At 40.7% G+C, this 124,141-nt stretch overlaps 2 protein-coding genes, 1 long non-coding RNA gene and 1 pseudogene across 3 annotated transcripts; 1 reads left to right on the top strand and 3 right to left on the bottom strand.

Annotated features, from left to right (window-relative positions):
- Window positions 1-8,489: 8,489 nt before the first annotated feature.
- LOC104682473 lies at window positions 8,490-11,223 on the bottom strand. The gene is made up of 2 exons (XR_750693.1): window positions 11,052-11,223; window positions 8,490-8,639 (listed from the first exon to the last, which is right to left on the bottom strand). It is a non-coding gene; the product is annotated as an uncharacterized LOC104682473 (long non-coding RNA).
- Window positions 11,224-11,295: 72 nt separating this feature from the next.
- Window positions 11,296-39,562, top strand: CDC37L1 (cell division cycle 37 like 1). The gene is made up of 7 exons (XM_010389136.2): window positions 11,296-11,642; window positions 16,615-16,896; window positions 20,998-21,091; window positions 29,000-29,115; window positions 29,678-29,800; window positions 33,778-33,942; window positions 37,896-39,562. The coding sequence occupies exons 1-7, from the start codon at window positions 11,511-11,513 to the stop codon at window positions 37,995-37,997; spliced, it is 1,014 nt and encodes a 337-aa protein (XP_010387438.1). The 5' UTR covers window positions 11,296-11,510; the 3' UTR covers window positions 37,998-39,562.
- Window positions 39,563-43,068: 3,506 nt separating this feature from the next.
- On the bottom strand, window positions 43,069-75,691 carry AK3 (adenylate kinase 3). The gene is made up of 5 exons (XM_030919878.1): window positions 75,308-75,691; window positions 55,399-55,518; window positions 50,781-50,953; window positions 50,063-50,181; window positions 43,069-45,010 (listed from the first exon to the last, which is right to left on the bottom strand). The coding sequence occupies exons 1-5, from the start codon at window positions 75,456-75,458 to the stop codon at window positions 44,890-44,892; spliced, it is 684 nt and encodes a 227-aa protein (XP_030775738.1). The 5' UTR covers window positions 75,459-75,691; the 3' UTR covers window positions 43,069-44,889.
- A 38,808-nt stretch (window positions 75,692-114,499) lies between these two features.
- Window positions 114,500-115,121, bottom strand: LOC104682599 (annotated as a pseudogene).
- Between the last annotated feature and the right edge of the window lie 9,020 nt (window positions 115,122-124,141).

The following is a 124,141-nucleotide window of genomic DNA, read 5'->3' on the forward strand; positions in this document are numbered from 1 at the left end:
CTATGCTCTTCTTAGTCTTAACTCTTGATCTAACTGGTCTCTCCTTGCTTGGCTGCTAGGGCACAACTCTCTTCTGGTTTCCCTCCAACTTTCTGGCCATTCTTTGTTTATCCTCCTCTGTCTGGCTAAGCAATGTTTCTAGGTCCTTTCCTTTCCTCACTCTGTACCCTTTACTTAAGAGTGTCATCCATTGCAGGCATTGATTAACACATGTACACAGATTTATATACCCCATCAAGACCTCTCTTCTGCTGCCTCTGACAAGGTGGAATCTCAATATCATATCTTATATCATATATATAAATATATGTGTCTCCTCTTTGTAGCAATTGCCATAATAGCAGTTCTACATTTGTTCCTGTGACTGTTGATTACTATGTGTCTCCATAATCTGTAAACTCTGGATGGCTAAGTATTTATACCCTAAATAGGATAGAAGATAATAAATATTTTTGAATATTAAATGCAGAGATGGTCAAGCCAATCTGTGGGGGTTAATGTACAGGGGTAAAGAGAGGTCCCATCACATGGGGTAAAAGAAATCTGCAGAATTAGAAAGGACCAGGCACAGCTACTTCTGCTAATCTGCTATGGTTATATTAAATGAGTTGATGGGGATACTTCACACTCTCCTAATTGTCCCCACCATGGTTACCTGAGGCTCTCAGCTGCTGTGGAGATGTGGATACCCAATGCCTCTCACTCATCTTGCAAAGTAATTTATCATTGAGGCTGTCCACCTCTGCAGGGGGCCAACAAAGCCTTTTAAAGATTGGACTGTCACCACTACAAGAGAAAGGCTTTGTTAACTGGGTAGGTACCTCTTGGTGGCAGCAAACAGATTTCAATGAACAACCTCTATTTCCAGAGAGTGTCTGCAGTGCAGCTTGGCCAGTAGTGACATCAGCATTGCAGAAATGATACAGCAGCACATCCTGTTCACATCCTGGCCCCAGACAAGAAAATGAAACATGCCCCAAATGGGGATTTTCCAAAGAGTAAATTAACAAAAAACAAGAATATGGCAGATAATTATGGCTCAGATTTTTTTAACTAAAAAAAAAATTATAAGACACAGAAATCATAAATATTTCAAATAGTAAGTATATTCATATGAAAGGAAGAAATTATTAAAGAGACAGCACTAATGGGAGGGGTATGGGAAAACACATTGATAGGAGTGTAAATACATACAATGTATTCGTTTTCTATGGCTACTTAACAAATTTAGGGGCTTAAAGCAATACAAATTTATTATTTAATTTTGTGAGAAGTCCAACACTGGGCTAAAATAAAGGTGCCAGCAGGGCTGCATTCCTTGCCTTTTCTGTTTCCTTGCTTTTCCAGAGGTTGCTCATATTCCCTTGGCTTAATGTTCTCTTCTCTCATGTTCAAAACTGGCTACATAGAGCCAAGTCCTTCTCATGCTGCCATCTCTCTGGTTCTCTTCCTTTCTTTCCTTCTTTCTTTCTTTCTTTCTTTCTTTCTTTCTTTCTTTCTTTCTTTCTTTCTTTCTTTCTTTCTTTCTTTTCTTTTCTTTTCTTTTTTCTTTCTCTTTCTTTCTTTCTCTTTCTTTCCTTCCTTCCTTCCTTCCTTCCTTCCTTCCTTCCTTCCTTCCTTCCTTCCTTCCTTCCTTCCTTCCTTCCTTTCCTTCCTTCCTTCCTTCCTTTCCTTCCTTTCCTTTCTTCCTTTCTTTCTTTCTTCCTTTCTTTCTTTTTTTTTTTGAGACAGAGTCTTGCTGTGTCACCCAGACTGGAGTGCAGTGGCGCAATCTCAGATCACTGCAACCTCTGCCTCCCAGGTTTAAGCAATTCTTCTGCCTCAGCCTCCTGAGTAGCTGGGAGTACAGGCACGTCCCACCATGCCCGGCTAATTTTTGTATTTTTAGTAGAGACAGGGTTTCATCATACTGGCCAGGCTGATCTTGAAATCCTGATCTCAAGTAATCCGCCTGCCTCGGCCTCCCAAAGTACTGGGATTACAGGTGTGAGCCACTGTGCCTGGCCCCCCTTTCACTTGTAAGGACCCTTGTGATTGCACTGGAAACACTCAGATAATCCAGGATAATTTCCCTAATTTAAGGTCAGCTGATTAGCAAACTTAATTCCATCTACAACCTTAATTTCCCCTTTACCATGTAAGATAACATATGCACAGGTTTCAGGGATTAGGATATGGATATCTTTGGGGGCCATTATTCTGCCTACCACATATAACTTATCTGGAGAGCAATTTGATAATGTCTATCAAACTGTTTAATTTGACTCAGCAATTCCACTGCTAGGAAGTTATCCCATGGGTATACTTTCACAAAAATATATGGTGCACAATTATTTCTTTTTGAAAAAATACTGGAAACCAACTAAGTGTTCATTAGGTAGGATCAGATTAAATCAGTTATGTTTTAGCCATATGATGGAATATTATGCAGCATGGAAAAAGAATGAGGCAGACAGAGCTATACATTCTAACAGTAAATAGTCTGTAAAATACAGAGTCAAGAAAATGGCATAAAAATGTATACAGTGTGCTGCCATTTGGGAGAGAAGGAGAATATTATATCTACATATATGCTTAGAATATTCCTGAAACAATATGCTAGAAGCTGCTAATAATATGTGCCTCTGGGGAGGGACCTGGGATAGGGAGGCAGAGAGGAAGTTATTTTTTCATTGAATATCTTTAGGTACTTAAAAAATATATTTTTGCCAAGTACTTGCATTATTTAGTCCAAAAAGAAAACCACATTAAAACAAGTAGAAAACGTAAAATAATAGAAAGGATTGGTCTGGGAATATAGAAAGGAGCAGGAACTGACTTCTTCAGCTTTTGGAGCTATATCCTATATACTGCATGCCATAAAAATATCCATGCAAGTGTGTCTGCCACTTCTGCTTCCAGTGCAGGGCTTCTTATCCTGTGATTCCTGGCTATCTCAGGGGTCTTAAACCTCCTGAAATGATAGGCAACATTTCCTACATGTGCCTATATGCATCCAGGAAAAGAGTCTAGCTTTTATAATCTGAAAGGGGAAAGGTTAGTCAAGTCAGGTTTTATGGCACTGTTCAGTGCATGCTGAGTCCTCTTCCTGCCATTGGTTCCCCACCTGTGTTATCAGACAAGCTGACAGGTAAGAAAAGAGGGCCTATTCTCTCCATCACATCCATACTCCCTTATTAGAGCAAAAGGGCAGCTGTATTTAATAATAAGTGATTTAAAAAACAAAAAGACCCTCAAAGTCCTATTCTAAGCCATTTGTTTATGTCTGGACTCAACAGACTCATCTGTCAGGCCCTACAATCTTTTGAGCAGTGAATTATTCATTAGCAAGTATGAATAACACCAGCAGATTGAGTTTCCAAAGTGAGTTAGTCATTTGCATTTGTAAGAAATGCCTGAAAAGGAAGAAACACAAAAATGAAAAAACACCCAAGAACATGAAATGATCTGGATTATTTCAGTAGTAGTGCATTTCCAGGTCACTGATTTTTCATTTCTTTTAAAGCATGGGCCCAGTCTCAAGACCCAAGAAATAATTGTCTTATATTTGGCCTTCTCCAAAGTCTTTCTCTAAAATTTTCTGTAATAGTTTAGTTTTCTCAAACTCTGATATACAGAGAAGAAAGTTTTACCTTTCTCACTTTTGTATGTATAAGAAAACTCAATGAACCACACTGAGTTCTTTCTTTGGTTCTAACAAACTGCCTAAGGATGAAGTATAGCAGGGCGCAGAGACTCACACCTGTAATCCCAGCACTTTGGGAGGCCGAGGTGGGTGGATCACGAGGTCAAGAGATCAAGACCAACCTGGACAAGACATGAAACCCTTCCTCTCTAAAAATGCAAAAATTAGCGGGGTGTGGTGGCACAGGCCTGTTCCACCTACTTGGGAGGCTGAGGCAGGAGAATCGCTTGAACCCAGGAGATACAGGTTGCAGTGAGCCAAGATCACACCACTACACTCCACCCTAGGCAACAGAGTGAGACTCTATCTCAAAAAAATAAATAAATAAATAAAAAAGATGAAGTGTGTATATACTTCATACACATATATATATATACATACATACATATATACACATATATAATTTATATATATATTAATGTTAATATCCTTTAGGCAAACTTTACATTATATCCTTTGGGCAAACTTTACATTAGCAGAATCTGGCTGTCACCATATGAACTCACTGATCAATTCCAGCCCCACTCTACATCATTATAGGTACATTGTATGCTTCCCTATGTGATTCATAGGAAGTACCTGTGAAGCACATTTACCAAGAAAGTTGTAGTTGAATCTAATCAACTACACTGAGAGTTGCACTGTCCGATAATAAAAATACAGTAGCCATTTATAGTTATTTAACTGAACTAAAACTAAATACATTTATTTATTTATTTATTTGGAGATGGAGTCTCGCTCTTGTCACCCAGGCTGGGGTGCAGGGGCACAATCTTGGCTCACTGCAACCTCTGCCTCCTGGGTTCAAACAATTCTCCTGCCTCAGTCTCCTGAGTAGCTGGATTTACAGGCACCCGCCGCCACACCCAGCTAATTTTTTATGTTTTTAGTAGAGACGGGGTTTCGCCATGTTGGCCAGGTTGGTCTCGAACTTCTGCCCTCAGATGATCTACCCGCCTCAGCCTCCCAAAGTGCTAGGATTACAAGTGTGAGCCACCGCACCTGTCCAACTAAATATATTTAAAATCCAGTTCCTCACTTGCATTAGTCACACTTAAAGCACACATAGCCACATGTTGCCAGTGGCTACTGGTATTAGATAATGCCGGCAGAATATTTCCAACATCACAGAAAGTTCTAATGGGCAGCATTGCTCTAGAGTTAACTTCACTTAAAGGAAATACGGAGGATAGAAAACATGTTAATGACAACACAAGGAAGCAGGCAGACATATCTATAACAGAATGCGGGACATTCCAGCATGTACATGCAGTCCCAGCTACCTGAAAGGCTGAGGTGGGAGGATCACCTGAGCCTGGGTGGTTGAGGCTACAGTGAGCCATGATTGTGCCATGCACTCTAGCCTGGCCCACAGAGTGACACCTTGTCTCAATAAATAAATAAGTAAACAAACAAATAAATAAATAAATAGAACTGGGCGCGGTGGCTCACGCCTTTAATTCCAGCACTTTTGGAGGCCGAGGCGGGCGACTCACCTGAGGTCAGGAGTTCGAGATCAGCCTGACTAACATGGAGAAACCCTGTCTCTACTAAAAATGCAAAAGAAATTAGCCGGGCATGGTGGTGCAAGCCTGTAATTCCAGCTACTCGGGAGGGTGAGGCAGGAGAATCGCTTGAACCCGGGAGGCAGAAGTTGCAGTGAGCCAAGATCGTGCCATTGCACTGCAGCCTGGGCAACAAGAGCGAAACTCTGTCTATAAATAAATAAATAAATAAATAGAATCTGGGACATTCTATAGGACCCCTAACCCAGTTAATCTGCAATAAGTCAATGGCATTTAAAAAAATAATAAAAAGGAAGAGGTGAGGGAACTGATCTAGATTAAAAGATACTTAAGAGACCTCACAACCAAATGGACTATGTGGACTTTGTTGGGACATTAATTCAAACAAACCAAATGTAACATTTGAGACTATCAGGGAAATTTTTTTTTTTTTTTTTTTTTTTTTTTTTTTTTTTTTTTGAGACGGAGTTTCGCTCTTGTTTGGCACTATCTTGGCTCATCGCAACCTCCGCCACCATGTCCGGCTAATTTTTTGTAGTTTTAGTAAAGACAGGGTTTCTCCATGTTGGTCAGGCTGGTCTCGAACTCCTGACCTCAGATGATCCACCTGCCTTGGCCTCCCAAAGTGTTGGGATTACAGGCGTGAGCCACCATGCCTAGCCTATCAGGGAAATTTGATTATGGTTTGGGCATTTGATGACACCAAGCCATTAATTTATATACATGATAATGCCCTTGTGTTTATGTAAGGCAAATATTAACATTGTTTAGAGACATATATTAAGGTATGTAGTGGTAAAATGATTTAACGTCTAAGATTTTGCTTTTAAATATTCCAGTCAATAAATAAAAGGAATAGATAAAGCAAATGTTGTAAAATCTTGATAATTATTGACTGTGGGTGATGGATGAATGGGGTTTCTGTGATTCTATTCTTTTGTGTGTTAAAAAATATTCACAATAGGCTGGGCATGGTGGCTGACACCTGTAATCCTAGTGCTTTGTGAGGCAGATGCTGGAGGATTGCTTGAGGTCAGGAGTTCAAGACCAGCCTGGGCAACATAGCAAGAACCCATGTCTATATTTTAAAAAAATTAGGTGGGCATAGCAGCATGCACTCATAGTCCTAGCTATTCAGGAGGCTGAGGTGGGAGGATCCCTTGAGCCCAGATGTTGGAAGCTGCAGTGTGCTATGATCTTGCCACTGCACTCCAGCCTGTGCGACAGAGCACAATCTTGTCTCTTAAAAAGAATCGTAATAACAATTTTAAAAAATCTTTAATGTATAAAATTCCCTTCAATATAAGTCTTACACATACTGAAAAAGAAAATATAGTGGATCTATTCACCTGAAATGCAGATAAGATGAGAAAATTATTGTGGTGTGTAATAATACTTTACAAGTAATTCAGAGGGACATCCACTTAAAGGGAAAAAAGTAGTGCTGTATTATAATAGTGATCTCTGCATGAATATCCAAAACAGCAGCTGGCAATTTGAGTATTTCTTTACATATACACACTTCTCAAGAATTTTCCAGGAATCTTGCAAGGAAGGAATTAAATTGCAATTGCACAGCTTTTAACAATCTTGAAGTCATTTGGGATCTGGACCCACACATGGGTTCTGTTTCACACAACTTTATTAGAGTTCATGAGTCAGACTCATATGTCACTCTTTGGCTTGTGCTTTGATTTACTGGCATTTGTAGGCTCAATGCTTACATAATGATGCAACACAAGTCCTTCTACAAGGGCTGCCCTTGGGCATTTTGGATTACATAGTCTTTCCATTTAAAAGTAATTTCTACTCAGAAAAAAATGTAATTTGCTCCTTTGAGTTCAGCTGGCTAGCTCTATGTCCACGAGAGTAATAGGCAAATTATGACCCAAGCATTTTCCAAGGAGTTTTATTTATTATCCAAAATAAGAAAGTAAAAGAGTATGATTAAGTTCCAAGACTTGTTTAAAAAGTGTCTACTGGAGCTAGACCTGGTGGTGCATGCCTGTAATCCCAGCCACTTGAGAGGCCGAGGCAGGAGGATCTCTTAAGCCCAGGAGTTTGAGACCAACCTACGTAACATAGCAAGAACTATTTCTAAAAATAAGTGTTTACTATGCCAGGGCACAGGATTCAGACCCTGAAGTCAGCAATGGCTCAAGATGAGGCTACTTCTGACATCATTATACCCACTCCTTATCTTCTACCAAAATATACTTCTTTGTGTTCCCTTTTCACCATCTTCTGCCTTTATTTAATCTTTTCTTTTGTCCTTGTTTCCATTCATTCATTCTCTATGCATTTATTCAGCCCACATTTATTGAGTGTCTACTGTAAGCCAGATACTGTTCTGAGCCATGTAAGTACAAGTGAATAAGAAACAGTCTGTGCTCTCATGGAGCTTACATTCTATTGGGGGAAGAAACATAGCTAAGTGAACATAAAATAATACTATGATAAATAGTAGAAAGGAAATATACAAGGTGGTAAAATAGAACAGGTTGAAGAAGAAATGAGAACCTCATTTAGACTCACTGGCTGGATTGGCCTAAGAGTATGAGATTTGGTCTAAGATCAAAGAAGAGAAGCATGACTACTAGCAAGCCTTTCAAGGTAAGAAAAAAGATATTCAGGTAAAGGGAATAGCAACTTGAAAGGGCCATGAGTTAGGCAAGGAACTGCCATGTTTGAGGAACTGAAAGGAGTCCAAGAGAGATTTTGGGTGGGAGAGGGCAAGGAAAGTGTTAGGGAGAGGGTTTAAGAAATGACACTTAGGGCCGGGTGCAGTGGTGCACACCAGTAATCCCAGCACTTTGGGAGGCCGAGGCAGACGGATCACCTGAGGTCAGGAGTTTGAGACCAGCCTGGCCAACATAGTGAAACTCCATCTCTACTAAAAATACAAAAAATGAGCTGGGTGTGGTGGCGTGCACCTGTAATCCCATAGGAAAATTGCTTGAACCCAGGAGGCGGAGGTTGCAGTGAGCTGAGATGGCACCACTGCACTCCAGCCTGGGAGACAGAGCGAGACTTCATTTCAAAAAAAAAAAAAATAAAGACAGGAATGACACTCAGGAATTAGGCTGCCACTAGGTTTCACAGGAACTTTATCAGTTATGGCAGAAAATGTGATTGCCTACCTTACTGCCACAAACTCTTCCTCCTTGCTAATAGAACTCCAATTTTATTTAGGTAGCAATGCATCCAGCTCCAGAGAACAAATCATAATTTATTTAAGCCAGTTCTGGCCAATAAGATACAAGGATTTCACTAGAAGGTTTCGAGAAATACCTTTATTCTTCATATGAGAGTCACAAGTGAATACAGCTGTTTTGCCTCCTGTTCTCTCTTCCTGCTTTAGCTTCTGCCATATTTTGATGTGATGTCTAGAGCTATAGCAGGCATCCTGCAACAATGATGTAACAAGCCTGAAAATGAAAGTAAACAGATTTTGGATGCTGGAGATGGGGGATAGGGATTGAAAGACCTAAATCTTTTTTTTTTTTTCTTTTTTTTGAGACACAGTCTCGCTCTGTCACCCAGGCTGGAGTGCAATGGTGCGATCTCAGCTCACTGCAAATTCCACCTCTCGGGTAGCTGGGATTACAGGCATGAACTACCATGCGAGAGGTATTTTTAGTAGAGACAGGGTTTCGCCATGTTGGCCAGGCTAGTCTCGAACTCCTGGCCTCAAGTGATCCACCAGCCTTGGCCTCACAAAGTGCTGGGATTACAGGTGTAGGCCACCACGCCTGGCCTGAACCTGAATCTTTAATGACATCTTTGAACTGCTAAGCCTATCCTGGCATCATTCTTTTTGTTAAATAGACAATAAATGTCCTTATAGTTTAGGTTTCTTTTAGCTGGGGTTTTAGTTATTTGCATTGAAAGCATATAATTGATATAGTAGAGGTGAGACATGATATATATATTTTTAAAAATCTCTCTGGGACGAGTATAAAGTGATTGTAAGGAGCAAGAATGGAATAGAAGCATGGAAGACTATTGCAGTAGTTCTGAGAAGCAATCATCGTGTTCTGGCCTAGGGAGTACGCAGTAAAGCAGGAGAGAACATAGATTCAAGATGTATTTGGGGGTAAAAACAGCAGGACTTGCTGTCAGTGTGAGAGGTAAAGGAGAGGGAGGAACTAAGGCTGAACTCTAGGTTTTGGACTGGATGGTGATGCCATTGATTAACACAGAAAAGACAGAAGTTTGGGGAAGGGAGTGAGATCAAGGGTTTGGATGTGTTAAATTTAAGATGTGTATGAACCATTAAAAAGAGATGACAAATCAGCGGGTAGACATGAGTCTGGAGCACAGGGGTAAGGTCAGGACTTGGATTTCAATTTGAGAATTATAGATACACAGATGTTATTTAAAGCCACAGGAATAGACAGGATTCTCCTCACTGGCCAAAATATGAGGAACTCTAAAGTTAGAGGTCAGCTAGAAGGGAAGAAGACTGAGGAGAAGTAGTAAAAGAGGTAGGAGAAAAACCAACAGCATTAGCGTTTATACAGGGCTTACTGTATGCCAGGTATATTCAAAGCACTTGGTGGCTTCATGGAAGCAAAGAGAAAAATGTTTTTCTTTTATTCTTCCCTTTCCAGTCTCTTCTGTTACTTTCACCCCTAAATTAAAAAGGTTTAGGCGCAAAAGTGATTCTCAGCTTTTATTTGTAATTAATTTTATAGTAATCTTGTACTGTTATAATTACTATAGTGTACATTCATTGGAAAAATTTCAAACAGCACAGTACAGGGAAGCTAAATGTGGAAAGTAAAGATCCTCATCAGCTTTCCTTCCTAGGCTCACCCACCAGAGGTAATCATTAACAGTTTCTTGTATATCTTCCAGGAATGTTCTGCACACACCCCCACATGCACGCAAATACCATCTGTCTCTCTTGCCCTCTCTCTGTATACGTACACATATGTTTAATTCTGCAAGTTGCTTTAAAACTCAATACCTTTTGCAGGTATTTATATATCAGCATATTTAGATACAATTTACTTTTTAAAAACGAGTAATATCCCATTGTATTAATATTCCATAATTTAAGTTCCTCTATAGATGGACAATCAGAATGTTTTTTTTTTTCTTGCCACACACACACAAAAATTGCTGCTAAAAATCTTTGTAGATAAATCCTTGGATATTGGTGCAAAAATAATTGTTGCATACTTCCTTAGTGGTGAAATTGCTGAATCAATCCCTCAAGCCTCTCATATTGTCAAATTACTCCTCCTAAAAGGTTACAATAATGACATTCTTACATCATTTGCTTACGTCTTGGTACACATTTGGTATTAAGCGACTTCACAAGTTTGCCAATCTAAATACATGGAAAAAAATGGCGTCATGTTGTTTTTATTTGGGTCTTTTTATGAGTAGGGCAGCAAGACCTGATTGTTAAACGTGCAAGTTCTGAAGTTAAACTCCCTGGGGCTGGATCCTACCTCTTCCTTGTAAAATGTGTGGTCTCAGGCTTGTTGGGTCTATTTCCTCGTCTCCAAAAAGGGGGTAAAGCGAGCACACATCTTTAGGCTTAAACAAGACACGTAGGAATACAGGAAGCCCTTCTTATACGTTCGCTACTAGCGGTACTGATCCTAATTTTTTTGAAGCCGTGCTCGCTCTGGTACTTTATTTTTGGTGTACTCCTCCAACCAACCAACCACAGAATTCTGTCGTTGCCTGTAATTAGAAATGAGAGGAAAACTGGCTCCGCTTGCTCAAAAATCTCCCTTCGCCCCAACTCTGCCTTAGAATCACTGGTTTAAATGTCAACGTAAAGGAATGAGTTGCAATATTCAAGCAACATGCAAAGTGGACACCTGGTCTGAGTACCTCCCGGCGGCCAGGACCCGCCGTTTTCGGTATAGGGAACACCAGATAGCAATACCTAACGCTACCTAACAAACGTTTCTCCACCCACAGCGCCATTAGCCGTTAAGTTTGCAGTGCCGAAAAACTCAAAGAGAACGCTGCTTAAAACAGGAATACAATTGCAGATCCACCCCCTACACGCAAAGGGCCCTGGACGCGCCTTCACAGCCCCGCCTCAACCGGAAGTGACGCACCGTGCCGACTATTTCTTCCGCCGTCCGCCGGTGGCGAGGCCCAGGCTATCGCGGGGTGTGCAGCGGCATCGCGGCCAGTAGAGGGATTCTGGGTAACGGCCCTGGCCCCCGACTGGGCTTCTGGCCCGGCGCAGCAGGTTCCACTCACGCCAAGTCTGTTGGCAGTGGCAGTTGTAGGGCCGGGGGCGGTTGTAGGACCCGGAGCAGCCGGACATGGAGCAACCGTGGCCGCCTCCGGGACCCTGGAGCCTCCCTCGGGCCGAGGGTGAGGCTGAGGAAGAGAGTGACTTGGACGTGTTCCCCAGTTCTCCCCGCTGCCCGCAGCTGCCGGGCGGCGGCGCCCAGGTGAGAGGGGGCCTGCGTTCTGCCGAGGGATGGAGTGGTGCTGTCCCCAAACCCCTGGAATGCCGCGTCTCCCAGACCCTCTTCTAAGCCTTTTTCTGCGCCTACCTCACTGCCGGGGCGCGGGGATCTGATGCCTGATGCCATCCCACCCCTTTTATAGCATCTTCGGAGTGGAGACGGGGTGGCCATGTATTACCAACCTCCACCTCCACGCACACTTTTTCTTTCACCTTGGCTGATTGCTGTTCACCCTTGGAAGACGTTCCTCCATCTCCCCTTCCTGACAGCAGCCAGATTTGGGGCGACTCATGGTGTAACATTGACCCTTTGTCCTCCTGTGAGAGGTTTTCCCCGAGCACTTTATTCTGTTAAAGGCTCTAGCATACTTGTGCACAGTTGATAGGAACAGTGAATGATTGTAGTTCAACGTCACACCGAGTCCTGACAAAGATTTCACATGCGATTTTAACCCATGTTGACAACTGAGTAAATTCTTCAAACCTCGCTTTTGACGCTGGCGTACACCTCTCCCATTCGCGTGACCATCTTTGCCTTACTGTTTAGTTTTGCTTCACGTCATTCTCCAGTGAAAATATATACGCATATACTTGCCTTTTCCTTCAGACTTCTCTTAGGTTCCTGGTATTTACTTGTTTTCAATCCAGCTTTCCTGCCTTCCTGCCATTGAAACGTATCCAAATGTGATATACTACTAAGGATTTTTCAGGGACCTATCTTAGGGGATACTTACATACTCGCATCACCTTTTCCTGTTTTTTTTTTTTTCTCCGAATCCGTGTGTGTTTTGGAAGTATATTTCAGGATCACAGTCTAAACACTAATATATTCAATGGATCATAGGTGTCTGTCGCCTTCTTGCAAAATGGGGTTCCCAAGAGTGTAACAGATTTAATAGTAGTTTCCCTCTCAACTTATTTTGCTTGATGTTAATGAGGATGAGTTAAATTGTTTACCAGTAAGCGTGAGATTATCAGTCTTATGCCCAGCTAACAGGGGTAGTTGGCTTCACACAGAGAAAAATGCTGTTTCATAACCACTGTCTGTACTTTGGCCAGCTAGTCACTGGGGAACTACAAGACATTTTTTAGGAGGACAGAATGAGAGTTGATGGGTCCATCATTAGTCACCCACTAATTTTGGATCACCAGTGTCATCTTTATATACAAAATGTATTATAAGCATATGATGTGTTAGGGAGGAAAAAAGTGAACAGCAGGTGCCATTGTCAATTTGGAAGGCATATGAAGAGGAAAAAGGGTGTCAAGAATTTCAGTGCATTGTGGTTGAATTACAGAAGTAATCTAGAGAAATATCTGTATGTTAATTTCTTACTTGTGCACTTATAAATTTGTTTAACTGAAAGAGATTTTAGAAGTGAGTAAGCTTATCTCTCTCATTAAAAGTGATTTCCCTGAGACCGTATAACTAGTTAGTGGCCAGGTTAAAACTAGAACCCACTTATGACTCCTAGTCCGGTATATTTTCCCACCTACTGCACTGCCCACCCTGTGAAGTACTGTAAAACTTTGTCTGAAACTACCTTTAAATGGTATTAAAATTTGCAAAGTGGGTCGGGTGCAGTGGCTTATGACTGTAATCCCACGCTTTGGGAGGCTGAGGCGGGTGGATCACCTGAAGTCGAGAGTTTGAGACCAGCCTGAACAACATGGAGAAACCCCGTCTCCACTAAAAATACAAAATTAACCGGGCGTGGTGGTGCATACAAAATCAGCTGGGTGTGGTGGCGGGCGTGTGTGATCCTGGCTACTCAGGAGGCTGAGGCAAGAGAATTGTTGGAGGCAGAGGTTGCAGTGAGCCTAGATCACACCATTGCACTCCAGCCTGAGCAACAAGAGCGAAACTGTCTCAAAAAAAAAAAAAATTTGCGAAGTGATTATTAATTCTAAGTTCATGTGTTTATTACAAACCTACTTATTGGTCTTGCTGGCTTTAAGACTTAAATTTTTGGATTGGAATATTTGGAAAAAAGTAAAAGTTTAATTAATTAACATTTTATAATCCTAAAAAACAGCTTTGGCTTAATTTTATCAAATAAGGGGGATCTAGACTTCTTAATGTATTATGTGATATGTATTTCTTAGATCCAATTAATGTAAAGGCAGATCATGTTTAATGTCTCTCTAAAACTTCTGTATGGTCATGGATTAGAATGTGACCTAATATTTTATGTAATCATCTGAATACATGTTGGATAGTTTGCCCAAATAACCAAATGTTGTCTGGGTAGTTTGTGGAGAATTAAAACATAAATTATTTTTAGAATTGTTTGATTTGAGAAAAGAATATTTACTCCCAAATAATTTGAAAATACAAGATAATTTCTGTTTATCCATGTAACCATATTACTTTTCTTGATATATTGTCTTCTTTTTCCTTTTTTTTTTTTTTTTTGAGACGGTGTCTTGCTGTGTTGCCCAGGCTGGAGTGCAATGGCACAATGTTGGCTCACCGCAACCTCTGCCTCCCAGGCTCAAGTGATTCTCCTGCTACAGCCTCCTGAGTAGTTGGGATTACAGGTGCCCACCACTGTGCCCAGCTAATTTTTTTTTTTTTTTTTGAGATGGAGTCTCACTGTGTCGCCCAGGCTGGAGTGCAGTGGCGCAGTCTTGGCTTACTGCAACCTCTGCCTCCCGGGTTCACACCATTCTCCTGCCTTAGCCTCCCAAGTAGCTGGGACTGCAGACGCCCACCACCACGCCTGGCTAATTTTATTGTATTTTTAGTAGAGATAGGGTTTCACCATGTTAGCCAGAATGGTCTCGATCTCCTTCTCATGAGCCACCTGCCTCAGCCTCCCGAAGTGCTGGGATTATAGGTGTGAGCCACCACTCCTGGCCATGCCCAGCTAATTTAAAAAATATTTTTAGTAGAGAAGGGGTTTTGCCATGTTGGCCAGGCTGGTTTCGAACTCCTGACCTCAGATAATCTGCCCGCCTTGGCCTCCCAAAGTGCTGGGATTACAGGCGTGAGCCACCGAACCCAGCCAAAAGAAGTTTTGTATACAAAATTTCTTATATCTTTTCTTACAAAATAAGTTTTATAGCTTAATTTTTCTCCTTTTCCTGGCCCTGTTTTAAGCATAGCTACTCTACAGTTATTCTTGATCCTATTCTAAAATAACAAGAAGTAAAAATGAATGTTTTATTTGGTTAGTTAGGGACATTGTTTATAGTACCTGGGCTCCAGACCTGCTGAATGAGCAAATAAAACATCTGAATAGCAACAGTGTCCACATTTGTCCCAGTACAAACCTGAGTTTGCCTGAAGACCCAGCTAAGAGGTAGGGTCCTTGGTTGCTACTTGCCTCAGAATTGTTTACCACCACCAGTCAGTAAACAAATAAGCATGATATTGTATGAAAAACACCACAATAGAAATAGGCATAACTTGAGTGGGGAGAGACGGGGTAAGAAAAAGTTTAGGGTCTGCCAGAATCTGGATGAAGATAGGAGTTTCCGTAGGAGTTACCTCGAAGAAAGAGGATTGCCAAATTGAAGTGAGGGACAAGGGTGGGAAAGGGAAGAATAAACAAACAAGTAGAAGAGCAATTGGAACTGAGTCTAGAGAGGTAATGGGAAATGATATCACGAAGGGCTATGCCACCACGTAGGGCTATGCCACAGAGTATGTCCTTTATCCCAAAGCTAAGAATGAAAAAAAAGATCAGATTCATTTGTTTGAAAGGTCACTCCAGTCTAGTGGAGTGGAGAATGGCTTGAGATAAGAGAGTCAGCATTTGTATAATTCACATGTGAGATTATAAAGGCTTGAATAGTAATGGAGATATGGGAATAGATTGGAGAGAGATTATTCTGAAGTTGATCTACATTTGACTAAGAAGTCATAAAGAATGTGCCTTCAGCTTTTGTTTTATAGAGCCAAGGAATATAGGGAATTGAATGTCTATCACAGTATTTTACATGTAGTAATTAAGTAAATATTAAAACTAATTACCACTGCTTTTGACTAGTACAGTCAGCAGGGTGGACCATTGGTACTTTTAAGAAATGTAACTTTGCGGCTGGGTGCAGTGGCTCATGCCTGTAATTCCAGCACTTTGGGAGGCCAAGGTAGGCAGATCACAAGGTCAAGAGATCGAGACCATCCTGACCAACATGGTGAAACCCTGCCTCCACTGAAAATACAAAAATTACCTGGACGTGGGGGCACGTGCCTGTAGTCCCAGGTACTTGGGAGGCTGAGGCAGGAAAATCATGTAAACCCCAGAGGCAGAGGTTGCAGTGAACTGAGATCGTACCTTTGCACTCTAGCCTGGTGACAGAGCGAGACTCCATCTCAAAATAGATAGATAGATAGATAGATAGATAGATAGATAGATAGATAGATAGATATAACTTTGCCTATTTTGATTAGGAATAAATTAAAGGATGTCTGTCTGATATAATCATTTATAAATAGAAATATCCAATAAGAACTTCTCAAATCACCAAGTTTTAGAAAAATACAGATAGAAAATAGAAACCAAGAAATGATTACTTCTAGATAAAAGGAGGTTTTTTTGTAGTGAAGAATGTGGACAACAAAATTATAAAGGCCTGGTTGTCAGCATATTGAGTATTGAAGTGATGAACTAGATTTAAGCCTTGTTCTCGTTATTCTGCTTGTTCAAGATTATGAAGACTTAATTAAATGTTTGTTAAGCCCTAGCTTTATGCAAGACACTGTGATAGTTGCCAGGCTTTTTGTTGCTGTTAGTTGTCAGGGGATAGGCATAAATTAACAAAGCAGTTTAGAATTTAGTTGATGAAACAAGGACTAAGATATAAAAACATGACTGCAGACCTAGAACACAGGATATACTATATACCAAAATATTGTACAGAAATCCTTTGAATTAAAAAAAAATTGAACTGTGCTGCACAAACATCCATTGCTTTCTTCGTTTCTTACAAATATTGTTTTTATCCAGATGTATAGCCATGGAATTGAATTGGCTTGCCAAAAGCAGAAAGAGTTTGTAAAGAGCTCTGTGGCGTGCAAATGGAATCTTGCTGAAGCTCAACAGAAACTTGGTAGCTTAGCACTGCATAATTCTGAGTCCTTGGATCAGGAGCATGCCAAAGCACAAACAGCAGTATCAGAACTGAGGCAGCGGGAAGAAGAGTGGCGACAGAAAGAAGAAGCTCTAGTACAAAGAGAGAAGATGTGTCTGTGGAGCATGGATGCCATTAGCAAGGATGTTTTTAATAAGGTATGACCTTGTACTGAGCCATAATGAAAGAAGAAAAACTGAAGTGTTTGTACAAACCAGTTGTGCGTATTTGGTAGCAAAGCAGCAGAATCCCATAAACAGTGTTCAATTTTAACAGTTTATGAAAGGTGCTTGAAAAGTTTATGAAAGTCAGAAAGTCTCAAAGCTCTTGCTGTAGAGCTGCAGACTCCAGGCAGTTAATTGAGCAGTCTGAAATACATATTTATATATATATATATGTACTGCCGAACAAATATTACATGTATTAAAAAACATTCACAAAAATGTGATATTTATAAGGATGGGAAAATAGATCAGTTGTGAAATATTTTCCTCCACATCTCATATTTTGTACCCCCTACATTGATTATCACTACTTTAGAGTTCCTTTAATGCAACCACCTTATTTTTATAAATGAAGCAACTAAGTAGAAAAATAAGTAGAGTGACTTAATAACTTAGTGGTGGGTTAAATGTGAGAAATTCCTGACTGGGATGGAGAGAGAAGATAATGAGAAGTGTTGAATATCCTTTATTCAGTGCCTTTAAGAATGAAGGCTTAGACTTTTAAAATCCCATGTTTTTCAAACTTCAGGGTTTTATACCTCAGTTTTCCATTTGAAAACTAGAGTTTCTAGAGATTGATTTTCAGATGCATGAAAAGGGGAGAAAAGGCAAAACTTCATGAACTAGTGTTTTAAATGTGGAATAAAATGATATTTATTGAAAAATAGGCCGGGCTTAGATGTCTATGCCTGTAATCCCAGCACTTTGAGAAGCCAAGGCAGGCAGATCACTTAAGTCCAGGAGTTCAAAACCAGTTTGGGTGACATGATGAAATCCCGTCTCTACAGAAAATACAAAAATTAGCTGAGTATGGTGGCATGTACCTGTAGTGCCTGTAGTCCCAGCTACTTAGGAGGCTGAGGCTCGAGGATTACTTGAACCCAGGAGGTAGAGATTGCAGTGAGCCGAGATTGTGCCACTACACTCCAGCCTGGGCAACAGTGAGACCCTGTCTCAAAAAAAGAAAAATTGTAGTTTGTATTAAGCCTTATTTTGGAGAACCATTTATAAAGAAGTCTATGAACATGCTGATGGATACAGATATTTTGGTGTTCATTTTTTTCACTATCCCATAATGGCTGAAGGAAACACAGTTCACAGAGCTGAAAGCTTTTAGCTTTACCACAAAGGTGGATTTTGTATGTTATCCACTATGAGTGTTCCTTAGGCCTGAAATATGCAGAGAATAGGGAGAAAGAGGCCTTCAAGTGTCATCATTTCCTTAATTAGCCCATGGATGTATCATCTAGGAGTGAATTTGGACTTTAGACCTGTTTTCAGCCCTTTCATCGTGGAAAATTTCAACATACACAAAGTGAACAGATAAACCCCACCAGTCCACATCAATAACTGTCATCATTCTGCCATTCTCATTTCATCTATACCTTCGCCTACACCCATTCCTGCATTTTATTGTTATTTCTTGTTTAAATTTTGGGTAAGATTTATATACTTTGAGATGCACAAATCTTAAGTATAAAATTTTAACAAATAGATACATTTGTGTAGTCCACAATCCTTTGAATATATGAAATGTAGAACCTAGGAAAAAAGTATTTAAATCTTCAGTCTGTAACCTATGGGGCAATGAAATTCAGTCATTTTCTACTAATTTGTAAAGTGATACTTCTTTATATTTGTACTTCACCCTCAAGTTTCAGGGAGAGACTGGTCATTCTTGTCTAAGTCCACAATGAACCTTATCTTTAACCATTATTATTTTTTAGACTTCTCAGCACATAACCTACTTGTTAATTGTCCTCTTGGCATCTGCTTTCACCTACTCTCATGAGCTTTTTAAATTGCCTTTCCCTGGACCAGCAGTCAGTAACACACCTCGCCACTAGCCCTATCATTACTTTAACAGTGAGTCATATCTTTCTCGACTTTCTCTGTGCCTCTACTAATTTATATATACTTTTTCTCCCCCTCCACAATGGGATCATTCTTTATCTGAGTCATTTGCTATATCTGTATATATTGTTTTAAGGGGTACATCTTAAGTGTTATTTTCTGTTCTGCATTTATATCCCAAAACTATTTAAAATAATCTTTTTCTTCCAGAAGGAATGTTCAAAGTAATATTTCTTGTTTTGTAAAGTTGATGTCTCTTCTTTAACACAGTGGTCACAAAGAAAATATTTTCATTTTGTCGCTGCTTTTAATTATTTCTTTAAACTTAGGTTCTAAGACAGCCTACATTTATCTCACAAATTAATTAGGACTATCTTTATGTTCCAGTCATTTGCTCAAAATCCTACACTGGTTTTGTCTGGGAGCTTGAGACTTGAGAGGACTGGTCTAGATCTGCACTATCCAACTTGATAGCCACTAGCCACATGTGCTATTGAGTGCTTGAAATGTGGCTAGTCTGAATTGAGATGTGCTGTAAGTGTAAAATACACACCGGATTCCAATGACTTAGTGCCAAAAAAAGTAAAATATTAATAATTGTTTTGTATTGCTTACATGTTGAAATAATAGGTTGGATATGTTAGGATAAATAAAATAATTTATTAATGTCATCTGTTTCTTTTTGCTTTTTAACGTGGCTAATAGAAAACTTTAAATTACATTTGCAACTTGGATTGTATTTCTATTGGACAGTGCTGGTCTAGATGGCAGACTGTATAATGAAAAAATCTTTTATTTTGAAATATGTAAACTTTTGAGTGCTTCCTGATTACAAACTGGCAGTGATCTAGTTTGCAATTTTTATTTTTGGCAGTGATGACAACAGGGTATAAATACGATCACAGAATGTTCTAAGAAACTTCTGCCAGTTTTTCTAGCTAGATACAAACTTTATTCTTGGTATATTTTATGACTTATTTAACTGAAAATAAGTACTTCCTTAATAGAAATTTGTACTTGACTTTAAAAATCAAACTGTTTGGTCTCTTCTAAGAAGTTTATTAGAAATGCAACAAAGGGCCAGGCACAGTGGCTTATGCCTATAATACCAGCACGTTGGAAGGCCAAGGTGAAGGGATTGCGTGAACCAAGGAGTTCAAGACCAGCCTGGGCAACATAGCAAGACCTCGTCTCTACAAAAAATTTAAAAATTATCTGGGTATGGTGGCTCACGCCTGTAGTCCCAGCTACTCTGGAGGCTAAGGTGGGAGGATCACTTGACTCCAAGAGGTTGAGGCTGCAGTGAGTTATGATTGTGCCACTGTACTCCAGCCTGGGTGACAGAGCAAGACCCCATCTTAAAGAAACAAAAAAAAGACACGCAACAACAATGGTCTATTTCTGGTTTATGTCTTAAAGAATTTATAGTAAATATAGTTTATTCTCTATGTGCTTTGAATTTCTGAGTTTATTTCCAGCAAGAACTCGAAAGATTAGGCAAGAGTTGCAAATACTTATAAGAATTAAATAATGCACAAGTAAATTATTCATGTAAAATATAAAGGATGTTTCTATACCTGCTTTTAATTGGGAAATTCAGCTTACCAAAAAGGGTAATTCAGTTGTTTTTCTGCATGATTTCCAAGATAAACCTATATCCACACATATATCATAGGTATTTTTTTGTGAGACAGAGTGTTGCTCTGTCGCCCGGGCTGGAGTGCAATGGTGTGATCTCAGCTCACTACAACCTCTGCCTCCTGGATCCACGCCATTCTCCTGCCTCAGCTTCCCGAGTAGCTGGGATTACAGGCACCTGCCACCATGCCCAGCTATTTTTGTATTTTTAGTAGAGACGGGGTTTCAGTATGTTGGCCAGGCTGATCTCCAACTCCTGACTTCATGATCCGCCCGCCTCGGCCTCCCAAAGTGCTGGGATTACAGGCGTGAGCCACCACACCCGGCCTCATACATCATTTTAAACAAAATTAATAAGACTCCCATACAAGAAAATTTTAATTTTTAAAAATAGTTTAACAGATGAATTTAATCATGTAATATCAGTATGATACTATACCACAGATATTGTCTACAAGAAGAATTGCTAGGTATTCAGTATCTGAGAAACAAGATGCAATTAGAATTTAAAATCTGATTTAAATTTCTAAAATTTTTTCTTAGAGTTTTATTAATCAAGATAAAAGAAAAGACACAGAGGATGAAGATAAATCAGAATCATTTATGCAAAAATATGAGCAAAAAATCAGACATTTTGGTAAGTCTACTACTTGGGTTTCCTTCTTTGTAATATTTAGTATCATATGTACTTGTGTAAAAAACGGACTTATAAAAAGCCAAAAAGAAAAGTAGCAAACTCCAATTTTGTAGCTACTTCTGGCACAGCTGTATAGATCTTGTTTTAGAAATTTTTTTGGTTATAAATAAAATTAATTGACAGAGCAAACCAAATGGTAAAGACAAGCAAAAGTATTATTATATAGTACTACCTTCTAAGACAACTTTATATATTCCATAGCCTCTTTCCATTTCCCAACTAGTCTTTGCTTTTTTCTTTTTCCTCTTTGCTTCCTTGGAATCTGATTATCTTATGGTTAAAAGATTATTCATTTTTTTTCAGGTTTTGGATATGATGCTTTATAATTCAGGCAGATCCTTGAACTGTTACTCAGATAAATATAGTAATAGAAATGTATATATAAAGAACTGAAAAATAGGCTTTTTCTATTGGGGAAAAAGGGTAAGAGGGGGTTTGATACAAGTGAAGGCTTCCCAGAGAAGCCAGCATCTGAGCTTGATTTTGAGGAACAGATAAGAGTTTTTCATGTATAAGGGAGGCAAGCCAACAGCAACAGCATGAGACGGGCAGTTAGGAAACAGCATGGTGCGTTCTGAGAATTATAGGCAGCATGATACCGCTGGCATGAAAATGCTGCTGGGAAATGTTAGGAGTTAAGGTTTAAAACTTTTTTTTTAATTCCAAAGTAAAAACTTTTTTTTTTAAATTCCAAGTAGTATGTTAATTTAGTAAACATGGTTTTTATTTGTAATATAGTCATGAACTTTTTAAATGGCATTTTGAAATCTTTTTCCTATTGGTGTTTATTTACTCAAAATTTTTTGAATTTCATTTATGCTTCAATTATGTCAATACAATAAATATTACTTTCAATGTTTTCCCTTCCTTTTATGTAATTTATTCATAAAATATTCACTTTGCTCATACTTTTCATTTTAAATAAAGAAAAAAGACTGTATTTAACTAAAAGAACAGTACTTGAAGAAATAAAGACAAAGTTTTTCTACATATCATCAATGTGTATTATTTATAATAGAAAAAAAAATGAATACACAGGCCTCCCTTGGACAGATAGTAAAATTTTGAAATGAGCAGAGCCTTGAGTCACAAGGATAGAAGGCAAGAAATTTGCACATGAATCTTAGTTGTGATATGTGAATTGCCACTCCCGCCTACAGTGCTTGCTTTCTAGGCCCATGTTTTTCTGTTGAAGGAAAAATAGTACCATACTGATTGCTCTTTCAGAGCATGTACTGCATCTGGTGAAACAACATTCCTCAAGGTGTTTTCACCCAGCTGGCACTCTGAAAGTTGGTTGCTTTGAAGCCACGAGAAACCTAGTAAATGAGAAACAGTTCTTTCACTTTTGCTGTAAGCTGACTGCCTTGTTCAGAAGCAATTTTGTGTAGGAAAATATCCAAATATCACAAAGTGTTGTAACCCATCTGGCGCTATGTATCTTCAGCGTTTTATAAAACCTGCTTCTGGGTAGTAATGTTCGTTATGAGAACAGTGAATTTCATGAACCCTACAGTCTGCATTTCTTTTGCTGTAAAATGAGTTTCTGGGTCAAAAAATAATGTGGTATGGTGAATAATTCATTTAGTAAGACTACAGATGTATTACTGATTAGAAGCATGGCAAGGAGGGAGGGCACTTCCACATCTAGAGTGGGATAGTTCAAGTGAGAAATTACCAGTCCCTCTGAGATGAAGTGGGGCCAAGGTAATCAACCTGCTACTTGATGGCTGGCTCATCTCTGCAGTGCATTGTGCCATAGTGAGATTTTGATGTTTTTTCCTACTGGCAAATTAGGTATTCAGTGGCTAAACTGGATTAGGATACTAGAACATCCTTGATGGGGAAAGTCTACACTGTCAAATCTATGCATAATCACAAACTTGTGCCACCATGACCCCTGAATTTATAAAACTGTTGTGCAAATAATGAGATAGTTGAGGAAAAAACTGACTTAACATCCACAGGTGATTAATAAGCAATCATTTTGCCATTATGTGTTACGAACTTCCAATATACTATCTTGTAATAAATACCAGAACCTTGCTGTTTTCACACCCAACCAGACCAATAGCCATTCCCCGAGTCACATTGTGCCTGTTTTTTACTGGAAATGCATATTGACTTTAACTTCAGAGGAGATGTATTACTTGCCACAGCACATTGGATCCCCAGGAATGTTGCTAAGGTAGTAGGCTCCCAAAATTTTCATGTGTTTTATTTCCCACTCTGGAATAGATATATCTTAACAAGGGACCTGGAATACCTGCAATTTCTGCTTTACCAAGTTCCATCAGTGGAGAGTGGACCAACTTGTAGTCATGGGGAATTATAAAATAATAAAAATCCCTGTGGACTGAATTATGGCACTGAATTGATAGAGGTGTGAGACAAGACAGTGAAAATTTGTGGCTATACCTGCTTGATGGAAGATTTCTGATGTATGCTTATTGTGATGAAAGAAGAAAGCTTACCAAATGATGACTATATTGGTATACTCCTTTATTTTGGTTTTTTGTTGTTGTTTAACTTTTGTTTTAAGTTCAGGGGTACGTGTGCAGGATGTGCAGGTTTGTTACATAGGTAAACGTGTGTCTTGGGGATTTGTTGTACAGATTATTTCATCATCCAGGTATTAAGCCTAGTATCCAGTAGTTGTTTTTCCTGATCCTCCCACCCTCCGCCCTTCAGTAAGCTGCAGTGTGCGTTGTTTTCCTGTATGTGTGCGTGTATTCTCATCATTTAGCTCCCACATAGGTGAGAACATGCGGTATTTGGTTTTCTGTTCCTGTGTGAGTTTGCTTAGGATAATGGCTTCTGGTATACTCTTTTAAACACATCTGCAATAGGAGATGTAATTAAAGCTTCCAGTTGGAGGCTTTCTGGACTTGGATTGCATTCCAGACTCTTGGATGACATCGGCCTGGTGTGTGTGGGGGCTGTGTAGGGCTATAGGGCCTTCCCACCAGTGCTTCTCTGTGGTCTTATTTGTGCTTATATTCTTCAGAGTTTTTCCTAGCTTTTCCCTTATACAGTTTGTTGACTACCTTTCTTGTGCTGCTTTTACCCTTACAATTAGGTAGAATTTACCACCTAATGGTAAATGGTACAGTATATCATGGAATAGTATAAAGCATTGAAATCTGATTTTTTCCTCTACATTTGTATTTAGTTTATTAATATAGGTAATTCAGATTTTATAAATATAAAATATTAATTTAGAAAGAAAGCCTTTTATGTCTTACATTTTACAACCGTTATATTCAAAGTTATATGCATGTTTGACATCACTGGCTTTATGATCATCAGAGCTGCTTTTTGAGTCATCTAATTTTCAGAGCACATCATCTTCAGTTTTAGCCAAAGTTAGCTGTGATTCAGCTTTTTTTAATCTGTGTAGGATGTTGTCACTGGAAATTTTACCAAGAGCTATAAACATTTGCGCAAATACTATGATAGGATTTTTTTCATTTGTACTGACTATGAGTATTTACAACCTCTTCAATGTAATTGTTTATTGCTTTTAAAAAGCATATCAATATCTTATTTTTGAAAAACATTTAATATAAAGCATTCTTACATATGAAGTGAAGTGAATAGAAAATGTATATGATTTTAATTTTTTTTTTTTTTTGAGAGGAAATCTCGCTCTTGTCCCCCAGGCTGGAGTGCAGTGGTGTGATCTCTGCTCACTGCAGCCTCCGCCTCCTGGGTTCAAGCGATTCTTTTGCCTCAGCCTCCCAAGTAGCTGGGATTACAGGCACCTGCCACCACGCTGGCTAATTTTTGTATTTTTAGTAGAGATGGGGTTTCACCATTTTGGCCAGGTTGGTCTTGAACTCCTGACCTCAGATGATCCGCCTGCCTCAGCCTCTCAAAGTGCTGGGATTATAGGTGTGAGCCACCACGCCCGGCCTTAATTTTGTTTTTTTAAAAAGTCATTCAAAAATATGCCTGGAAGGAAATACATCAAAATGTTAACAATAATGTCTTGTGGTAGAATTACAGATAACTTTTATTTTCTGGATTTTAAAAATTCTTCACAATAAATAAACTTTATTTTTATAATGCGAAAAAAAAGTTTCAAAGAGTTTATCCTAAGAATTCAAAATGGCTTAATGTTAGAAAACTCATTAATGTGATTCACCATATTAACTGATCGTAGTAGTATAACCACAGGAATTGGTAATCAATTTGATGTGGGAGAAATGGAAATATCAGAGAAATTTCTAGAACGCTTGATTTGGTAACATGGAGCCTAGGAAGCACTGTAGGATGGCAGAGAGACAAGTATGGGTTTGGTTTCAAGTAAGATGGATTATATGTGCAGGCATATCAGTAGAAATGCATATGGTGGTAGATGATTGGAAATATAGGAGATCTGGAGTTTAGGAATATGGGAAATGATCATACAGCTTTCCTCAAGTAATTCACAAACTAGCTGGGAGATTTTTAGTACACATGGACATTAAAATGAATTAGTGTAGTTTGTTAAAATTCTAAGCCTGGTATGGTGGTCATGCTTGTAATCCCAGCACTCTGAGAAACTGAGACTGGAGGATAACTTGAGCCCAGGGGTTCAAGACCAGCCTGGGCAACACAGTGAAACCTCATCTCTACCAAAAAAAAAAAAATTAGTTGGGTGTGGTGGCTTATCAGCTACTGCAGAGGCTGAGGTGGGAGGATCTCTTGAGCCCGGGAGGTTGAGGCTGCAATGAGTTGTGATTGCACCAGCGTACTCCAGCCTAGGCAACAGAGGAATACCCTGTCTCTCAAGATAAATAAATAAATTAATTAATAATTCTACAAGTATAATGAAAGAGGAAAGGGAAATCAGTAATAAGGACATGTGTATTTCAGGACCATTTTAGGAATCAGGTGGCATATGAAGGTTGATGATGGATTGAGATTTAGATGTTCACTAGGGAAATACATAGGTTAAAGCATATGATTAAAATATCTAAACTTATCAAAGTGAGGTTTTCCAAGCATTCAGATAAATTGTTTGGCTAGTTTAAAATGACTGTATTATCCTTAACCAAAGGATTAGCTAAATATTTTTAATGGGTGTTTATTATTTATCGAGTATTTACTATGTCTCAGGCCCTGTTCTAAGTGCTTTATATGAATTAATAGCATTTAATTGTCACAAAAATCCTGAGTTAGGTACTGTTTTCAGCCCTATTTTACAGATGATTAAATGGAGGCCTATAAAGGGACTTGCCCACGATAGTAAAATGGTGAGGCCAATATTTGAACCTGGGCCATTTAGCTCTAGTCTGTGTTCTCAGCCACCATCTTAAATTGTTACTCTCCATTTGTATACAAGTTTGTTTACAAATTCCAAAATAATGTCAGTAATTTGAGGTATATGCTGTTCCACTGAGTTGTTGATTCTCTTTGTGTTTATTTTTTGAGACAGAGTCTTTTTCTGTCACCAGGCTGGATTACAGTTACAAGATCATAGCTACTTCAGCCTCAATTTCCTAGGCTCAAGCAATCCTCCTGCCCCAGCCTCCCAAGCAGCTGGGACTACAGGTGTACTACGCCACACCTGGCTAATTGTCTTTTTGTGTAGAGATAAGGTCTCATTTTGTTGCCTAGACTGACATAAAACTCCTGTGCTCAGGTGATTCTCCTGCCTCAGCCTCCCAAAGCGCTGGGATTACAGGTGTGAGCTACTGCGCCCCACCTGTCTTTGTTTTGTTCATAAAATTCCACACTTTCCACAAAGGTCTGTATCAACTACCTGTAACTGAACTTATCAATTTCATACTAATTCAATGTGCATTTTTGAAATCAAGTGATAGTATTTCTCAGATTTTAAAAAAATGTATTTTCAATGTCAAGTGTTAATTTGTCTCAGGTATTAAATAGGTAGTTAAAAAATACTAACATTTGACCGGGAGTGGTGACTCACGCCTGTAATCTCAGCACTTTGGGAGGCTGAGGCGGGTGGATCATGAAGTTAGGAGTTCGAGACCAGCCTGACCAACATGGTGAAACCCTGTCTCTACTAAAAGTACAAAAATTAACTGGGCGTGGTGGCACATACCTGTAATGTCAGCTTCTCAGGAGGCTGAGGCAGGAGAATCACTTGAACCTGGGACGCGGAGGTTGCAGTGAGCTGAGATCGTGTCACTGCACTCCAGCCTGGGCAACACAGCGAGACTCCGTCTCAACAAAAAGAAAAAAAAAATTAACATTTAGTGATACCCTTCCCCATAGCTCCAAGTGTCAGGAACCCTTTCATGTCATCCTTCCTGCAAAATAAACCAGAATGGATAAAGCTTTTGTTATTTCAGGGAGTCACAATGCTGCCATGAAGAAGTAAACAAGAGGAGCAATGCTTTATCGTGGATGGTAGATAGAGTTGAAAATATTACCTCTCCAGAAGTGTAAGAAAGCTAAGGCAAAACTGCTTCATAGGATTTACTTTATGGGTTCAAGTGTAAGAAATAAGGATTGTGCTTTCTTTAAATCTGAGTCCCAGCAATCATTAGACTTTTTTAAAAGATAGGGTTTTGCTCTGTCACCCAGGCTGAAGTGCAGTGGTGAGGTCATAGCTCACTGCAGCCTCCAACATCTGGGCTCAAGTTGTCCTCTCACCTCAGCCTCCCAAATAGTGGGGATTACACCATGCCTGGCAATATTCTTCATACTTTAAGAAGTAGTTTTAAGTAACTTCCATAATCATTCTGTTTCTCAGAACTTCAAATGACCTAATCATTATATGCAAAGCATTGGGGAAATAACTTTATAAAGCTTAGAATAGTCTTATGAGAAAATGCTACAGTCTTTATCCTTTTTTTTTTTTTAAGTCCTTTTAAGAGATGGGGTCTCACGGTATTGCCCAAGCTGGAGCACAGTGGTTCCATCATACCTTCTGCAGCCTCCAGCTCCTAGGTTCCCAGGTGATCCTGCCCCCTCAGCCTCCCAAGTAGCTGGGACTGCAGATGCACACTACTATGCCCAGCTAATTTTTAAACTTTTTCTGTAGAGACAGGGTCTTACTGTGTTGCCAAGGTTGGCCTGCAACTCCTGGACTCCACCATTCCTCTGGCCTCAGACTCCAAAAGTGCTGAGATTACAAGCATGTGCCACCATGTCCAGCTTATCTCCTTTGAGACAGAGTCTCTTGCTCTGTCGCCCAGGCTGGAGTGCAGTGGTGCAATCTCGGCTCGCTGCAACCTCCGCCTTCTGGGTTTAAGCAATCCTTGTGCCTCAGCCTTCCAAGTAGCTGGATCATTGGCGCCTGCCACCATGCCCAGCTAATTTTTCTATTTTTAGTAGAGACAACATTAAAAAGTCAACACTTTGCTGGTTCCGTGATTTCTTGGTGGTATTGACTTTGACCAAATTTCCTACTAATTGAGATAAAAGTGTAGATATAACTTAAATAGTATTTGGATTTCTTTGACATCTTGAAACAAAATGACAACCATTTTCAAATACGCTTAACTAATTTTTAAACGACTTTGTTTATAAAAGACGTCATGAGTAAATGGCTTACATAATTAACTCTCAATTTGCCCAAGACTGCAGGCATTCGTGGATGCAGGACTTTTTAATATTGAACTGGCCACTCTGGCCTGATTAATTATCTGAAATAAAACTTTCTGTGAATTTTAGGAGCTTTTTCCAGTCTACTAAGTGTTGCTTTAAAGAGTATTGTCCCTCACTTGCTCTTTTACCATAGTCTGTTGCTCTGGTAATATGAATTGTCTTTAAAGAGAATCATTTAAAAATACTATTGAGAGATTAATGAATTAAGAATTGTTGGTATTTCTTCCCTTATAGGAAGAAAGAAAATATTTGACACTTATGGTTCAATTCTTTTTTTTACAGGTATGTTGAGTCGATGGGATGATAGTCAGAGATTTTTGTCTGACCATCCATACCTTGTATGTGAAGAAACTGCTAAATATCTTATTTTATGGTGTTTTCACCTAGAAGCTGAGAAGGTATTATTATGTGAACCTTGAGTTTCTGGGAACCTTAGTGGAAATCTGATTTCATACTTTATTGATGTTTTGTTTTGTTTTGTTTTCTACATTAAGGACTCTTTAAAAGAAAGCAGGAAGGTCATTAGATGAAATTACCATTTTTTGCTTTCAGATCTACTTGAGTTTAATGTGAGATTTTGTTGTTGTTGTTGTTTCAGTTAGCATACAGAAACTTTTCCACTATGCTTTCTCTGCCACTCCACCCCTATCTCTCTTGTTTTCATATTGCTATAATCCTTTTCAAACTAATTTGAAAGTCGTATTTTAAAAATCCAGACAGTAATCATGGTATTAAATCAAGTTCACAGCATGGTCTTCCTTTAGTTATTCTGGTCCACATACAAATAATAATAATAATAATAATAAAAACTAAGATATATTCTTTATATGTTTGTAAAGTATTTGACTTATAACTAAAGAGAGTAAAATCAAAAATATTCTAAAAATTCAAAATTTGAATCAGTATGCCAATTAAATATATTAATATATTTGTTTCTTATATCATTTAAATCTTTTTCAGAAAGGGGCTTTAATGGAACAAATAGCACATCAAGCTGTTGTAATGCAGTTTATTATGGAAATGGCCAAAAACTGTAATGTGGATCCAAGAGGGTGTTTTCGTTTATTTTTCCAGAAAGCCAAAGTAAGTAATTATTTGATATGATAAATGGGAAGATTTGGTCCCAGCTGAGACCTCTTTGTTCTATTCATATCAATAGAAGGCATCCAAGCAGGATGCCACAGGCTAAATTCTGTAGATCTTCTTGTGAAAAGGAAATTTATATTGCTAATTTCTTGCTAATTTAAACTTAAAAGAGCTATATAAGAGGCTGTACTACAGCATGTATATGAAATTGAGACCCATTTAAATGAATGTGTATATTCAGGAAACTTGTGTTCTATCATTAATTCATTCAGTAAATGTTAAGTGCCTAATGCAAAGCACAGCTGTTTCAGATGCTCAGGATGCATTATTGAGCAAAATAATACAGGATTCTTCATGTGTAGAACTCAGCAGTTTAATGAGAAATCAGACTTTTATAAAGAAAAAATAGGAAGCAACCTAAAAATTCAGCAATTAAGGGAATAGTTAAAAATACCCATGGTACATAGAATGTTATGTACCCTTTAAAATTATATTTATGGAACATTTGTAATGAGCTGCAGACATGCTTATGCTATAAATTCACAGGAAGCAGTACATATTAGATGATGTTGGCCATGTTGAGGAAAAATAGATGTCTAGAAAGATTAAGTACCCTTTCACACTCACAAGATTTGCAGTAATTTAAAAGCTGCCCAAGAAGTAGAGCAATAAGAATTTGCATTCACTGCTAGTGGAAGTATAAATTGGAACAACCACTTTACAGAATTTCCTAGTAAAGTTGAACAAGTGCCTGCCTTAACATCCAGAAATTCTCCTAGGTGTATACACCCTAGAGAGTAGATTCTCAAGGTGTGGTCCAGGAACCCCAAGGGGCTTCATGACCTTTTCAGGAGGTTCTCTGTCCAAACTATTTTCACAATAATATCAAGATGTTATTTTTTTCATTTTCATTCTCTCAGTAGTGTACAATAGAGATTAATGAGGAAGTACAAATATGAGAATCTAGCCATCTTCTGTAAAGCCAGACATTAGATTTAGAAAAATTGAAGGAAAAAGAAAAAGCAGCTCTCTTCTCACTAAATTTTTTTGTTTTGGAAAACAATTTTTTTTAAATTAAAATGTTATTAATGGTAGTGTAATGAGTTTGTCATTGTTATTTTTAGTTAATGTTTTTAAAATTCCTCAGTTTTCATGTCTAACAGTAAATACTGACAGATATAACTCACATAAACAGAAGCTCTTTAGGGTCCTCAGTAATTTTCAAGACGTAAAGAGAACTGCTGCTCTAGAGAAACTCTTACACATATGTACTAGATTGCCGTAATGTTTATAGTAGATTGTTCATAATAGCAAAAACCTGGGAACAATGAATAAATTGTGGTATAGGTTGAGTATTCCTAATCCAAAATCCATAATGCTCCAAAATCCGAAACTTTTTGAGCATTGACAGGACACTCAAAGGAAATACTCACAGATTTTGTGTTTTCAATTTAGAGATGTTCAACTGGTAGGTATAATGCAAATATTCCCATATCTGAAAAAATTCACAATCTGAAAAACTTCTGGTGCCAAGCATTTCAGATATGTGACCTGTATATTCATTCTGTAAAATACTAGCCAATATCAGCATGGATGGAAAACAAGAGAGTGAATCAAACAAACCACAGAGTGATGTATCTGTTTAGATAGATACTAAATGGCTATATCTAGTATCAACGTTCTTATTTTGTATTTTTTTATAAAGTATTTTTTTAATAACAGGCAGAACTAAATAATATATTGTTGAAGGATGCATATATAAGCAGTAAAGGAATAATTAAGAAGACAAAAGTTACAATAATGATAACCTCAGGGAGGGAGGGGAAATGCTCTTGGGAACTGGTTTCTAGGATACTAGTAATGATCTATTTCCTAATTTCTACGGGCACATAGTGGGGGTGTTGCTGAATAAACTGTGCGTATGTCTTTTACATGCTCTTCTGCACATAGGATATATTCAAACATATACAATTAGAAGTTAAAAGGAAATATACCAAAAGTTTAACTTTGGTTATACTTGTGTGGTGGAATTATAAATAATTTCCATTTTCTTTTTCATGTACTACAATGAACATTTCCTTTTATAAACATAAAATTATTATTTGTATATTTTAAAAAACTGTCAGTGTGGCAGTAGTCCTAACTTAAATACCCTAAACTCTTCTGAAATGCAACCGAAACACGAAGTTTTCCTGAAACAGTTGAACTTTAATAGCAAATGCTCGACTTGGTATTTTAGCTAGGCTGCTTCTGGTGACTAGTCTAAACTTTTGTTTGTTTTTAGAGACAAGGTCCTGCTCTGTCACTCAGGTTAGAGTGCAGTGGTGCAATCATTGCTCACTGCAGCCTTGAATGCCTGGGCTCAAGCAATCCTCCTGTCTTAGATTCCCAGGTAGCTGGGACTACAGGCACATGCCACCATCCCCAGCTAATTTTTTGTAGAGACATGGTCTCACTGTATTGCCCAGGCTGGTCTCGAACTTCTGGGCTCAAGCTGTCCTCTTGCCTTAACCTTCCAAAATGTACAGGCATGAGCCACCACACCTCGTCTCTTCTGCATTTTTACTTGACACTTAGGAGTAGTAAAAAACATAATTTCCTTTTCATCTTACATTAATGGATGTGTTTAAACTGGTGTTTAATAAAATAAGGGAACATGGCCAAATCATATATATTGTTTGACATTTACTTTAACAAAGTAAAACTGAAGGGCACTGGTCTTCAATCTTAACATAGTATTCTTAATGATTTTTTTAAATTATGAAATAATCACTTTCATGGTATGCTTACTTTGTTCCAGGGACTATTCTAAGCACTTTACATGGATTAACTCATTAAATTCGTATAATATTTTATGAGGATTACTATTGCTATCTTATGGGTGAAGAAATTGGCATAAAGAAATTAAGCAAGTGGCCCACACATTACTTAATAATACAAAATCTGTCATCACTATATCTAAATCCCCAAACCTTAAGCATGCAGTGAGGCCAGCAATTGTGCCTCTCAATTTTCAGAAAGAATACTTTTGGATATGACATACTGTGTGTCCACACAAGTTCTTATAAAGCGAGGTGCTAAAATGTAATTAAGGAAGTTCTTCCTAAATTTACAAGAAGATAGGATGGCAGCACAGAACATTCTCTGCGTTATTTCAATAGATGCTGATGCTGATAAGTAATCCACAGGTTTTAACCTGATTACACAACCTAAAATCCATTTGACAAGATCTCTCCCGCTACTTGAACTTAAAGCCTGCATTCTATTGGTAGGATAAATCTCTGTATCATTTCTCTATATTCAAAAGAAACATAAACAGAGGCAGCTGCCAATAGGGAGTTGCCTAAGAGTTCCACTCCCTCGACCTAAGTTATCATACTTTTTCTTTCCCTAATATTGAAAAGAAGGTACTTGCTTAACTAGAACAAGAAGATAGTTCCATAATGACGTTGACTGTTGAATTCTATTTGGTTTTCATAGCTCTTATAAGTAGGGAATATAGAGTTAGAAAATTACTAGGAACAGGTAATAGTGTACCTTCATTAATTGTTGGAGGATTAAAAGGTTTTAAGAATATCCCTTGATTGTTTGGTAGTGGGAGGAAGATAGAATGAATTTGACAGATTAAACGAGGACTATTTTGGATCCTGTTAAGGATCCAGATAAATCAAGGAAAATAGAGAGAAAGCCTTCTTTTCTTTTAGTTGTGTGCGTATGTATAAGGAGGGGTTGTTTTTTATTAGCTTATTTTGGTGAAGCAGAAGGATATGGAGCAAACCAATTACTAATGTTCCTATAAATCAGGTAATTTTCACAAATGTGACAGGGATCGTGGTGGTTTCTATATTTAGACTATTCACCTTATCATTACTTCCTCTACTTCAAACCTGTTATATGCTTTCTGGAATTGACTATGTCTAGAAATCTTGAAGAACACAGTCTTTGTTTTTTGTTTGTTTGTTTGTTTTTTCTAGGCAGAGGAAGAAGGTTATTTTGAAGCATTCAAAAATGAACTTGAAGCTTTCAAGTCAAGAGTAAGACTTTATTCTCAATCACAAAGTTTTCATCCTATGACAGTTCAGAATCATGTTCCCCATTCTGGTGTTGGATCTATAGGTTTATTAGAATCCTTACCACAGGTAAGTTGGAAAAGTAAATATTTATTTTATAAGCATATTAGTTCACATAATTTTTGTTATTTTGCCAAACTTTTTTTTTTAATATGTGTTACCATTTTACATATTCCTGCCTCAGAAGATAACTGTTGAATCTTACTTCATGCCATGTTTTGGTACCGAATCTCACCTCTTAAGTATTTAGAGATACTAGATTTCCTCTCCTTTTAATGTAGTAATGATTAGTTATACCTAACCATTCTTAAGAACAAATCTTAGCTATTGATCCTCTCAGTCATCAACTCTTCAAGATGGCTCCCTCAGGAACTTCCTTAAAACATCTCATCCTGAGTTAGAACTATGCCATTTTGATTTTTTTAGATGAATTAGCTTCAAAGTAGACATGCAGGTGGAACCAGTGCCATCTGTTGCTTAAGTTTATTTAGTATTTTCTTGTTAAATGTTGGTATTGTCTACCAGATGTAACATTTTTAGAACACATTAATGTAGCTGATAATATTGCATCTGGTAATATTGGCCAACTGTTTGAGCCTCTTCGAAGTCTTCAGTGGTTTGATCAAGGTAAAACCATGTCATATAGGCAGCATGAAAAAATTTACATCAAAAAGGAGAAGTGATCAGACCACTGGTCTGCCTGATGCTAGTTAGGATTACAAGTTTAAGTTATTAGGTAATTCCTACCCATTTGATTTTACTAGTAGCACTTTAATAGAGCCCAGTCATCTCTCATTTCCAGGCTCCAAGATTTTAAGACCAGCTTTAGCCAGTTTAATCTGTTGCCTACATTGTGAGAAGGAAAGTCTTATTCAAAAAGACAATGCAAGGAGAGTCCTATATTTAGTTTTAAACCTCATAAAGTGCTAAAAATGGAGATTTTCAATGACTCGACCTTATGTCACTAATTTCACCATTCCACTTACATGTATGTCCTTTAAGGAAAGTGATTGATCATATTTACCCCAGTCAAAAATATTATTCTCAGGAGTCTCTGAGCCTACTCTGGCTCTAGAGGCTGCCTGGGAAAAAAAAAAGTCTCAAGGATGGAAATAAATGTTTGATTTTTAAATAATTACTAATGTTCCCCCTTAGTTAGACATGTAAGGAATATTCCCTCTACAAATTTCCTACAGATTATCTCTTAATTTTATTTAAATTCAGTGATGATTTTTCTCTTCAGTTCCTAAGAAATAGCCCATAGGGAAGTAGTTTTTCCAGGCGAATTCTGGGACCAAGTCACTATGAAATCCAATATATAAACCTCTTGCAATTAAAATGTCACATAATGCATGGGAAGGAAAAAAAGAGACTTTGGAAGGATGTAACTGATTCTAAACGTAAGAGGGAAAGGTACACATTATAGTATCTTAGCCTTTGTTATCAAGAAGTTTCCTCTGGTTTGAGAGAAGTAAATCCTTGTTACACATATTAGATAGCAACTAATATCAGATGCTAGGCATCCCTTATAGACATAGGGGGACTAGAATTATACAATTCTGACACTTTTGTATTGCTGATATTATCAGGGTTATTCAGATTTAATTAAGCTGGGCTAATCTCCTCACGGTGGGAGACCAATTCCTTATGGTAAGCAATTTGAGCATCCTGATGTAGTTCTTCTGAAGGATACAAGGCTGGATAAAATTTCAGTTAGATGCTTGCTACATGTGCAGAAAGGATTATCAACTAATTGAGGGAAATAAAATGAGAGGACACTTGAGGGACCAAATCATCAGTTTAGAGGTTTGGAAGAAAAATCTTACCATAATAACATCTCATTTTTATATCAGTTTATAGGTTGCAAAGCACTTTCACACATATTATTTAATCTTCTCAAATACCCTGTGATTCATTTTCATTCATTTTTATAGATGAGTAAACTGAAATTCATAGAACTTAAGTAATTTGCCTGAAGTCAACACAATAAGTGATGAATCTAATATTCTACTTTTGGATTTCTGTTATACTTCACTGCTTATTCACCTGTACCACAGACTGTTGAGTCATATGTGTTGAGAATGTTACTAGATGAAAATATGGGACAGTCAATGAAATTTAAGTATAGATTACGTTGGGTATACCGATTCCTTCTATTTTTTTAAAGTCTCTGTATGATAGTATCTTACAGTTCTTAGGAAGATGGGTAGATGAGTTTTGGAGAATCTCCTCAGCCAATTGTGTTATTCAAAGTTGTGTCATGGAAAACTGGAGCCCAGTCTTAATAGTGTAATTGTAAGCTCTCTTCCAGAGAATTAGGTTTGGATTGTCAGAAAAAGGGCTTAAAGCTATTTTTTTGGATAATGAGACAACGTAGCAAGAATATTGGTCATTTTTGATAAAGCTTAAGTATGGGTAACCATTTAGCTTTTAATTTCTTTTTTTTAATAATTGACAGCAATTGTTTGAAATAAGCCAAATACCATTCACTATCCTTAGTTTTGAGAGGTCTAATCCAAGGCCTTTTGGATATAGATATAATAACAGTTACTTTAGGTTTATCCTATAGGCTAGCTTTTTTTTTTTTTTTTTTTTTTTTTTGAGACGGAGTCTCGCTCTGCTGCCCAGGCTGGAGTGCAGTGGCCGGATCTCAGCTCACCGCAAGCTCCGCCTCCCGGGCTCACGCCATTCTCCTGCCTCAGCCTCCCGAGTAGCTGGGACTACAGGCGCCCGCCAGGTCGCCCGGCTAGTTTTTTGTATTTTTAGTAGAGACGGGGTTTCACCATGTTAGCCAGGATGGTCTCGATCTCCTGACCTCGTGATCCGCCTGTCTCGGCCTCCCAAAGTGCTGGGATTACAGGCTTGAGCCACCGCGCCCGGCTTAGGCTAGCTTTTAATTTTACTAAATTGTGAATTTTGTTCTCCTTGAGGCTTGCTTTACTAAACAGAGGCAGGATTAAAACTGAGGCCCAGTGTGAGTGTCCCGTCTCAGTCAGTTGTCTCTGCTATTTCCTTCATAAAGACCTGATTGGGAATAATCCAAACTCCAGCTAGCTTTTTGACTTTTAGAATAAAGGAATCTCACAAAGTGTTGTAGTTAGGAGGATCTTTAGAAAACCCTGCCTCCCCAACCTCCTATTGGATGGTGAGGTTTAAGACATCTATCCTGTTTGACTATTGTCCTCATTGGTGTTTATTAAATAAAATAAATACAAGTAAAACTAGTAATACAAGTGGTAAAAGTCTTAAGTAACTAGCAGACATTCGGAACAATTGAGTAGACAAAATTGAATTGGGGAAGAATTTTCTAAAGTTCTGGATCTTAAGGGCTATATCCTTATTCATGGTGCTTTAACAAATAATGGTTTTATTTTTGCATTTATTGAGTAAGATTTTATGTTTTCTATTCCCAGTTTTTGAAATTGACATAACATTTATGAGTGATGCTTGTTTAAAAAATCCCATGGTTTTATTCTGTTTAAAAAATAAGGGTGTAAATACCTCTCAAAAGTGTACAGATTTCTCACTGAGTTTGTTTTAACCTTTGTGAAACCGTAGTACACCCTGAAGATATCCATAATTTTTACCCAGTAAATTTTTTTCTTCATTCGGATGATTTGCAGTTTTAGTATTTACTGTTATAATTAGATGGTAATCTTAAAAATGCATTGCTGACTTCAAACCATATTTAAATTATCAGTAGCTGTGTATATATAATCACATAGAAGTTGTAGCCTTGCCTTGTATGATTAAATGGAGAAGAAAGGTGGTGTTTGTTAACATTTCTGTTTTTCACATGTATCATTCTTTTATCACATCTCATAGGTGATAGCATCCTATTTTTTTCTTTATTTTCTTGGAATTCAGCCCAAGTCTCTTTCCAAAGTCCATCTTCTTTCCTACTGCTCTACTACACTGCAGAGAAATAGGACTGTGAAACTGCATATTTATGTATGTGCTGTCATAAAACTGGTTATAATGCGTTTTTTCTCCCCCCCAATCCACCTTTTCTTTTTCCCCAGAATCCAGATTATCTTCAGTATTCTATCAATACAGCTCTCTGCAGCTTAAACTCAGTGGTACATAAAGAAGATGATGAACCCAAAATGATGGACACTGTATAATTTGGTTAAGACTGCTGAGGCCAAGTGCTATTTTGTTACAAGAAAGGAAGAACTTGGCTATTTTCTTGACACTTTTATGGGTGCTGCACTTTATTTTTGTTTGGTTTTTGATGGGAGGGAAAGAGTACTGAAATGTTTTGTAAACTTTTTTTTAATGTGCTGCTAGGTTTTTTGTTTTGTTTTGTTCTGAAGAGGAGTGGTACCATATGTTGCAGGAAGTCAAACTGGACTTTTTGTGGCTACTAAATTTGCCTTTAATCTTATTGTTCTCAATTTTGGAATCAAGTATGAAAATCTGCACAAATGCAATGTTTACAAGAACTGGTTGATTCTGGGAGGCATCTGCTACAGTCTCTTTTTATATGGATATGTACATGTCCTATTCTACAAAAATGATTAAAGATAAAAACATACTTGTATCCCACTGCTAATTTAGCTGTCAAATCTGGTATTTCATCACATTAAAAGCAATAAATCAGTAGTTGGTAATCTACTTTACTAAGTAAGTTGGGGGGTACAATTTTTAAAAGTCTTAACTCTTAAATACTTGACTTTCGGCACCATCAGTTAAATCCTTGACTATAATACAAATTTAATATAGACATTACATTTACCCTCAAATGATTCTCAAAACTATATTCCTTAGAATTTGATTTTACCCTGCTGACTTTAAGAGTTATAGTAATATCAAAAGTGATGAGCTAATATAGATTTTCTTTTTAAATAAAAATAACTTCAAGCTCACTCTTTCTTAACATAGTCTGGGATCTCTCAGGGAGTAAGTTTTAAAATAATACTAATGACTCGTAAGAACAAACAGGAATAATAATCTGATTTTTAAATTTGTGGTTATTGTTTCACTGTCATGTAGCCTTTTGAATTTTTTTTTTTTTTTTGGTTTGTTTTTTGATGTAGCTTTTTAAAAAAGGACTCTTAAAAATGATTTTTTTTTAAAGCAAGAGAAATCTTATAGTGCTAACTGTCTTGAGCTGCCAATTACCTATTTCTGAGAATTTGGTGACCCTTACTGGTAATGACGGCATTTACAACATTTGGCATTTCCCGTTTTTCAGCTCAGTTACCATAGAATGCTTCCAAGCTTTACTACTTCCTCTGTAAGTCATTTCAATTATGCCAGGATATTTGATGATTTAGTTTATGTAGAATTAGGTAACAAAGCTAATTATGCTATCCTTATTATTGAAGGGTTAATCTTATGACTTAGACATGAGCTTTGGTTATATTTGGGTGTAGTCTTTGGCTAAGTACCCATTCAGACTAATAGCAAACACTTGGAAGGTGGCTAACTGGGACTGAGAATATATGTCTCAACTTGAGAAACCAAATAGTGCTAAGGGACTCAGGGTGATCAGACCTGTGACCTTGGCCTCATTTGTATTTTGTTTTAACTGAGGTGATCAGACACTTAGTACCCTAGAAATGGACTGGAATTATTGAATCTTCTGTAACATCACAATCTTCCTGGTTTTCAGAATAAAAGTCTTTTTGTGCTTTTGATATAAATATATACTCTATAATAAAATGTTTGACTAATTTACATAGTAGTGTTTGTCAGCCTGTACTTTTTTTTTTTTTAACCCATGACCTAGTCATAGACATTTTTTTATTTTTGTTCTGTTCTGAAGCAAGCTCTTATTTTTCCCTTTCTACCAAATTGAGAGAATGGGCAGACACAGGAGCCATATTCCCAGTTTCACAGAAATGTTACTTGAATTATTTTCCCTTCTTTCCCAGGATTTACCTGTAAGCATTCAAATGGTTTTGAATTTCATTTTGCCTTCTTTAAGTTAGAGGTATTTAATGACTGAAGACTGGTGGGAGAGAAAGTATCAACAAACTGAGTAAACTATTCTTGAAGGGTTTTGTTTCTAAAACAGGAATTACTGAAAAGACATTCTTTGAAACTTGATTTATATATTTTTACTTGCAAAAGAAAATACTGTGTTTTGAGTATATAAGTGTGATTGGGTTTGTTTTGGGAACCATTGACTGATGCCATAATTTGCACTTAAAGACCATAAATTACATAGTTACCCATACTTTAGTACTAGAAACAGTAAATTGACATCCTTGAACTAAATCCTACCAAATGAAATGTCCTTTTTTTGGTTTCTTAAGAAATAAAGAGTATACTAAGCAAAGGGATAATTTATATTTCAGGTTGGACAATTTACCCTAAACAAATTAAACCATGGAAAGTGCAAACACATGAATGAAACTTTTTTTTACATCAAAATATCATCAAAGATTCTTGTTTCGTTTGATAAAATTAATATTTGAATAAAAAAATTTTTTAATCAAATAGCTGTCCATTTATTCTCTGTTAACTGTCATTTTTTCAGTGGTAGTGAAGATAATACTGACTTAAAATTATTACTCTTAGGTAGATGGGTAACATTCTCTTCCAAGTATACCATTAAGTGGACTCTTTCAAATTTTGCCTAATGAGCTCACAATCTCTTATAACTTTTCTTTAGGAAAATCAGGTCCTCCTCTTCTTTCAGACTGGCATATCATATTACCCTTTTAAAAATGAATGAACGTCCGGGCGTGGTAGTTCACACCTGTAATCCCAGCACTTTGGGAGGCAGAGGCGGCAGGGTCATGAGGTCAGGAGATCAAGACCATCCTGGCCAACATGGTGAAATGCCGTCTCTACCAAAAATACAAAAATTAGCTGGGCATGGTGGCACGTGGCTGTAGTCCCAGTTACTCGGGAGGCTGAGGCAGGAGAATTGCTTGAACCCCGGGAGGCAGAGGGTGCAGTGAGCCAAGATGGCGCCACTGCATTCCAGCCTGACAACAGAGTGAAACTCCATCTAAAAAATGAATGAACATGCTGCCCAAAGAACATGAATCTGTTTTAGTAAGTGGATTTTCTTACAGGATGAAAAAAGTTGATTGTAGGTTTAGGCAAGGTGATCCTGAAGTTAACCTTGGGGTATTTTCAGGGGAGAACAAAATGTCAGTTTACTTTTGTAAGTCAATCATGTATTTCAGTTCTTAAATTGGTGTGGGACAGAACCGAGGTACTTGTCTGGGTTGAGGTTAGGCTTTCCATTTCAATTTTGCCACTATAGCAAACATACTTTTAACAAAACCCCTAAATCCACCCATTTCTCATCTGTAATGGACATGGACATTGTATATACAATTGCATAGCTCTGAGAAGTTGATTTATCTGAAAATTATTTGCTTACTGTGTGAGCCAAGGGGGTCAGGGGAGGGGGACACAAGGGTGAATATACGTTCATTCTCGATTGTTTACCATCTAATATGAAGTGAAACCAGTCTCATAAGCTTTGAAGAATTAGACTTGTTTGATCTTCTCGAAATATAGAAAATGATTTTTAAAATTCCCACATCTTTCACATAGTTAACAACAGCATGATTCTTCATGTTATTTACACATCAGACATTTAACTTGGAATCCTTTAGAAAAAGATGGCACTGCTGGACTGATTGACACTTTGACATGACAGTTCATTCAGTGCTATATATGGAAAAACTCAGTGTTTATATCATTTAGTGAGCTAAAAACAAAAAGCAGGAGGGGGATAAGGGCTCTACAAAGCATATTGGCTTTTACCAGAAGCTTTAAGCACAGCTACACTATTTTAACTGTTTAAAATTTTTTTAACCGTAACTTCCAAGATGAAAATCTTTAACTGCAAAGATAGGAAAGCTATTTCTACAGTTTATCAGGGTCTGAAGTTTTTTTTTTTTTTTTTTTTTGGTTAATGAGAAGACAACATATTCTAAAATACAAATTCTTGCTGTTGGTTGCAAGTATAGCAATTTAACATAATTTGAGATCTATAATTACAATGATTTGTTGTTAGTATAGGGCAGTTTTGTCACAAGTTATGAGGATCCAAAGTATCTTGCTAGAATGCCATTATATATAGCTGGGGGGAAAGTAGCCACAGGGTGGGGTTTAGAAATTTGAGCCAGTATTTAAACTTTCAAATGGAACTGACAAATTTCTGGATGGTGTTAACAACTGCCAGTTTGCATTTCCCACGGTACACTCTGCTTACAAAAGGTATAGCAAAATAACTTTTACTCTATAAAATAAGTGGGTTGAGGTGCTGTCCTCACTGGCTTTTTTTTTTTTTTTTTTTGAGACGGAGTCTCCCTCTGTCGCCCAGGCTGGAGTGCAGTGGCACAATCTCGGCTCACTGCAACCTCCGCTTCCCGGGTTCACGCCATTCTCCTGCCTCAGCCTCCCGAGTAGCTGGGACTACAGGTGCCCGCCACCTCGCCTGGCGAATTTTTTTTTTTTTTTTTCTGTATTTTTAGTAGAAATGGGGTTTCACTGTGTTAGCCAGGATGGTCTCAATCTCCTGACCTTATGATCCACTCGCCTTGGCCTCCCAAAGTGCTGGGATTACAGGCGTGAGCCACCACGCCCAGCCTCTCACTGGCTTTTAACAAAAGTATAATAGTTTCTCCTAGCCATGGCATTCAGCTCCATACATGTATTTCCATGTGGTACATAAATCTTAATGATAGTCATTACAGAATTATTTTTTTGGGTGGGAGCAGTGACTTACACCTGTAATCCCAGCACTTGGGAAGCTGAATCAGGAAGATTGTTTGAGGCCAGGAGATAAGCCTGGGCAACATATCGAGACACCATCTCTACAAAAAATAAAATTAGCCAGGCATGGTGGTGCACGCCTGTAGTTTCAGCTACTTGGGAAGCTGAGGTGGAAGAATCGCTTGAGCCCAGGAGTTCAAGCTTACACGACCCAATTATGCCATTGCACTCCAGTCTGGGCAATGGAGTGAGGCCCTGTCTAAAAAAAAATAAAGAAAAATGTTGTATTACAGTCATATTCATTCCTAAAGTAATGAATGTACGTGCAAACTTTGGGCTGTTTTGGGGGTGGGGAGGGAATGGTCACAGGAAATAAGAGTCTTAATTCTCATAGCCATGTTCTTCCACTCCTCACTTTGATTTCCAGATCCCCTAAGGGTAGTATGAAGGCAGGCATGGCCACCATAGCAGGAGATGAAGTATTGCATAAACTGAAACCAGCCTATGGACTGCTTTAAGATCATTTATTAGAACAGTCATTCAGAAGCCATTGAGACATCAGGCAGCAGAAAGGAAGGTGGGATGGAGCAGGCCCTGTGAAGGACCAAGGACAAACAGCCACAGTTATGAAATTTCATTTTATTCTGATAAAGACTGATGTATGCCGATAACCTAGTGATAATCCGTAAGTTTGGTATTTCACAACAGTTTTTAGAAAGCACCTAAGATTAACATCCAAATAAGGCATTATAGAAAATTTTATAAAGAATGAAGTGTTTACTATAATTCTTTTAAAAAACCTTGGTTCATCTTGAAAGATCGATGAATTTTTTAAATATCAGAAGAAAAGGGAAATAAAAAATTTCCCCCAAAATACATAAGAACCACTTACTGGCACTTGTATTTTAAGTACCTGGGAAAAAAATGGAACGGATTTTTAAAGGCAGTAACAGCTTGTAAGAGGGCTTGTTTCATTTGACTTGGCATCAAGTAAAGTAAGAGTAAATATGCCATGGAAGACATAATCAAATTTTTCCTCCACCTCTCATATTTCCCCACTTCTACCAGACCACACAGTACATCAGCAACCATCCTTTAGATTCCAATTTTTAAATGGCTGCTCAGATGATGCCAATGGAGTTCTTTCTCCTTAAAATATGGTGGCAGTGAATGCTAACAGGTACAGATTTCTTTGATCAGGAACAAAGAACTCCTTCAGGAAACTCACTCACTTTCCTGGTCCTTGATAACCTATCATGTAAATTCTTTTTACTGGTACACTTGTTGACTAATTATGATTGATTGCTATTTATGTCAAGGGAGCATTTCCCAGGCATGCCTCATCTATTCACTAACGACAAAGGCTTTATTTACATAGTGCCACGGGTTTTCTCTTTTTTCTTTTCTTTTCTTTTTTTTTTTTTGGCAGGGGAGATGGTACTATAACTTGTTATTTATCAGGGCAGATCATACATTTGGATCAAAAAGAAAAACCAGCAAGTAGATCCTAAAACACATTTCTTAACCTGAGTCACATTTGAAAACATAGACTTGAATTACATTTTGTTGAAAATTCATTCAAGTTTGGTGCTTGTAAAAGCACTTATGTCAATTTCTGACATAAATCATAACCCTCAGTACATACGTATTTTCAAAGGAAACAAGTCATCTTAAAGTAATATTTTTCTATATGCTAATTGATACATTTTTATAGCAAATTGAAAATTCTGAGTAAACTAAAAGTATGCTTAACAACAAAATAAATACAGCATATATGGTTAACATATACATTTCTTAGTGTAAAGGCAGCAGTGAATTTGTGTCTCACAATAAATCTGTAAATCCAGTTGCTTTCTTTCTGGAATTTTATATAGTGTCTCACCATGTTCCACAATGCTAGAAATGTCTTTTTTGGCATCAATCTATGCAAAAATTTCTGACTACATATTTTCTCCAAATGACATGTAACTTTTTTTTTAACTTTTCCAGAAAAATATGGAAACTTTATCAACCACTTGTTAACTGAACAAAAAGTTAGACTACTACCAAATGCTCTTTTAATTTTGCTCTAACAGATGTTTGAAAAGTTCAGACATCGCTGATGTTTTTGAGGATAACTGCATAAAATACCAGATGATTTCAAAGCATGAATCTTAGTATCCGACTCATTTGGCACATCCTTAGTATCCAGAATAAAATCAATAGAAATAAAAGTAATATAATTTTCAAAGAATTCATACATACTGGAAGTCTTAGGAAAAGCAGCTTCTAAATGGAAGGAGTAGGAGGTTTGCCCATCTTACTATTAATAGTTACATACATTTCTCCTCATGGAGTAACTGAAGCTTTCTGGCTTGTTTGTGGAACTTTAGTTTGTAGGAAAGCATACACATAGGGCCAAATCTTATTAGTTTCTGTTCCGGAGAATGTTTCCAACACTCCTTTTTTCCTAAAGATGAAACAAAAACAAAACAAACAAACACAGGTCTGAGTCTTCCTAATAAGCTCTTTCAAAGCTTTTCTGTAAATGATGATAATGTAGATTTAGGAGTCTTGGTAAGTATGGGTTTGTGTAATCAGGAGACAAAGGCACTTGGCCAGGCATTGGAAAATTTAGATTTTAGTTTCAGTTGTGCTCTCTGGCTTACATAAATGGGTGCTTAAAAACATAACAGCACCTATCATTTATTTTATTTATTGAGCATGCACTGTGTGTCAAAGGCTGTGCTACATGCTTTACATATAATAGTTTGTTTAATCCTTTCCAAAGCTCAAATTTTCTTATTTTACTGATAAAAACATCTCTTTGTAATGTAACTTAGCCCAAATCACCAAGTTGGTAGTACATTTCCAAATAGAACCTGTTAAGATACCAGAACACCCGTCAGCTTTTTTTTTCTATTTAACTCCTTTGCAAAAGCTACTTTCTAATACTTGAGTATCTTTCCTTTTTGCCTAGGCCATCATTTATTTTTTCCTCTACTCCACTCTTCCGAATTTTAACAGAAAGGGGAATAAAAAGTATTGGTTTTACTGGGTTTCCTATTGACTGTCTTCATTTCTCCAGAGGCAGATTTGTCTAGCTTGTCACTAGACCAGCAGCCAAAGTCTATTTTATTTACTCCAGTTTCCTGTGGGTAATATGGTGAGGAGTGAGAATCGGAATCCTGGGGTTGCTTTTCAAGCCACACAGATTCCCTCCAGAGATTCTGGCATTCCTCTTGCTAACACCCCTCGTCTAGCCCATGTGTACACCTACACATATACACCTACACATATACGCACTGGTTTAAAGGCTGCAAAAGGGCAACCTAAGAACTCTGGCTTATTACTTTATGAAAACAGGATCCCTCATACCTTTGCAGCCCTTCTTACTAGGTTTTCAGGGGCTTCACTAAGGACAAAAGCATTCCTTCTTGATACCTCATAAAATTCGCCACAGTTAACTTAAATAACACCCACTGTTTTCTTGGTAAGAAACATCTGCTAAGGAGGGAAATTATGCAAATACAGCATTCTTAGGATATTAGAAACCCCCTTGCTTCTAAATTCACTGCCACCTGGTACAGCTTTCAAGGGAGCAAGCTTCTTAACTGTTGTAAGCCTCTTGAAGAGCCACTTTAAAAATCAAGCCAGTGTCACAAGTGGGTTAATTACTGAGGGCACAATTGCAGGCACCTATTCGATCCTAAATTGTGGGTGAACATTTGTCATTTTTAATTTCTGTGTAATAAAATGGAACCAGCTTCAACAACTGGTTCTCCAAAGAGTAAGGGCATCATGTTGTTTGTAAACATAGACCAATTACTCTACAATGTCCCACAGCTAAGAGTTTTTTCTAAAACAACCAACAATACAACTATCAGCATTTTTAAATAACAATGCTGACTATTACTAACATTCTTGCAAATAAACTTTCAGTTTTTAGTTAAGTCTCGCCCTAGTTCTATGTGTGGGAGCTGAGAATGAAAAGCTTGAATTAGGCTGGGTGTGGTGGCTCACGTCTATAATCCCAGCACTTTGGAAGGCCAAGGAGGGTGGATCACTTGAGGTCAGGAGTTCAAGACCAGCCTGGCCAACATGGCAAAACCCCGTCTCTACTAAAAATGCAAAAATTAGCTGGGCATGGTGGCACGTGCCTGTAGTCCTAGCTACTGGGGAGGCCGAGGCATGAGAATCTCTTGAACCTGGGATGCAGAGGCTGCAGTGAACTGAGATGGCACCACTGCACTCTAGCCTGACACAGTGAGACTCTGTCTCAAAAAAGAAAGAGAGAGAGAGAAAAAAAGAGAGACAGAAGAGAAAGCAAAAGCAAAAGCTTGAATTAACAGCAAGAGGCAGCAAAAGCCAGAAGCAGCCTAGAAAGACTTCTCAGATATCTCCTAAGATAAGGACCCGCATCATTCACTTCATCTTCGCAGCCTTCCTCGACTGCCCTTCCTACACCTTTTTTTTTTTTTTTTTTTTTTTTTTTTTTTTTTGAGATAGGGTCTCACTCTGACACCTGCACTCTGGACTGCAGTGGTGCAATCAGAGATCACTGCAGTCTCGACCTGCTGGGTCCAAGCAATCCTCTTACCTCAGACTCCCCAGTAGCTGGGACTATAGGCGTGTGCCACCATGCCTGGCTAATATATATATATATATATATTTTTTTTTTATGTTTTGTAGAGACAGAGTTTCACCATGTTGCCCAGGTTGATCTTGAATTTCCGCCTCTTCGATCCTCTTGCCTTAGCCTCCCAAAGTGCTGGGATTATAGGCATGAGCCACTGTCCCAGACCCCTTCCCATATTTTGATATTTTGACAGAACAAATCCCAACAACCCCCAGTACTTCACTGCATTGGGGGATTATTTATTCATAGCCTTGCAGCGGTGGTGTTATCTGCCCAGCAACAATGCATTCTCCCTTCCTCTGGTTACTTTTGGGAAACAACCTCTCCACCAAACTCAGTTGACAAGGTTTAGGAGAGACTGTCCCCACTCCCCATCTTCAAGGATGGACATGATCAGAGCTAATCAGTGCCAACCCCAAGACTTTTGCTGGCAAAAGAGGCTCTTTGCTGCTGGGTTTTCTGACTAGTAGGAGGTAGACTGGAAAGTTGAGGAGCTGCTACACAGGGACGGCACACCTGAGACTAAAGCCAACACAGAACAATGGAGCTGAGTGACTGAGGCCTAATGATAGGTGTTTTTGAACACCTGGACCCATCCATCTATCTTTGACTTTTTAGTTATATTACCAATAAATTCCCCTTTTGCTTAAGCTGGTGTGAATTAGGTTCTTAGTTAATATAAGCACATATCACATTGTATGATAAATACTGTTTACCCAGCTCCCCACCTCACCCACATACATAGTTTCTTGGAGCCTGACAGGGACTGGATCTAATTGTCCATGTGGACCAAGGGCCTACCACAGTGTCAAGAGGGTAAACAATAATTGCTGACAATGAATGATTTAATAGACACCAGGGCTGTTGTAGGACTTCCCAGGATCTCTCACTTAATTCCTTTAACAACCCTGTAAAGCAGATGCTATTTAATATTGCCTGACTTTACAAATAAGGGATTTACAGCATGGAGGTTAAATAGCTTGCCTAGGGCAAAAGAGATGGTAATTTTCAGAACCAGCCTCATTAAACAAATGACAAAATTATAGTAACAGTTACTATAAAAAGCGGTTTGCCAACCTTGTAATTTTATGCTCCAGAAACAATTAAGATGGTTTGAAAGGCCACGCATGGTGGCTTATACCTGTAATCCCAATGCTTTGGGAGGCCAAGGCACGAGAGTTGCTTGAAGCCAGGAGTTCGAGACTAGCCCGTGCAACATGGCAAGAGGCCCAACTCTAAAACAAAAATTTTTTTAATTGGCCAGGTGTGGTGGCATGGGCCTGTAGTCCTGTCTACTTGGGTGGCTGAGACAGGAGAATTGCTGGAGCCCAGGAGTTCAAGGCTGCAGTGAACTATGATAGAACCACTGCACTCCAGCCTGGGTGACAGAGTGAGACCTTGTCTCTAAAATAAATAAATAAATAAATAAATAAATGTTTGGAAACGGTTGCTTCAGATTTTTACTGTATACGTGCCCTATTACAACAACAATAGTAATAGCTAACATTTCTATAGTGCTTTCTATGTGTCAGGCACAATTCTAAGAGTTACCCATATTAATCTTGTAACCCTTTATTCTCTTCCCCAATTTATAGAGGAAAAAACAGGCAGAGGTTAAGCAGAAGGTGAAGGTGAAGATGGTGAGCTGGGACTTGAACTTAAGTATTCTGGCTTCAGAGTCTGTGTTCTGCCCATGACACTGTTCTGCCCCGATCAGGATCAGTATTCAGTAAGTACATAAATGAAAGGGGAGGCAGTAAATCCTCTGTAAGAAGTGGGAAGGCTCAGTAAGAAAACTGGACTATTTCTTAGCCTAAATCAAATACTCATTTAGTATAGTTCCTATATGTGTTGCAGACAAAACAATGTTAAAATGTAAGCTTTTAAAGACTGCTAGCCAATTACAGAGTTGGAGGGATTAGCCGCCATCTGACATTCTTCCACACCATAGCATCCTGTATTGGCAAATGTGGTGGGCAATATTAGGTTTGCCTCCCCAGCATTCATTCCAGCCCTCCCTCTGCTACCAACGATCCCCAGCTTACAATGATTCAACGCAGGATTTTTCAGTTTTATGATGGTGCGAAAGCAACATGCATTCAGTAGAAATTGTACCTCGAGCACCTGTACAACCATTCTGCTTTTCAATTTCAGTACAATATTCAGCAAATTATGTGAGATATTCAACACTTTATTACAAAACAGGCTTTGTGTTAGATGATTTCGCCCAACTGTAGGCTAATCTAAGTGTTCTGAGCACGTTTAAGGCAGGCTAAGTTATGGTGCTTGTATTTTCAAATTACAATGGATTTATCAGGACGTAATTTCATTGTAAATTGCGGAACATCTGCACATAGCAGAGTTTGGGTGAGACTGTCGCACTGCCAACTCTAGATGTGGACTAGTCAGTGTAATTAGTGTAATCATTCCCACCCCAATGACTGGTTCTGCAGTGGGCAGTAACCCAAGCCTGTAACAGTTAGTGCCAGGCATTCCCTGACTGCAGTTCAAGTTGGCTCCATCTGAGTGGTGCTCTGGGCTTCTATTCACTGGAGGAAAGGTTACCCCTCAGCCCTTCATAGAAAAGGAAGCCCTGGCTGTTCCTGCAAATGTCTGCTACCATGCAGGAAGCCTAAGGACAAAGCCAATGCACACAGGAAGGCAAAACCAAGAGAATGGCTACACTGATCAAACTCAGGTGTGACTGAAGCCCAACTTACCTTCTGGACTTCTGTTACACAAGTTAATGTGTTTCCCTTATTACTTAAGCCCATGTGAACTGGGCCTTTTGGCATTTTAGTATTTCAGCTGTAGAGGAAGGAAAATCAAAACTAGACTTAGTGCACCATTATGCAAGAGAAGTTCTGAAAAGCAAAAACTCACTGGTAATATTCCAGGACTGGCTTTGTTTGGTCTTCATAAGCCTTTAGTCTCTTGATAACCGTCTCTGGTTTATCATCCTCACGCTGAATGAGGGGCTCCCCAGTCAGGTCATCAATGCCCTAAACAGGATTAGAAGAGACTAGTATCAGATATCCTATTTCTGAAGGATATTTTCATAAGCAGTTCAATTATTTTTAAACAAACATCTCTGTGCAAGTGCCAAGCACAAAAATGTGCTAACTTTTAAATAAATGGAATTCAACCTCAAGAGAGATCATCGCAACAGAAACAGGGGATGCCAGTTTCATTTCCACAGTTATCAGTCACTTTAGCCTTAGAGTAAAAGGTTTTCTAAGCAGCCTCTAAGTAAGTTCATATATATACAAAAAGATTCAGCTATAAACTGGGAATTTCAACTGCAAGTCCTAAATAAACCAAGGTGTTATGAATCTCTATCAGCCCAATTCCTAACACACTCTTGGCAGAGTAGGAAATCAACAAATGTTTTTGAATGAGTAACAAACCCCTATTGCTCCTGGGGCACTTTTAACACCAAGCTCAGTGGACTAGATCAGTCAACAATACCAAGTAACCTGAGAATATACCCTCGGGAGTTTTGGTCTGGCAGAAGATTTCCAAGTTCACTAAACTTATGTCTGTTAGGGCAAGAGGACTCAGGGACAGTATGCTATATGACAGTGCCACAACAACTACTCACCACAGTTTTGGGAGGGTTGAATTCAATGTTGTAGACTCGGCCACTGGCGGGATGAATCCAGCGAGCAGTAAGGCGTTGTTTAATGACCTCAAAGGGCACATTCAGGTTAATCACTGTGTCGATTTGATAAGCTCTATCTAGGGCTTCTGCCTGTGCAAGGGTCCTTGGAAAACCTTTATAAAGTAAAAAAGAAAAAGAAAAAAGAAAGGAAGTATAGGGGGAGGGGGAGGGGGAGGGGGAGGGGGAGGGGGAGAGAGAAGAAAGAATTAATGTTGGACAATCTGAACAAAAGGAATGAGGCTCACCAGGCAGGCTGATCACAGCTGCAGTGCAACTGTGATGGTGACCTGTCAACTTGACTAGGGCATTGAGTGCCCAGATATTTGGCAAATATTATTCTGGGTATATCTGTCAGGCTGCTCTTATTATGAAATTATCATGTAAATAGGCAGACTGATAAAGTATATTGCCCTTCCTAATATGGGTGGGCCTTATCTAATCAATTTTAAGGCCTGAATAGAACAAAAGGCTGACCCTCACCCAAAAAACAAAGAATTCCTCCTGCCTGCTACCTCTAACTGGGCCACAGGACTTTTCCTGCCTTTAAACACAAGCTGAACTCATGATCTTCACTCAAATTCCAGAGGCTGGCCAGGTGCAGTGGCTCACGCCTGTAATCCCAGTATTTTGGGAGGCCGAGGAGGGCGGATCACCTGAGGTCAGGAGTTCAAGACCAGCCTAGCCAACGTGGTGAAATCCTCTCTCTAAAAAAAATACAAAAATTAGCCCTGCATGATGGCAGGTGCCTGTAATCTCAACTAGTTGGAAGGCTGAGGTGGGAGGATCGCTTGAACCCGGGAGGGGAGGTTGCAGTGAACCAAGATCGCACCATTGCACTCCGCCTGGGTGACAGAGCGAGACTCCTTCTCAAAAACAAACAAACAAACACTCCAGAGGCTATTTCTGAAATACGACAAAATGAAACTAAAGTCCAGCTAAAGAAACACTATTAATGCAAAAGGACAAAACCCTAACAGATAAGCAGATGTGTTACATAGCTAAACAATGTAGTTCAAAAATAGACAGGCAAATGTACCTAATGAGTGAATTCAGAAATACACCCAAACATATTAGGGAATTTAAAATAATACTTTGATCACAAACTTTTGACTTTGCAATGCTGTTACTAAGGACATTTTGTCCAGAATACCAAAAAAAAATTAAAATTAGTAGAAATAATATATTTTCAAAAATGACAAAAGTTAGGCCAGGCATGGTGGCTCACACCTATAATTCCAGCACTTTGAGAGGCTAAGGTGGGAGGATTCCTGGAGCCCAGGAGTTTGAGACCAGCCTGGGCAACATAGCAAGACCCCTTCTCTATAAATAAAAACAACAACAAAATTAGCAGGGCATAGTGGCGCATGCCTGTGGTCCTAGCTACTCAGAAGGCTGAGGCAGGAGGATCGCCTGAGCTCAGGAGATCAAGGCTGCAATAAGCCATGATGACACTGTGGTACTCCAGCCTGGTGACACAGCAAAACACTGTCTCCAAAAAAAAAAAAAAAAAAAACACGTTAAAACTGCACATGCATAATTTGTTAGAGCAAAAATAATGTCTGAAAAATTACATTTTCTTATTAACAATGAAATGTGGAAAAATTTGCCAGTGATCTAGACCTTATAATGTGCTAAAATGACAATGATAATGACTAAAACTATACCCAGGAAACCTGGATTTTAGAGGAATAATGGCCCCCAAAGAAAGCTTATAATGGCAAAATCTCGATCTATATAATTTTATAAAATAAAAATATAAAATTTACACTGAAGTAAGTCACCCTGGTGAAAACAATTTTAGTACATTTAATAATAATAAATGGAGTTTAACAGCTAAATCTCAAGCACTTTCTAAATGCAAAGTACTGTATGTTAAATGTTTTACAAGGATCACTTCTTTTAACCATCATAACAACCCTAAGAGACATACTTTATTATTCCCACTTTATGAATGAGGAAACTGAGGTACAGTGAGGCTAGGTAACTTACTTTAGCTCACAAAGCTTACAAAGTGATGGAAGTGGAATGTGAACACAAGCTGTCTTACCCAAATGTTCCTCAGTAGATTAGTCAAATTATGATACAGACACAAAATGCAAGCCCATGCATCTTTTATTTCATGAGGCAAATCTATGTGTTAAATATAGATTTATTCAATGAAAAAGCAAAATGCAAAACATGGTATGTGTATGTGTGTGTGTATCATACAAAAAAAAAATATATATATATAACAATATTAGATACCACTTGTGGGGAGGGGAGCTAGAAACTTAACTCACATCTTATACCAAATATAGTAGCATCTGCGGGTTCCACATCTGGGCATTCAACCAACTTCAGATCGAAAGTATTCAGAAAAAAATGGATAGTTGCACCTGTACTGAACATGTAGACTTATTTTTCTTGTCATTATTCCCTAAATAATACATTATAACAACTCTTCACATAGCAATTACATTGTATTAGGTATTACAATAAATCTGGAGATGATTTAAAGTACACAGGAGGCTAAGCAGATGTTACATGCAAACACTACACCATTTTATATAAGGAACTTGAGCATGCATGGATTTGGTATCCACAGGAGGTGGGTGGAATCGATACCCCTGAGGCTACTGAGGGACAACTGTACATTTCTGAATGTGTATGTATATGTTTTTAAATCATTAATTATAGAAAAAATCCTGATGAATTACATACTAAGAAATTAAAAGTAATTGTTACTAAAGGATGCGATCATTAAGGATTTTGAGGCTCTCTGTGAAACATTTACAACTTTCTTAATTTTTTAAAAGGAAAAGGTATTTTTGCAATAGAACAATGACAAAATCACAAACATTAGTGCTTCACATTCCCGGCCTGTCCCATCTGGCTCAGTCTTTGGCCTTCCCCCGAGACCCTTCCTGCTTACTGTGGGTTGGTGTCGTGCATGACTTGACACTTTCCTGGGGCAGCATCACCAACCTACCTTGGTTTACCTTCTTCCTGCTGCCAAAGATGACCTGTCTCTCCACCCATGTAATCCTACTCATTCCTCAAGACCTCCCACAAATGGAAATGTTTTTCAGCCCCTTCCATCTCATAAAGAAGCAAGATTTTTCATTAAACTTTTTAAAACAAAATTTTTAATTCTGAACCATGCAACATATTTTGTTTTAAAAAGGGGAAGAGGCCAGGTGTGATGGCTCATACTTGTAATCCCAGCACTTTTGGAGGCCGAGGTGGGCAGATCACTTGAGGCCAGGAGTTTGAGACCAGTCTGGCTGACATAGTGAAACCCTACCTCTACTAAAAATACAAAAATTAGCCATGTGTGGCGGTGGGCACCTGTAATCCCAGCTACTCAGGAAGCTGAGGCAGGAGAATCACTTGAACTGGGGAGGAGGAGGTTGCAGTGAGAGGAGATCACGCCACTGCACTCCAGCCTGGGCAACGGAGCCAGGCACTGTCTCAACTGAAAAGAAAAAAAAAAACTGCCTACCTCTCCACTACATTACTCTCTGTTCACATCAAATTATTTTTTTCTTTTCTGAGACAGAGTCTCGCTCTGTCTCTCTGGCTGGAGTGCAGTGACGCGATCTCGTTTCACTGCAAGCTCTGCCTCCCAGTTCAAGCAATTCCCGTCTTAGCCTCCCGAACAGCTGATGTTACAGGTGTGTGCCATCACGCCCGGCTAATTTTTGTATTTTTAGTATAGATGGGGTTTCACCATGTTGGCCAGGCTGGTCTTGAACTCCTGACCTCAGGTGATCCACCCAACTTGGCCTCCCAAAGTGTTGGAATTACAGGCATGAGCTACTGCCTCTGGTCCACATCAACTTCTAATTTACCTTTTAGTACTTATGTCTGGGCTTATCCAAGTTTTTGTTTACTTGATTACTACTTGTCTTCTACTAGAATGCACTTTCCACAAGGACAAGGACTTCAGAACCTTCTTAGATAAAGCAAGCAAGTCAGGGCTGCAGGGCTTGGTGAGGGCAGCACTGAGTGCATGCATGCCTGTGTGCAAAGGTGGGTGAATGGGGTTGAGTAGGAGAGAAGACTAGATTAGCTACCCTCTTCCAAAAAAGGATATTATGACTCAGATCTTCTTGAAGAAAAGGCTTATCCCAAGTTTATCCCAGTTTTAGTGAGAACTCTGGACTCAACTGAAACAAATCTCTTTTGTGTCCTCTCTATATTAACAAAACTAAAAATCAACCTACCCTCAAGGATTCTGCCATACCTCTGGCTAGAGAAAGTTTACAGCTTATTGTAAATTACTCTTGGGTCCTGCTTCTTCTGTGGTGATCCTCCCATATCACAGAATATTCTCAAAGAAAGGGGAAAGGAACTAAAGTTATATCTGATGGGATCTTAGAAATCATGCAATTCACTCCCCTCTTTCCATTTGGATATAGAACTGGTCCCAGAGAAGAAGACCGGTTTCAGGATAGTCCCAAGCACCCCTCTCCCCCAGCCGCCATCCTTGAAGTCCGTCCGAAGCTCATGAAATGCTCATTATCCTGCCAGCACTCATTATTTTGGGCAGGTGAAATGCTCATGACACTCCACTTACCATCCAACAGCCAGCTATACTGGGTGAGATTTTTCAGCTCATGAAGGGCCAGCCGAGTCATGACATCATCTGGGATGAGTTTCCCTTGATCAATGAAAGCCTTGGCTAACACGCCAATTTCTACAGCAAAGGGGGAAAAAAATCAGTAAGTGCATTTGTTTTATCCCATTCCAGGCACCTCGGAATGAGTTGCCCAAAGGGGAAGTCTGTATGGCATACTTATATGAAAATGTGCATCACCAACTTTTCTGATAAAAACAAAGGCTACGGCTGGTTGCAGTGGCTCACACCTGTAATCCCAGCACTTTGGGAGGCCGAGGCGGGTGGATCACCTAAGGTCAGGAGTTCAAGACTAGCCTGGCCAACATGGTGAAACCTCATTTCTACGGAAATACAAAAATTAGCCAGGCATGATGGCGGGTGCCTGTAATCTCAGCTACTTGGGAGTAGCTTGGATCTAGGCAGAAGGCGGGAGAATCACTTGAACTCAGGAGGCAGAGGTTGCAGTGAGCCAAGATCGCACCATTGCACTTCAGCCTGGGCAACAGAGCGAGACTCCATCTCAAAAACAAAAACAAAGGTTACAAAATAATCTAAACTTCAGATTCTTCATTATGGAAAAATATATAAATGTAAATATATAGACAGAAAAGATATTGCAAAGGTATAGACCAATATGTTAATAGTAGTCATCTCTGTGTAATAGAATTGAGTGTTTTTTAAAAATATGTATGTACTTTTCTGTATTTTCTACCAGAAAAAACTATGAAATAGCTGAAATTATTTTCTTTTAAAATAAGAATTTGAAATCATCATTATTCTGAAATGATTCAGTTTAAACGCCTGCTATCATGTTATTGCGGAGACTTTTCCAATCCTGTAAAACAGGTGCTGCTATTGTGACACAATTCCATTTTTAACCAGATTAGCATTGTGATTATGTCATATTTTTATTAACAAAACACGCTGGAAAATGATTTATGAACAATTTAATAATATTACCTACAACTATATGTCACTCTTATGCAACAGTATTTTAATTTCTTCATGTTCCCTTACCAAACTATTTCTATATCTTCAGAACTGTAATACCATCATAATCTGCATATCTACAATTTTATGTTCTTTTTGTCACTTAGCATTATTTAGTAAATACTTTTCAGTGGTTTTATATAGTCATTTCAGGTAACGATATTACACTCCAAATATATTTAGAAATAAATATATAAAAATACACTTTATTACAGCAGTACTGTTGGACATTTAAATTGTGTAAATTAGTCTTGATTTTTCCTCATCACCAAAGACTCTTGTTTTTTTCCTTTTCTTTTTTTTTTATTTCTCTTTGGGCGTATTTGCAATGAATAAATTCCCAGATGTCAGATTAAAGGGTCAAGGTATATATGAACATTTTCCTAACTCTTGGTATGAATTGCCATACTGACCCCAAAACAAATTCTAAATTGTCAGATTCATGAAACTTTAGATTTTTAACCAAGAACAGATTCTAAATTGTCAGATTCATGAAACTTTAGGCTTTTAACTAAGAACAGTAACTGCATGGACACAGGCTGTCATGTGGCAGGTGTGCTGCTGGATTTGCAGACTGCACTTAGAAGAGGGTTTGGTAGATGTAGAGCTCAGAACACACTAAAACAGCCTTATACTTAATGTGTGAACCTCTTTGTCTCCAGGCTTTTGACCACTGCTCTGGGGAGGGAGAGCTTCAACCTCATCAACAGCATTTGGGAAAAAAAAATGTAAAAACATGCAATTCTCTAGGGCCAAGTCCCAAAAAAACCTGTTATTGGCCTCTCCCCTCACCTCTCACTCTTCAGGCCAAGCCCTCTTCTAAATCCCCAACCAGCTGCAACAGATGGGTTAGAAGATGGGGTTAATTAATAAATTACTTAATTTTATCAGTATATGAATAAGCCATAAGAAAAGATTCTCTTGCCACTTCTATATAATATTAGAGATTCTAGCCAAGGCAATTAGTCCAGAAAAGGAAATAAAAAGCATCCAGAAAAAAAGAAGTAAACCTATGTCTAAAGCCAAGGGTTTGAGTCCAGTCTAGGCAACATGGTGAGACCCCATCTCTACAAAAGATTTAAAAATTAGCTGGGTGTGGTGGCACATGGCTGTAGTCTCAGCTGCTCAGAAGACTGACGCGGGAGGACTGCTTGAGCCCAGGAGGTCAAGGCTATAGTGAGCCATGATCATGCCACTGCACTCCAGCCTGGGCAACAGAGTGAGACCCTGTCTCAAAAAAAAAAAAACAAAAAACAAACAAACAAAAAAACCCATAGAATTGAAAGTCCAGAAATAACCTTCAAATTTATAGTAAACTGATTTTTAATAGGATGCCAAAATAAATGAAGAAAAAGTAGTCTTTTTAACAAATGCTCCTGGGACACATAAATATCCAGATGAAAAAGAAAGAAGATGGACCTCTACTATGTATATAAGTTAACTCAATATAGGTCACAAACCTAAACGTAAGTGCTAAAGCTACTAAACCTTTTTTTTTTTTTTTGAGATGGAGTCTCACTCTTGTCACCCAGGCTGAAGTGCAATGATGTACTCTTGTCTCACTGCCAACTCCCCCTCCCAGGTTGAAGTGATTCTCTTGCCTCAGCCTTCTAAGCAGCTGGGATTACAGGCGCCCACCACCATGCCTGGCCAATTTTTGTATTTTTAGTAGAGACAGGGTTTCACCATGTTGGCCAGGCTCAAACTCCTGACCTCATGATCTGCCCGCCTTGGCCTCCCAAAGTGCTGGGATTACAGGTGTGAGACACTGCGTCCAGCCTAAAAACTCTTAATGGAAAACACACGTATAAATCTTCATCACTATGCATTAGGCAATGGTTTCTAGATACCAAACCAAGAGCACAACTAAGAAAGGAAAAAAATAGATACATTAGACTTCATTAAAATTAAAAACTTTGTGCTTCAAATAACACCATTAAGAAAGTGAGGCCGGGTGCAGTGGCTCCTGCCTGCAATCTCAGCACTTTGGGAGGCTGAGGTGGGCGGATCACCTGAGGTCAGGAGTTCGAGACCAGCCTGGCCAACATGGTGAAACCCTGTCTCTTAAAAAAGAAAAGAAAAGAAGTGAAAAGACAATGCATAGCCTGGGATGGAAGAGCAATTTTGCAAATCATGTATCTCGTAAGGAATTGTATCTAGAACATTTAAAAAACTCTCATAACTCAACAATTAAAAAAAATTTTTAATGGGCATAGGATCTGAATACACATTTCTTCAAAGAAGATATACAAATGGCCAATAAGCGCATGAACACATGATCAACATCCTTAATCATTAGGGAAATCAAATGAAAGCCACAATGAGATACCACTTCACATTCACGAACATGGTTATAGTCAAAAAGACACATACAGGCCTACCCTGGAGATATTGTGGGTTTGGTTCCAGACCACCATAATAAAGTGAATATGTGAGTCACACAAACATTTGGGTTTCTCAGTGCACATAAAAGTTACATATTTACATTACATTGTAGACTATTAAGTGCAATAGCATTATGTCTAAAATAACAACGTACCTACCTTAATTTAAAATAGTTTTATTGCTAAAAAATGTTAATGATCATCTGAGCCTTCAGCGAGTCTTAATCTTTTTGCTGGTGGAGGGTCTTGCCTCCATGGCTGATGGCTGCTGACTGATCAGGGTAAAGGTTGCTGAACGATGAGGTGGCTATGACAATTGCGTAAAATAAGACAACAATAAAGTCTGCCTCATCAACTGACTCTTCTTTTCACCAACAACTTCTCTGATGCATGCAGTGTTGTGTGATAGTATTTTATCCACAGTAGAACTTCTCTCAAAACTGTAGTCTATCCTCTCAAACCTGCTGCTCCTTTTTCAACTAAGTTTAAGTCATATCCTAAAACCTTTGTTGCCATTTGAATAATGCTCACAGCATCTTCACCAGGACTAGATTCTATCTCAAGAAACCACGTTCTTCGCCCATTCTTTAGAAGCAACTCCTCATCCATTCAAGTTTTATCATGAGATTGTAGCAATCCAGTCACATCTTCAGGCTCCACTTCTAATTCCAGTTCTCTTGCTGTTTCCACCATACGTGTAATTACTTCCTACACTGAAGGCCTGAACCCCTTAAAGTCATCCATGAGGGTTGGAATCAACTTCTTCCAAACTCCTGTTAATGTTGACACTTTGACCTGCTTCCTGAATCATGAGTGTTCTTCCTGACATCTAGAATGGCGCATCCTTTCCCTAAGTTTTCCTGTTTACTTTGCCCAAATCCATCAGAGGAATCACTATCTATACAGCAGCTGAACCTTATGAAATGTATTTTTTAAATAATAAAACTTGACAGTTGAAATTACTCCTTGATCCAAGGGCTACAGAATGGATGCTGTGTCAGCAGGCATGAAAACAACATGAATTTCCTTGTATATCTCCAGCAGAGCTTTTGGGTGACCAGGCGCATTATCAACGAGCAGTAATATTTTCAAATGAATCTTTTTCTCTGAACAATAGTTCTCAACAGTGGGCTTCAAATAGTCGGTAAACCATGCTATAAACAGATGTGTTGTCATCCAGGCTTTGTCATTCCATTTACAGAACACAGGCAGGGTAGATTTAGATAATTTTCAAGGCCCTAGGATTTTTGGAATGGTAAATGAGCATTGGCTTCAACTTAAAGTCACCAGCTGCATTAGTCCCTAGCAAGGGAGTCTGCCTGTCCTTTGAAGCTTTGAAGTCAAGCACTGACTTCTCTTCTCCAGCAATGGAAGTCCTAGATGGCATCTTTTTCCAATGCAAGGCTGTTTTGTTTACATTGAAAATCTGTTTGTTAGTGTAGACACCTTCATCAATGATCTTAGCTAGATTTTTCTGGATAACTTGCTGCAGCTTCTGCATCAGCACTTGCACTTTCATGTTACAGAGACAGCTTCTTTCCTTAAACCTCATGAATCAACCTCTGCTAGCTTCAAATTTTTCTTCTGCAGCTTCAACACATCTCTCCGCCTTCACTGAATTGAAGAGAATTAGGGCCTTGCTCTGGATTGGGCTTTGGCTTTAGGGAGATGTGGCTGGTTTGATCTTCTATCTAAACCACTCAAGCTTTCTCTGTATCAGCAACAAGTTTGTTTCACTTTCTTGTGCTCCAGTGTTCACTGGAGCAGCATTTTTAATTTCCTTCAAGGTCTTCCTTTGCATTTACAACTTGGCTAACTGGTACAAGAAGCCTAGTTTCAGCCTGTCTTGGTTTTCAACATGTCTTCCTCACTAAGCTTAATCATTTCTAGCTTTTGATTTAAAGTGAGAGATGTGCCACTCTCTTCCTTTAACTTGAACACTTAGAGGCCACTGTAGGGTTATTAATTGGCCTAATTTCAATATTGTGGTGTATCAGGGAATAGGGAGGCTCGAGGAGAGGGAGAAAGACAAGGGAATGTCTGGTTAGTGGAGCAGTCAGAACACATACAACATTTATCAATTAAGTTTGCCATCTTATATGGGTGTAATTCATGGCACCCCAAAACAATTACAATAGTAACATCAAAGATCACTGATCACAGATCACTTTAACAGATATAATAATAATGAAAATATTTTAAATATTGCAAAAGTTGGCAAAAATGTGAAACAGAAATGGGAGATGAGCACGTGTTGGAAAAATGGGGCCAACAGCCTTGCTCGACAGAGTTGCCACAAAACTTAGATTTGTAAAAAAAAAAAAAAAAAAAAAAATACAGTACCTGTGAAGCACAATAAAACAACATATGCCTTTAAAAACAAGTGTTAGGCCGGGCACGGTGGCTCATGCCTGTAATCCCAGCACTTTGGGAGGTCGAGGCAGGCGGATCACTTTGAGGTCAGGAATTCGAGACCATCCTGACCAACATGGTGAAACGCTGTTTCTACGAATAATACAAAAATTAGCCGGCTGTGGTGGCATACGCCTGTAGTCCCAGCTACCAGGGAGGCTGAGGCAGGAGAATTGCTTGAACCTGGGAGGCGGAGGTTGTAGTGAGCTGAATCGCACCACTGCACTCCAGCCTGGGCGACAGAGTGAAACTGTGTCTCAAACAAAAAAATAAATAAAAACAAATGTTGGTAAGAATGTGGAGAAACTGTAACCCTCATACATTCCTGGTAGGATTATAAAGTGATGTAGCCAATTTGTAAAACAGTGTGGTAGTTTTTTTAAAGGTTGAACACAGTTACCAAGCCCTGCATGGTGGCTCACACCTGCAATCCCAGCACTTTGGGAGGCCAAGGCAGGCATTTCACTTGAGGCCAGGAGTTCAAGACCAGCCTGGGCAACACAGCAAGACCATGTCTTGGCCGGGCGCGGTGGCTCAAGCCTGTAATCCCAGCACTTTGGGAGGCCGAGATGGGCGGATCACGAGGTCAGGAGATCGAGACCATCCTGGCTAACACGGTGAAACCTCGTCTCTACTAAAAATACAAAAACCTAGCCGGGCGAGGTGGCGGGCGCCTGTAGTCCCAGCTACTCCGGAGGCTGAGGCAGGAGAATGGCATAAACCCGGGAGGCGGAGCTTGCAGTGAGCTGAGATCCGGCCACTGCACTCCAGCCCGGGCGACAGAGCAAGACTCCGTCTCAAAAAAAAAAAAAAAAAAAAAAAAAAAAAAAAGACCATGTCTCTACAAATAGATTTTGTTTGTTTGCTTTTGAGACGGAGTTTTGCTCTTGTTGCCCAGGCTGGAGCACAATGGCACTATCTCGGCTCACTGCAACTTCTGACTGCCAGGTTCAAGTGATTCTCCTGCCTCAGTCTCCCACGTAGCTGGGGCTACAGGCATGCACCACCACCCGGCTAATTTTGTATTTTTAGTAGAGATGGTGTTTCACCATGTTGGTCAGGCTGGTCTCGAACTCCTGACTTTGGGTGATACACCCACCTCTGCCTCCCAAAGTGCTGGGATTACAGGCGTGAGCCACCACACCCGGCTTAAATAAAATTGTTTAAATTAGCTGGGTGCTTGGTATGTGTTTCTAGTTCCAGCTACTCAGGAGGCTGAGGCAGGAGGATCACCTGAGCCCAGGAGCTCAGTGCTGCAGTGAGCCATACTCGCACCACTGTACTCCAGCCTGGGTGATAGAGCAAGACCCTGTGTCAGAAAAAAAAAAAAAAAAAAGATAGTTACCATAAGAGATAGCAATTCCTCTCCTCACTATATGCCCATGAGAAATAAAAACATATGGCCAGCTGTGGTGGCTCATGCCTGTAATCCCAACATTTTGCGAGTCAAGGCAGCAAGATTGCTCGAGCCTGAGAGTTCCTCACCAGCCTGGGCAACACAGCAAGACCCTACATCTAAATAAAAAAAATACGGGCATGGTGGTGCATGACTGTAGTCCCAGCTACTTGGGAGGCTCAGGTGGGAGGATCACTTGGGCCCAGGAGTTCAAGGCTGCTGCTGTTGAGTTACGATTGCATCACTGCACTCCAGCCTGGGTGACAAAGAGAGACTGTGTCTCTCTTTTTTTTTTTTTTTTTTTTTTTTTGAGACGGAGTCTCGCTCTGTCGCCCAGGCTGAAGTGCAGTGGCGCGATCTCGGCTCACTGCAAGCTCCGCCTCCCGGGTTTACACCATTCTCCTGCCTCAGCCTCCCGAGTAGCTGGGACTACAGGCGCCCGCCATCTCGCCCGGCTAGTTTTTTGTATTTTTTAGTAGAGACGGGGTTTCACCGTGTAGACCAGGATGGTCTCGTATTTTTTAGTAGAGACGGGGTTTCACCGTGTAGACCAGGATGGTCTCGATCTCCTGACCTCGTGATCCACCCGTCTCGGCCTCCCAAAGTGCTGGGATTACAGGCTTGAGCCACCGCGCCCGGCCGAGACTGTGTCTCTTAAAAAAAAAAAAAAAAGAAAGAAAAAGAAATATGTCTACACAAAAACTTGTAAATGAATGTTCACAGTGGCATTATTTAAAATAACCAAAAAGTAGAAACAACTCAAATGTCCATCAACTGATGAACAGACAAATAAAACGTGATATATCAAGACAATGGAATATGATTCAGCGAAAAAAGAAATGAAGTACTGATACATGTTACAGCATAGATGAACCTTCAAATATGCTCAGTGAAAGCAGTAAGACACAAAAGACTACATATCGTATGATTCCATTTGCATAACATGTTTAGAATAGGCAAATCTATAGAGATGGAAAGAAGATTAGTAGTTGCCAAAGGCTGGGAGGGTTGGGGAGAAATGGGTAATGACTGCTAATGAGAACGGGGTTTCTTTTTGGAGCGATAAAAATGTTCTAAAATTGACTGAGGTGATGGTTTCACAACTTTGGATATACTAAAAATCACTGAATCATACACTTTACAAGAAGTAATTGTATGGTATGTGAATTAAATCAATGTTGTTTTTTTAAAAATAGAACAGATGAAAAATTCCCAGTAAGAAAAAAAATTAAAATACACTCATAGTCTCATCACTACTCAGAGATAATTATTGTTAATGATAATACAAAAATTTTCATTGCCTGTGGTCCCAGCTATTCAGGAAACTGAGGTGAGAGGATTGCTTGAGCCCAGGAGGTCAAGGCTGCAGTGAGCCATGATCGCACTACTGCACTCCAGACTTGCTGACAGAGCAAGACCTTGTCTCAGGAAAAACAAAAACAAAACAAAAACCAGGTATTTTTGAGTTTTGTTAACATATAGATAGATAATCCTATTTGTAGTCTAATAATCTGTTTTTCATTTATCATGAACTTTTTTTATGTTTGTATGATTTAATTAGAACAAGAAAGACATTCAGAATAGATTATCTTTAACATTCCAAAGAGATTTTTGTGTGATGAGAAAGAATTGTTATTTTTCTCTTTTGTTTTATGTGTTAAATATATTATCTTGCATATGGTTATTGTGAAAAAATCTATTTTTAAATTGCAGTATTGAATGGAAGTTACATGAGTTTTTACCTTCTCAATTATAATTGCTCTGTGAACTTTCACTTTGATCATTATGGACCCAGTTTGAATACCTGACTGATCAAGACTGCTACCTGATCTGTACATCTTTTGATTGCCTTACTTGGCTGAAAGGATGGTCTTGTAACTGTTGATGTTGGTTTTAGCTACTGATATTGTCACTCTGTCTCAAATGTAAAGTGTTTTTATTTTATTGTTCTTGTTGTTGTTTTATAATTTTTATTATATTTTCAGGGGTACATGTGCAGGTTTGTTACACAGGTGAACTTGTTATGGGAGTTTGTTGTACAGATTATTTCATCACCCAGGTATTAAGCCTAGTACCCATTAGTTATTTTTCCTGATCCTCTCCCTCCTCCCTGCCTCTATCCTCTGAAAGGTCCCAGTGTGAATTGTTCCCCTCTATGTGTCCATGTGTTCTCATCATTTAGCTCCCACTTATAAGTGAGAACATGAGGTATTTGGTTTTCTCTTCCTGCATTAGTTTGCTAAGGATAATGGCCTCCAGCTTCATCTATGTCCCTGCAAAGGACATAATCTTGCTCTTTTTTATAGCTGCACAGTACTTCATGGTATATATATAATGAACTTTCTATATCAATAAGCATTTATCCACAATATTTATTAAAACCTGGAGCCTATAATGCTTCAGTTGAAGCTTATTAAAAAACAAACAAACAAACAAAAAAAGGCTTAACTCCCTAATTTCGAGTCTAAGCAGTTTGCATATTACCTTTCAAATATATTTACCCCCTCCCAAAATTACATGCAAAGACTCTTAACCAGCATGTTCTCTGGAGATATGGTAAAGTTTTATCCATTTGATTACCTACATTTAATATTACATCTTAACAGACTCCTCATAAAAATTCTAGAGTGGATCCCTGAACGACATGGGTTTGAACTGCATGGGTCCACCTGTGCCTCTGCCACCCTTGAGACAACAAAACTGACCCGTCCTCTTCCTCAGTCTACTTGACATGAAGACAATGGGGATGAAGATCTTTATGATGACCCGCTTCCATTTAACAAACAGTAAAGATATTTTCTTTTCTTACGATTTTCTTTTTTAGAGACAGGGTCTCGCTCTGACACCCATGCTGGACTGCAGTGGTGTGATCATAGCTCACTGAAGCCTCGATTTGCTGGGTCCAAGTGATCCTCCCACCTTAACCTCCCAAGTAGCTGGGAAAACAGGCACACACCACAATGCCCGGCTAATTTTTTTTATTTTTTGTAGAGATGGAGTATTGCTTTACCCAAGCTTGTCTAGAACTCCTGGGCTTAAGTGATCCTCCCATCTTGGCCTCTCATCTTGGCCTCCCAAAGTGCTAGGATTACAGGCATGAGACACTGCACACGGCTGATAATTTCTTAACAACATTTTCTTTTCTCTCGCTTGCTTTATTATAAGAATACAGTGGCCGGGCGCGGTGGCTCAAGCCTGTAATCCCAGCACTTTGGGAGGCCGAGACGGGCGGATCAGAAGGTCAGGAGATCGAGACCATCCTGGCGAACACAGTGAAACCCCGTCTCTACTAAAAAATACAAAAAACTAGCCGGGCGAGGTGGCGGGCGCTTGTAGTCCCAGCTACTTGGGAGGCTGAGGCAGGAGAATGGCGGGAACCCGGGAGGGGAAGCTTGCAGTGAGCTGAGATCTGGCCACTGCACTCCAGCCTGGGTGACAGAGCAAGACTCCGCCTCAAAAAAAAAAAAAAAAAAAAAGAATACAGTATACAATACATATATCATATAAAATATGTGTGAATCAATTGTGTATGTTATTGGTAAGGCTTCTGGTCAACAGGATATTTAAGTTTTGGGGATGTCAAAAGTTACATGTGGATTTTCGACTACACTAGGAGTCGGCAGCCCTAACCCGGAAGTTGTTCAAGGCCAACTGTATTTCCTTTTTTGATTCAAAAAGTAACAAATTTGGGCACTTCCACAAAACACAAAAGGCAGTTCAAAAGTAAATTATTTATAATAAGCTAATTTTCTACAATGTTATACACAAAAATAAGAAAAGAAGGTTAGAGAAAGACAGGGAAACTCAAAACCAACTTTTGAGGATAATAACTAGAAATCCTAAAACATGGAGACATTAGTATGAGAAATAAACCTTTATATTACGTAAAAAGTCATTTTAAATTCTGTATCTCCCTTTAAAGTTTCATATTACCCAAATCAACCACACCTCATATCTGAATAAGCTTATTCAAACTTACTGTTTGAGCAGTTATGAAGCACAAAAGAGGGACCTGACCAAACTGTAAATAACAGTTCTCTCTCTCTCTCTCTCTCTCTCTTTTTTTTAAAGAGCCAGTGCAATGGCATGATTACAACTCACTGCAGTCTCAAACCCCTGGGCTCAAGCGATCCTCCCAGCTTAGCCTCCCAAGTAGCTAGGGCTACAGATAAGCACTATCATGCCTGACTAATTTATTTTTATTTTTTTTTATAGAGATAGGGGTCTCACTATGTTGCAAAGGCTGGTCTCAAACTACTGGACTTTAGTGATCCTCCTGCCTTAGCCTCCCAAATCGCTGGGATTACAGGGGTGAGCCACTCCCCAACCAGCAGTTCTCTTTCACATGTGCCAAGAGAAAAGGCTACAGAGAATTAACCTAGTTCCTGCCAAAATTGCTTTTAAAATAATTATAAATGACATAAAACTTAACTTTAAAAATGTGTTGAAACAAAACTAGGAGAATGTCAGGAAATTAAATGATAGCTTTACACCCTATCAAGGGCTTGTAAAAAAACTTTTCTCAAATAATAAACACTTGAGTCAACAAAGTGGTTACCTCTGGGAAGCAGGAAGGAGATGTGCATGGAAGGGGAACTGGAGGGCCCCCAAAGTCCTTGTTTCCCTCTGGTGACGGGTAAATGATGTTCGTTTTATTATTCTTCTAACCATACATAGACCTTGTAATACTCTGATGCATGGAATATTTCACAAGAATTATATTAAAAATGAAAACCTCCCTTGACTATTGTTCCTCCCGCTAACCATCACCCAATCTCTCTCCTTTTCAGTGAAGCATCCAGAAAGAGTTCCTGTTCCAGGCCTATACTCCCCTTCCCATTCACTCTGCTTCGGATAAATTCTGATTTTGACAATTACATAAATGCCCACCTGGATCCAGCCTCATTTTATTTCTCCTCCTCCCTCATCCTCCCCATTGGCACTTCAGCCTGAAACCACACCCCAGCAAGAAGCTCTACATACATGGATCCTCCTAGCCTTTACCCAAGCCACATGGTAAGCTCTTACACATTTTTCAACACACATCCTAAAAGGCCCTTCATGGTCAAGTGGCCCTCAACCTCCTATGGAACTGGAAGCTCCCCCTCTGGACTTCCAAATGTCACAAACTTGTCTCTATTGCGACACCTATCACACCAATGACTACGTGTTTACATGTTGTTATAGACAGAATTACATCTCCCTTAAATCTGAATGTTGGAACCTAACCCCCAGTGTGACTATATTTGGAAATAGGGATTTAAAGGAGGTAATTAAGATTAAATGAGGTCATAAGGGGAGGGCACTAATCCAATAAGCCTGGTGTCTTTATAAGAAGAGGATGACGGCCAGGCGCGATGGCTCAAGCCTATAATCCCAGTACTTTGGGAGGCCGAGACGGGCAGATCACGAGGTCAGGAGATCGAGACCATCCTGGCTAACACGGTGAAACCCCGTCTCTACTAAAACATACAAAAAACTAGCAGGGCGAGGTGGCGGACGCCTGCAGTCCCAGCTACTCGGGAGGCTGAGGCAGGAGAATGGCGTAAAAACCCGGGAGGTGGAGCTTGCAGTGAGCTGAGATCCGGCCACTGCACTCCAGCCTGGGCAACAGAGCGAGACTCCATCTTAAAAAAAAAAAAAAAAAAAAAAAAAAAGAGGATGAGATGTCAGGGGTGCCTGCTTACAGAGGAAAGGCCATGTGAGAACAAAGTAAGAAGGCAACTAGGCAGGCCAGGAAGAAGGGCCTCACCAAAAACCAACTCTGCCAGTGCCTTGGTCTTGTACTTCTAGCCTCCAGAACTATAAGAAAATTCTGTGGTTTAGTCTTCCCTAGTGTGTGGTATTATGTTACAGCAGCTTGAGCTGACTAATACACATGTCCATCTGCCCACCTGCCCCCATGTCCACGCTCTGTGAGCACCTAGTGAAATCAGTTCCTCTCTGTGTCTCCACTACCTAGCACGTATCTGATGCTTAAAGGATCCATGGATAGTTGCCTGAATGAATGGTTAGATGGACAGATGGATAGATGGAGAGACAAGCTCCCTGGATTCTACTAGATCCTAGCCATGGAATTGTAAAAGGCCTAACTTGTTTCGTTAAAAAATATCAATCTAGCAAAAGCCTACTTTCTTTGAGACAGTATTCATGACCAGGCTTACCTTTTAAAAATTGTTCTTTAAGTTATTTAAACAAACTATAGTACACCCATAAGATAACAGAAAAAGAGAAAACAACCCACATGTTCACCAGCTTATGAATGGATAAATAAAACACGGCCCATCCATAAAATGGAATTGTATTCAGCAATAAAAAAGAATGAAGTACTAAAACATGCTACAGTGTGGATGAGCCTTGAAAACACTAAGCTAAATGAAAGAAGCCAGTCAGAAAAGATCACATATTGTATGACTGCATTTGAATAAAATGTACAGTATAAAAAACTCAAGAGAGACAGGAGGTGAGGTGGTGTTACCAGAGGCTCAGGTGGAGGGGAGCGGGGTGGGAACAGAAGTGACTGCTAATAGGTATGAACTTTCTTTTATGGGGTGATGGGTATGTTCTAAAATTGATTATTAAAGAAAAAATATTAATTTTTAAAAGATTGGGCACTGTGGCTTATGCCTGTAATAACAACACCTTGAGAAGTTAAGGAGGGAGGATTACTTGAGGCTAGGAGCTCATGACAAGCCTGGACCAACATGGTGAGACCCCATCTCCATTATAAAAAAAGAAAAATGGATTCCATTGATTACGAGGAAACGAAAGAAAATACAAAATTAAGTATATATATATATATATATATATATATATATATATATATATATATATATGTTTTTGTTGTTGTTGTTTTTAAAACAGTTTCGCTGTGTTGCCCAGGCTGGAGTGCATTGGCATGATCTTGGCTCAATGCAACTCTGCCACCTGAGCTTAAGCCATTCTCCTGCCTCAGCTTCCCAAGTAGTTGGGACTACAGGTACCCGCACCACACCCAACTGATTTTATTTTGTATTGTTAGTAGAGACGGAGTCTCACCATGTTGACTAGGCTGGTCTCAAACCCAACCTCAAATGATCCACCTTCCTCGGCCTCCCAAAGTGCTGTAATTACAAGTGTGAGCCACCATGCCCAGCCAAAAAAATATTTTAAAAAGAAAAAAGAAAAAATTTCTTAAAAGAAAAAATATATTAATTTAAAATTGATGAAGGCCAGGCGCAGTAGCTCACGCCTGTGATCCCAGCACTTTGGGAAGCCAAGGTGGGTGGATGGCTTGAGGTAGGGAGCTCGAGACCAGCTTAGCTAACATGATGAAAACCTATCTCTACTAAAAATACAAAAAAAAGCTGGGTATGGTGGCTCACGGCTATAATTCCAGCTACTCAGGAGGCTGAGGCAGGAGAATCACTTGAACCTGTGAGGCAGAGGTTGCACTGAGCTGAGATCGTGCCACTGCACTCCAGCCTGGGCAACAGAGTGAGTGAGACTCCATATAAAAAAAAAAAAAAAGTTGATTTTGGTGATGTCTGCACAACTCTGTGAATATACAAAAAGTCCACTGAGTTTTATACTTTAAATGGATACATTATATGGTACATTAATTATATCTCAATAAAGCTATCAGAAAAAAATGAAATGGGGTACTCCATATGCAAAGCAATATTGTTAAAGGCATAAAACAGTATATACAGCATGCTATAATCTGTGTTTTAAAAAACATATACACAAAGAGAAGCATAGGTAAATATTTGGTTGTATAAGCATAAAATATCTTGGAAGAATCTTTTCATGAAATATCCTTTTATATTTTTGGAATTGCCTATTACAAATTAAATGTTTTACCATTCCAAAAAAAAAAAAAATTCCACCCTGCCATGAGTATCATCCTAATTATGCATGCCTATGTGCCATAGGTATACATAATGTTTCGTTAGACGTATAGAATCCAGGGACTGACAGAAGTCTTGAAGATTATCTACTACATTCATCTGCCCCAACATATAGATGAGAACAAAGGAGATTCATAAGGGTTGGCTGTCTAGTCTAGGGTTATGTCTCCTTTTTTTTGAGACAGGGTCTCACTCTGTCACTGTGAGTACTGTGGTGCCATCACAGCCCACTGCAGCCTTGAACTCCTGGGTTCAAGCAATACTCTCACCTCAGCCTCTCAGGGAGCTGAGACTTATGGCGCGCGCCATCACATCCAGCTAATGTTTTTATTTTTTGTAGAGACGGGTTCTCACCATGTTACCCAGGCTAATCTCAATCTCCTGGGCTCAAATGACCCTCCTGCCTCGGCCTCCCAAAATGCTGAGATTACAGGCATGAGGCACCACATCTAGCCAGGGTTACATCTCTGAGAAGCACTATGCTACAGTGCAGTTTCTCAGACTGAGCAATCACATGTCAACCTCATGATTTCTACCATAGCTGAACTACTATTCACTATATAGTTTTCTTTACTATAGAGTTCTTTACTATATAGTTTTCTTTAAAGTGACTTAGCTTTAAAAATTAATAGCTATAATTTTCATGAAATACAGCTTTGGTGTGCTAGATTTGTGTCTGTTTCACATCTACTTTGAAATAAATAGATAAAAAGTTTTTGTCTATCTAAAATGTCTATCTCATGAATCTCATTGTCTAATTCACATCTATCTCATGAATCTCAGTGTGGGAAATATTGCATAGAGAAAAGAGTATTTAATTAGCACACAAGGAAATCTACGTTTTCACCCTCATCCCCCAATAAACACTGTTTACTATCAAGCAGCTTCTTCTCCTGAACTCAGTCTCTTCATCTTTAAGAGAGGCCTAACTTTGGGAGGCCGAGGTGGGTGGATCACCTGAGGTCAGGAGTTCGAGACCAGCCTGCCAACACAGCAAAACTCCGTCTCTACTGAAAATACAAATATTAGCCAGCCACAGTGGTGCAAGCCTGTAGTCCCAGCTACTTGAGTTGGGAGGCTGAAGCAGGAGAATCACTTGAACCCAGGAGTCAGAGGTTGCAGTAAGCCGAGATTGTGCTATTGCACTCCAGCCTGGGCAACAGAGTGAGACTCTGTCTCAAAAAAATAAAACAAAATAAAAGAGAGAACTGGACTAAATGTCTTAAGGTCAGATTCAAGTTCCCTGACTCTAGGTTTCAGTGACGATCTACATTCCAGCTTTGCTACTGTCAATGAGTTGCCTAATGTTTCCAGTGTCCTTATCATATCTCCTGAGATGATTTTAAACCTTAGCTATAAAATACAGCCATGGGCTATAAAATATAGCACCCTCATAAAACAATGACTGGAAAGTAAATTGGAACAACCCTTCTGTTGTATTATTTGATAGTACCATATTTGTAGAAATTCCATACTAGGAATTTATTTGAAGGAAATAAGCAAAGATGTGCCAAATGTTTATGTACAGAGATCGTCATAACAGTATTTACTATAATAAACAATGGTTAACAACATACATGTCCAATAAAAATGTTTAATAACAATACAACTTTGGCCGGGCGCGGTGACTCACGCCTGTAATCCCAGTACTTTGTGAGGCCAAGGTGGGCAGATCACGAGGTCAGGAAATCGAGACCATCCTGGCTAACATGGTGAAACCCTGTCTCTACTAAAAATACAAAAAAATTAGCCAGGCATGGTGGCGGGTACCTGTAGTTCCAGCTACTTGGGAGGCTGAGGCAGGAGAACAGCACGAACCGGGGAGGTAGTGCTTGCAGTGAGCCGAGATCGCACCACTGTACTCCAGCCTAGGGGACAGAGCGAGACTCCGTCTCAAAAAATAATAAATAAATAAATAAATAAATAAATAAATAAATAAAACTATACAACTTTGATAAAATTAAACATCTTTTTTTTTGAGATGGAGTTCCACTCTTTTCACCTAGGCTGGAGTGCAAGGGTACCATCTCGGCTCACTGCAACCTATGCCTCCCAGATTCAAGTGATTCTCCTGCCTCAGCCTACCAAGTAGCTGGGATTACAAGCGCCCGCCACCATGCCTGGCTAATTTTTGTATTTTTAGTAGAGACAGGGTTTTGCCATGTTGGTCAGGCTGGTCTCAAACCTCTGGTGATTCACCCACCTCAGCCTTCCAAAGTGCTGGGATTACAGGCTTGAGCCACCCCGCCCAGCTTAAACATCATTTTTAAGACTGGTTAATGATGCATAAACATGCTCACTATAAATGAGAATAAAAAAGTAACCTATCATTTAGAATATGACAATTTATTTTTAGAATATAACCATTTTGCAAATACAAATGCAACAGAAATAAAAAAGAAAAATAAAAAAAGAATAAAAGAAAATGCACCCAAGGGTTAATTGTAATCATCTCTGTGTGGCAAGGCAGAATTATAAAGGATCTTAATTTACCTTTTTTATATTTGCATGAAATAGATATAGTTTCCTTCTCTTATAATAAATATGCTTTCCTTTTTTCCTTTTTTTTTTTTTTTTTTTTTTAGACAGGGTATCACTCTGTCACCCAACTTGGAGTGCAGTGGCACAATCTTGGCTCACTACAACCTCTGCATCCCGGGCTCAAGTGATTCTCCCACCTCAGGCTCCTGAGTAGCTGGGATCACAGGCGCGAGCCACCATGCCCAGCTAATTTCTTGTATTTTTGGTAGAGACGGGGGTTTCGCCATGTTGCCTAGGCTGGTCTTGAATTCCTGACCTCAAGTGATCTGCCCGCCTCAGTCCCCAAAGTGCTGGGATTAAAGGCATGAGTCATCATGCCAGGCCTACTCTCTTAGACTTTGGTTAACCTGACCCCAACCAGTATCAGTATCTGGGATTGTTTAATGTTACCTAACTACTTCAATATGTTGCATTAACAACATTTAGCAAGCAAGTCAAACAACCTTTTTTCTTTCTTTCTTTCTTTTTTTTTGAGATGGGGTCTTGCTCAAGCAGGAGTGCAGTGTTGCAATCTCGGCTCACAGCAACCTCCGCCTCCCAGGTTCAAGCGATTCTCCCACCTCAGCCTCCGGAGTAGCTAGGACCACAGGCGCCTGCCACGGCGCCCTGCTAATTGTTTTTGAATTTTTTATAGAGACGGAGTTTCATCATGTTGCCCAGGCTGGTCTAGAACTGCTGAGCTCAAGTGATCTGCCCACCTCAGCCTCCCAAAGTGCTGGGATTACAGGTGTGAACTGGTTACATAAATCATACTAGATTCTGAAAATACATACCTACAAAAACAGAATGAAATGGATGTATCCGTTTTCATGTGAAATATATCCCAGACATGAAGTGAAACCACACTGATGCAGTATATATACATAGTATAATCACATATTACATACAAGAAAAGACACACCTTGGCCGGGAGCGGTGGCTCATGCCTGTAATCCCAACACTTTGGGAGGCCGAGGTGGGTGGATCACGAGGTCAGGAGATGGAGACCAGCCTGGCTAACACAGTGAAACCCTCCTTCTACCAAAAATACAAAATTTAGCCCGGCGTGGTGACATGCCTCTGTAGTCCCAGCTACCAGGGGGGCTGAGACGGGAGAATTGCTTGAACCCAGGAGGCAGAGGTTGCAGTGAGCCGAGAGCACGCCACTGCACTCCAGCCTGGGCGACAGAGGAAGACTCCGTCTCAAAAAACAAACCAAAAAAAAGAAAAGAAAAGATACACGTATCTGTGCTTATAAAGTAAACCTTTCTAGAAGGAAACTCTGTTCCCCCCGCCCCCCGAAGAATGGGACTGAGGTAGGGAACGAAGGAGGGCGTTGTTTTTAATGCTATACACGTCTATCCTGTTTCTTATCCTTACAAAAAAAAAAAGAAAAGAAAGAAAAAGGCCTTGTGTAGGCATTATTTCTATATAGTAAATGGGTTTCAAAATGTTTCAAAACAGGTTCTATTTTGAAAAGTAAGGTCAACATTTTTTGAGAAAAAAACTCCCGCTATTGGCTTTTCAAAAACAACCTTCTTAAGAGAGAATTTACATACCACAAATTCACCCATTGTATAGTGTAGATTGTTAACTGGCTTTCGTGCTGAGCTGTAAGAATTCATTTGGCATGAGAAACAAAATATTTTATGTAACCACGCATAAGAATAGCCTTCGTGTCTACGAAATCTAGGGATATCAAAATTTGAGATAATTTTATGACTGCAACAAGGGTAAATTAATACTTGGCCTTCGGAATATGGGGGAAAGGTCAGAACTACAAGATCCCATAGAGCTTAACCACACCAAAAAAAAAAAAAAAAAAAAAAAAAAAAAGGAAAACAAGAAAGAAAGAAAGAAGAGAAGAGAACAAAACAAGCAAACTCTAACAGGGCTAATGGCAGTCTTCTAAATGCACCAGCACGTTGAATAAGCTGCAGCTCAGCTCGATGGACCCCCAAGAGTGGTTGCCACTGGGAAGACTAGTGCCTCTGAAACAAAGCCCGGTGGTTTCCTTTCACCTCTGAACTTCGAGCTTGACCTAACTTTCCAGTACCTTCCCCCGCTCCACCCTCCCATAACTCGCCCGAAGCGGCCCACGGAGGCCGGAGGTTTCGGGGCGCAGTCGCTCAGCAGCCAGAGGTCTCTGTCCCGGGCGGCGGGAGGGAAATGCCGCGCCCGCAGCCAGGGACTCGCGTGCCCAGCTTCGGCCCCCGCGCACGCAAAGTCCGACCTGGGTGACAGCGCACGGCCGGCCCTGGGCCCAGAGCTCCCACCTGTGCCCCGCAGCATGTTGTCCCGGAGCAGGTCCCCGCTGGAGAGGTGCTTCAGCTGGAAGTGTGTGGTGATGCGCGATGACACGGTGCCCTTGCCCGAGCCCGGGGCTCCCATGATCACCGCTCGCAGCAGCCGCGCGGACGCCCCCATGGCCGCAGACCGAGGCCCGCGCCGCGCGGGTACCAGGGCTTTGGCCTGGACTGCGCGCTCACCCGCTCCGCAGCCCGCGCCGGGCAGCTGGCAGCGCCGCTATCAGGCGGTTACTGCGGTTCCCAGGCGTTCCCGGAAGTGAGCCGACAGCCACTGGGGCAGCCCAGACAGCGACCGGACCCCGCGGCTGCTCCCGCCTCTCGGCTACCCCGGCGCACCCAGTCCCCGGCGCCTGGCCCCGCCCAGCCGCGCAAGCCGCGCCGCCTCTGCGCTCGCTCTGCCGCCCAGCTGCCACCTGCGCCTCTCCGCGGCCCCTCTCCACCGGCCGCTGGGCCCAGGTCTCTTCGGCGCCCCTCTGCACCCACCTCCACGCGCCCTCCACTCAGCTCAGATCTACCTCCGCGCCTCTCCGCGACTCCCGAACCCCGCGCCCTGTCCGGCCCAGTCCCAGCCGGATAGACCGCGCTCCCCTCTGTCCGAGCTTGGCAACTCCTGCGCGCCCCCTGCCCCCCGCCACCTGTAGTCGCCCCTCGGAGCCTCTTGCTTTCGGAATCCACCCGCACCCACCCCTCCAACAACCCTTTCGTAGTCCTGGCCCCTAGTCCATAGCAGGCGCTGCCCTACCCAGTCCCTGCGGGACACACCGCGCCCCCTTCCGTGCTCCCTTGACAACCCTTGTCCCCGCTCCACCTGGCGCCCACTCGAGTCCCCCCTCCCCTCTACTCCCTTGGACCGCCAGACCCCCCGCTTCTGCACCCACCCCCGCCTTTGCCCCTCCCTCCTTCCTCCTCTTCCTCTGCTGCCGAGGGCCCTCTCTTCCCACTCCCTCTCTGTGTAGAACCAGAGGGAGTGACCTTGAGCCGAGAGGGCCTACCTCATTTTACAGGAGAGGAAATCCAAGTTTCAATGAGTGAGATTCTTTTATAAATAGCATAAAAGAGTATGTGAAACTGTGCAGGCGGCTGTTGTAGATAGGCGGTCGGAAAAGCTTTGAAGAGATGGCATTTGTGCTGAGTACTTAATTAGAATGTGAAGAGAGAGACATAGGCCCTTCCTATGTCCAGTTTTAGGGGAAGGCCCTAAACTGGAGGTTTGGCATGTTTCAAGAATGGAAACAGAGGACAAACATTCGAGTGAGTATCATTTTGTCTGCAAAATGGGCATAGAGGATTAGAATGGAGGAGTTAAAATAATGTAGTACTTAGTGCAATGCCAGCTACAGGGTCAATGTTCAATAATGGTTGTTCATTTATTATCATTGCTTTGTGCTGTGACACTATGCGAAGGCTCTATGAAAATAAACACAGTTACCATTCTCCTCAGAGGTCCAGAACTGATTTCAAAGAAGATAGAAATGACTTCTGGGCGAGACAGTGAGTGAATCTTACTGAGTGAATGGATGGGAGATTTCAATAGATAGACAGCCTGGTACTTAGAAAAGACATTAGCCTTTACTTTCTGATGTGGGAAAAAAGAAAGAAAATACATACCTTCTACATTTTTTTTTCTTTGAGACAGAGTTTTGCTCTTGTTGCCCAGGCTAGAGTGCAATCGGCTCACCGCAACCTCCGCCTCCCGGGTTCAAGTGATTCTCCTGCCTCAATCTCCCAAGTAGCTGGGATTACAGGCACGTGCCACCACACCTGGCTAATTTTATATTTTTAGTAGAGACGGGATTTCTTCACGTTGGTCAGGCTGATCTGAAACTCCTGACCTGAGGTGATCCACCTGCCTCGGCTTTCCAAAGTGCTAGGATTACAGGTGTGAGCCACTGCGCCCTTCCTTGTTTTATTTTTTGTTTGTTTGAGACAGGGTCTTGTTTTGTCGCCCAGGCTGGAGTGCTGTGAAGCGATCTCAGCTCACTGCAACCTCTACTTCCCAGGTTCAAGTGATTCTCATGCCTCAGCTTCCCAAGTAGCTGGGATTACAGGCACCCGCCACCACACCCAGCTAATTTTTGTATTTTTAGTAGAGATGGGGTTTCATCATGTTGGCCAGGCTGATCTCAAACTCCTGCCCTCAAATGATCTGCCCGCCTTGACCTCTCCAAGTGCTGGGATTACAGGCTTGAGCCACCCCACTGTGCCCAGCCGAGCTCATACATACTCATTACTAAGCAAGAAATAATGAAAATAAATGAATTAAACATTGAATTAATGTAATTTGGAAAAGGACATCAAAATAACCCATGGAAAGCAGAGGAAGGGATGAAGTAAACAACATAAATGAAGGGATGAGAAAAACAGAACTAACTAAAGAATGAACCAGTCTGGACAAGTACAACTTATGCAATACTAGAAAATCTGAAGGTGTGGAGAAAGTACTTCTAATCTCCAAAGCTGGGAACATAGGAGGTTCTGGCTCCAAAAGAAACCGGAAAGAAATTCCTGGGGAAATTTGGTTTAGAAAAAAAAATGTTCAAACAAAAATAGCTGAGGAATCATCCTCTCATTGCAGGGGCAAAAAGCTGAGTGTCGTGGTCATATTAACAGGCCCACAAAACACCAATCAACTTTAGCTTTGTGAAAGGTTGCTGATTGCAAATGAGTAACTGCCAGTCTGTGAAATCTCCTGGCAACTGTGCCTGGCGTAGTCATTTCACCATTCACAGACATTTGTATGGATCTGTTCCTCACTGCCTACCTTGTTCCAACGGAAAAACACTGAGGTCAAATTCATTCAAATTCTAATTTAATGATCAAGTGTTTATACAGATTAGTTTGAAGCAAATAAAGCCCAGATGAGTGCTTTGTACATAGTAGGCACTCAATAGGTCTTTGTTGATTAAATACTAAGAATTACTTTTTGTCACTTTTGTTTGTTTGTTTTTGAGCTGGAGTCTCTGTCACCCAGGCTGATGCAGTAGCGCAATCTTGGCTCACTGCAACCTCTGCCTCCTGGATTCAAGAGATTGTCCTGCTTCAGCCTCCCAAGTAACTGGGACTACATGCCTGAACCATCATGCCCAGCTAATTTTTGTATTTTTATTTATTTATTTATTTATTTATTTATTTATTTATTTATTTATTTGAGACGGAGTCTCGCTCTGTCGCCCAGGCTGGAGTGCAGTGGCTGGATCTCAGCTCACTGCAAGCTCTGCCTCGTGGGTTTCCGCCATTCTCCTGCCTCAGCCTCCCGAGTAGCTGGGACTACAGGCGCCCACCACCTCGCCCGGCTAGTTTTTTTTGTATTTTTTAGTAGAGACGGGGTTTCACCGTGTTAGTCAGGATGGTCTCGATCTCCTGACCTAGTGATCCACCCGTCTCGGCCTCCCAAAGTGCTGGGATTACAGGCTTGAGCCACGGCGCCCGGCCTAATTTTTGTATTTTTAGTAGAGGTTTCGCCATTTTGGCCAGGCTGGTCTCGAACTCCTGACCTCAAATGATCCTCCTGCTTTGGCCTCCCAAACTGCTGGGATTACAGGTATGAGCCACCATGCATGCCCAGCCTTTGTCACATTGAAGACTGAAATGTTTAAGGGCTCTAGAATGTACAACTGAGGGGGAAATGATAGGCATGTGTCATGGGTTGAATTGTATTTCCCCAGGAGATATATTGAAGTCCTAACCCCCAGTACCTCAGAACATGACCTTACTTGCACATAGGGTCTTTGTAGACATAGTTAAGACAAGGTCATAGTGGAAGATGGTCAGCTCTTACTCCAATATGACCTGAAAACATAGGGGGAGAATGCCATGTGATGATGGAAGCAGATACTAGGCTTATACAGCTGCAAGCCAAGGAACACCAAAGATTGCTGGGGACACTAGAAGCCAAGAGAAAGACACAAAGCTGATTCTCCCCTGGGATCCTTGGGGAAGAATAACCCTGCTCTCACCTTGACTATGAATTGTAGCCACTAGAACTGTGAGAGAAAAACTTTCTATTGTTTCAAGCCCCCTAGTTTGTGGTAATTTGTTACTGTAGGTCTAGGGAACTAATACAGCTTGTTTCCAAGAAATATGTATATGTGTTTGTATGTTGCTTCACACTATGTGTTACCTAGATGAGAACAAAAGAATAGAAGGCTTCATGTTTGAGAAATAATTACTAGGATTGTAGTGATTGTAGTGAGACAAAGACAAGGAAGGTGCATCAGTTATCTACCACTAAAAAAAATCCACTCCAGGCCAGGCATGGTGGCTCACACCTGTAATCCCAGCAGTTTGGAAGGCCCAGACAGGAGGATCACTAGAGTCCAGGAGTTTGAGACCAGCCTGGGCAACATAATGACACCCCTTCTTTACAAAAAAAAAAAAAAGACGACGACGAAGAACATTAGCCAGTGTGGTGGTGTGCACCTGTGGTCCCAACTATTTGGGAAGCTGAAGTGGGAGGATTGCTTGAGCCTGGAAGGTTGAGGCTGTAGTGAACTGTGATCATACCACTGTACTCCAGCCTGGGCAACAGAGCAAGACCTTGTCTCAATAAATAAATAAATATCCTGGCCAGATGTGTTGACTCACACATGTAATACCAGCACTTTGGGAAGCCAAGATGAGTGGATCACTTAAGGTCAGGAGTTTGAGACCAGCCTGGCCAACATGGTGAAACCCCCGACTCTACTAAAAATAAAAAAATTAGCTGGGCGGGATGGCGTGTGCCTGTAGTCCCAGCTACTTGGGAGGCTGAGGCACGAGAATTGTTTGAACACTTGAACCGGGGAGGCAGAGGTTGCAGTGAACCAAGATCATGCCATTGCACTCCAGCCAGGGTGACAGAGTGAGACTCTGTCTCAAAAATAAATAAATAAACAAACAAACAAACAAAATTAGCTGGTCGTGGTGGTGCACACCTGTAATCCCAACTACTTAAGAGGCTGTGGCAGGAAAATCGCTTGAACCCGGGAAATGGAGGTTGCAGTGAGCCGAGATTGCACCATTGCACTCCAGCCTGGGCAACAGAGTGATATTCTGTCTCCAAAATAAAAAATAAAATAAATAAATATCTGGGGAAGAATGTTCTAGAGAGAAAAGAACAAATGCAAAGGCCCTGAGGGAGGAGTGTGCTGGAGTTTCCAAAGCCATTCTGCCTGGAACAGAGAGAGCAAGAAATGAAAGTTATTCAACAAGAAAGCTCAGGGAGGTAGTGAGGGTCCAGACCTTACACAGCCTAACAAACCACTGTGGCAAATGGTATTGTCCGAAGACAGCCACAACGCCCACTCCCAGTCCATAAGCTTATCTTTGACACTTCTCCAATCAAGAGGTGAGGTCCCTGTCCCCTCCACCTTTAACCGAACAGACTTCTGTGACTGTTTTGACCAATTGAGTATGGTGGAAGTGATATTATGTGACTTCCAAGGCTAAGTCATAAAAGACAAAGCAGCTTCTGATTTGTACATTAGGACACTCATTTTGGAAGCCTACAGCTGCCACATGGGGAATCTGACTGCCCCAAGGCCAAGAGGCTGTAAGGAAGTCCAGATTAACCCACATGGAGAAACCACTTAGGGACTTCCTGAGATGACAAGGAGAGAGTAGTGCTTTATTCCCTGGGTGTCCCAACTCTAGCCATCTGACTGCACTTGCATGAGATACCTCAAGCCAAAACTATCCAGCTGAGCCCTTCCGAAGTTCCTGAGCCACAGAAGCCGTGGGAGAAAATAAAGTGATCGTGGTGGTTTCAAGTAATAATGCAAGTGAGAGAGGATGATGACTTGGGCTTGCATGGTATAGGTGATGAGAGCTAGTTGGATTCTGAATACAAATATTTATTTTCCAGAAATAATCTCAAACTTATAGAAAAGTTGCAAATACAGTACAAAGATTCTTTTTTTCTGAGCCATTTGAGATGCCCCATCATTCTTGAATATTTTCATGTATGTTTCCTACAATGACATATTTGCATAACCACAATATAACTTTTAAAATAAGAAAAAAATCACATGACTAACATTTAATCAGATCTTATTCAATTTTCCCCAAATGTTCCACTAATATTCTTTATAACAGAAGTTATGAAATCATACAGTAAATTTTAGTTATGTGATTTTCAAAATCACACATTGCATTCAGTTTCCATGTCTTTATTCTCTTTCAGTTCTCTTTCAAGCTGGAGTAATTCCTTAGTCTTTCCTTGACTTTTATGACCTTGACACTCTTTGTTCATTTTTTTTTTTTTAACTTCCCATACTATACCGATGTAATGACCTTCACACTCTTGAAGATTATGGGAAGGTTATGTTGTAGAACACCGTCTCTTTATCTGATGTTTTCTCATGATTATATTCAGCTTATTCATCTTTGGTAGAGAATATTACAGAAGTAGTGCTGTGATTTTGTTATGTTCCATCAGAAGGCGTATGATTTTAATGTGTTGTATTATTGATGATGCTAACTTTGATCACCTAGTTAAGGTGGTGTCTGCAGGATCTCTCCACTGTAAAGTTACTCTTTTTCCATTTGTAATTGACAAGTGTTCTAGGCCCGGCACAGTGGCTCACGCCCATAATCCCAGCACCTTGGGGGACTGAGGAGGGAGGATTGCTTGAGCTCAGGAGTTTAAGATCAGCTGGGTAACAATTCAAAAAGATTAGCTGGGCATGGTGGCCCAGCCTATATTCTTAGCCTCTCAGGGAGTGGGTTGAGCAGGGTGCTGAGGTGGGAAGATTGCTTGAGCCCAGGAGGTCGAGGCTGCAGTGAGCTGTGATTGTACCACTGCATTACAGCCTGGGCAATGGAGTAAGACCCTGTCTTAAAAAAAAAAAAAAAAAAAAAAAAAAAGTATTCTGTGAGAGGGTAGTTGAAGTTCAGACTTTGTAAATACCTCGTCTTTCATCAAACTTCTAATTTACTATCTTACATTTATTTATATGGTTTCCTATTTTATTAAACAGGTTGTAAGCCCTTGTCATTATTACTTATTTTAATGTTCAAATCATTTAAGATTTCGCTAATGGAATCTCCTTCATGTCAGCTAGCATCTGTGTCCTTTTGGCATGTCCCCGTTACTCTTTGTGCACTTCTTTACTTTCTAGCATAAGAAGGTCCAGGTTCATCTTGTACTTCCTAGACCCAGCAACACACTGAAATGGCTGCGATCAACCATTTCTCTAAGAATCCCCAGTTCCCTTTAGTGGAATATGGAATTTAGAAATTCAGGCCTGTGCATTCAGTGTGCTCATTACTATTAATATGTTGCTGCTTTAAGGTCCTCTCAGAGGACAGAGCTAAGGAATATGTAAATATGTTTGTATTCATTTACACACATGTTTACATCTACATTTATTTCTATGTTTATCTATGTATTATTAAAGCCATGAGTTTACACTGATACCTTCAATTCTGATCTAATATTCTAGGATTTATTTTCATTTTTTCCCTTCCATCCTTCACTACAGTCCTAGTCTGGTCTTCTCCTCATACATTGAAGCCACCAATTTTTATTTTATTTTTTGAGAGACAAGAGTCTTACTCTGTCAGCCAGGCTGGAGAGCAGTGGCATGATCATACCTCACTGCAGCCTCGACCTCCTGGGCTCACGTGATCCTCCTGCTTCCGCCTCCCAAGTAGCTGGAACTACAGGCACATGACATCACTCCCAAATAATATTTATTTATTTATTTATTTATTTATTTATTATTTTTAGTAGAGACAGGGTCTTGCTATGTTGCCCGAGTTGGTCTCAAATACCTGGGCTTGAGGAATCCTCCCACCTCAGCTTCTCAAATATTGGGATTATAGGTGTGAACCACTACATTCAGTTGTCTTTTATTCTTATCTACCTAACACACGGTCACACATTGCTTCTGGATTTTGAGTTAGTGTCTCTAACAGACTCTCATGTCCTTCATGTATCCACATTTATGATCAGTCACCCTGTGTATACCCAACCTTCCATCACCACTGCCTACCCTTTCTCCATGCAGATGTCCTCCTCACCCCACTTGGGTTACAGAATTCCCTGCCAACCACTCATCAGCCCGATATGTGGACACTCTTATCTGGCTGGGGCTCTGACACTCTGCTGGACCAGACTACCCCCTCCACAGACATCCTTCTCACCACTTCTGGGCTCTGATCACAGGCCAGGCTGCTTATCGCTATGAGCATTCTACTCACCCTGTGCAGACTCCAAAACCCTGAGCCACACTGTACTGCCCTCTACATGGAGACATCTTCCTCACTCCAGTCAGACTCTGGTACTTGTGCCGGGTGGCTCTCCTCTGCAGATGCCCTCTTCTTGCATATATTTTAAATGTAGACCATACAGGAGTCCCTGGTGGATTCAATGGATTAAAGTGAAGGAAAAAAAGAGATTTCTCCTGAGCTACTGGGAGAATAGAATTGTCATTAACTGAGATTGGGAAGACTATAAGAAAAACAGGTTTGGGTGAAAATATTAGAGTTGTTTTGGAATAAGTCAACTTCAAGATGCCTGTTGGACATCCAGGCAGAGAAAATAAGGAAGCAGGCAGATGTATAAATTTTGACCACAGTGTAGAGGTCCAGACTGGAGATATAAATTTGAGAGTTGTCAATATGTTTAAATTTATGAGATGGTACAATCTCACTAGGGAGCAACTTTAGATAGAGAGAAGTCTGAAATCTGAGTTCTAAGGTTCTCCAACATTTTGAGGTTGGAAGATATGGAAGAAACATTGAAAAAGCTTGAAAGAGAGGGAGAGGCCAATTAAGAAGAAAATTGGGTGAGTATGATGTCATGGAAGTCAATTGAAGAAAGTGTTTCAAGAAGAATATGATTAAATGAGTCAAATTCTGCTGATAGGTAGGACTGAGAACTGATTGAAAATTACTTCTAGGCTGGGCACAGTGGCTCATGCCTATAACCCCAGTACTTTGGGAGGCCGAGGCGGGCAGATCACGAGGTCAGGAGTTTGAAACCAGCCTGGCCAGTATGGTGAAACCCTGTCTCCACTAAAAATACAAAAAATTAGCCAGGCCTGGTGGCGCCTGCCTGTAGTACCAGCTACTCGGGAGGCTGAGGCAGGAGAATCACTTGAACCCAGCAGACGGAGGTTGCAGTGAGCTGAGATCGTGCCACTGTACTCCAACCTGGGTGACAGAACGAGACTCCATCTCAAAAAAAAAGAAAATTACTTCTAGTTGTCAAAAAACCCCTTATGAAATAAATTACATATCATTTACAATTTATAGATTTAAAAAATGAGGATAATTTTGCCACAAATTCCGTAACTATGCAGCAGCTAAATTAGTGATTTCAAAATGTACTGGATGCATACAGGAAATGCTTTCTCTGAGGAGAAACTTCTGGGAGTAGAATTCAAATTATCCAGACAAGGGTGTTAGAGAAAAAAGAAAGATAAGGTCTAGACAAAAGTCAAGGAACAGAACAGAGAAGGTCGAACTCAGATACTACAATGTCATGTCTGTTAACACTTTGTAAAAGAAACAGAAGAGGGAGCCTTAGAGCTAAGACAATTGTATTAGGACGTTCACTTGGAAGGATAAATAAGAATATCTGAGAAAGCCCTAAGAAAGACGGACAATGAGGAAGCCTGTACAATAAGAAGATAATATTGACACATATCTTAGTCTATTCTGTGCTAGTATAACAAAATATTGAGAATAGATACTTTATAATGAAAAAGAAACATATTGGCTCACAGTTCTCAGCCAATCCAAGATCCAAGTGCTAGCATCTGGTGGGAGAGATGTCCAAGATCCAAGTGCTAGCATCTGGTGGGAGAGATGTCCAAGATCCAAGTGCTAGCATCTGGTGGGAGAGATGTCCAAGATCCAAGTGCTAGCATCTGGTGGGAGAGAAAGAGAAAGAGACCATGCCTGAAAGCCCCTTCATTAAGGCACTAAACCCACTCAGAAGGGTGGAGCCCCATGGCCCAAATACTTCCCAAAGATCCCACCTCCCAACACTGTCTCAATGGCATAAATTTCAACATAAGTTTTGATGGGGATAAATGTTCAAACCCATGGCAGCATGTGAATAAAACAGAATAGAAAAGCCAAAAATGTTTAAAAAATAAGAAAACTGAAAAATAAACTTAATGGCATCTGGAAGTCTATTAAGTGGTAAAGATGCCATCTCAAATCAACAGAGAAAAAGACCTTCTTAATAAATAGTCCTATGATAAATGGGTAGCCAGTGGAAGAAGATACAACCAGTCTTAGTCTCTTTTCTGTTGCTATATCAGAATACCTCAGACTGGGTAATTTATAAAGAAAATAAGTTTATTTAGCTCATGATTCTGGGGGCTGGGAAGTCTAAGAGCAGGGTGCCAGCATCTAGTAAGGGCCTTCCTACTACATCATAATATGACAGAGGGCATCACATGGGAAGAGAGGAAGAGCATGTCAACCTCTCAGGTCTCTCTTTTTCTTATAAAGCTACCAGTCCCATTATGGAGGCCCTACCCTGATGACTTTATCTAATCCTAATTACCTCCCAAAAGCCCCACATGCAAATGCCACCAATCTATAAATTTGGGAGTTACATTTCCAACACATGAAATTAGAAGGGCATGTTCAAACTGGAGCACCACCATATCTGTTTTTCCACTGTAAGATAAATTCCAATGAATCAGATATCTAATTTTTTGAAAGAAGTAAAGCTATATAAATGCTAGAAGAAAATATGATGAAATTTTTCTATAATCAAGAAATTGGGAAAACTTTTCTAACTCTTAATTCAATATCCAGATGCAATAAAGGAAAAGATCAACATTTGAAGTATACAAAACAACATTTTCACATAGCAAAAGACATCATAAGCAAAATGAAAAGATAAATGACAAACCGGGATATGATTTCCAATGTATGTCATAGGCAATGGGTGAATGTCCAGTGATGTGTTCTTCCCAGCAGTGGGGGTCAGGAGGGTGTTATTGGATTTGCCAATTTCCATAGAGTAAATACTCCCACCATAGCCAATGATAACTTGCCAATGTAACATCAGCTGCACTAATGCTACATCAGCGGGACTGCAAAATTCCTAAAAATTTAACAGTGAGCACTTGCAAGCTGTCACTAGCCACTGCTGCAAATATTCCTAATATATGATGGGCTTCTAAAGATGGAGAAGGGAAGGAGACCCATCCTATGGAAGATAGGCAAGAGATCCAAGCACTTGGCAGTTCACACACACACACACACACAAAAATGAAAATAAAGGACCTTTAAATATATGAAAAGATGTCAAATCTTACTACCTGTAAAATAAATGCAAATTAAAACTAAAATGAGATACCATTTTTCAACTATCAGATTGGGAAAAATCTCAAAGGTCGACAATATAATGTGTTTACAAGGCGGTGAGGAAGAAGGCACTCATATTTTGCTGGTGGGAATGCACAAAATTGTACCATCCATAAGGAGGGTGTCAGCCTTAAGAATGAAACAGGTAAAATTAGTATAAATCAAAAGTTTATTTGGGCCAAATTCGAGTACTTTAATCTGGGAAATATATGTTCAAGTTGCTCTGAAATATATGCTCCAATTAGCAGCAGTTACAAGTGGGTTTCCAAAGGCAAAAACGGGGTGGTTCCTAAATTGAACATGAACTATTGGTTGGCTATACGTTGTTTTTTATATTACTAATCCCAAGAGCATGAATATAATGGGTGAGGGTCACATAGCGCAATTTATGATAGCATTTTAGGTAATTTATCAGCTAGTCTGGAAACTACAAGGAAGGAAAGAAAAAACTAAATGCCTTTAAGCAGGCCGGGTGCAGTGGCTCGTGCCTGTAATACCAGTACTTGGGGAGGCTGAGGCAGATGGATCACTTGAAGGCAGGAGTTTGAGACTAGCCCGGCCCACAAGGTGAAACCCCATCTCTACTAAAAAATACAAAAATTAACCAGGTGTGGTGGTGTGCACCTGTAATTCCAGCTACTTGAGAGTCTGAGGCACAAGAATTGCTTAAACCCAGAAGGCAAAGGTTACAGTGAGTTGAGATAGTGTCACTGCACTCCAGTCTGGGTGACAGAGCAAGACTCCGTATCTAAAAAAAAAGAAAGAGAAAAAAAGAAAAAGAGAGAGAGAGAAAGAAAGAGAGAGAGAGAAAGAAAGAGAGAGAGAGAGAGAAAGAAAGAAAGAAAAGAAAAAAAAGAAAGAAAGAACAAAGAAAGAAAGAAGAAAAAGAAAGAAAGAAAAGAAAGAAAAGAAAGAAAGAAAAGGAAAGAGATGAGAGAAGAAGATATTAGTAGGATTTTTTGATGCGGAAATCCCGAATGAAAGTAAGAAGAAGCAATAAATTCCCCCCTAAATCCCCACTCAAAGAGACAGAAAGAAAGAAATAAGAACGAAAGAAAGAATAAGAAAAAAAATAACAAGAAAGAAAAAGAAAAACGAACAGAACGAAATTGCCTTATTTAAGCAGCTGCCTTGGTGAGGGAGAGGATGACACCTGGGAAGGGGGCAGGCCTGTGATTGAAGACTCGTTCTTTTTTTTTTTTTTTTTTTTTCCTTTTCTTTTCAAGTCAGAGCCTCACTATGTCACCCAGGCTGGAGTGCACAGGTGCGATGTTGGCTCACTGTAACCTCCGCCGCCTGGGTTCAAGCGATTCTCCTACCTCAGCCTCCAGAGTAGCTGGGATTACAGGCACCTGCCACCACACCCAGCTAATTTTTGTATTTTTAGCGAAGACAGGGGTTTCACCATGTTGGCCAGGCTAGTCTTGAACTCCTGACTTCAGGTGATCCACCTGCCTTGGCCTCCCAAAGTGCTGGGATTACAGGCGTGAGCCACCATGCCCGGCCTGGTGCAATGGCGCGATCTCGGCTCACTGCAACCTCGGCCTCCTGGCCTAATAAATTTTGCATACTTCACATTCTTCAGACTGCTCTGAGCTACTTTTCTTTCTCAAGGGAAATTTGGCAATATCTAGCAAAATTTTATATACCATTTGTCAATTGATCCATCTATCTCAAAAATACAAAAAGACATATATAGAAAGTTATTCAGTGAGCACTACTTTTAATAGTAAGAGACCAGAAACATCCCCAAAGTTCATTCAGCACAGAATGATTGAATAAACTAAGATTTACTAACATAGTAAAATATTATGCATTTGTAGAACCCATAAGAAGTATCTCTGTGGCATGATAGCCACTGAAAAAAGTAGGGTGGCAAAAAATGAAGGTAATATCCTACCATTTAACTAAAGGGAGAAGAGGATATGAATATAGCCTTGTATTCACATTTTTTAAAACAGAAGAACAAGCCAGGCAAGGTGTCTCATACCTATAATTCCAGCATTCTTGGAGGATGAGGTAGGTGGATCACCTGAGCTCACGAGTTGGAGACCAGCCTGGGCAGCATGGTGAAACCCCGTCTCTACCAAAAATACAAAAATTAGCCGGGCATGGTGGTGTGCAACTGTAGTCCCAGCTACTCAGGAGTGTGAAGTGGGAGGATGGTTTGAGCCCAGGAGGCAGAGAAATAGACAAATAAAATGAAAAATGAACAGCAAAAAACCGTGATTACTAGGCCGGGCACAGTGGCTCACGCCTGTAATCCCAGCACTTTGGGAGGCTGAGGCAGGCGGATCACCTGAGGTTGAGAGTTTGAGACTAGCTTGACCAACATGGAGAAACCCCATCTCTACTAAAAATACAAAAGTAGCCGGGCGTGGTGGCGCATACCTGTAATCCCAGCTACTCAGGAGGCTGAGGCAGGAGAATCGCCTAAACCCAGGAGGTGGAGGTAGCAGTGCACCGAGATCGCACCATTGCACTCCAACCTGGGCAACAAGAGCAAAACTCCATCTCAAAAAACCAAAAACAAACAAACAAAAACCCTGATTACCTCTAGGAGGAGAAGGGAATAGAGCTGAGGCACAGGGATGCAGGCCATGTGTCTCTGAAGATTTCACTTTGTTAATTGTGCAGCAAGGTTTCCTCCCTCCCTCCCTCCCTCCCTCCCTCCCTCCCTTCCTTCCTTCCTTCCTTCCTTCCTTCCTTCCTCTCTCTCTTGCTTGCTTGCTTTCATCTCTCTTTCTCTTTTTCTTTTTCTCTTTCTCTTTCTTTCCCTTCCTTCCTCCCTCCCTTCCTTTCTTTTTCTTTCTTTTTTTTTTTTTTTTTTTGAGACAGGGTCTCATTCTGTCACCCAGGCTGGAGTGCGGTAGTGCAATCTTGGCTCACTACAGCCTCCACTTCCTGGGCTCAAGTGATCCTCCCACCTCAGCCTCCTGAGTAGCTAGGATTGCAGGCACGCACCACCATGCCTGGCTAATTTTTGTATATTTTGTAGAGAAGGAGTCTCACTATGTTGCCTAGGCTAGTCCCAAACTCCTGAGGTCAAGCAATCCACCCACTGTGGCCTCTCAAAGTGCTGGGATTACAGGTATGAGCCACCTTGTCCGGCCCATTTTCTAAAACATTTAAAAAAGCAACTCCTGAAAGTCAAAGACAAAATAAGACAAATGAACCTGGTTGTGTAATGACTGTTTCTATTTTTATAAATTGTGACTGCTCTCTGATTAGCTCATAGAAATCTAAGTACAGGTAGTGGCTTCCTTTGGAATGGAGGTAACTCATGTTCTGAAGTTTTTTCTCTTGGAATTTTCTACAAATCTCACATATCTATTTTTGCCTTTCCTGACAGATGTCAAATACCGTAATGTTGGCCATACAGCATACTTCCTTGGTTAGTTTCTCTTAGCCTGAGGCATTGCTTGTCCTCTGATATAAAACATCCCCCACCATAGCACTGACTTCCCTCCAGAAATGAGACATCACTTTATCCTAATAATGTCCCTTTAATTCTGAGGCTGTGGCCCATCCAGGGCATTTCTATCCCAGATCCCAGGTATAATGTGTTAACAGAAAAAAAAAAAAGCTGTAAAATATTTTAAAGAGGTTTAATCTGAGCCAATATGTGTGACCATGGCCCCTGGAAATACAGTCTTAAAGCAGTCCTGAAGAAGTGAGCCCAAGGTAGTCGGTTATAGTTTGGTTTTAGACATTTCAAGGAGACAAGGGTTACAGGCAAAGACAGACCAATACATGGAAGATACATATTGGTTTGGCTGGAAAAGGTGAGATATCTTGAAGCAGGAGCTTACAGGTCATAGGCAGACTCAGATATTCTTTAATTGGCAATTGGGCTGGGCACAGTGGCTCATGCCTATAATCCTAGCACTTTGAGAGGCCAAAGCAGGAGGATGGCTTGAGCCCAGGAGTTCAAGAACAGCCTGGGCAATCTAGTGAGACTCCATCTCTACAAAAAATTTAAAAATTAGATTAGTGTGGTGACACGTGCCTGTAGTCCTAGCTACTCGGGAGGCTGAAATGGGAGGATCACTTGAGCCTAGGAGGTCAAGGCTGCAGTGATCACACCACTGCACTCTAGTCTAGGTAATGAAGTGACTCCTGTCTCAAAAAAAAAAAAAAGAAAAAGAAAAAGAAAATTCAGAATTGGTTAAATTAGGAGTAAAGGTTTGTCTAAAAATTTGAAGTCCACAGAAAGGAACATTTAAGTCAAGATAAGAAAGTCTGGGTCAGAGTGACCTGCAGGGGTTTGTGACTTAACGTTGGGCATAGCCTCAGGTCCTGTTTATAATTTGGTATCTTATTCTCACAGAGTCCCTCTTGTTAAGTCTCATGATCTCTATTTTAACACAAATGCTGAGCATTTGTTTTGTCTAAACTGCAAAAGCAAGGGAGTATAATGAGGCGTGCCTGACCTCCCATCCTGTCATGGCCAGGAACTCAGTTTTTCAGATTTCTCTTGGCCGAGAAAGGGTCCAATCCATCAGTTGGGGAGCTTAGGATTTTATTTTCAGTTTACAAAGGTAATCATTTACTCCCATGAGGGTAATCATCCTCCTTGAAATTCAAGGGTTTCCTGGATCACAGGATCTGCAGTTACACACAGCTGAGTTTGACTTTCACAGGCTGAGTGACCTTGAGCAAAATAATTAACCTCTTTTAGCTTCACCAGCCTATCTTTATGAAGCAGGGGAAGGATAATACCTACTCTATGGGGTTGTTGCAAGATTTAAATAAGATTATATACGTGTCAAAGGACAAAATTACAGCAAATTTAAAGATTGCAGCTGGTTTTATTTGTGATTCTAGAGTTAGACAACACTTCATTCTATAAAATAGAATAAGTGTTCCCAGGAGCTGAGAAGGGGCTGGCTTACAGACAGGGTAAGGTGAAGAAAGCAGAGGCAAAGAATGGTGTGTACCAGGCATTGCAAAGCTACTTTCCTGTGGGGTGGAGATAGAACAATAGAAAAAGAACTGATTAGTTAACATCAGGTTACTGCAGGCTACTTCTTTTAGGTAGGAATTAAAGCAGAAGGCACTTCATTATCCTGCTAATTGAAGACTGGCCTATTTGGAAAATCAGCTGTTATCTCTTCGGATTTCTAGGAAAGTCAGATAACAACTTAGTTTGGGTTTGGTGACATGGATGTGGAACTTTAGCATTTGGTTTTTAGTCTGGTCTGCTGGGGCCTAGTGCAGAAACAGTCTAAAACAATGACCTCTTATATTTTTTATTTAGCATGTGTAAAATGCTAGGTACATATTGGTTGCTCCCTCTCTTTTTTTTTTTGCTCTGTTTATCTTTTCTTCTCTCCTTTCTTCCCACCTTCTTTTCAATGTAGTAACAAGTGTTATTAAAAAAAGCAAAGGAGAATGTAAATCTGCAGACAATTTTTAAAAATATGAGTATCTCTTTTCAGTCAATATTTGCAACTTCCACCTCATTAAATATTCTGTCACAGCAGAATAAGGTGGCAAAGAAATGAAGTGCAAATTAGCCTAAGGTAGCTGAGTCCTCATCCTGGTTTCATCACTAATTAGCTCTACGGACCCAGGCAAGCACTTGACCTTTCTGATCCATGCTTTTCTCAACAGCACAGTGAAGATCATGCCTGTCGCAGAGGGGCAGTGAGGTTCCTGTTGCTGGCATGCCCTATCATTATGTAAATAGAGGGCCTCGTCTACAAATAATCTCTTCAGGCAAATTGCGTAATTTGACATTGAAGTTATCCTTCTCTTTACCTCTCTCCCCCATCTTCGGCTCCAGGTTTTAAAGACTGCTATTAAAAGACAAATACGTTAGCACATTAAGATATTATCACCTAGCAATACCTTTTTAAAAGTTAATTAATCAAATTAGTCATAGCAGACAGCAGAGTCACTATGCTTTGGGCACAGGGAGGTTGGGATTTGGATGGGATTGTAAAGGAATCCGGAATACTCTGGCTCTCGGCTCATGATGCTCTCAAAGAAAACTCCTGTATAAAAAGTGGGGGTTTCATTGATTTTTTGGAGGGTTTTTTGTGTCTCTATCTCCTTCAGTTCTGCTCTGATCTTAGTTATTTCTTGCCTTCTGCTAGCTTTTGAATGTGTTTGCTCTTGCTTCTCTAGTTCTTTTAATTGTGATGTTAGGGTGTCAATTTTAGATCTTTCCTGCTTTCTCTTGTGGCATTTAGTGCTATAAATTTCGCTCTACACACTGCTTTAAATGTGTCCCAGAGATTCTGGTATGTTGTATCTTTGTTCTCATTGGTTTCAAAGAACATCTTTATTTCTGCCTTCATTTCGTTATGTACCCAGTAGTCATTCAGGAGCAGGTTGTTCAGTTTCCATGTAGTTGAGCGGTTTTGATTGAGTTTCTTAGTCCTGAGTTCTAGTTTGATTGCACTGTGGTCTGAGAGACAGTTTGTTATAATTTCTGTTCTTGTACATTTGCTGAGGAGTGCTTTACTTCCAATTATGTGGTCAATTTTGGAATAAGTTCGATGTGGTGCTGAGAAGAATGTATATTCTGTTGATTTGGGGTGGAGAGCTCTGTAGATGTCTATTAGGTCTGCTTGCTGCAGAGATGAGTTCAATTCCTGGATATCCTTGTTAACTTTCTGTCTCGTTGATCTGTCTAATGTTGACAGTGGGGTGTTGAAGTCTCCCATTATTATTGTATGGGAGTCTAAGTCTCTTTGTAAGTCTCTAAGGACTTGCTTTATGAATCTGGGTGCTCCTGTATTGGGTGCATATATAGTTAGGATAGTTAGCTCTTCCTGTTGAATTGATCCCTTTACCATTATGTAATGGCCTTCTTTGTCTCTTTTGATCTTTGATGGTTTAAAGTCTGTTTTATCAGAGACTAGTATTGCAACCCCTGCTTTTTTTGGTTCTCCATTTGCTTGGTAGATCTTCCTCCATCCCTTTATTTTGAGCCTATGTATGTCTCTGCATGTGAGATGGGTCTCCTGAATACAGCAGACTGATGGGTCTTGACTCTTTATCCAGTTTGCCAGTCTGTGTCTTTTAATTGGAGCATTTAGTCCATTTACATTTAAGGTTAATATTGTTATGTGTGAACTTGATCCTGCCATTATGATATTAACTGGTTATTTTGCTCGTTAGTTGATGCAGTTTCTTCCTAGTCTTGATGGTCTTTACATCTTGGCATGTTTTTGCAATGGCTGGTACCAGTTGTTCCTTTCCATGTTTAGGGCTTCCTTCAGGGTCTCTTGTAAGGCAGGCCTGGTGGTGACAAAATCTCTAAGCATTTGCTTATCTGTAAAGGATTTTATTTCTCCTTTACTTATGAGTCAGAAAAAAAAAAAAAAAAAAAAGAAAGTGGGGGAAGGAGCCTCCAGACAAACCTGCCCTCTTTGCAGTTTTGCTTTGGGCTTGTAATTCACTTTTCCTGAGAATGTCACGGAATTTGTAGATAAGCAGGTGAAAAACCATTCTTACCAAGTGTGGAGGGAAAAGGAAAGGTTTTGTTTGTTTGTTTGTTTTGAGACAGTCTTGCTCTGTCACCCAGGTCAGTGCAAACACGACTCACTGCAGCCTCAACCCCCTGGGCTCAAGTGATTGATCCTCTCACCTCAGTCTCTCCAGTACCTGGGACCACAGGTGCATGATACCACACCCAGCTAATTTCTCATTTCGTAGCAGTGGGGTCTTGACGTGTTGCCCAGGCTGGTCTCGAACTCCTGAGTTCAAACAATCTGCCTGCCTTGGGCTCCCAAAGCGTTGGGATTACAGGCGAGAGCCACTGAAAAAAGATAAATTTTTTATCAGAGAAATCTGAACCCCTTTACATTATCAGGCCCAGAGAGGCACTGGGATGTAACTGTAGTCACATCTCACTCCTTCTCAAGCTAAATAATGATCTCTTGAAGTCTCTTGCTATGCAGACTCTAGACTAACTGATGCCAATTAGCCATAAAATGCCATACACCCTATAGTTCAACAAAGTCTAGCCAATCACAAACCACTGTCATTTCTGTAAACCAATGAGAATTCCTAATGATCAACTTTGTAATTGCCCCCTCTCCTGATTCGTCTTATATTCTTTAAAAATTTGAGGCTCTCTTTTTGTTCTTGGGAGCACTCCCCAAGGCAACTTGAAAGTGTGTCCCAGGCTGCAGTTCTCAACCTTGACCCCAATAAACTCGCTATAGTAATTTTGCCTCAGCTTCTTCCTTTCAGGTCAACACAAGCATTAATTGGCAAGAAGGAAGGAAGGAAGGAAGGAAGGAAGGAAGGAAGGAAGGAAGGAAGGAAGGAAGGAAGGAAGGAAGGAAGGAAGGGAGGGAGGGAGGGAGGGAGGGAGGGAGGGAGGGAGGGAGGGAGGGGGAGGGGAGAGAGAGAGAGAGAAAGAGAAAGAGAGAGAAAGAAAAGTGACTCTGTTAGAAGCTAGGCTGTGTGCAGTGGTTCATGCCTGTAATCCCAGCACTTTGGGAGGCCGAGGCAGGTGGACCACCTGAGGTCAGGAGTTCGAGACCAGCCTGGCCAACATGGTAAAACCCCATCTCTACTAAAAACACAAAAATTAGCTGGGCATGGTGGTGGACACGTGTAATCCCAGCTACTTGGGAGGCTGAGGAAGGAGAATCACTTGAACTCAGGAGGTGGAGATTGTAGTGAGCCAAGATCACGCCATTGCACTCCAGCCTGGGCAACAAGAGTGAAACTCAAAAAAAAAAAAAAACAAAAAAAAAAAGCTCATCTGGCCTAAATGTCTCAGCTGGAGTCTCCTGCAGGAAAGACCCACTGTGACTAATGGAGCCCTGAAGTGGGGATAGAAGGTCGTGGTTGAGAATTCTAAGTTGCTGTGAAGATGCCAGGCCCAATTGGAGATCAAATTGAGGGGAGGGTGGTACAAATAGAACCAGGAGGAAAGTCATAAAACGACGGACAGGGAGGGGACCTGAAATAGGAGTTAAGCCTGGTGATGCCTGAGTCTCGGACCCCACCCTGGATGAAGGCTGCCTCCAGTGTGTGTTGCAGTTCCTGAGCTGCACAGAAGGGGGCGCCATTCCCGCATTATTTCTCCCGACCTAAATCCGGTAATGCAGCTCCTAGTTGTACCTATCTTATATTCTTTTTACAGTGTTTTGTTTTGTTTTGGTTTGGTTTTTTTTTTTTTTTTTTTTTTTTTTTGAGACGGAGTCTCACTCTGTCACCCAGGCTGGAGTGCTGTGGCACGATCTGGGCTCACTGCCTTAGCCTCCCAAGTAGATGGCATTACAGGTGCGTGCCACCACGCTCGGCTAATTTTTGCATTTTTAGTAGGGACGGGGTTTCAACATGTTGGCCAGGCTGGTCTTGAACTCCTGACCTCAGGTGATCCACTCGCCACCACCTTCCAAAGTGCTGGAATTACAGGCGTGAGCCACCGCACCCGACACGTTTTACAGTTTTGAGAGCACTATCTCATTTCATCCTTGGACCAACCAAGCAATGATTAGGGGCAGGCCCTGTTATCCCTGTTCTACAGATAAAAAACTGAGAGACAGCCAGCTTAAGCGACAGTGTCAGACAATTCGGTAATTCGTTTGGTTCCTGACCAGTGCTTTTCCCACTCTGCTGTCCAGCGTAAAACAGGGTTGTCAAGGACAACTGGGAAGTGAACATAGACCCCAGAACTCCCTGACAAAAGGAAAGAAGACACACTCCCTTATCCACTCCACACGATAGATGGCCTTGGGTACGCTGCTGCTCTCGGGAGGTTTGGAGATCAAATTGAGTCTGCTTCTAGATTCCAAACGCAATTAAATTTAGCTTTGTTGGGTCATTCTGTGGTCAGGCTGTAAGTTCAGCTTGGTCAAGGGGAAGGAAGGGAATAAGCAGAAGCTGTGGGTTGGGCACCTGTCCTTTTGCCTGCTCAGTGCCTCTCTTCTTGTGGACGTAAAGACACCCATGTAAGCCCTCATGGCTACAAGCTGGGAAAACTCTAAAATGATTGCCTTTTCAAAAATTTTTAATTGACAAATAAAAATTGTATATATTTATGGTGTCCCACATGATATTTGATATACGTCTACATTGTGGAATGGCTAAATCAATCTAATTAACATATACATTACCCAACATTTCTTTTTTTGTGTGGTGAGAACACCACTTAAAATCCACTCTTAGCAATGCTCTAGTATACAATACATTGTTACTAACTACGGTCTCCTCTCTTGAACTTCTTCCTCCTGTGACATGAGCCACTATGCCTGGCCTCCTCTTTCCCTTTGTGTCTCTTGTTTTTTTCTTTTTTTGAGACAGAGTCTCGCCGTGTTGCCCAGGCTAGAGTGCAGTGGTGTGATCTCGGCTCTCTGCAACCTCCACCTCCCAGGTTCAAGAGATTCTAATGCCTCAGCCTCCCAGGTAGCTGGGATTAGGGGTAAGCCACCACGCCCAGCCTCCCTTTTGTGTCTCTTTTACTTCTCCTTGACCCCCTGCCTCCAGCCCTGTCCTTCCCTTAGAAAATGACATCTGATCACCCAAGCTGGATGTCCTGCACCCTCAGCATTGCTGCCAAGAGAGATCTTCCTAAAATGCAGATCTGCTCAAGTCATTCTCCTGCTTAAAAGTTTCTGCATTCCCTGGATCTTTGGGGAGAAAGATAGCTTGGCATTCCAGGCCCTTTGTTTTCCCTTTTTTTTTTTTTTTTTTTTTTTTTTTTTTGAGACAGAGTCTTGCTCTGTCTCCCAGGCTGGAGCACAGTGGTGCAATCTCCGCTCACTCAACCTCTGCCTCCCGGATTCAAGTGATTCTCCTGCCTCAGCCTCCTGATTAGCTGGGACTACAGGTGCCCGCCACCACACCTGGCTAATTTTTGTATTTCTAGTAGAGACAGGATGTCACCATATGGGTCAGGCTGGTCTCGAAACTCCTGACCTCAAGGCAATCCTCCTGCCTTGGCCTCCCAAAGTGTTGGGATAACAGATGTGAGCCACTGTCCCCAGCCCCAGGCCCTTCATTTTCTGACACTGCCACATTCTCCTTCCTTCCAGCCTCCCGCACTGCTCACAGGGCCCATGGAGTTTCATGCCCTCTTACCTTCCATAGTTTATGCCCTATGTCTGATTGTCCTGCTCCCCTTCTTCATCTCACCAACTTTTATTCATCTAGAGTCTCACCTTCTGGGAAGCTTGCTCTATTCTTTTCCTTAATCTGATTAGGCATCCCTTCTCAGGGACCCTGTTCGTACTTTGTGGCATTTGCCAAATTACATTGCAATAACAATTCCAGACTGCAAATTCCAGTCTCCTTCTCCATCTTTAGTTCCTTTCAACATGTGATTTGTGAACTCCTTGTTTCAGAATCACCTGGGGAGTTTAAACACAAGCTCCTGGGACATACCCCAGACCCACCAACTCCGAATCTTTGCAGGGCAGAGCCTAGGAGTCTGCATTTTAAAACCTTCTCAGTCAGGGCAATGGCTCATGCCTGCAATCCCAGCACTTTGGGAGGCCAATACGGGCAGATTGTTGAGCCCAGTGGTTCAACACCAATGTGGGCAACATGACGAAACCCTGTCTCTACAAAACAAAAATTAGGCGTGGTGGCTCCCGCCTGTGGTCCCAGCTACCTGGGAAGCTGAGGCAGGAGGAGTACCTGAGCCCACGAGGTCAAGGCTGCAGTGAACCAAGATTGCACCACTGCACTCCAGCCTGAGCAAGGTCAAGTTTAAGAACCACCACACTAGACATGAAGTGGCTATATTTTCTTAGACCTTTAGCATCTACCATAAGCACACAGAGAATGGATTCTGAATGAAAGAGTCTAGAGCTTGAAAGGGAACTGAAATTTAAAAATAAAAAGTGTGAAATGATGGCTGGGCGCGGTGGCTCACGCTTGTTATCTCAGCACTTTGGGAGGCTGAGGCGGGCGGATCACGAGGTCAGGAAATCGAGACCACCCTGGCTAACACGGTGAAACTCCGTCTCTACTAAAAATACAAAAAATTAGCCGCGCGTGGTGGCACGCGCCTGTAATCCCAGATACTCAGGAGGCTGAGGCAGGAGAATAGCTTGAATCCGGGAGGCGGTGGTTGCAGTGAGCCGAGATGGCACCACTGCACTCCAGCCTGGGCGACAGAGCGAAATTCCGTCTCAAAGAAAAAAAAAAAAAAGGCGTGAAAGGAGCAGCATAACGTTGGAATGTAAGGTGAATATTTCCTGCTAAGATTCCAGTTGCCATCAGGCGGCGCTGTGTCAACACAAATGCTTTTACCTGAAGGGAGGAGGAAGAAGTTTGGTTGATTTACTGGAATTCAAGCCTCAAATACTGCATAATTGAATTTATTTTTTCTTACTCAGTTTGTCTGCAATTGTCCCACTTGTGTGAATACATTGATTTTTCTTTTTTTTTTTTTTTTCTTTTTCACCTAGCCCAGAACACAGCTGAGTAAATTGATTTATTAAGGTATGAAGCCTTAGACATCTAAGAAAAGCCGTGGAAGGAGGCTGGTGGCAGCAGAGAGCTGGGCAGGTAATGAAGGAGAGGGGAAGGAAATTAGCAATGACCCTTATTTCCATCTTCAGTGAGGAAAAGCTGCTCCCTGCCAGCACTGCCTGTTGTGAAATTACCCAAGCATTCAAATGAACATGTCATTTCAGTGAGAGGGTGGAGCCATCCTGTAATTTCCCTTAGTCATCCAGTTTCCTTTACAGGTTGTTAAGTGCCTCATGAGTAACCTTTGAATGTCGTTTCTCTAACAAACCAGTCTGAAAGCCTGAATCTTTCTTCTGGGCTGAGTACTTTATTCTTCTGAGGTGTGGGGAGTGAGGCACAGCAAAGGCCTGGGGCCCTGCAGACAGCTCCTTCTCCTCCTCCTCCCTCCCCCTCCCTACAGGGCATCCCTGTGCACAGAACTGATAGAGCTGGCCTGGCCACTGGGCAGACTATCAGGCCAGGCCAGAACTGGAGGCTGAGTTGGTTTCCTCCTGCCAGGACAGAGCTTTCAGCCAGAGACCTTCTAGGAGGGAGGCAGGGGGAGGGTTTGCAGCCTTCCCAACTCTGGGTAAACAGAGAAGTGTGGTGGACAGGAAAAAGGACCTGTATTCCCAGCATAGGTCCAATCTCACTGAAAAGGTGCTCTTTAAAGGCATCACACAATTTAAGAAGAGTGCATAGTAGAAATAACTATTAATTTCTGAATGACCAAGTATAAGTGAAATGGAAGTGCTTAAAAGTAATGAGAAGTTACAGTTCCTCTTTTCCTTCCTTGAAAACTCAAGTGCAAAAGTCATCAGGGGCGGGGTCAAGCAAGATAGGCAGCTATGAGTGGGGTGGAGGTGAGCTGTGGTGGCCAGAACCTGACCAGGATCAGAAAGCATACATTCAGGGGCAAGTCCAGGCCAGGGTGTCAGAGTCCAAGTGCAGTGAGGGGTGCCCCAGCAGAGAGGTAGTCTGCCACGGGATGTTGGAGTCCCAGTGGGGAAAGAAAGGTATCTCCAAGGATGTGTATGTAAATATATAATATTAAGGATAATGGGAGCAAAGTTTCTCGCACTTGGAGAAGAGAGTTAACAAATCACTCCTGTAATCCCACCACATTAAGAGGCTGAGGTGGAAGGATTGTTTGAGACCAGGAGTTTCAGACCAGCCTGGTCAACATAGTGAGATCCCATCTCTACAGAAACCAAAAAAAATTAGCCAGGTGTGGTGGCATGCACCTGTATGCCATCTCAAGGAAAGAGGCTGAGGTGTGAGGATCACTTGAGCCCAGGAGATTGAGGCTGCACTACAGCCTGGGTAACTGAGCAACAGCCCATCTCAAAAAAATAAACTATGGACAGAAAACTCAAATGAAATCTGTGTTGGGTTGGAATGAGAAGTATTGGTATGAAGTCATGGTTTTCAATAAACAAACTAATAAGATCTATATTTTATTACATATGTAGAGAAATATAAGTGTAAATGCATGTATGATTGTGTGTATGTGTATACATATATCCTTATATTCCCTACTTCTGTGCCCTGAGAGGGCCTGAGGTCAATGATGCCCAATACTGGTTTCTATTTATTTTATTTTTAAAAAAATAGAGATTGAGTCAGGCTGAGCATGGTGGCTCACATCTGTAATCCCAGCACTTTGGGAGGCCAAAGTGGGCAGATCACGAGGTCAGGAGTTTGAGACCAGCCTGGCTAACATGGTGAAACCCAGTCTCTACTAAAAATACAAAAAATTAGCCGGGAGTGCTGGCACGTGCCTGTAATCCCAGCTACTCAGGAGGCTGAAGCAGGAGAATCACTTGAACCCAGGAGGTGGAGGTTGCAGTGAGTGGAGATCACGCCATTGCACTCCAGCCTGGGCGACAAAGCAAGACTCCGTCTCAAAAAAAAAAAAGAGATGGAGTCTTGCTATGTTGGCCAAGTTGGTCTTGAACTCCTGGCCTCAAGCGATCCTCCATCTTAGACTCCCAAAGTGCTGGGATTACAGGCATAAGCCACTGTGCCTGGTCCCAATTCTGGTTTCTGTTTCTATTTTGTTTGTTTGTTTGCTTTTTGAGAAGGAGTCTCACTTTGTTGCCAGGCTGGAGTGCAGTGGCGCGATCTCGGCTCACTGCAAGCTCTGCCTCCCAGATTCAAGCGATTCTCCTGCCTTAGCCTCCCGAGTAGCTGGGACTACAGGCACGCACCACCACGCCCAGCTAATTTTTGTATTTGTAGTAAAGACGGGGTTTCACCCTGTTGGCCAGGATGGTCTTGATCCCTTGACCTCGTGATCTGCCCACCTTGGCCTCCCAAAGTGCTGCGATTACAGGCATGAGCCACCGTGCCCAGCCAGGGTTTCTGCTTTTTGTGTGTGGGTTTTTTTTTTTTTTTTTTTTTTTGGGTGGGGGCAGAGTCTCACTCTCCTGCCTCAGCCTCCCGAGTAGCTGGGATTTCAAGTGCCCACCACCACGCCTGGCTAATTTTTGTATTTTTAGTAGAAACAGTGTTTCACCACGTTGGCCAGGCTGGTCTCGAATTCCTGACCTCAGGTGTTCCACCCACCTCCTCTTCCCGAAGTGCTGGGATTACAGGCATGAGCCACCATGCCTGGCCCCAATCCTGCTTTCTAAATATCATTCTTCACTTGCAGGAACCAAGACCCCTTAAGAGAACTGGTTGATTCTAGGAGTTAATAAATGAAAAGTAAAAGATGAGTCTGGGATAGCTTCTGGTGTCAGAAAGTAAGAAAGTGCTCAAAGAAGGACACTGAAACCAGCCTGAAATTTCCTGCTGGCCAAATCTGAGACAATCTGAACATCAAACTTAATAATGATAGTAATATAACCCATTGATAGTAATATACCCATTGAATAATTTATAATTCATGAGTCCCTATTAATATAAAGTGATATAAAGATTAGTTTTGAAGAGGAATGGAAAATTTACATATTCTCAAAGTTCTTCCTTACAAAACATGTATTTGTTACAAAGGAAAAAAGGGTAACTTTACAGCCAAGAAGCACAGTAGATGCTACCTTAATGAAATGATCAAAGTTAACGTCATTAGTGATAGGACATATTGAAGTGTGAATCCAATGAGAAGAACACACGACTTCTTTTGTATTTCTGTCAAAGATACATAACCTGAGTTTAATCATTAGAAAGCATGAGACAGACCCAAGTTGAGAGATATTTTATAAAACAATTAGTCTGTAACTGCAAAAGGGTCAAGAAAGTCACAAGAGTCAAGAAAAAAACTGAGGAAATGTTCTCAGTTGAAGGAGACTAAAAGAGCTATGACAAATAAATGTAATGCATGATTCTGAACTGCACTTTTTTGCTATAAAGACACTACTGGGACAGTTAGTGAAACCTGAATGAGTTTGAGAATTATACTGTAACAGTGCATCAGTGTTAATTTCCTGATTTTGGTAGGAAGAATGTCCTTGTTTATAAGAGAATGCTAAAGTATTTAGGGGCCACGAACACCATGTTGGCAACTTAGTCTCAAATAGATGAGGAGAAAAAAGTCTTTTGTTCTATGGTTTCAAATTTTCTATAAATTGGACATTGTTTGGAATAAAAATACACTGTTAAGAAAATAAAGAGGGAGAAAGAGTAGGCCATTGGTTGGATGGGAATTGAAGAAGCATGGAGAGGTAGACTTGAGTTTGTCAGAAAGGAGCAGAAGCATTTCCGGTATCAGGGGAGCACCCTGGGAAGAAGCCCCAAAAGAGGAAGAAGAATGGCAGAAATTGGGAGGAAAGTTACTCCTACTCACCTGGCACAAATGGCTTGTGTTAGAAAGAGGGTAACCATGTAATTTATCATGCAGATGAATGCACTTTTGATAATGAAAGAGAGCACTATTAATAATTACATTTGGTCTTCAGTGTGACCTCTTAAGAAAAAAACAATATATAAAGAGAAAATAAAATAAATAAAACTACTTTTAAAAATTACATTTTGACATGAGCACATGACTATTTGGAGAACTGCCCTTAGCAAACTGGGATGTGTGACTCCAGCTAGAATTCAACAAGAGATCAGGTCATTTAGGGGAAATGGAACCAAACTGTAGAAGTTTGAAAATGGTCTTGCCTTCTGAACAGTAGTGAATAAATACATAAATAAAATAAAATAAAATAAAAATGGTCAAACAGCATGAGCTTTTGTATGTTCTCCTCTTTACTTGACCTCACAGTAGTATTTGGTACAATCATTTTCAATGTACTGTTTTCTTGTCTTCAGTGACCCCATATTCTCCTGGTTTTCCTCCCTTTACCCTAGCATTTCTCAGTTTTCTTCACCTATCTATATCCATCTTCCCCTATTCAATCTCAGATGGTTTAGTTCTCCAGGGATCCATTCTGGACCCTCTTCTCTCTTGTCTCTATAATCTTTACCTATTGGTTTAAAAAAATTATTTATTTATTTTTGTGTTACGTTTACTGGTTTGATTTTTTTTTAAATAGAGAACTAGCTCTAATGGTTTGCTTAATTAATTAATTAACTAATTATAGAGAACGGGTTTCACCATCTTGCTCTGGCTGGTCTTGAACTCCTGAGCTCAAGCAATCCCCCTGTCTTGGCCTACCAAAGTGCCGGGATTACAGATGTGAGCCACCACACTTGGCCCTACTACCCTTTGATTTAATGTTCTGTGCTGATTCCCAAATATGTGTCTCAAACCTCTCTCTCATCTGACTGCCTAGCTCCAACATTTTACTGCCTACTTGACAGTGACATTTGGAGGACTCATAGGTTTCTCAAAGTCAGCATATCAAAACTAGAGCTAGTGAGTTATTGGGGTGGTTGGGGTAGGGCATTGCCCACTATCTAATCCCTCTGCGGTTCTGCGGTGGCTCTAATGTATTTCGCTTTAGACTCTTTCCTCTTGGGCCCCCATATACCCTCATCTCAGAGGGTGTTGAGGTAGTTAGTCTGCATCCTCAGGTATGATGGTTAATTTTATGTGTCAACTTGACTGGGCAACAGGGTGCCCAGATAGTTGGTCAAATATTATCCTGAATGTTTTGGAGAGGGTGTTTTTGGATGAGGTTAACATTTACATTGGGTATACTGAATAAAACAGATTGCTCATTCTAACATGGGTGGGTCTCATCCAATCAGTTGAAGGCATGAATAGAACCAAAGGCTGACCTTCTTCCAAGTAAGGGGATTCCTTTTTCTGATTACCTTCAAACTAGAACATTAGCTTTTTTCTGCCTTTGACTCAAACTGAAGCATTTGTTCTTCCTGGTAAGTGAGTCTGCCAGCCTTTGAACAGGCACTATGCCATCACTTCTCCTGGTTCTCAGGCCTTAGGACTCACACTGGAATTAAACCATTTGCTCTTCTGGATCTCCAGCTTGTTGACTCAGCCTCCAGATATTGGGACTTGCCAGCCTCTAGATATTGGGAATTGCATGAGCCAATTTCTTATGATACATCATACATATATAATATATTTATTATAATCACACATACACACACATCCTCCTGGTTCTTTTTCTGAAGGACCCTGACTGATACACTCAGGTCTCTGGTCATAGCAGGGAGCATGGTCTTGTCGGAGTCTTGCTGGGGACACACAGGTCACTGATGAAGGCTGATTCGCTTTCTCAGTACAGGAGACCTGCTCTGGAAGGCGCTGGTCAGGCAGTGGATAGTCAAGTCCCAGATCATCCCAGGAATCATTTTACACTTGGCAATAACTCTTTGATATCCACAGAATTGGCCCATGAGGTTGGGGTGACTCAGAGGAGGTCAGGAAGTAAGGTATCCTAGTGATGATTGAGGTAAGGAGTCCAAAGGCCAAAGTGTTCATCTTGGGTGGAGTTGGAAGTGTGGTTGCAACAAGAGTGGTTGTTGGGTCTTGGTGACCTGCTCCCAGTCAGAGTAGCAGTCAAGAGCGTTCTCCCAGGTACCTCCTGTGAGCAGCTTTGTTGCCCTCATGATGAAGGGTCAGACCATAGCTACCTCTGGATGGTGTCAGTGACTAGGGTGGAAGGCAAAAAGTAGGAGTGCCTCAGGTGGCAGATGTTCCTGTCTTTGTCCAACGTCTCCTGTCCCAACCCAAGAGAAAGGGCTGCTCTGGACCTGAGGGAGCTGACTCTGTAAGCAGGGCAGCCGAGCTGTCTCTCCTAGCTCCAGATAGCTCTGATGTTCTCTGGCTGGACTGAGCACTTGGCCTCAGAGAATGAGTTTTGCCTGATCTGGGCAGCCCGAGTAATAATGGCAGCAGTGCAGGGAGTAATCTCTCTGTCCAGGAAGGTGAGGGCCTCGCCATGGTGCCTGAGGTGAGAGTAGCCAGCCTGGGACAGGTTCTAGGGGCCACCCAACACGTCACAGTCAGGGAGGCAGATCTGCTTCAGCTTGTCCAGGGAGGGCCACCTAGGGGGGTGGGAGGAAAGTCATCCAGCCAGAAGCCCTATTCCCATGGGCAGGCCCTGGCCAACAACACTAGACAGGACAGGGTGCTGGGACTCAGCCTCAATATGGCTGTGGACCAGGAGGGGCTGACTTTGCCTCTCTCTGCTCCTAGCAGGGAGAGCACCTCCTCTAGATGTGAGTCAGACCTACCTCTTCCTGTTCGAGAGAGCACTGGATGGAGAGGGGCATGGCAATGCTTCCTTTTGGATGAAATTGCTTCCAAGGGACTTCTTAGAATCCCACTCTTAGAACCATGGAAGTTGGGGGCTCCCCTCTTTCTATTCCACAGGCAGTTATAAGAGAGGGTGGCCCTGCTAAACTAGGGCATCTTCAGGAGAAATCTCCTTCTCCTGTCCCTCCTGCCCAATAATCTGGGGAGGTATTTTGGTCACATCTCTTTCTGCTCTGGAGGGTTGGAACCTCCTGTAAAGCAGCAGAAGACAAATTTGATAGGCCGAGGTCAAAGCTTCTCTAAACGGGGTCCCCAGCTGGGATGAGGATCAACCACTGGCTGCTCAGAGGGTTGGGTTCTCTCTGGGAGAGCTGGGCTTAAAGGGAGGGACCACAGGAACATGCTTCCTTGTGGCCACTACTATCGTTGTGATGCCAGAGCTGGTTCTGCTCCTTATATAGTTGGTTATGTCCAAAAGTGGAGCCCTTGATTTTATTTTGTTTTTTATTTTTTTGAGACGGAGTCTCACTCTGTCACCCATGCTGGAGTGCAGTGGCACAGTCTTGGCTCACTGCAACATCTGCCTCTAACCTCTGCCTCTGGCTGAGGCAGGAGAATCATTGAAGTCCAGATTCAAGTGATTCTCCTGCCTCAGCCTCCCAAGTAGCTGGGTCTACAGGCATGCACCACCACACCTGGCTAATTTTTGTATTTTTCATAGAGACAGGGTTCACCATGTTGGCCAGGCTGGTCTCGAACTCCTAACCTCAGGGTGATCCACCTACCTTGGCCTCCCAAAGTGCTGGGATTACAGGCATAAGCCACTGCACCCTGCACGGCCCTTGATTATAATCCCCAAATCCCCTCTTCTATTATATTTCTCATCTCAGTAACTAGCACCACCATCTACCCAATTGTTCAAACCAGAAAGCAGGACATGATCTTTGATTCAGCTTTTTTCCTTACTACCATCTTGTATCAGATCCATGAGCCAGTCCTATCACTTCTACTTCTTAACTACATCTCTAACATGACCATGTCCCTTCCTCTCCATTGCCATCACCATGATCCAGGCCATTGTCATCTGCTGCTCAGACACAGACGATGGTAGGGTTCTTTTTATTGTTCTTCCCATGTCCTCTTTCAACTCCCTCTAATCTATACCTCACACAGCAGCAAGAGTAGACTGTCTCTGTGATTCTTGGGCGCAGCGCTCTGTTGATGTGCTTCAGAGCACTTGTCGCAAGTAAAATATTTATTTTGTTGCTTTTGTTGTTGTTGTTCAATTTTTTTATCTGTCTCCCCCACTAGATTGTAGCACCATGACGCAGGGAATCTTGTCTGTTAAGGTCACCATTGTATCCTTCCTGCCCAGCACAGTGCCTGGCACAGAGTAGTTAAATCAACAGTTTTTGGGTGAATGGCATTAGGCCAAAGAGTTTTGATTTGAGTCACTAAGCAATTTGGAGCTAACACACATTGTAAAGAAAAAAGGACTGAAAACAAGGATACTTTAGAAAGAATAATGAAGGCAGCTGGATGAAGATTAATTCTGGTTCTCCTTTATTAATAGCTTCTCAGTTGATAGGGCCTAAGGTTGTGGCATGAAATTTCAAAGGGAGGGCTGGAATCCTATAGAGGGTTTAAAGGAAGAATCAACAGAATTGCTATCTTCTTTGGCCAGGTGCAGTGTCTCATGCCTGTAATCCCAGCACTTTGGAAAGCTGAGGCGGGTGGATCACTTGCGGTCAGGAGTTTGAGACCATCCTGGCTAGCATGATGGAACCCCGTCTCTACTAAAAAAAAAAAAGACAAAAAATTAGCCAGGCATGGGTGGTGGGTGCCTATAGTCCCAGCTACTCAGGAGGCTGAGGCAGGAGAATAGCGTGAACCCAGGAGGCGGAGCTTGCAGTGAGCCGAGATCGCGCCACTGCACTCCAGCCTGGGTGACAGAGCAAGACTCTGTCTCAAAAAAAAAAAAAAAAAAAAAATACAAAAATTAGTTGGGCATGGTGTTGTATGCCTGTAGCCCCAGCTACTCAGGAGTCTGAGGCAAGAGAATCACTTGAACTAGGGAGACAGAAGTTGCAGTGAGCCGAGATCACACCATTGCACTCCAACCTGGGTGAGAGAGCGAGACTCTGTCCGCCTCCCTCCCCCGAAAAAAAGAATTGCTATCTTCTTTAATATGACTTCTTTATTTATTTCAGAGACAAGGTCTTGCTGTGCCACCCAGGTTGGAGTGCAATGGCACGATCATAACTTACTACTACCTCCAACTACTGCACTCAAGTTATCCTCCTGTCTCAGTCTCTCAAGTTCCTGGGACTATAGGTGCACACTGCCATTTCCTGCTAATTTGTAATTTTTTTTTTTTGTAGAGATGGGGGTCTTGCTATGTTGCCCAGGCTGTTCTTCACCTCCTGGTTTCAAGTAATCCTCCTGCCTTGGCCTCCCAAAGTGCTGGGATTACAGGTATAAGCCACCACACCAGGCCCTTGAATATGTTGATAAGAAGAGAGAGAGGCAGGCATTGATGTTGTGAGTCTGGTGGGCCAGAAAAATAGCATTACTTGTCTCTTCCAAAAAATGGCATGACTGGGAAGAACTTCAAATTTGAGTGGAAGATGAACTCAGTTTTTAAACATGTTGAGTTTGAAATGACCATAAATATTTTCTATGGGCTGCTGAAAAAAGCCTAGCTGGAAACCTTTTTTGACATTTTGGTCAGCGATGAAACAATCATGGAGTTTATTATTCTTGATTTCTTTGTTTGTAAGTTCAAGAAATTAACATAGATTCTATAATTCTAGCAGGAAGAAGAGAGTTAAATTTCTAAGAATTCTAAATTCTGTTCAACAGAATTTAAGAACACAATCAAAGTAATTTTCAACCTAGTTTAAAAAATTTTTTATTTTTAGAAATGGGGCCCCACAGTGTTGCCCAGGCTGGAGTGTAGCAGCTACTCACAGGTATGACCACAGTGCATTACAGCATTGAATTCCTGGGCTCAAGCAACCCTACTGCTCCTGCCTCCTGAGTAGCTGGTACTACAGTTTTGTGTCACTGCACCTGGCTCCATTATTATTATTTTTACATCAAACATGACAATTAATAAGTATACCATTATCTATTGGATAATACAAAGAATTTATTGTAAGAGTATTTGCCCTGACTTAACTTCTACTTTTGTATATTTTTCTGTATTTTCTAAACTTTCTATGATAATGTATTTTTATAAATCAGGAAAAAATAGGACACTTTTTTTTTTTTTTAAAGAAAGAGAAAAGACTCACTGTGTCAATTTCTGAGTATTTTGGGTTAAGCTTTTGCCTTACATACACTAAACATATGTAAGCACTGAAGCTACAAAATGCTCCCAGAAATCCCTGGAAATTTCCCTCTAAGAAGTACACACATGTTGATATTTCTTGGAATTCATTGCAGCTGGTTTCCCTTTTCTGGTTTCAGACAGCTTTGGTCCCAAAACTAATTCAGCTGGAATTAATAAGCCCATTGTTCCAATACTTCTCCCTGAAGGGAAAATTCAGGGAATTGTCCTTTTTTTGATTATTACAGTTCCAGACCTAAATATTAGCCACTCTTCTTGATGAGGCTTTGATTTCTTAGACAACTGTCACATGAAAGGTGTTTTTTATGGGTTTGCTTTGCTGTGCTAGGGCTTCCATTTTACCAGCAACCAGTTTGGGAGGTGGTGGAGTTGAGGGCAGGACAAGGAAGGGGAGTAGAGAACAGCACATGCCAAATGCAGAGACCTTTTTTTTTGAGATGGAGTCTCACTCTGTCGCCCAGGCTGGAGTGCAGTGGTACAATCTCCAGCTCGCTGCAACCTCTGCCTCCCGGGTCCAAGCGATTCTCCTGCCTCAGCCTCCCGAGTAGCTGGGTTTACAGGCACCCGCCACCATGCCTGGCTAATTTTTTTGTATTTTTAGTAGAGACGGGGTTTCACTGTGTTAGCCAGGATGGTCTCTATCTCCTGACCTCATGATCCATCTGCCTCAGACTCCCAAAGTGCTGAGATTACAGGCATGAGCCAACACGCCCGGCCTCGCAGAGGTTTTTTTTTTTTTTTATCGGACTGAAGAATGGTCTACCAGACATACAGGTGGACCCCAGGTCAATGACTGGGAAAGACAATGATCTGGAATGACATTGAGGAATACCATACAAAACCAGGTATATTTCACTAGGATGAGAAGGTGGCATATTAGGGCTTTATAGCATGAGGGGTTAAGTTTGCTCCCATAATCAATGCATTGCAATATGAGGAAGAAAGACGTCAACTTGCTATGCAGAAAAGCATATTTAAACAGAGATATCAGGAAATGGAGCACACTGCCTCGTGTGCCATAAGCTGTCAATCCGTGGGGGTTTACAATAAGACCCTAGAAGACCAAGCTCTGGGTATGGTGTATAGGGGAACTGTGTGTTGGATAGAGTACTGGGCTTGGTCATCTCCAAGATCCTTCAAGCCCTGAAAACCTATGATTTCATGAATAATTAACAACTTAATTGACCTGTAAGCTGATATTAATTCCATAGATCATACATGTTTTTCTCTCAGTTACAGAGTAATAGTTTGGTACTTCTGTGCTGTTTCAAAGATAATACTTTTCCAATGTCTTCAATTGCATCAAAATCTGGGGTCTCCATAATATAGAGCCAAATTAAAGACTCTTCACTTTATTAGTCAAGATAGGCTAGGTTATGTTACACTAACAACGAACCACCAAATTTCAGTAGCTTGAAACAACCTCGGTTCGTTTCTCAGGGGAGTTGGTTGTTGCAACATAGTGGTTCCTACTCCAAGACCCAGGCTGATGGAGCAGCTAACTGGAAAAATACTGGTTGCTATGACAAAGGAAAAGAGGAACTTCAGCATGAAAGTGACACAAGTAACTTCTGCTCACATTTCATTGGTCAAAGCAAAACACATAGTCACACCTAAAATCGGACAGGCAACGTACTGCATAAGCCTTATTTAAAAGGGCAAATAAAAATACTTATATTATAAATAGCATATAATTTATAATTTTTAAAAATTTAGATGTGAGCCTGGTGCGGTGGCTCACATCTGTAATCCCAGCACTTTGGGAGACTGAGGTGGGCGGATCACTTGAGGTCAGGAGTTTGAAACCAGCCTGGCCAACATGGTGACACCCCATCTCTACTAAAAATACAAAAAAAATTAGCCAGACATGGTGGCAGGTGTCTGTAATCCCAGCTACTTGGGAGGCTGAGGCAGGAGAATTACTTAAACCCAGGAGGCGGAGGTTGCAGTGTGCCGAGATCGCGCCACTACACTCCAGCCTGGGCAACAAAGCGACACTCCGTCTCAAATAAAAAAAAAAAAAAGGGAGAGAGACAGAAAAAAACTTAGATGTGAGTAGAACTTTTGAAATGCTTCATGGGGCTTGAAAACGATTTGGTCTTTGTCCTTTTAAGCTGTTTCAGTATTACTGCAGTTAGAGGACAAAAGTCCCCAGAGGAAGATGTAGTCCTAACTCAATGTAAGGAAAAGGCATACTTCTGAGATGGACACTAACGAGAATCCATGTATCACGGACTGGGTTGGGTTTCTAATACAGAGATTTGCAACAGGTATGGATTCCAGATGTGTGGAAATATTAAAGGTCTTCTCTTTGGGGTGGTGAGGCAGAGTCGTGGGGTGGTCAGACTCTTGAGCCTGCTGTCTTTGGTCATGAGCATCCTCACCCTTCTACCCCAGAGTGCTTACAAATATTATTATATTATCTGTGTGGTTGAGAAGCACTGGCCAGAGCAATGGTTTCTATATTCTTCAGACTGATGCTGATCTGTGAACAAGTCTTCATCAGCCTAGAGAAAAATAATAAAAATGTGAACATGTAGTGAGGTTTGCATAAATCTAAATGTATTCTATTCAAAGGGCTGTATTGTACTTTGAAATTATGTCCTTTTTCTTGAGAGAAAAAGTTTTCGGTCAATGAAAAATACACAGAAATCTTGTTTATCACCTGTCAGATTGGCAAACATATGAATGTTAAACAATATACTTTTTTAGTGAGATTGTGGAAAAAGAGGTAATTTCCTATTTTTTAGTGAGACTGTGGAAAAAGAGGTAATTTCCTATGTTGCAGGTGAGAATGCAAAATGATTTGACCTGTATTGTGATGGTTTATTTTATGTGTCAGCTTGACTGGGTTAATGGATGCCCAGATAACATTATTGGCCAGGCACGGTGGCTCACGCCAGGCATAGTGGCCAGTACTTTGGGATGCTGAGGCAGGCGGATTGCTTGAGCTCAGGAGTTTGAGACCAGCCTGGACAACATGGTGAAACCTCGTCTCTACAAAAAATACAAAAAAAAAAAAAAAATTATTGATAGCTGGGCATAGTGACACATGCCTGTAGTCCCAGTTACTTGGGAGGCTGAGGTGGGAGAATTACTTGATCCCAGGAGGTCGAGGCAGCAGTGAGCTGAGATTGTGCCACTGCACTCCAGCATGGGCAACACAGCCAGACCCTGTCTCAACAACAGCAGCATTATTTATGTGTGTCTGTGAGAATGTTTCCAGAAGAGACTAATGTTTGAATTAGTAGACTAAGTAAAGAACATCTCCCTCACCAATGTGGGTGGGCCTCATCCAATGTGCTGAGGACCCAAATAGAACAAAAGGTGACAGGAAAGACACATTTGATCTTTCACTCCTTGAGCTAGGATAACCATCTTCTCCTGCCCTCGGACCTTGGAGCCTACGGCTGTCAAACCTTCAGACTCGGACTAAATTACACCATTGGCTTTTTTGGGACTCTAGCTTGCAGATGGCTTATGGTGGAGGAAGCCATCTAACAAGGAAAGGAATGACCGACCTGAATTCAAAGCTCCCAGGCATGCCATGCCAAGCACATGTGTAAAGTTTTAAAAAATCTAAGAAGACATCCTTCTTGTCTCTCACCCACAGTGCAGTTGTTCAGTCCTCTGAACAGACATTTAATGTACCATGAGGTGGGGTACAGTGGCTCATGCCTGTAATCTCGGCTACTCGGGAGGCTGAGGCAGGAGGATTGCTTGAGTCCAGGACTTTGAGACCAGCCTGGGCAATATAACAAGATCCATCTCCAAAAAAAATAACAAGAATTAGCTATGCATGATGGTGTGTGCCTATAGTACAAGCTACTTGGGATCGCTTGAGCCCAGGAGTTTGAGGCTGCAGTGAGTTATCATTATGCCACTGCACTCCAGCCTGGGTGACAGAGCGAGACCCCAGCTCTAAATAAATAAATAAATAAAATTTAGCACAAGCTCAGAGAAGCAGTGGTCTTGCTATATCTAGTCTCCCTAGGCAGCATGGAATAGAAAGGCACTAATAAAATATGCTCAGGACAAAATTTAATCTTATATACTTTATATAAGATTACTGACTTTTATTATAACTAATTATCAATATACTTTTATTTTGAACATAGCTTTCTTTTGAACATTATTTTGAACTTTATTTTGAACATTCTGTCTTTCTTTTGAACTTTCTTTTGAACTTTCTTTTGATCTTTCTTGCTTTGAACATTTTTTCTTTCTTTATTTTGAACTTTCTTTCCTTTATTTGCCTCAGACTCCCAGGTAGATTACAGGCACCTTCCACCAAGCCCGGATAATTTTTGTAAGAGACGCGGTTTCACTATGTTGGCCAGGCAGGTCTCGAACTTCTGACTTCAGGTATCTCCCAAAGTGTTGGGAATATAGTTGTGAGCCACCACACCTGGCCTGGCTTTCTTTAAATAGAGAAATATGTCTAAGCCCAAAGGATACACAGAAGGGTCTTGAAATCCGAAACACGAAAAGAAAAACACATAACTTTCAGCCAGGCATGGTGGCTCACTCCTGTAATCCCAGCACTTTGGGAGGCCAAGGCAGGCAGATCACTTGAGGTCCGGAGTTCGAGACCAGCCTTGCCAACATGGTGAAACTCTGTCTCTACTAAAACAAAAACAAAAACAAAAATTAGCCAGGCATGGTGGCACATCGCTATAATCCCAACTACTCTGGAGACTGAGGCAGAAGAACTGCTTGAACCTGGGAAAGCAGAGGTTGCAGTGAGCTGAGATGGCACTGCTACACTCCAGCCTCAGTGATGGAGTGAGACTCTGCCTCAAAAAAAAAAAAAAAAAAAGGAAAGAAAAAGACATACCTGGCAAATCACCATGAACATATGTGACAATGACAGCAGGACTTTTATTTTTTATTTTTTTGAGAGACGGAGTCTCACTCTGTCGCCCAGGCTGGAGTGCAGTGGCAGGATCTTGGCTCACTGCAAGCTCCGCCTCCCGGGTTCACGCCCAGCTAATTTTTTCTATTTTTAAGTAGAGACGGGGTTTCACTGCTTTAGCCAGGATGGTCTCAGTCTCCTGACCTCATGATCCGCCCGCCTCGGCCTCCCAAAGTGCTGGAATTACAGGTGTGAGCCACTGCCTTGAAGGGTAGGACCCAGTTTTGTCAGGACCCATCGCATGCTAACTAAAGAGCCCTTGGGCCCTGATAACCAGCGGCAATACTTAGGCAGTACACCATGGGCCTTGGGTGAAACTTTGAGACTTGGTTTCAGGTGAGACTCAGCACATTCCCAGCTGTAGTGGCTATGGGAATAAACTCCTTCTGCTTGAGAAAAGTAAAGGGGATTTTTTAAAATGTCCATATTCTTCTTCTTTTCCTTCTTCTTCATATATATATATATATATATATATATATTTTGTTCTGGTAGAGCCACCCCAAAGGGCAGACAGGTTTATTGGGAAGCAGCTTGAAATCAGTGGTTGCACTTGGCCACATGCTGTAGCTCATCCTAGCTCATCCTTCTTGATGACATAGGAGTTGGAGGAGCCCTTGGTGGCACTGATGAGCTCATCTTCCAGGCACTCAGCAATGGTCTTGATGTTCTGGAAGGAAGCCTCAAAAGTGCCTCTGCACAGCAGCCAGATGGCCTGATTCATGCCATGCAGCGGGGACATGTCCACAGCCTGTCATCTCATGGTCTTGGCTCACCCAATGCATGTGGGGTCCTCCCAGGGACCACTATTGATGATGGCATTCACCAGGACTTGAAGAGTGCTCTCACTCATGAGCAGGAGGATGATCTCAAAGGCATGCTTGACAATGTGCACGGTCATGGGTTTCTTGCCATTATTGTGGCCATGCATCATCATGGAGTTAGTGAGGTGCTCCAAGATGGGGCACTGTGTTTTGTGGAAATGCTTGGCGGCATACTGCCCTGCACTGTGAAGCAGGTACTTAGCATACTTCTCCTTCACTGCAATGTAATCCTGCAGGGAAATGTCATTGATCTGCACATCATCAGTGTTCCACTTCCCAAAGAGCTAGATGTTGGGGGTCTCTTCCATCTCTAGTGCTGCTGTCTCACACTTGGTCATCTTAAGGGCATAGCCTGAGTATCTCTGTTGCATGGCATGGACCACATGCCACCTGGCACGGACCACATGCCACCCTGGCACAGACAGGAAGAGCTTTTTAATATACTTCCAATTCACCAAGCACAAAAGGGAACTTTTTCTTACACCTTAGGTACCAGCTCAGCCACAGGGGGGTTACACCACCAAACTGGCTCTTGAGATCCCTGATTCCATGACTGGTCTCTTGGATGACATTTCTGGGTCTGTCCTGAGCCATAGGGGAGCCCACTGCCCTGAAGGATGAGTCCCAGGCCAGGCAGGATTCACAACAAGCTGATTGAAGAGCCCTTGGGCCCTAAGGGAACATGGGTGGTAGCCTAGCAGTACTCCCATGGGCTTGTGGTAGCCACAGGGTGAGGTTACTCTGCCTGTGGAAAGTAGAGGGAAGAGTGGGAAGCAGTGCATCTTGAGGTTTGAGTGCCAGCTCAGCCACAGTATAATAGAAACCAGGTAGACTGCTAAGGTATTTAATTCTAGTCCCTGGTCCTGGGATGACACCAATGGACCCACCTGGGGCCTGGGGGAACTTACCACCTTGAAGTGAAGGACATACCCTGTAGAAGCCCAGGCCCTTGAATGAACATAGGTGGTAAACAGGTAGTGGTTACAGTATGTCTTGGGTAAGACCCAGTGCTGTGCTGTCTTCAGGTCTGAACCAGCACAGTACCCATGGTGGGAGAAAGTAAGGGAAGAGAACAAGATTCTCAGCCTGGTAATCCAAAGAATTCTTCCAGATCTTATCCAAAATCATCAGGGTGGTACTTCTACAAGTCTGCAAGAACCATAGCATTACTGGGCTTGGGGTGCCTTCTAATTCGGACATGGCTTAGATAACAACACCCAAGTTCTTTCGATTTTTTTTTTTTTTGAGATGGAGTCTTGCTCTGTCACCCAGGCTGGAGTGCAGTGGCATGATCTCAGCTCACTGCAACCTCTGCCTCCTGGGTTCAAGCAATTGAACTCAGCCTCTGGAGTAGCTGGGATTACAAGCATGTGCCACCATGCCCAGCTAATTTTTGTAGTTTTAGTAGAGACAGAGTTTCGCCATGTTGGCCAGGCTGGTCTCAAACTCCTGACCTCAGGTTATCCACCCACCTCGGCCTCCCAAAGTGTTGGGATTACAGGCGTGAGCCACCGCACCCAGCCCCAAGTCCTCTTGAATACCTGGAAAACCTTCCAAAGAAAGACAAGTACAGCCAGGCACGGTGGCTCACACCTGTAATCCCAGCACTTTGGGAGGCCGAGGCGGGTGGATCACCTGAGGTCGGGAGTTCGAGACCAACCTGACCAACATGGAGAAACCCTGTCTTTACTAAAAATACAAAATTGGCTGGGCGTGGTGGCACATGCCTATAATCCCAGCTACTAGGGAGACTGAGGCAGGAGAATTGCTTGAACCTGGGAGGTGGAGGTTGCGGTGAGCCGAGATCGTGCCACTGCACTCCAGCCTGGGCAACAAGAGTGAAACTTTGTCTCAAACAAACAAACAAAACAAGTACAAACAAGCCCAGACAATGAAGACTATAATAAACACTTAACTCCTCAATGCCCAGACACAGACGAACATCCACTAGCAACAAGACCATCCAATAAAACATGGCTTCACTAAGTGAGCTAAATAAGGTACCAGGGGCCAATCCTGGATATACGGGATTCCTTTTCACACAGAGACTTCAAAATACCTGTTTTGAGGAAACACAAAGAAATTCAAAATAACACAGAGAAGGAATTCAGAATTCTATCAGATGAATTTTAAAAAGAGATTGAAAATAATTAAAAAGTATCAAGCAGAAATTCTGGAGTTAAAAAAATACACTTGACACACCATAAAATGTATCACTCTTTTTTTCTTTTTTCTTTTTTTTTTTTTTTTTTGAGACAGAGCCTTACTCTGCTGCCCAGGCTGGAGTGCAGTGGCTGTGATCTCAGCTCATTGCAACCTCCACCTACTGGGTTCAAATGATTCTCCTGCCTCAGCCTCCTGAGTAGCTGGGATTATAGGCATGTGCCACTACCCCTGGCTAATTTTTGTATTTTTGGTAGAGATGGAGTTTCACTATGTTGGCCAGGGTGGTCTCCAACTCCTGACCTCAGGTGATCTACCTGCCTTTGCCTCCTAAAGTCCTGGGATTACAAGTGTGAGTCACTGTGCCCAGCCACATCAGACTTTTAATAGCAGAATAGATCAAGCAGAAAAAAGAATTAGTGAGCTTGAAGGCAGGCTATTCGAAAATACATAGAGAAGACAAAAGAAAAAAGAATAAAAAACAATGAGGCACGTCTACAGGATCTAGAAAATAGCCTCAACAGGACAAATCTAAGAGTTATTGGCCTTAAAGAGGAGACAGAGAAAGAGATAAGGGTAGAAAGTTTATTCAAAGGGATAATAACAGAGAACTTCCCAAACCTACAGAAAGATATCGGTATCAAAGTACAAGAAGGTTATAGAACACCCAGCAGACTTAACTCAAAGAAGACTACCTCGCCGGGCGCGGTGGTTCAAGCCTGTAATCCCAGCACTTTGGGAGGCCGAGACGGGCGGATCACGAGGTCAGGAGATTGAGACCATCCTGGCTAACATGGTGAAACCTCGTCTCTACTAAAAAGAATACAGAAAACTAGCCGGGCGAGGTAGCGGGCGCCTGTAGTCCCAGCTACTCGGGAGGCTGAGGCAGGAGAATGGCGTAAACCCGGGAGGCGGAGCTTGCAGTGAGCTGAGATCCGGCCACTGCACTCCAGCCTGGGCAGCAGAGCAAGACTACGTCTCACAAAAAAAAAAAAAAAAAAAAAAAAAAGAAGACTACCTCAAGTCATTTTATCACACTCTCAAAGGTCAAAGATAAAGAAAGGATCCTAAAAGCTGCAAAAGAAAATAAACAAATAACAAAGAATGGAGCTCCAATACATCTGGCAACAGACCTTTCAGTGGAAACTTCTTTACAGGCCGGGAGACAATGGTATGACATATTTAAAGTGCTGAAGGAAAGAAACTTTCACCCTAGAAGAGTATATATCCAGTGAAAATATCCTTCAAACATGAAACAGAAATAAAGACTTTCCAGGAAAAACAAAAGCTGAGGATTACATCAACACCAGACCCGTCCTACAGAAGTGCTAAAGGGAGTTCTTCAATCTGAAAGAAAGAATGTTAATGACCAAGAAGAAATTATCTGAAGGTACAAAACTCACTAGTAACAGTAAGCACACAGAAAACCACAGAATATTACAGCGCTGTAATTGTGGTGTGCAAACTACTCTTAAGTAGAAAGAATGATTAACGAATCAAAAATTATAACTACAGCAACTTTTCAAGACATATCACAATAAGATATAAATAGAAACAACAAAAAGGTGAAAAATACAGAGATGAGGTTAAAGTATAGAATTCTTATTAGGTTTTTTTGCTTGTTTACGCAAAGTGTTAAGTTGTAATCAGCTTAAAATAATGGGTTATAAGACAGTATTTGAAAGCCTCATAGTAACCTCAAATAAAAAACATACAACAAATATGCAAAAAATAAAAAGCAAGAAATTAAATAATACTACCAGAGAAAATCACCTTCACTAAAATGAAGACAGGAAAGAAGGAAAAAAGGAGGAGAAGACCACAAAACAATCAGAAAATAACAAAATGGCAGGAGTAAGTCTACTTATTAATAATAACATTGAATGTAAATGGACTAAACTCTCCAATCAAAAGACATAGATTGGTTGAATGTATTTAAAAAAAAAAGACCCAAGAATGTATTGCCTATAAGAAACACACTTCTAGTCATAAAAAAGAATGTGTTCATGTCCTTTACAGGGACATGGATGAAGCTGGAAACCATCATTCTCAGCAAATTAACATAGGAACAGAAAACCAAATACCGCATGTTCTCACTCCTAAGGGGGAGTTGAACAATAAGAACACATGGACACAGGGAGGGGAACATCACACATCGGGGCCTGTCATGGGGTGGGGGGCAAGGGAAGGGAGAGCATTAGGACAAATACCTAATGCATGTGGGGCTTAAAACCCAAATGATGGGTTGATGGATGCAGCAAACCACCACGCACATGTATACCTATGTAACAAACCTGCATGTTCTGCACATGTATCCCAGAACTTAAAGTTAAAAAAAAAAAAAATAAAGAATCACACTTCACCTATAAAGACATACATGGACTGAAAATAAAGAGATGGAAAAAAAGATATTCCAAGCTAATGGAAACTGAAAAAAGAGCAGGAATACCTATACTTGTATCAGACAAAATAGACTTCAAAACAAAAACCATAAAAGAGACACAGAAGGTCACTATATAATGATAAAGGGGTAAATTCAGAAAAAGCGTATAACAATTGTAAATATATATGCACCCAACACTGGTACACCTATATATATACACACCTAATAACATATATCTATCTAATAATATATATATCTTTAATGTATATAATAATATATAACATATAATTCTATATATCTTCATAATAAGAATTAGAAAAGCAAGAGCAAACCAAACCCAAAATTAGTAGACAAAAAGAAATAATAAAGATCAGAGCAGAAGTAAATGAAATTGAAATGAAGAAAACAAAAAAAAATACAAAAAAACAAAAAGTTGATGTTTTGAAAAGATAAACAAAATTGACAAAACTTCATCTAGACTAACTAAAAATGACAGAAGACACAAATAAATAAAATTAGAGATTTAAAAAAGAGACATTACCACTGACACTGCAGAAATTCAAACCATCATTAGTGGCTATGATGAGTAACAATATACCAACAAATTGAAAAATCTAAAAGAAATGGATAAATTCCTGGACACATACACTCTACCAAGACTGAACCATGAAGAAATGCATAACCTGAACAAATCAATAACAAGTAATGATATAGAAGTAATAAAAAGTCTCCCAGCAAAGTAAAGCCCAGGACCTGATGGTTTCACTGCTGAATTCTACATTTAAAGAAGAACTAATGCTAATTCTACTCACACTATTCCAAAAAATAGAGAAGCAGGGAATACTTCCAAACTCATTCTATGAGGTCAGTATTCCCCTGATACCAAAACCAGACAAAGACACATCAAATAAAGCAAACTTCAGGCCAATGTTTCTGATGAATACCGATGCAAAAATTCTCAATGAAACTGAATTCAACAATACATTAAAAACATCATTCATCATGACCAAGTGTGATTCATCCCAGGGATGCAAGGGTTGTTCAACATATGCAAATTAATTAATGTAATACATCATATCAAGAGAATGAAGGACAAAAATGATCAAATGATCATTTCAATTGATGCTGAAAAAGCATTTGATAAAATCCAATATCCCTTCCTCATAAAAGCCCTAACAAAATTGACTATAGAAAGACATCCTTCAATATAATAAAAGCCATATATGACATACCCACAGCTAATATACTGAATGGGGAAAAACTGAAAGCCTTTGCTTTTTTTTTTTTTTCTTGATATAGAGTCTTGCTCTGTCACCTAGGCTGGAGTACAGTGGCGCGATCTCAGCTTGCTGCAACCTCTGCCTCCCAGATTCAAATGATTCTCATGTCTCAGCCTCACCAGTAGCTGAGATTACAGGTGCATGCTACCACACCCAAGTGAAGTTCCACCATGTTGGCCAGGCTGGTCTCAAACTCCTAGCCTTAGGTGATCTGCCCGCCTTGGTCTCCCAAATGCTAGGATTATAAGTGTTAGTCACCACACCGGCCGCCTTTCCCCTTAGATTAGAACATGACAAGGATTCCCACTTTCACCACTCTTACTCAACACAGTATTGGAAGTTTGTAGCTAGAGCAATCAGACAAGTGAAAGAAATAAAGGCGATTCAAATAGGAAATGAAGAAATCAAATTACCCTTGGGTGTGGGTGGCTCATGCCTATAATCTCAGAACTTTGGGAGGCCGAGGCAGGCAGACTGCTTTGAGACAAGCATGGGCAACATAGTGAAATCTCATCTCTACAAAAAATTAAACAATTAGCTGGGTATGGTGGAGCATTCCTGGACATGCTTGTAGTCCCAGCTACTAGGGAGGCTGAAGTGGGAGGATTACTTGAGCCTGGGAGGTTGAGGATTCAGTGAGCCATGATCATGCCACTGCACTCCAGCCTGGGTGACAGAGTGAGACCCTGTCTCAAAAAAAAAAAAAAAAAAAAAAAGGCAAGGGGAAAGAAAAAAGAAAGAAAGGAGAGGAGAGGAGAGGAGAGGAGAGGAGAGGAGAGGAGAGGGGAGGGGAGGGGAGGGGAGGGGAGGGGAGGGGAGGGGGAACAAAAAATTGTCCTTGTTTTTAGATGATACAATTTTATATTTGGAAAAACCCAAAGTCCACCAAATAATTATTAGAACTAATAAATTCAGTAAATTTGCAGAATACGAAATTAACATACAAAAATCAGTAGCATTTCTCTATGCCAACAATGAATAATCTGAAAAAGAAATCAGGAAAGTGATCCCATTTACAACAGCTAAAAAGAAAATAAAATACCTAGAAATGAACTTAACTAAAGAAGCTAAAGATCTCTACAATGATAACTATAAAATATTGATGTAAGATTTTGAAGAGGTCACAAAAAATAGTAAGATATTTTATGTTTATGGGTTGGAAGAATCAATATTAGTAAAATATCCATACTACCCAAAGCAATCTGTATTAAAATACCAATAATATTCTTCCCAGATATAGGAAAAAAATTCTAAAATTTATATAAAACCACAAAAGACCCAGAACAGCCAAAGCTGTCCTAAGCAAAAAGAACAAAACTGGAGGAATCACATTACCTGATTTCAAATTATACTATAATAAGCTGGATGTGTTGGTGCATGCCTGTAATCTCAGCTACTCAGAAGGCTGAAACATGAGAATCACTTGAACCCAGGAGGTGGAGGTTGCAGTGAGCTGAGATCATGTCCCCCTGGCCCCCCCAAAAAAGAAATAAAAATTTTTAAAAAATTATACTACAGAGCTATAGTAATCAAAATGGCATGGTATTTGCATAAAAACAGACAGATGGACCAATGGAACAGAATAGAGAACCCAGAAAAAAATCTATAACCCTACAGTGAACTCCTTTTCAATAAAGGTGCCAAGAACATACATGGGGGAAAAGACAATCTCTTCAATAAATGGTGCTGGGAAACCTGGATATCCATATGCAGAAGAATAAAACTAGACCACTTTCTCTTGCCATATACAAAAACCAAATCAAAATGGATTAAAGACTTAAATCTAAGACCTCAAACTATGAAATGGCTACAGAAAATATTGGGGAATATCTCCAGGACATTGGTTGGGCAAAATTTTTCTTGATTAATAAACCACAAGCACAAGCAACCAAAGCAAAACTGGGATCACATCAAGTTAAAAAGCTTCTGTACAGCAAAGGAAACAATCAACAAAGTGAACAGACAACCCCAAAGAGCGAGAGAAAATATTTGCAAACTACCCATTTTGAGATATCATCTCACCCCAGTTAAAATAGCTTATTTCCAAAAGACAGGCAATAACAAATGCTGGTGAGGATGTGGAGAAAACTGAACCCTTGTACACTGTTGGAAGGAATGTAAATTAGTGAAACCACTATGGAGAACAGTTTGGAGGTGCCTCAAAAAACTAAAAATAGAGCTACCATATGATCCAGCAATCCCACTGCTGCATGTATACCCAAAAGAAAGGAAATCAGCATATCAAAGAAATATCTACACTCCCATGTTTGTTGCAGCACTCTTCATAATAGCTAAAATTTGAAAACAATAGAAGTGTCTATCAACAGATCAATGGATAAAGAAAATGTGATACATATACACAATATAGTATTATTCAGCCATAAAAAAGAATGAAATCCTGTCATTTGCAACAACATGGATGAAACTGGAGATCATTATGTTAAGGGAAATAAGCTAGGCGCAGAAAGACAAACATCACATGTTCTCACCTATTTGTGGGATCTAATAATGAAAACAATTTAATTCATGGAGGTAGAGAGTAGAAGGATGGTTACCAGAGACTGGAAAACATATAGGGGGTGGGGATGATGGCAGGGGTGGGGATGATGGGGGGCAGGTGGGGATAATAAATGTGTACAAAAAAATAGAAAGAATGAGTAAGATCTATTTGATAGCACAACAAGGTGACTGTAGTCAATAATAATTTAATTTTACATTTTAAAATAACTAAAATAGTATAATTGTTTTGTTTATATAATAACACAAAAAATAAAATGCTTGAGGGGATGAGTACCCTATCCTTCATGATGTGATTATTACACATTGTATGCCTGTATTAAAACTTCTTGTGTACCTCATATATCCATGTACTCTCTACCTACAAAAATTAAAAATTAAAAAAATTGTATGGAACCACAAAAGACCCAGAGTAGCTAAACCTGTCCTAAACAAAAAGAACAAAACTGGAGGAATCACATTACCTGACTTCAAATTATACTACAGAGCTATAGTAAACAAAATGGCATGGTACTGGCATAAAAGCAGACATATAGATCAGTAGAACAGAGCAGAGAACCCAGAGATAAATCCACACATCTACGGTAAACTCATTTTTGACAAAGTTGCCAAGAAGATACATCGGGAAAAGGACAGTACTTCAATAAATGGTGCTGAGAAAATTGGATATCCATATGCAAAAGAATGAAACTAGATCTCTATCGCTTGCCATTTACAAAAATCAAAGAAAAATGGATTAAAGGCTGGGAGTGCTGGCTTATGCCTGTGAGGCTAAGGTGGGCCAATTGCTTGAACTCAAGAGTTTGAGACCAGCCTGGGTAACACGGCAAAAACCCATCTCTATAAAAAATACAAAAATTAGCTGAGCATGGTGGTGCACACTTGTAGTTCCAGCTAATGGGGAGGTTGAGGTTGGAGGATTGCTAGAACTCAGGAAGTTGAGGCTGCAGTGAGTCATGAGCATGCCATTACACTCCACTTTATAACACACTGTTTTCTACATAAGGCTAGCCAC

The sequence above is a fragment of the Rhinopithecus roxellana genome, chromosome 16 (assembly GCF_007565055.1).
Source record: "Rhinopithecus roxellana isolate Shanxi Qingling chromosome 16, ASM756505v1, whole genome shotgun sequence".
In the NCBI taxonomy this organism is placed as follows: Eukaryota; Metazoa; Chordata; class Mammalia; order Primates; family Cercopithecidae; genus Rhinopithecus; species Rhinopithecus roxellana.

Bases quoted from the DNA above. Each gene is read 5' to 3' on its own strand.
- CDC37L1 (XM_010389136.2), top strand. From the start codon at position 11,511: ATGGAGCAACCGTGGCCGCCTCCGGGACCCTGGAGCCTCCCTCGGGCC. The intron at 16,897-20,997 runs GTATGACCTTGT...ATTTTTTCTTAG, and splicing joins GCAAGGATGTTTTTAATAAG to AGTTTTATTAATCAAGATAA. The intron at 33,943-37,895 runs GTAAGTTGGAAA...CTTTTTCCCCAG, and splicing joins TATTAGAATCCTTACCACAG to AATCCAGATTATCTTCAGTA.
- AK3 (XM_030919878.1), bottom strand. From the start codon at position 75,458: ATGGGGGCGTCCGCGCGGCTGCTGCGAGCGGTGATCATGGGAGCCCCG. The intron at 50,954-55,398 runs GTAAGTGGAGTG...TACTTTATAAAG, and splicing joins GTATAGCTGGCTGTTGGATG to GTTTTCCAAGGACCCTTGCA. The intron at 45,011-50,062 runs GTGAGTTTTTGC...TTTCATCTTTAG, and splicing joins CCAGTCCTGGAATATTACCA to GAAAAAAGGAGTGTTGGAAA.